This window comes from Eulemur rufifrons, chromosome 7 (genome assembly GCF_041146395.1).
Source record: "Eulemur rufifrons isolate Redbay chromosome 7, OSU_ERuf_1, whole genome shotgun sequence".
NCBI lineage: Eukaryota > Metazoa > Chordata > Mammalia > Primates > Lemuridae > Eulemur > Eulemur rufifrons.
Window position 1 is genome coordinate 113,120,182 of NC_090989.1, and position 144,179 is coordinate 113,264,360.

General features: G+C 37.1%; 1 long non-coding RNA gene across 2 annotated transcripts; it reads right to left on the minus strand.

The window, feature by feature from the left end:
- Positions 1 to 36,278: 36,278 nt before the first annotated feature.
- On the minus strand, positions 36,279 to 111,513 carry LOC138386614 (uncharacterized). 2 transcript variants are annotated; one of them, XR_011233891.1, is made up of 4 exons: positions 111,433 to 111,513; positions 39,696 to 39,901; positions 39,014 to 39,274; positions 36,279 to 37,671 (listed from the first exon to the last, which is right to left on the minus strand). It is a non-coding gene; the product is annotated as an uncharacterized lncRNA (long non-coding RNA). The 2 variants fall into 2 exon arrangements; XR_011233890.1 differs by lacking the exon at positions 36,279 to 37,671 and having other exon boundaries at positions 38,965 to 39,274.
- Positions 111,514 to 144,179: the final 32,666 nt, after the last annotated feature.

The following is a 144,179-nucleotide window of genomic DNA, read 5'->3' on the forward strand; positions in this document are numbered from 1 at the left end:
GATATGATATATCTGATAATGTACACTTTACTCATAAGGCTAAGATTTTGTCATTTCAAGTGCTGCTTACATTAAAAAATAATCTAAGGAGAAAGTATAAAATGAAGGAACTCAAACGGGGAGTTACAGTATTAGAGGCAAAGAAAATATACTATACACTTAAAAACTAAAACCGATGTTGTTGCTGTTAACATGGGTTCAACCAAGAGTTTAATAGTTACATGCTCTGCCAACTGAGCAAATCAGCTGAAATTTGTTTTTTAAATGATCTGTTGTATCCTTTATAAGTTTGTGCTTAAAATCAGATGTCTCCAGGGTAACTTAATTCCTTGGTGTCCCAAATGATCAGTGTATGTCTGTATGGGCATCACGCTATGGTTCTTAACCTCTCTGGAGTCATAGACCCTCTTAGAGTACAAACAAACATAAACACATAAAAAAATAATTTCTTTTGGTAGAGCAGAGCATGTGTAAATTCTTACTGCCATAACTGTGGTTGATATTAACATGTCCTTATTTTCAGCAATATTTTATGTAAATCTGTCCAAAATTAAGAGATTGGTAACTAACATTATAAAATCATCCATTCGTTTTCTGTTTAAAACCTTTCATTTCTTATAAATTATATATTAAAACATTTTCTTTATCACATAGAAATGGTTCTTGACCCAACGTGAAAAAAATTAACTAAAAAATAGTTTATGGCTTTGCCCCAAGAGCTACTTCTCTCCGTTTCCTAGAGGATTTATATTTAGCAAACTACATTTCTTCTTGCCAGTATATGTGTGACAATATGCTACAAGGAGAAACATAACTAAAACTGTCAAAACTAAGCCACTGACAGCACATTTGTATGACAGGGCAAATCTAGGTTGACATACTGTGATAACAAAAGCAACCCAGTCAAAGGGCCACAGGCAGCTACTCTCACACCCAAAGGATGGTATCGTGCAGTAGCACAAGGCAATTCTTACATGTCAAATGGACCTATAATTTTTAAAAGGAGATTATGTGATGGTCTTACCTTGCAATTTTTCATGTATATTCATTTAAAGGATACTTTTAATAATACAAGGTAAGAAACAGCAGAACAGCAAAAGGTGATGAAAGCAGAATTCTATGTCAAACAACTGGAAAAACTAGATAATAAATTCAGTGCACAGGCATTTTCTCTTCAATCATCTCACACTGTCCTCCACGGCCCCCCTCCTAGTGCCGCCACAGAAAGCAGACAGCCACATCTGCAAGTAAAATCAGTTTATGTGCCAGCGAGCTCCTTGTCCAGGACTTTCGTGTTTAGTTCTTATCATTTATTTCATTTTGGAAACCATGGTGAAACAACAAACATAATCTTATATGCTGGAAATCGGTGTCATTTTTCCCTTTTAGCACCTTTACTTGCACAGCTGCCTTTGATCTTCTGTCTTAATGAAAAAATATTCTTAAGCAGAAAATATCATTGAAATTGATTTCTAAAGTGCTTGAAGACAGATATGAAGAATTACGAGTTTTTCAGAAAATTTGTGTGGTAACATATTTATGAGGTACCTCCCAAAGAAGAAACTCCTGTCCAGCCAAGCAGAGATCGCAACAGGATAAAAACATAACTTCAACAAAGTCCTTGGAGACCCACTGTTCTCCTGCCAGCTGAGCTGCTCCTTTCTTTACTCCCTGAGGAAGCAAATGGCTGGGAGGCTGGGAGGATCTCGGGCCTGTCTAGGGCCTGATTAACCAGATAAGGGAAGAAAGTGCTCTGCCTATTATCACATCTGTTATCAGTGCCACTTGGTGGTATGGGAATCCCCACCCATCATTTCTAACCCAAGACTCTCCAGGCATAAATAAAAGAACACTCCACCCACAATCTATTACTTACAGGCCTGGGGCTTCTGCATGTTTGTCACTGGAGATTCCAGATCCTCACTAAACCCCCTTAACTCTGAGTTCTTCCACAGTGAAGGGGTTGACCAGCAAATCACAAAGTATATAATCACCACCAATCATCTCACAGTCAGACTTCCTGCCACTCAGCTTTTGGAAATAGCCTCATACCTGCATAAAACAATAAATGGTCTCTACACAAGAAAATGCTTATTCTCTTTCTATATGAGAGAGGCAGTGAAGATATTATAAACATATCTTTGATCAGAAATGATTGATTTAATATTGTGCATAAAATTAAGATTATTGATTTCATTGGTTATGTTTTTTCTAAGCATTCCTATTCTATCTACCCTAACAAACAAAGGAGCACACATTAGAAATGGCAAAGGTTGACTGAAGCAGAACTGATAGAAGTATTTAATAGATGGAAATGTTATCTGAGAACAAGGGAGGCAAGAGGATAAACAAGCTTAGTAGATAAGAATGTAGGGTCTGGAAGCAGACTTTTTGGGTTCCAACCTGTCTTTGCTACTGTGGCTTTATGCATTGAACAAGATGCTTAACTTTTCTGTGCTTCAGTTTACTCAGCAATAGAGTGAGGATAATGTGGTACCTGCCTCACTGGGTTGTTTTGAATGAGTTTAAATAAGTTAATACCTGTGAAGTGCACAGAACTATATATATTTGGCACAGAGTAAGTCCTTTGTTAGTCCTTGGTAAAGGTAGTATTAGGACAGCACAGTGATAAGAACTATTTGAATAAGAACAAATGACCTTACATATCAGAATAGGCCCTGAGACAGTCTGTGACAATGGTTGGTATTTATAAAAGATTTCCTGATTTCTGTTTTAAACCAAAAAAAAAAAAAAAAAAGAAAGAAAAGAAAAGAAAAATGTATCAAGCTGCATATAGTGTTTGTGTAATCTTTTGTAATCTGCTGTTTTACTTAATGTTTAGTGAAAATTTTCCTAAAATGTTCATTTCACGGACATGTCTTTTGTTTTCTAGATTTCCTATTACTACACATTTAAGTTCTTTTCAACTTTTTGCTATTAATAGATGAAAAGAAAAATATTGTAGAAAGAAAAAATAATAAAAGAAAAATATTGGTATTTAAAACAAACAAATGAATTAACTGTAACTACCTTTCCATATACTAGTAGAGATGGTTCTTCATTTAGGAAAATATCTGGAAAAGCCTCTTTGAACATAAAAATAAAAAGTAACAGTCCATGCATGGTTTGAAATGAGAGGAAATTACAAAGAGAAATGTGAGCTTCCCTGCACAGTGAAGTGAAAGAACTTTGTTTTTCCTTGGGGTGCTCCAGTAGAGTATGAGAAGCCATGGGAATGGAGAGAGGAGAGGGGAGGAGACGCTCCCTGGTTTGGATGACATGACATGTGCTGGGGCTCCATGGAGGACATGCCAGGAAGAAATTTCCCCAAGGCAGGAATGGTACATAATTTTCTAACTGTGGTGAAATTTGACATCAACATTAAAACTGTTTCTTACATCATGCTATACTTCCCATTGATGATCCCTAGACTTAATTGTCTTCAAACAAAAAAATTGTGTCAATTATAAGTTAAGAGAATGGGAAAAGATAGGTGGCCAGTGCAGAGAAAAGCAGGTCACCAAGAAGGGTCAACAGACAGTAAAGCCAAACATAACCATAAATAGACCATTCTGGGGTAGCAAGAGGTAGCAAGGACGTAGCACATTCTGACCAATGAGAAGACCATGGTAGCAGTGAGATCTTGGGAATTGTATCAAACCATTCTGTTCCTCAGATTTCATCCATAAAATGGTGCTAATGATGTCACTATTTTGTATAGTTACAATGAAGACTGAGTGAACCAATGTAAAATTAAATGCATAGAAGACCACTGGCAATAATCTGTGTTCAATAAACATTAACTTAGGCCACTCCCATGAATCTCCTTGTACATCCATGATTGAAGGTAGTCCCTGAAAAAGTCACCAAAAGAATTTGAAATCAGAATAAAGTCAGGTTTGTATTGTTCTACAGATAGAAACTGAGATGAAGAGCCAAAACTTTGAGCTAACACACAAACACTAAGACTATCTGTGATTAACTAAATGTAGTATATAATCTTTCCAATTTTTTTCTCTAGAGAGGTATCCATGCAGATAAGCATTGTGGAAATAGAGAAGAACAGAATCTGGCCAGGTGTGTTGGCTCATGCCAGTAATCCTACCACTCTGGGAGGCTGAGGCAGGAGGATCGGTTGAGGTCAGGAGTTCAAGACCAGCCTGAGCAAGAGCAAGACTCTGTCTCTACTAAAAATAGAAAGAAATTAACTGGACAACTAAAAATAGAAAAAATTAGCCAGGTGTGGTGGTGCATGACTATAGTCCCAGCTACTTGGGAGGCTGAGGCAGGAGGATCGCATGAGCCCAGGGGTTTGAGGTTGCTGTGAATGAGGCTGACACCATGGCACTCTAACCCAGGCAACAGAGTAAGATTCTGTCTCAATCAAAAAAAAAAAAAAAAGAGAAAGAGAGAGAGAGAAGAATAGAATCCTACCAAAGACCATTCACATTCTATACATTTCTTGTCTGTATCTCTTGGTTACACCCATTATTTTTGCAGCCAAGCAAAAATTGCTCAAAATAAGACTCCTGAAATACCTAAATCTACATCTCATTTTAATTGTGTTAAAAATTCTATTTTTACTAATAAGTATTCACTACAATGTTAAATTATGTGCAGTGTACTCAATTTAATAAGTTAGAGAAGTAAGGCAACTTTTCAAAAAGAGCCTATTCAAAAAATAAATGTATGCTTTGAAGAGTAAGCTTCACTTGTTCAAGAAATTTGGTTATCTACAATAAACCATCCCCTAAAAATGCCAGCTAACTTAAGTTCTGGTTTACTGCTCTTCTGATATTTCTTCATTTCACTCTGTTAAACATGAAACAACAACTTGTACAGTTTTTTCAGCCATTTATTCTTTAACCAACTACAAGTATTCATTTATCCATTTATCATGGGTCCAACAAACATTTATTGTGTAGTACTATGTGCCAGGGACTGGACACTGCATAGCAACATGTTCAGATCTCAAAGAATATTTTTTTAACTGAGCATAGGATTCCATATATATCTTGCCATCCTTTGGTCATGCAGGGTGTGTTCCTTTTTGCTTGCCAGCCGTCATATAGGAGGGCTTGAGAAGATTTCCACAACTTGTACTGAGGAAGAGGCTTCAGTGAAGAAACTTACAAGCCAAGTCTGAGGTTACAAGAGAAGAGAAGGAATGGGGCCTCTATTCTTTCATCATCCTGCAGACAGGTGTGCATGGGCCAAAGTACTATCTCCAGGACACATCATGGGTGCCCCTCTGTGGATCAACCTTCTTATAAGGCAAACATGAGAACAAGCATGTCTAGTGAGAGATATAAACTAGTACCATTCAGGCTACTGTATTAAATATGACCTGAGGATAAGACCAATGTTGTCCATAATGTGTAAGATATAATTTTACATTTATTTTAATGTGTAATGAAAAAAAACATAACTGTTGCATTAAAATTTTGCAAATATTGCTTGGAATAAGGCTAAAGGATCATCTTTTTTTTTTAATGAAGTGTGAGAGTGGACTGTTAAAGCATATTATGTAAATAATAATACAGATAGAACTCAGAGCATTAAAAATTCCTCATGTGGTATGTGAATAACTATAGTTCAGGAAACACTGCTTCCTGCCCCTGAACCCTCACAAAATCCTCTGAAGTAGGCATTAATATATATTACTCCCGGGAATTGGGCTTAGAAAGTTCCAGAACAGTCCATCAGGGTCTGAAGGATGGATTGCTTGGCCATACAGCTCATATTCTTTCCAAAGTTCCGCACTGACATCAGAAGCACCAATGATCATCAAAAATCCTAAGCTATTTAGGATTTTCCCAGATGCTAACCTAACAAAATCAGCTTTCTATCCCACAGAGCAATCTGGAGCCATCATGCTGTGGACCGTGAAAGGAGTTTCAAATACAAACACAACTCTTTCCTTTTCCCTCCGAGTATCAATAGCTCACTTTTAGTAGCATGACTCTGCCTGTGCCTTTGCAGCCCAGAAACTTTAAGGTATTTGCCTCAAAATTCAGGAAAATATCTGCTGATAATAGGTTGCCCCATGGAGAGGTTTTCCACCAAAGGAAAAATCAAAGAGAAGAGAAACTAAACGTGGACTGAGAGAAAACTGCTGAGCTGGTTTCTACCATGAAAGTCATTAACCAAGTTGGATTAGTAAGCCCTTCCAAAGCCACATCTGCCCTATTAAAGCTTTAAGGGCCATATGCCAAAGTGAAAATTAAATAAAGCAACGAAAAGACTGTGCCCAAATGAATTTGGTTTTATTTTTACTACACAGAGTGAGGCTCTGCACTATAAAGCAACCGCAGAGAGACTTTGCCAAGTTGTGGTGGTTTCCCAGAACACATTAAACACTCAGGAAGTCTCCACCATCTCTACTAATGATGTTTGCTACTGGATCATAAAATGACTTCTCTCCTGACTTTTAGAGAAAAGTCTATTTGGTTAAAATTTCATCAAGTAATGTAAAATTTACCCATCAATTTCAGTATAGCTTGTTAGGGATGTCTTAAAATTCAGCAGCAATAAACATCTCAAAATGCCTGTTGTAATCAAAACCTCATTCCTGTCTTAATTACCTCTTTTCTTTCCGATATTACTAAGTATTTAATGCTATATGGAAAAAAAGATATCTTTGCTATGAATTTAGTAAAAGACAAAGGATACAGCTCAATGAAATTAGATGATATATCAAGTGTTTTTATGATTGCAAAGGACTTTCCCTATTCTGTTTATTGGTAGTCAAGGCAGCATCAGAAAAACTTTAGCCCTAGATAACTTGTAATAGCTATCTTATTCCATTTACTATTGCTTATAACCAATACCTGAAACCAGGTAATTTATAAAGAAAAGGAACTTTTTTTTGACAGCTATAGAGGCTAAGTCCAAAGCCAAGGGGTTGCATCTGGTAAGAGCCTTCTTGCTCAAAGAGACTGTCTGCAGAATCCTGAGGTAGTGCAGGGCATCACACGGGAGGGGGCTGAGCATGCTACTTTAAGTCTCTCTTCCTCTTCTGATAAAGCCACCTTTCTACTCTGATAACCCATTAAACCATTAACCTATCAATCCATGAATGGATTAATTCATTTACGAGGGCAGAGCCCTCCTGATCTAGTCACCTCTTAAAGGCCCATCTCTCAATACTGCCACATTGGGATCAAATTTTAACGTGAGTTTTGGAGGGAACAAATATTCCAATCATAGCAATGTCCAGATTGCTTCAATTGTTGAAGTTTAAATTATTTAAAAATTATTGTATAACTAAAACTTTATATATCTTCACTGATTTGGAAGGGAGATCCAAATTATGAAATTGTAAAAATTTGCTTTGTTTCTTGCATCTTTGCATCTTTTTATTTCTTTCAGGTGCAACTTTTTCAAACCAGACCAAAAGTATTCCTAGCAATCCATTTCAATGAATATGAATAACAAAAATTTCTGGCCAGGTGCAGTGGCTCATATGTATAATTCTAGCACTTTGGGAGGCCAAGCCAGGAGGATTGCTTGAGCCCAGGAGTTCAAGAGCAGCCTGGGCAACATATCAAGGCCTTGTTTCTACAAAAAAGAAAAAAGAAAAATTAGCTAGGCATGGTGGTTCATGCATATAGTCGCAGCCACTTGGGAGACTGAGGCAGGAAGCTTGCTTGAGCCCAGGAGTTTGAGGCTATATGAGCTATGATAACACCACTGTACTCTAGCTTGGGCAACAGGGATCCTGTCTCAGAAAAATGATTTCTAATTTGTATAACAAATATATTTATTCTCAAGTACCTAAAATGGTTTGTTCTCTGGATTACAAAGACATTTTTTAGCAAATTAGCCTTCCTAATCCTTTTTCTTCATAATCAGTAGAAAAACCAAATTGGTAGACTATTACATTTAAAACTTCTAAAAAAATATTTACAAAAACTGGATAAAATATAACAAATTTGTTTTTCAACACATAGCTTAACTTGAAAAAAAGGTGGAAAGTGGGGTTAATCTCAGATGCTAAATATTAAGAAGTTTCTGAAAACCACTCTTATGTATGTATGAAATAACTCTGAAGACATCCAGAAAGAGAACATCAGTACTATTAATCTAGGGACTTGGGTTTTAATGTTCATATAGAAACTGAAAAGTAGCATTGGAACCATACTACTTGAGACCTCAGCAAAATACCATACATAATACTTGAATGGTTTCTCACTTTGTGAATTGGGTGGCTTTGACATAAGGGCAAAATTATTAGTGTGTGTGTGTGTGTGTGTGTGTGTGTGTGTCTATCACCAAATGCCTATGGAGGCACCTGTTTACAGCTCATGTCACACAAGACTAATAGATAAAGCAAGCCTTACTAAAACTTAGTTTTCAATCAAAGTTAACAAAATAGGTAGGGAAAAAATGTATCTAAGCAAGAGTCATGACAAACAAGAGAATTTGATTCCCTAGAATTTTATGTAATAGGGCAATAACCTAATCCTAGGTAAGCTAGAGTAGTTTGTGGAAGACTAATATTCCTTAGGAGGACAATAGGACAAGTTGGATAAAAACAAGAGAAGTATGTTTGGAGGTATTATTGGAGAACTAGGGGGTCTGGATTTTGGAGATGGCACAACCATGAGCTGACTTTTTGCAGCTGCTTTTCCCTGGCTCAAATACTGATTTGGAAGAGAGAAAAAGCTAAGAATTTGTATTTTGCCTGGGAAGAAAAAATCTTCTAGGAATAGAAAATCCAGCATAGATTGTGGTTGTCTAAAAAGATGAAGAAAAAAAAACTGGAGGCATGATGACTCTTTAATTGGAGACCCAATGGTTTTCTCCTCAAGACATTTGCAAAATTCTGAAACTATACAGGGAAGAAGGCTGAAGGTCTGCAAAGAGGAGATTCAGAAAAGCAGAGCATAATTTTCTGGAAACCCATCACGTCAAGGAGACAAGGACTAGAGTTCAGGAATAACCAGGGAGGGGAGTCCCAGATAATACAATAGCCTCCCAGTTGAATGCTCTGGAGAGCCAGGACCTCGGAGCAGAGATGAATGAGAAGTAGACTAAGCACTAGCAAAATTGCAACTCAACTTTCAGTGAGCTTAGTTTCTGATTGGATTAACATGCTCAGCCCCAACTAACTTGCTCAGGAAAGAGTAAATCACCTCTGGAGAAATATAATACCATATGACCTCTACAATTCAATATACACCATATCTAATATTCAACCAGAAATGATGACTTTTCTAGCTTTCAAAGGTAGCCCACATTCTTGGTTTGTGGTTCTCCTCCATGTTCAAAACAAACAATCATATCATTCTGACATCTGCTTCTGTCATCATGTCTCCTCTGACTCTTCTGCCTCCCCTTCCCATCTTTTAAGGACCCTTGCAATTTTATTGGGACCACGTAGGTAATCCTGGATAATCTTCCTATTTTAAAATCCTTAATCACATATGCAAAGTCCCTTTTGCTATGTAAGATAACATATTTACAGGTTCCTAGGATTAGGACATGGACATTGTTGGGGGACCACTGGTCTGCCTACTACTGAGTAAAATAAAAATTGAAACAACAATGAGATACCATTATATAACATATTAGAAAAAAATGTATATGTCAGTTCACAGCAAGTGTTAGTGAAAATGTAATGGAAAGGGAATTTTTACATACTTCCGGTGAACATGTAGATTTTACAGTCACTTTAGAGACTACTTTGACAATACTACTTTTTTGTGTCTATCCTAGAGATAATATCACATGTGCACACAGAGACAAATCCAAAGCTCTTACTATAGCACTGTTATTAATAATGAAAAAGAGCAATAATCAGTTTCTTAGGTGGAAAAAGATAAATAACCATGGTTATTTGTGCAATGGATATAATGAATGAACTAGACGTGTGTAGATAAACCACAGGAAGAAAAAATAGGGAAACAATAGTTGTTTATTTATACGTAAAATTATGGAAAATCACAGTGAGGAAGATGGAACCAGCACCCAGATCTAGATGCATACTTGTAAAGAGGCATGTACATTTTCAAGCTCACATAATAATAATATATTGTATATAGATACATATCTATAGGAAATAACACCCAAAAACTTTAGGTCATGGTTGCCTGAGATGAGGGAGGAGGCTGAAGAAATATAGAAAAGGCATTGGATATATATGTAATATTTTTTAATCTGGAATAATTAGTGAAATATTAACCTCTGTAATCTTGAATGAAGTTTATAAGTATGTGTCTTAGTATTTTTCTAATATTCTTTATATTTACATTTTTATAATTAAATGCATATCTTAATGATAGCTCTCATTATATTCCATCTCCAAATTATCACAACCCTGAAATTAAAGGAATCATATTGAAGTAGGGATCAACGTAAACTGAATCATATGCATATTCATGAAAAGGTCATAAAATTGAAAATAACAACTCAAGTCATAAGAAAATAGTCCTAAGAAAGAAAGGTATAATGCTAGATATTTTTATCTGAAGTATTATGGAAGTTTGTGGAACTTCTGCAGAAAACTTATCCACGAATGAGGGCCCAAAAGTTTTATTATCTAGCAATGTACCTTTATACAACCATGAGTTAACAATTTCTCTAGAATATAGTAAAATAATTTGGAAACATATAGTGCTTTTTCTGCTCCCTTCATTATTTATAATAAGCATTTGTGAAGGGGCTTTCAGAGAGCTGCCAACTCATGCTCTCTATCTGTCTCATGGACCTCTCATGGCGCTGCTCCTGAGACCTCATTTGCACAATTTGTTCTTTTGTCTATGGCAAAGATGTGAGGAAGAATTTATTGACAAATCTAATCCTGTAATATCAATGCTAACTAAATTCCTTGTCACAATCAAACTGGGACCACAATACTGGCCTAGATCACATATAAAATTGTTACCCTCTTTGTCTTTGTACCTGCCTCAACTGTCAAACAATTCCCATTCTAAGATGTGCCTCTAAAGTTGGTTAGTTTTTCTCCAAGCTCAAATCTAGAAGTTTAAGTCTTGATCTGTGTGTTAGCTCCTTCTCCCTCATTACAGGATTTTCTGGAAGTTTACCAAAAATTAAACAATAGTTGTCTTAGTCTGTTTGTGCTGCTATAACAGAATACCACAGACTAGAAAATTTATAAAGAACATAAATTTATTTTCTTACAGTTCTGGAGGCTTAGAAGTCCGAGGTCAAGGCAACAGCAGGTTCAGTGCCTGGTGAGGGCTGCTCTGTGCTTCCAAGATGGCACCTTGCTGCTGCATCCTCCGCAGGGGACAAACATTGTATCCTCACATGGCAGAAGGAACAGAAGGGAACAAACACACTCCTTCAAGCCCTTTTATAAAGACCCTAATCCCATCCATGAGGGCTCCACCCTCATTACCTAGTCATCTCTTAAAGGCTCCATCTCTTAATACTATCACATTGGCAATTAAGTTTCAACACATGAAACTGAATTGGGAGACATTCAGTCCATATCCCAATAGTAAATGGAGTAATACTACTAATTGTAATATATGTTGCCTCCAAAATCCAACTTACATCAACGTGCCCTTTACCTTTGCAGAGATTTTTTTGCAAGCTGCAGACTGCTAGAACTCGGAAATTTCAGTGAAGAAGCAAGCCCCTCTGTTGCCATAAAATTGATCTCCAGTCTTTTTGGCATGCATTTTACATCTGTCTTACTGAGATATCTTGGTAGGAAATTTGCTTCTGGTTTTCAACATTAGTGGAAGGGGAAACTTGAGGGACTTCTACATATATTTTTGTACCATAGTATCTGTCACTCAAAGACATAGGAAGAAAGCACTGGGGAAATTTGGCCATTTACTGAGTATGTTTATATCAACTATATACATAGAACTTGGAAAATAGCCAGGTAAAATTGTTTTAGGGTACCAGTGAGCTATCCATGAATTTAAATTGGGCAAGAATCCCTTTTATTGAGCCACAGAAGCCCCATTTTGACTATGGGGTGAAAGTAATGTTCTGGAACCAAAGATTTATGTCTATTCAAGTCAATTTCCAAAGATTCCTGAAAGATCTGGTAATTTCTCTTTTCCTAGCACATATTTACTGTGGTAAATGGCGACATAACATTTTGGGAGAGAATTAGGAGGCTTTCTGTACATGCTTGTGAAATTTTCATCTGATCCCTCTTTAAGAAAGGCTTCCTTCTTTGCAGGAGCTCTAGATCTGGGAGCAGACTAAGGTTTGACACTTGAATGGAAAGCTAAGACTCTTATGTCAGGTTTCTGTTCACCAGACGATTTTATAAAAATCAGGTGTGATCCTGGCAGACTTCTCATCTTTTTATGGCCTAGGAATAACCAATTACTCAGCACCATAAATATCCGTGAGTTAAACCATTCTCATGACTGCATCTACCACTTTCCAATTGCCACAAGTATGTCCATGCCTCTGGCATTTAAGGGTTGCTGTGAAGAATCAACTACTTCAGGACTCAGTCTCTGCATTTAAAATGAAACATCCCATTTCAATGACAGTGTCTCTTGCCAGCATCCCAAATCAATAAAGAATATTTGCCAGAGCACTTTTCAAGGATGATGAGGCTGCTATCACCAAAGCATTTTTGAAGAGAGTCTTTTTTAAGGGCCCTTTTGGGAAACACAGGGGGTAAATGAATGTGCTATATGTGAGCAATCTATTTCAAATTCATATCTATGGAAGCCTAGATTCCTTCCCAATCAAAGTCATAACTTTCACATAAGAGACCTGGCAAGGCTCTGAATTTAACTGCAAAATAGTGGCAACTGCAGGATCAAAATTTGAATTTGATTTTTATGTATCTCAGCCCTATGATGCAATTGATGATATATTTTTTTTTTTTAGCACAGAGAAAGTCTATTATTTTCTTTCTATATCTTGATCCAAGAACATTGGACTTGAGTTTGTAATTCTTTTTAAGTTCCCAAATGTCATTAGAAGCAAGCACTCACTCTATAGTCTTTGAATTCCTTATCTTCCTACATATGGCTCTCTAGTTGTGGTCTTGCTCCCCTCAAAAACTTGCCTTCTATGAGTACTTCATTACAAGTGACCAGAGATGAAAATTAGAGGGCTGTTCCATATCTCTTGCCAAAATCCTTTTGTATTGGCTGGATTTCAGAACCTTTAGCCTGAATTAGACCAGATAACCAATTTCAGATGTTTCCTATTTGTCTGAGGTTTTATTTTCTACAATGACTTCTGGAATCAGTGTCTATATCAGTCAGTCAGTTAGCAGCCAAAAGAAGACAAGTTTAATGGTTTAAGCAGAAAATGAGTTTATTATAAAGACATAGACAGCTGGAAAAATTTGATGGATATGGAGGAACAGCCTAAAGTTTAGATTCCAGAAATAATGCCCACAAGCATATCACAGAACTGGCCCAATGAGGGAATAGCTATTGCCACTAACACTGAACACTTTGGACTAGAATTTACATGATTGCCAATGATAAGACTTTGTTTGCATCTACTACTGATAACACTTTTGTGCCAAGAATTCAGTTCTGGGGGTAATTTACCCCTGAGAGCCAAGTGCTTAAGTACTGTACTGGCTAGCATGACCAGTAACATGGATTTTTCATGGAGCCTCCTTTTTAACATTGCTCACTTCTGAACCACAGTCTAGCACCCATCAATTTAATCAGGTTTGCCTAGTCACATGCTTATGTCTTAACTGTAAGAGATGCTGGCAAAATGAATATTCTGGTTTTTACTTTGAGGAGGCTGAACACATAAGTACAAAATTCTCCACAGAGTAGTTTTCAAAAATGCTGGATAACCAGAAAATATAATAGATATCCACTATTCTTCATGTGTATTCCTTTGTTTTTAATCTTTCTCTGTGAATCATTTTTGTCTTAATGTGTTGGCTCTAAATAGCATAAAGTCTCCTTTCGTTGCTCTTACTTTGGTTTGGGGTGTTTATCTTTTCTTTTCTTTTCTCACTTTATTTCTCCTTTCTAATATTGCTATAGTATTTGGTTTTCTTAAAATTTTTTTCTCAGGTTGTTTACATTTTTTTCAATGTTTACCTTTAAATTAAATTAACTTTTTAAAATTAAGCTTTTATTTCTCTATTATAATCAAAACTATAAAAAAAAAACTGTTGGATTGCTCATCAGCAAGATAAGAAATTTAGCCTATGTGTATGTACTTCTTTCATTCCATACACAACTCATAGTTTTTATTAAAATTATCTGGAAATTTTAATTCATTTTTAAAAATTTTTCTAATTGTGTCCTCTTTTTAAAAATCAATATTTAACATATATTATTTATAACTATGTTAACTATTTTTTGATGCTCAATTTTCTCATATAATTTAGATGTTTATTCACTTTCATTTATTAAGAAAGTTTTCTAACAATTTTTTTCTAGAAAAGCTATTTGAGTTGTCTACTTTATTTTTTCATTTTTTTATTTTTATTTCAGCATATTATGGGGGTACAAAAGTTTAGGTTACATATATTGCCCTTGCCCCCCCACCCCACCCCCTGAGTCAGAGCTTCAAACATGTCCATCCCCTAGACGGTGCGCATCACACTGATTATGTATGTATACACCCATCCCTTCCCCCACCCACATCTGCCCGACACCTGATTAATGTTATTCCTGAATGTGCTCTTAGGTGATGATCAGTGAAACCAATTTGATGGTGAGTACATGTGGTGCTTATTTTTCATTCTTGGGATACTTCACTTAGTATGTCTACTTTCTAAATCATTGTCTGTCTAAAGTTTCTTTATAAAGCTTTCATTTAAGAAATATAATTTAGAGGAGTGGAGGCCAAGAGAGTGGACTAGAAGCAGACTGCACAGCGCTGCTCTCATGGAGAGAATTGAAAATGGTAAATAGATACCCACCTCTGGATCAATTCTCTAATCAAGAGCACTGGGAATCCATGGAGAGGAGGCGGAAGTGAAGTGAAGAAGACAGAAGTTGGACAAGCTCATCAGCAGGACTAGAGATACGTGGGGAAGGCACCCACACATGGGAAAGGGACAGAGGAGAGAATCCTGGGCTCCATGCTTCCCCTGAGGATACTGCATCTGGAGCAGCAGGAGGGCCCCTCCACTGCAGCAGGCCTCCAAACTGATACAGAGACCTGAATGAAGGCTGTGCAGCTGTGTTGCTCCAGAGAGAAGGGACAGCTGGCTTGCAAGCCCTGGGTACTGTGGCTGGTGCCATTGTAACAATTCAACCCTGGAACGCTACTTTTGGCCAGGGGTCAGATCTGTGACTGCAGACTCTCCCTTTCCACTGCCAGGCAGAGAGGGAGTGAGGAATCCTGGCATTCATGTGTGCTCCAGGAGCAGGTGACATGCACCCCACTGCCACTGGGGGACCTGAGCAGAGCAGGAGACCACAGGCCTGGCACCCACTGCTGTGGTCTGAGCGATCCTGCTCCACTGTACTTCCCGCAGGACCCAGGTAGCACACATGCCCCATGGGTCTGGGGGCCACTATGCCATGTGCACCTGCTACACCCTGTGCTGAACTCTGTGCAGACCTCACCCTGCCCACAGAGCTGGCACCTCAGCTGCCCAGGCCTATACATATGTGCACTGTGCCCAGTGGATCTGCTCCATCCCAGATGTACTCCCTATTCTGCCAGCCAGCTCCACCTTGTGTGAACACCTGGCAGCAGGCAACAGCCCTGCTACGCCGACCCAGTAACAACCACAAGAAAATGAGGAGATATAGCAGAGCAGCAACATTAAAGGTTCACAGTGCATCCACACCTCTCCTGCCTGGTCAAGCTTCTGTTCAAGCTTGCCATCCAGGAACCCATCCCTGTCTTCACCAAGCAATGGAGGCCCTAGAATAGGTGAACAGGTGTACCATATCTGCTATCTGTTTTGAGCTGAAACAAATAGGCTAAGATGAGAAGGCACCAGCATAAAACCTCCAGCAACATGAAAAAACGGCCTATCTCAATACCCCCAAAGAATTACAATAGCTCTCCAGCAATGTACTCCAGCCAAAAGGAACTTGTTGAAATGACAGATATGGAATTCAGATTATGGATAGAAAGTAAGATTAATGGGATTGAGGAGATGGTAGAAAACCATCTCAAAGGGACCCCCCCCCAAAAAAAATTCAGGACATGAATGAAAAATTCAATAAAGAGATAACATTAGAAAAGAAATAAAAAAAAAAGTTAAAAGAAACAGAAGATTCATTTAAGGAATTTCAATACATCAGGAAGCTTTAACAACAGACTAGACCAAGCAGAAGACAGAATTTCAGACTTGAAGATAAGGATTTTGAAGTAACCCAGTCAGCAAAAAATGCAGAGAAAAGAACAAAGAAGAATGAACAATCACCATGAGAAATACGGGATTATGCAAAGTGAACTAATATAAGAATTATAGGTATCTCTGAGGGAGAAAAAGAAAAAAGCATGGAAAAATTATTTGAAAGAATAATAGAGGAAAACTTCCCTGATATTGCTAGAAGTTTTGATACCCAGATTTGGGATGTCACCAAACACCTGGAAGATTCATGGTAAATAGGACATCAACAAGACATGTAGTCATCTGTCTGACCAAAATCAAAATGAAAGAGAAAATCCTACAAGCTGAGAGATGAAAGCAAAGAGTTACCTACAAAGGAAAACCCACCAGGCTAACAACAGATCTCTCAACAGAGACCTTTAAGGCCAGAAGGGATTAGGGTCCCATTTTTAGTCTTCTAAAAGAGAATAACTGCCAGCCAAGAATTTTATATTCTGCAAAACTGAGGTTCATAATGAAGAAAAAATAAAGTCTTTCCCAGACAAGCAAACACTAAGGGAATCTGTTATCACTAGACCTGCCCTATAGGAAATGCTTAAAAGTGCTCTCTATATGGAAAAGAGCAATCAATACCCACCAATGTAAAAATATCCATAAGTTAGAGCTTATAACTCTTATAAAACAGTAACACAGGGGAGAAAACAAAGAAACTAGATATCATTCAATGTGATCAACAAAACAGTATCTCACATATCAATACTAATGTTGAATGTAAATTACCTTAATGCTCCTTTAAAAAGGTATAAACTGGCTGAATGGATGAGAAAACACACCTCAAGAATCTAATCTCTCCAGAAACTCATCTAACTTGCAAGGCTATTCATAAACTCGAGGCAAAGGTATGGAAAAAAAAATATTCCATGTGAATGGAAACCAAAAGCAAGCAGGAGTGGCTATTTTCATATCAGATAAAATAGACATTAAATCAACAAGGTTAAGAAAAAAAAGACAAAGACAATCATTATATAATGATAAAGGGAGCAATTCAGTTAAGAAGATACAACAATCCTAAATATATGTGCACCTGGCACAGGACCTCCTAGATTCATAAATAGAATTCTATTAGATCTTATCAAAGAAATAAACAGCAATACCATAATTACTGGGGACTTCAACACACAACTGACAGAACTGGACAGATCATCAAGGCAGAAGATCAACTAAGAAACACTGGACTTCATCTGGACTCTAGAACAAGTGGACCAGACATCTACAGAATATTCTACCCAAAAAGTACAGAATATACATTCTTCTCATTAGCACATGGGACATTTTCCAAGATAGATCATATATCAGCCCACAAAACAAGTCACAGCAAATTCAGAAAAATCTAAATTATTCAGTATGTTTTCTGAGATCACAGTGGAATAAAACTAGAAATGAACTCCAAGAGGAATTCTCAGATCTACACTAAATCATGGAAATTAAACTACCTGCTACCAAATGATTCTTGGATCAAATATGAAATTAAGATGGAAAAAAATTTTTTAATTGAATGACAATTGTGACACACACAGCCAAAATCTATGGGGCACAGTAAAAACAGTGCTAAGAGGGAAATTCATACCCTTAAATCCTTATATCAAAAGGACAGAAAGATCACAAATTAGCAACCTAATGTCATAACTCAAGGAACTAGAAAAAGAAAAAACCAAACCCAAAGCTAGCAGAAGAAAAGAAATAATAAAGCTCAATGCACAACTAAATGAAATGGAAATAAACAAACAAAAAAAAATACAAAGGTTCAACAAAACAAAAAGTTATTTTTTAAAAAAGATACACAAAATTGATAGACTTCTAGCTAGATTAACCAGAAATAGAAGAGAAAGGACCCAAATAAGTTCAATCAGAAATGAAAAAGGAGACACTACAACTGATACCACAGAAATACAAAATATCATCCATGAATACTATGAAAATCTGCATGCACACAAACTAGAAAATGTAGAGGAAATCGATGAATTTCTGGAAACACACAACCTCCCAAGCCTGAATCAGGAAAAATCCTGAATAGACCAACAGTGAGCAGTGAGATTAAAGCAGTAACAAAATATCTACCAACAAAAAAAGCCCTGGACCAGATGGATTTACAGCCAAGTTCTACCAGACCTACAAAAAGAACGGGTTCCTGAGAAAAAAAATGGCAGATTAGTGGTGACCTCCTGGCTCTCTGTTCCCAGAGAAGGAGGTGAAGAACTCAGACTGCTACACATGAGTGGATCTCTGCCCCCTAAGAACAGCACTGAGAATCTGCAGAGAAACAGCGTGGGACACGCAGCACAGGAAAAAAATAAAAAAGGTGAATGGGAGGTATGATCGCAAAGACTGGAGACTGCAAGATATACAATAGGGAAGAGAGCGCAGGACAACCTCGCCTGTCAGCCAGCTAGTGCAGTGTGATCTGACACACAGGAGGACGCCCAACTCCTCCACTGACCTCCACATCCACTCACACAGAGACGCGCCTGAAGCCGGTGCAAAGTCATGCATGGCACAGGAAGACAGGCTCTGTGGAGAGGAGACAATATCGGGAAACATTCTGAACTCCCAGGTGCCCTGTGCTGGGACCACACTGCGTGCGTGAGGGAGGGACTAGTTTGAGCAGTTACTTCCCATGACCATGGGAGGGAATTTGGAGTAAGGTACCTCACCTCTTGTGGTCAGCAGGACCAGAACAAAGGAGGTGAATGCTGAAAGGAGGGTTTTCCCTGGAAACTGCTGACAATTGGGCCAGCTCAGGGTGGAACAGAAAGGGCAGGACCCTCTGCTAGGCAGACGTGAGACTACGGGACTGTGATGCAGAGGAGACAGCCTGTTGATTCAGCCCGTCAAACTGACATCTGCCAAATCCTGAGCGGTCGCCCCCAGCACTAGCCACTGCAGTTTGGGGCAGCACCCCTCCCCCCAGCCCAGAGACTTTCCCACTGGATGCCACAGGGTCCACCCTTGGAGGTGGGGAGAAATGAGAAAACTCACTTTGTCTGTGTGGCTGGTGTGAATCCATGGGTCTTCAGTGCTGAAAAATCATCCACAACCTGTTGATTTGGCTAGCCAGGCCAGTGTCAACAGGCGAATCTTTTTTTTTTTTTTTTTTTTTTTTTTATTATTTTTTTTATTCATGATAAATTATTAAGTGAACAGTGCAAGTTAAAAACAATAGTTTCATATTTTTCCCCACCCCCCCTTCCCCGAGTCAGCACCTTCAAGTGTTACCACTCCCCAAACAGTGCGCAATGCACTCATTGTGTAGGCATACCCCCATCCCCTCCCCCACCCCCCACCTCAGTCTGATGTCCAATTGGTGTCGTTCCCAGATTTGTATTTAGGTGATGATCAGGGAAACCAATTTTCTGGTGAGTACATGTGATGCTTGTTTTTCCATTCTTGGGATACTTCACTTAATATAATGGGTTCCAACTCTCTCCAGGAGAACCATAGAGATGTCGTATCTTCATCATTCCTTATAGCTGAGTAATATTCCATGGTATACATATACCACAGTTTACTAATCCAATCATGTATTGATGGGCATTTGGGTTGTTTCCACATCTTTGCTATTGTGAATTGTGCTGCTATAAACATTTGGGTACATGTGAACAGGCGAATCTTGAGTGCTTCCCCCCAATGCTACTTCTCCAGGTGTGGGTGGCTGCCATCTGTGGGATCCCCAGCCTAGAGACTCTGTGGAACACTCTGGTTTCAGGCAACACCCCTCTTCCAGCCTGGACACTTTTGTGCTGGGCATGGTGGGCTCCGCCCTTATAGGTGGGGAGAAGTGAGAAAAGCCACTATCACTGTGCAACCGGCATAAATCTGCTGGGCTGTAGTGCTGAAAAATAGTTGGCGGCCTGTTAATTTGGTCCACCAGACTGGCTTATGTCATCTAATAAGAACATAACTCCAGGACTTGCTCTCCGGGTCTGGGCTGCTGCCAGCATTGGGGTTTGTGGACAGGGAAGGAAAAACCTGGCCAGAGACATCAGCAAATGCACCAATTTACTCCTCCCATCAGGAAGAGCCTCCCAAGTGTGGTGAAAGAGCACTGAATAATGTATTAGCGGCTCCCTCCGGCGGCAGGTCAAGCAACCATAGAAGAGCACACACCCAGGCTTGCAGGCACCAGTTGCACTCTACATTGCCCTTACCCCCACCCTTAAGGGGGAACACTATTGAAGTAACCCTAGGGAGTGGCAATACCCTTCCTAAAGATCGGAGCACTTGCACACCCCATCAGGAGACCAGAGCCTACCACAGAGATATCAAATTACCTCGATAACTTGCTCCTCCATGCAAACTGCAATCAATGACAGAGAGCGTAATCCCATAGCTTAACACAGTGCCTTCATCTCAAACTATTAGAGGGCAGTGAAGTCATACACACAAGTACAATCTACCACCTGGGAGCTTAAGCTGGGGAAACAAACTCACTAATCTCCCTTGGCAAGAGGTGAAAACAATAGGTCAGAGGTAACCCAACTTGCTAAAATTCCTCTAAGACAAGACAGGACCAGCATGCCTCTCCTCAGCACTGTCAAGGAATTACGTTTGGGGACTTGGAGATAGGGCCATAAAACAATCCTAGACCCCCAGTTCTTGACCAAGTAACCTGATGAGAAAGAATCAGCAAAAGAATGCAGGAAACATGAAAGATCAGAGAGAAAAGTCACCCCCAAAAGAAATCATTAGATCCTCAAAAACAGATACCAACTTAAACGAAATGATTAAAATGATGGAGAAAGAATTCGGAATAAGGATTGTAAGAAAACGCAATGGAATTGAAGAGAAAATAGAAACCCAACACAAAGAAGCCACAAGAACAATACAGGAAATGAATGAAAAATTCTCTAATGAAATTGAAATGCTGGAAATGAAAGAAGCATTCAAGGAACAACAAAACTCAGTGGAAAGCCTCAAGAATAGGATGGATCATACAGGAGAAAGAATCTCAGAGCTTGTAGATAATGCCTATGTGCTAAACAAATCAGATGAAGAAAAAGAACACAGAAGCAAAAGACAAGAACAAAACATACAAGAAATGTGAGATTATGTAAAGAAACCAAATATAAGAATTATAGGCATCCCCAGAGAGAGCAGAAGAAAACACATAAGGGCTGGAAAATCTATTACTTGGAATACTGGAGGAAAACCTGCCTGGCCTGATCAGAAATCTAGATATCCAGGTACAAGAAGCTCACAGAAATCTTGGGAGACTCAATGTAAAAAGGCAATCACCATGTCACATAGTTATGAGGCTGGCCAAAGTAAACACAAAAGAGGCAATCCTTTGAGCAGTTGATAACAGCAGATAATCTACAAAGGAAAACCTATCAGACTAACTGCAGACTTCTCAACTGAAACCTTACAAGCCAAAAGGAACTGGGGACCATTCCTTAATCTTCTAAAACAGAATAGTGACCAACCTAGAATTCTTTACCCATCAAAACTAAGCTTCATCTATGAGGGAGAAATAAAGACTTTCCCAGGCAAGCAATTACTGATGAAATTTGCAAAGACCAGACCAGCCCTGCAGGAAGTACTCAGACCTGCATTATACACTGAACAGAGCAATAGACACCCACCAAAGTAAAATCACTCAAGAGCTAAAGTCCAGAACCTGGATTCCACAATGGCTCAAGAGGTAAATTCACTTCTAAGAATTTTCCCAAAGATACTCTGGCAAAACTATGAAGTCATTTGCAAAAAGCTATTTATTGCAAAATTATTACCTTGTAGAAACCCAAATGTCCTTCAGTCAAGCTAATAATAGAAACTATGGGTACATTCACAAAGTGGACTGCAGCGCAACTCTAAAATAGAGCAAGGAATATCTGTGTATGTTAACATGGAGTGACCTAAAAGATACATAGTTGAGTTAGAAAAAAAAAAAAAGAGAGAAAATTCCATATGGAATGCTATCAGTTAGCTCAGAAAGGAAGGATATGAAGGTAAATACCTACCTTATCTTAAATAGCACACAATAGAAAAATAAAGCATAAGATAAAGAGTGATTTCCTTTTAAAGGAGAGAAAGAATATAAAAGTACAAAAGGAAATAGAATTAAATTTCTTTGGATATATCTGTTTTTTATATTTTACATAAATATAAATAAAATGATTTTTAAAGTAATCCTTAAAAATTGAAAATAAAATCTTTGGAATAAACTTAATATGCATTTAGTTGATGGTACAGTGTTGTTCCAAATGACTTTAAAGAGCAGGAATTTGATTGTATATCCCTAGCAGGGTATACCCCAAGAGTTAAAAGAAATTAAAAATTAATTTTTTTAGTAATTACATTCTAAGCAAAGTGTTAGTATTATTGGTCTAAATCTGTCATGAGTGTATTTTGGGATGAAAGTTATGAATACTATGTGATATCCTAATTCTGTAATTTGCCTATGTTATTGAGAACCACTATTCTCAGAAACAGAAAAAAGAGATACAAATGTAATAGTAAAATGGTTAAGTAAAACCCTTTGTAATGTTAACTTTGAATTGAAAGTACCAATGCAAACTCATGATGCATTTTCCTTTAAAAAAAATATATTTTCTGGCCAGGTGTGGCAGCTCATGCCTGTAATTCTAGCACTTTGGGAGGCCATCGTGGGAGGATTGCTTGAGGCCAGGAGTTCAACGCCAGCCTGAGCAAGAGCAAGACCCTGTTTCTACAAAAAATAGAAAAATTAGCTTGGCATGGTGTCATGCACCTGTAGTCCTAGCTACTGGGGAGGCTAAGGCACGAGGATCATTTGAGCCCAGGAGTCTGAGGTTTGCAGTGAGCTATGATGCTGCTGCTACACTCTAGCCCAGGTGACAGAGCAAGGACCTATCTCAAAAAACTAAATAAATAAATAAAATAAGGTATTTCCTAACTCTAAACACTAAAAAAGCTATGAAAGAATGGCCAAACCGTTGACAATGAACACTTTTTGTACTCAGATTATGGTCACCACATATTATTTCTCACTAAAAGGAATCAGGGGTTCTTGAAAAAATGGCTGATTTCAGGTCTGGAGAAGAAATTTTATAAGATGACCCAGTATATTTTGTCATGCTACATAGCAAGAAAACTCTTTAATATTGCCAGGGTTATATAAAAAGGATTTAAGAGTCAACCCAAAGAAGTTTAACCCTGGCCAAAGACAGAAATTTTGAGCATTAATAAGATGATAAAGTGATTAGAAATATATCATAAATTATTAAATCTATAAGCATGTGCAATATAAAAATTAAGTATATAGAATATTAGTGAACCAACTCATAATTTTGAAAACAGTAAAATAGAGAAAGAATCGTACATCTATTCTGCCTTCCCTATACAACTGTACCCAATAATAATGAAGAGAAATTTCTCTTAGAGAAGTATTCTAGCTAATAACTAAGGATTGAATGATAGAATCAGAATATTACCATTTTTCAAACCATGATGGATCTAAGTATTGATCATCATTTACTTCTAATATCACAAAAAGACAAAAACCCAGACATTGTGTGTTCCCTACTAGAAGTGCTTATGAAGTAGCCTTGCCAAAAAAAAAAAAAAAAAATCTGATAAAGCCTCTAGATCCAAATATTAACTTTTAGGAAATACAAAGGCTCAAGGTTTCTTTATTCAGCATACCAACAAGGCAATTAACAGACTTCATAGTAAAAAAAACCCAGGTAAAAAAGCATGGTTTCTTCAACAAATAAATGTAAAAACAAAATAACATCAAAAAAAAAAAATTCACAAACAAAAAAAAGATAGGCAAAACCTGTGAAAGTCACCTAAGTCACATATCAACCAATTTCTTTGTGATGACCTTATTTGAATCTTGACTCAAATTGGAAAAAAAAAATTATAACATTTATGAGGCAATTATAAATTCAAACAAGAGACTTGATGTTTATTTGATGGTATTAAGGAACTGTTATCAATTCAACTTTTTAAGAATTATAATGGTTCTGCTTTTAAAAAGTTTTTGTTTTAGAAATTAAAATTGAAATATCTACAGGGAAAATAATATTGTATCTGGGATTTGCTTTGAAATACTTTGGGAGAAAGAAATCAGTTTAGGTATAGTAGAAACAAGATTGGCCAAAGGCTAATAATTGTAGCTGGATGATGGGTACCTGGGAACTTATTAACATATTTTGCTTACATTTATATTGGTTTACTATTTTCCATAATAACAAAAAGTTGAAAAGAGTGTCTGCTACTTAATGACTCCTATAAGTCTGAAGATTCAAATTTGTAGTTGAGGTTAAATAATTTCTTATATGTTTGATTAATTTTTCTATTCTGCCATCTTAGTCCTTGACTCTTGGCATTCCTGTTTTACACATATTGGACCTACTGGATCGGTCTTTATAGCAATTTGAAACACCAGAAATCCAATTTTCTTCAATTCCCATTCACTTTTCAGACAGCTAATCTGCCTTACACAACTAACACTCCATACAATTGTCCTTCTTGAGATCACCAATATCCTCCATATTGTCAAGTCCAAAAATTATGTTTCTTTCTTCATAGTTCTCAAACTTTTAGCAGTTTTTGACACAGCTGACCACTTATTTGTTCCAGAAACATTCTTCATATTTGAATTTTCCCCCTACCTCTGTGACCATTCAGTCTCACTCTTTTTGGAATTTTTTCTCCTCTACCCAACCTCTAAATAGGTGAATTTCTATGGCTCACATCTGGGATTATATCTAATTTTTGTAATGTATTTTCTCATTAGATTATTTCATGCTTTCTAATGTCTTTAGGTAACTTAAAGGTGCTAAAAACTCCCACATTTATATTTGGGGCTAAACTACACTTTTGAATAAGATGTTCTTCCCTAATATACCTACTTGAATTTTGTCCACAAATTCTTCATTTCTGCCATTGGCTCCCTTCTTTAATTCAGATAGCCATTCCTTGGAGATAAAAACTAAAGTAACTCTTCCAATAACCCTATTTTGCATCACTTGGTTTTGCTGTATTACCAACATTAAAGAAAAATCAAAAATAATTTTTTTACATTTACTTACAATATGTTTATTTTTTATCTGACCACTAGAATAGGCTTTCTGAGAACAGAAATTTTGTTTTGTTTACTGTTTTATCTTAATACCTAAAAATACTGTGAGACATAGAGCGTAATTTAATATTTTTTGGATAAAAAAATAAATGTCATATTTCTGTTGGTTTTCTGAAAAACAAACCAATATGTACTAAAAGGTCCATTAATTATTAATAATTGCTCGTCTACTTATGCTGCTTTATGTTTTGCAAATATTTTCATTTTAAATGTCTCATTTAATGATCATAGTAACACTAGGGTAAGGATTATTATTCCCATTATAAAAGTGAAGAATATTGTGGCTGAGAAAGCTTACACAGATGTGAAGCTGAGCTCTGACTCCAGGTTTTCTGATTTTCATACTGGTATTTCTATCATATCATCATATCCATCATTTTTGTCTAAATGACTCAATAGGCAAAGGCAATTAAAAATGCATTATTTAAAAGAAAAAAGTTACAGTGTAATCAATCTGCTACCAGATGGCTGGATGGTCACAGAGGTATAAAACCATTTGAAGGCCCCAGGTTAGTAGCTGCTTTCTGATACATTGAACTCTCAATAATGGAAATAGCCAGGGTCAGCCTCGGTGAGAAGTGTATCCTCTTGAGCCTAGGATGAAGTATATCCTATCAATATGATCATTTTCTTTATGAACTCATTGAAAAACCATTAAAATGGCCTTGGCAAATGACTAAAAATCAGACTGAACATTCTACCCATTCAGTTATTTAGAATGGACTTTACAATGGAGACTAAGGTGAGCATTTGCAGTCTTAGTTTAAGAGATTCATCTATATTTTTCTTCCAGATCTTCTTGCCACTACTTCCCCAATTGTATGCCTTCCAATTTTCCAAAGATGTGGCCAAACCATTAGCTTTTGCCCATTAATTTGTATAACTTCCTACCTCAGGTCATCATTCCTTCCAGGCAAAGTGGAGCACTATGATGCTGTTTCCATGCTGAATAACTGTGCAATGCTCGGCTAGTTATTTCTAGGAAGAGAGGGCTGTCAGACAGCCGCAGGAGTGGAGGGGTAGTGGTGGGCATTTGCTGCACATTTTTTTCTTTTCAGTATTCAACTTCCCTTTCTAATATCACCCCAAAAATCTCCTTTCAGAACTAGTTCCTATTGAATTATGTTGAATAAAATTAAAAAATATATATTTTAAAACAAAAAAACAAGAAAGATGTGGCACTAGCTATGCACTTTCCTATTTCCCATCTATGTTGTTTTGGTAAGAAAGTACATGGGAATTTGATGGAGAAGCTCAGAGGAGAAATAGAGAGTATGTATTTGACCAAAGCATCTCCTATAGTTTACTAAGAAACTCAAGAATAGTAATTGACAGGTGGACCACGTCTACTTTACAAAAAAACCTTAAATTAGAAAAAAAATCAGGAGAATGAAACTCTAAATTTGAGGATTGCTAACAACCAGATTCCAAAATAACTGCTTTTTCTACAGTATAATCTTGATTCTTAACCATATTTGTCCACTGTTTTGCATATATATAATATTTTATTCATTATCACTTTGTTTTCTCTAAGACTTGGGAACAGAAAGTCTTGAAAATTGCAGAGTTTTCATTGTTTTCTTATATTTCTAGAAAGTTATGCATAAATGTATATTCTTTTTTGACATTTGACTGAACTGTGTTTCTAATTGTTCTAAGAGCACGAGCATGTTTCTGTGAATTTTAGTGAGAACAATTAGTGAACTTTTAGGTTCCAGTTCCCACAGTGCACTTGAGACAAAAATTTCTTTGGGAAAGTAAGTGATTGAATCTCTATAAAATATGTATTGCATTATAAATCATGATTACCAGTGGAGCGTATTATAAATCTTATATAATAGATTCAGCAGTTATGGCTACTGTGTGTTCAGTCCTTTCTCTAAGCATGTAGTTGAAATCCCCATTTGTAGGTCAGGTTAATCTTTCAGTCTAATGAGCAAATTTTTGTATCTATCATTTTTATATTTATCCCCATCTCTTATAATTATGTATTATTAATTTTCTTCTGGAATTAAACGATCTACCTTAAAGTTATTTTACATTCTAAAAATGTTTGCAATGACTGTCCTTATAATAGATTGCTAGAACTGCTAAAACAGAATTATATTTTCACCACTTTTCCCTTGTATGTTTGGCCCATTTCTAGAAAGGTGAACCATTTTCAGATTCTCAGTGATTCACATCTATTCCTTCATTCTGAAATAGCTGTGTATAATGAACATGGGGGAAATTATCTAACCTGCAAAATGATAACATTTCACCCTGAAAAAATTTTAGCATCCATGAACATCTGATTTTGTACATGAAAGTTGGCAATTCAAAATTTTCAAATAGGCCCAAATTATTAAATGACTAACCTTCAGATCTCCCTTTTTCATTAAGATTTAATTTCCATTTTTATGAAAGTAGTAGACATTCACAGTTTAAGAAACAAAGAATTACTAGACTTATAATGGAGAAGTTGTCTTCTTTCCTGTTTCTTCCCATTCCCAATTCTCCTGCCAACAATCAATCAATTCTCACTCATAAGAAGCAACCACTTTCATCTCTTTTAGCTTTTTTTTAGAGTATGTACATCCATATTTCAAAATAGCATAGTTAAACTATTAATTATTTAATTCTCACATGGAAGAAGAAGATTAGCTTCAGTGTATGCCATTCCTCATACACAATCACAGGTGTATTTGTACACACTTCCCCCATGCCTGGCTTCCAAGTATGGTTATATCATCTTTTAGGGTAAAATTAATATTAAGGGTTTATATTAATATGACCATTTAAATATTGTTTACAGTTAAGCTGTAAACAATAAAGCTGTAAACAGCTAAGTACACTGTCATTATATTTTCCTTTCTTGTACAAACTTTTGTATCCCTGGAGGTATACTTTCCTTATATTTTGTATTTGCTTTAAATTGTATATGTACCTAACACTAAGTCATCCCAAAGTCTCCACCTCTCCTCTAAATTTATTTTAGAGGAGAGGTGTTAGCAATATTAATTATTTATCAGAATATCCCTACTAAACCCTCCATTTACCTGTTTCAAATTGTATTGTTTTGCTCTGCAGATTTTATCTTTAAATTTGCTTAATCAATATTCCTGCAATTCTTTTTCATCTTTTTTAGTAGCTTTCTGAGAGTGGGTGTTTGGGAGGTAAAATATTCAAGATTTTACATGTCTAAAAAGGTCATTATTCTATATTCGTTATTTATTTTTAATATGGCTGGTAAAAAATTACCAATTATAAATCACATTTTCTCACAGTTTTGAAGGTTGTCTTCTACTTTAGGGGCTGGTGAGTTTTTTTCTATAAAGAAGCAAATATCAAAATTTTAAACTTTCTTAGCCATCTAATGACCTTCATTGCAACTACTCAAACTCTGTTGTTGTGGCTCGAAAGTGGCCATAGACAATTTGTAAGCAAATAGGCATAGCTATGTTCCAATAAAACCTTATCGACAAAGACAGGTCACAGTTTGCCATTTCCTGTTCTATGTTCTGGCATTACTATAATTCCATTATGACTTATAATTCATTATTTTCTTTTTGAAAACTTTGAGCTTTAAAGGTTCTTCATTTGGACCTTGATATTCTGAAATATCCAGATGATATACATTATTAGGCACTTGATATTTCTTGAGGGAAAATTGGTGAGCTCTTCAAACTGGGAAATGTTCTTATAATTTGATAATTTCCTACCATCTCCTTTTTTCTGTTCTCTCCTTCTGGAACCCATACTAGTTGAAAGTTGGACCTTCTAGGTTTATTGTTTTTAATTTGTAGTTTTTGGAAGATATTTTATAATTTACCCTCCAAAACTTCTGTTTTAATTCATGTTACCTTTTTTAATTTTTTTTTTATTTTTGCCATTCATTACAGACATCTTGCATCATGTTACCATTTATAAAAAATTTCTAAGAGCTCTTACTTGTTATCTGACTGCTCTTTGTTGTGTGGTTCCTTTTTTTATTTTATATGTTCAGTCTCTATGAGGATTTTAATTGGGAAGTGGGGGGATGTCTGTGTGTGGGTGTTTATGTGTCTATGTGTTTTTGCCTGCTACCCTAATTACCTCTGTTTCATATAATTTTATTCTCTTTGTCCTTACTCTTTCCCTCTGTCTCCCTCTTTCCTTTCTCCCTCTTTTAGAGGTTTCCTTGAAAGCTGATTTTTGACTATTCCTTCACATTTAGAAACCATACACTGAAATGATGACTGGAAGTTTTATATACAGAACATGATTGATCTTGACAATTAGCTTTATTGTAACATGATCAAATTAAAACCTAGGTGTTTCGTTGGAGACTCCAAATTCAGTATATAGGACTTTTGTGTTAGGCTGGTCAGTTTCCCAGAAAAGCAATTTTCCAAACTCTTGCCTGGGGAAATCACTCAGCTGAGAGCATTCTGGGGACCAAGTAGGGGAAAGATGGCGTAGGAATTTCAAATTCAGTATGTAGCCTTTCACACTCGATTCCTGTGATTCTAGTGTGGTTCATCACAGCCACCCCAAAGGAGTTCAGTATTCTCAATCAAAACTTGTCTGACTCAACAACTATAGAGAGAAAATTTTACTCATCTTTATGGTTTGGAGAAAGAAAACCATGTAGGGTCAGGGAGGGGTGGTCTAACTGATACTTTCAAGACTTTCCACTGATCTTCTGCTTTCAGTGCAACCCAACATGCTCCAGTTCCTTCGCTTTTTCAGGCATCCATAGGACAAATTGGCTTGGTTCTTCTTGGATCTCCTGCCAGCAGGCTTAGATGTAAGATTTCTATAGTTTGATAAGTCAATTACCACTTATCCATGAGCTTTCCAGCATTTAAAAACATTGGTTTATATTTTTAATCTATTGTTGTCTTGTCCTTTATTCTTATTTTTGTGTGTTTTTATTTTTTTTTAATTCCTTTAATGTAATTTTAGTAGGATTTCAGGAAGGACCAGAAATAAATGAACATATTTAATCTAATTTCACCTAGTTGTAGCCCTAGTTTTAGAAAATTCATACCTACACCAGCTAGTTAAAAATTCCAAGTGATTTACTTAGGAAGGAGAACTGACACTTCTTCTGACAGGAAGGGCTATAAACTCCTTAATTGTACAGACCATGAATAATTCATCTCTTTGTCTGCAGCATATAGCCTTCTACTTAGTTCATTGTGGATTCACTTTAATATTTGTTTAATAATTAAGTTAAATTAAAGAAGAGGTTTTGAGAATTAGCTTCTATTCAAAACTTACCCCTAATATTGACATCATCTTTTTAAGCAGCTAAAAATAAAACATTTTTCCTGAAAAAAATTTAGCATGTGGCAATGAAAAGAACATTGTAACAAAATAGAAAAGTTTGATCCATGTTATACACATGTTATACACATTGAAATGGAAAGGTCACAAAATGTCACCATCATCACAGGTAAGAGATAAGATAGAAGAGATGCCATGCTGTCTCCAGCCCCCACAACCATGTCAATTTACTCCTGGACAAAGACTGTTAAATTGACATATTTAGGGAAATAAGCTATTACCAAGAATGTCATAGGAATAATTTTAAGTAAATAACTGAATTATCTTTTCATCCTCAGTAAAAGCTAGGAATGGAAGGGGGTGGGACTAATAACCCTTAAGACAAGTGATGTTTAGAATGCAGGAATAGGTTTCTCTAAGCCGTCACTTCATAGGGAAAACCTTGTCTCTGCTTTCAACCCTGTCATTTACTGGCCAGTTTATTATCTCTGGATGGTGAAGCCTCAAAGACTCCTCTGGACATATCTAGCTCATTTACATAGGCCAATAGTCCCAGATTCAATGGTATTATATTGAACTAGCTAATAGCTACAAGAAAATGAATCCCTTTCAACACATATAGTTCAGTACCATATTTTTCTCATGTTGATGGCTTGGAGAGAGCAATGCTTCCCAATTTTGTACTAGATGCCTAACATTGTGCTGTGTCAGTCAAATAATATTACATTGAGTTACAGAGCAGGTCTCTGACATTTTGCCAAGTCATTTGGCACCACTCAAGTTGTCATCAATTTGAGTTACTTATAGATCATTTCAGGAGATATTAAGATAATTATTGGCTGTTCTCATAAGAGTAGGAAGCCAGCAAAGCACTCACTGAACCTCTGCATCATCTATAAATTAAGGGACAGACACTTTATATCTTAAAACAATGTAAGTCATGTCATGTTAATGTATGCACCATTTCGGTTTATATTCTATTATCCTACTCTTAGATTATATATTTAGGTAATTTATCCAGTTGATATTAGAATGCATGCAACCTTGTTGTATCTAAGATATTTCCACTCAGTGCTTTGCTGAATTTTTCTCCTGAAGAATTTATTAGAGAATATGTTGCACCTAGTCACCTTAAAGAAACAATAAAAAACAGGCTTCAAAATTTGCCTTTGAAAATGTATATACATACAACATGTGACATTAAATAAATGCTCTCCATTTATAGTGAATGGCATTTCAAAAGTTCATTCAAAGGCAGGTTGCCTAAAATGATATTTCACATGGAAACAATACAATTATGGACTTCACAGGCTAGTCATGGTTCAGTACTGTATTAATAGTTATGTCTTATTTACAATGTTGGTGCTATAAAAGTCATTATATCCTAGAGAAAGCTCCAAGACCTCACCTCCTGGAATAATGTTCTGGCAGGAAAAGCATTCAATCTCTACAGCGTCTTCATTGACTTCTGAAGGTGTCAGCAGTAGGAGAGAAAGTAAAGAAGCTCAGTTATCCCCAGAAACTCAAGTTAAATAGAAACAGGATGGAGATTAGCTCCCGGTAAAGGTAATTCATATCCTAAGTCAGTAACTATTACATGAAAAAATGGAAATGGCACATAACTGCTTGACTCCTCTTTTAACTTTAACACTTACTCCCGGTTGCCTACTCTACGCTTTGAACTTTATGCTCCAGCCTCCTCTGTTCTGATTACTCATTCCAGTTTATCAAGGAGAGGCTATATCGTGGTTAAAAGCACAGACTAAAGTCAAACCATCTGAGCTCAAACTATGACTCCATGTTGGAAGACATTCTCTCTGGTCTCTTGCATTTCTACACATCTTGCCAGCAGAATCACTTACAGCCTTTATTCTGGAGTATCTTTTCAAAGATATTTGCATAGTGAACAACCCTTGACAAAAGAAATAGTCCAAGTGTCCCTGAACTAGAGAGCATATTTATTTGCTGTCCAGTATAATAAAAGATAATGTCTCCATCCAGAGCAAACATTGAACAAGTTTGCACATAGCCATTGAAAAGGTTGGGACTTCCTGTGTTTTGGGTTTGTCTTAGTCCATTTGTGCTGCTATAAGAGAATACGACAGACTAAAAAACTTATAAAGAACAGAAACTTACCTCTCCCAATTCTGGAAGCTGGAAAGTCCAAGATCAAGGCACCAGCATGGGGCATCTGGTGAGAGCCTTCTTGCCACATTACCCCCATGGTGAAAGATGGAAGGGCAACAGGGGGCAGGTTCCCTTCATCAAGCCCCTTTATAATGACACCTAATCCCATTAGTGAGGAAGGAGCCCACATGTGCTAATTATCTCTTAAAGCCTCCACCTCTTAATACTATTGCATTGGCAACACCTGAATTTTGGAGGGGCCACATTCAAATCATAGCTTAGGGATTTCCTAAGCTTGGTGTTGACAGCTGTAATGCAAATCCACTGCATGCACGGCATCCACATGAGTCTACCTCCACATTACCACCCCGGGACTTGGGGGGCAGGAATAACCAACAGGAACGTTAAACTCATGCTGCCTGCTGTGTCCTTTGACTCCTTCATGTCCAGGAGTCTCATGCCTTTTGCCAGCATCAATGAAACTGTGAGAATCTAACAAGTTAGCTTATGAGTGGTGTAAAATCTCAGACCTGACACTCTGCCACTGAATAGATATGTGATCTTGGAAATGAACAAATCTCAATATAGCTTCAGTTTTCGCATTTAAAACCTGGAATTAACAATCACCTTTACCTCACAAGATTGTTGTGAGGTTTAAAAGAGAAAATGTATAAGAAACATTTAGCATAGTTTCTGGCACTGTAAATGCTCAAAATAAGTTAACTGCTGTTGAGTTTTTGTTGTTGTTTTAATATTTTGGGCTTTAAAAAATTGACCTTCATATCTGGACAATTTGTCTTTTTGGAAGTACTTATTCATTTTTTCTTTTGTTTTAATCATGTGAGTATTTGTATGGAAATGGAAGGTAAAAATATTCAATAAAATATAATGAAACCTGGGAAGTGTATATCTAAGCACCATCCAGAAATTTGCAGAGCAAGGAAAGGAGTTTACTGCCTTTGCTCTGAGGAATCAAGCTGTGATTTTAGCTGCACATATGAATTACAGAGAAATTGCTGTCTAATAGAGAAAAATCCCAGACCAGTGAAGTCAGAGCACCTGAGTGTGGGAGCCCAGGCATTGATGGTGCCTCCATAGGCCTCCAGGTGACAATAACACTCAGCCAGGTGAAAACTATTGTTCTGGCTAAAGATTTGTCTTTTTTCTTCTAAGATAGGTGTTAAATCTTGACTGGAAGCATTTGGAGAGCTTTAAAACAATATGGATGCTTGTGCCCCATTCTAAGAAGTTCTGATTTATTTGTTCTAAGTGAGGCTGGGGCATCAGGACAGTAAAAAGTCCCCAGGTGAATTCAATCTGCAGCCAACGTTCTAAGAAAAAGAGCAGCAAGAAGCTAATGGCTTCTCCTTTTAAATATTCCAGAGAGATAGGGCAAGGGATTTAATAAAATCACAGAAAATCAAGAGGATAAATATACCCTTTCTTATACCTCAATGTTTCTAATTTCCAAAACCAAGTTGAAGACTTTCAAAACCATGAGTCTAAATCAGCTGGCTTTGCTTTTAATGAGATCAGAGTGGTCCTGCAATTCTTTCCCAGACACAAAAATTAATTTGTGGCACATTGTGAAGCAAGCCTTGTATATTTCTATGTTGATGATTCAAACGATTTCTGTAGCCAAATATGCTATAGACATTAGTCATACAGGTTGTATTTACAAGTCTGCAGTTGATCCTCATGATTTGGAAAGGTTATGTTTGTTTTGAACGGAAAGCACCTTTGTTTTTTGCATCAGCATGTTTTACTCATATGTTTGTAAAATGTAGGCAAGTCAAAATAGGGTTGTTACTGAATTATCTGAAAAATAAACAGGTTCATCTAAGAGAGCCAATTTTAGACCACCCATAGACAAAGATTTTCCATGGATCATTCAAGCTAAACATGAATGTTTAAACCATAAAAAGATAACTTAAAACCAAATGCCATTTAAAAACTAGAAACTTGTGGAAACAATTTAGAAGAAATATTATCTAAAAAAATTACTTGGTAAATGACTTCACAATTTTCTCCCCCAAAATGAAAATGTAATGATCAAGGCAAGTTAATCAATACTTCATTTTATTTCTTATTAGTGGCATTAAAAAGAAAGGGCATTAACATTTGAACACTTTCTTCTACATATATCAGGCACTTTACTGACATAATTTCATTTTTATGCACACAACAGCCCTATCAGGTAGATGTTGTTATCACTGAAGTTCATGGAGGTTAAACTGCCCAGTTGATCTACTCCTGTGTGGGGAAGGCAGGAGTGGATCTTGTCAGTCTGGTGCAGAGATCTCACTGCTTCCCATTATGTCACTCAGCATTAACAGTGGAATTACCACACAAAAGTATTCCAGTGGAAAGAAATTTTTCTCTGATTCATTTCTAATCTAGGCTATATATGCCTGGAATCATGAACTGACAAATGATAAAGAAATCCCTGGACCAGGAGTTGGAAGATCTAATACCTTCTGCTCAGCATAACAGATAGTGATCTTGGATATCGGAAAAATTCCTTGAGCCCCAGTTTTCTCATTTGCAAATGGAGACTGTAATGCCTTCTTGGTTTACTCCTCTAAGTTATTGTGGAGATGGAAGTAATGTTTTGTAACCACAAAGAACTAAACAAGCATAGGGGAATATTACCAGTAATCCTCCAATACATGTGGTAGGTACCCAGAAAATACCAATTTTCTTTAAACAGGCAAGAAAAATATTTACCGTATGAAGACACTGAGTAAAGTTATATTCAGAATAGATTTCAAATGGCCTATCCTACCATGTAAAATTTAAATTTCACTGTCAAGTGATGCCTCCCTAGACAGAACTGAAGAGACTTCCTAGGGTTCCCTGATTGAGGGGATGTAGGTGTACAAAGTTACAACCCCTCATTATACATCAGTGGATTTTATATTCCCTTATTAGTCTTCCTCTCAAGGGATTTCTCCTCTACCTGCAGCATATTTTTAGTGGGTTTTTTTTCTCCCTAAGTGCCAAAAATTAAAAGATCTGCATTCTTGTTCCAGGTCAACTACATTCTGACTATGGACACCGGCATGTTTACCTCTGAGGACATCAGCCTCTTCATATAGAAAATAGGTAGGGCAATGTATAGGGTGGCCAAATAAAATACAGGAAACTCAGTTAAATTTGAATTTCAGATGAACAAGATTTTATAGTGAAAGTATGTCCTGCGTTTTCACTTGTTAAATTTGGCAATGCTAGCTGAGTGACTTCTCAGGTTCTTGACTCTCAGGACGGTATTACTTCAGAAGGTACAAAACAATAATAATAACAATAGCTGATTTATTCAAGGTTTACTCTGTGCTAGGCACTATTATCAGTGCTTTAACATATATTATCTAGGTTAATGTTCTACAAAGCCCTATAAAATAGTACGCAATTAGAAGGAACACAGTCCATAAGCCTACTCTCACCTCTGACATCAACTGAAAGTCAGGGATCCCCAAGAAGTGGCTCAAAGCCTAGAAGAAGTGGTAGTCAGTTGGTGCAAGGTCTGGTGAATACGGTGGATGACAGCCTCTGTAGTTTGAGCAGTGTTGTTTGTGTGCCATGTGGTCTAGCGTTGTCTTACAAGAAGATTGGCCTATGTCTGTTGACTAATCTCGGCTGCTTAATCACAAACATCCTCATCATTTCATCCAACTGGTTGCAGTAGACATCCGCTGTAATCGATTGACCAGGTTTCTTGAAGCTATAGTGGATAATACCAGCACTAGACCAGCAAACAGACACCATTAGCTTTTTTTGATGACTATTCGATTTTGGACTGTGTTTCAGCACTTCATCTTTATCAAACCATTGTGCCAAATGCTTGCGATTGTCAGAAAGAATCCATTTTTATCACACATCACAATATGGTGTAGAAATGGTTTGCCTTTATATCATGACAGCAAAGAAAGGCAAGCTTCAATACGATTTCTCTTCTGACACTGGTTTAATTCATGTGGAACCCGTCTGTCCAGCATCTTTACCTTGCCAATTTGTTTCAAATGGTCCAATATTGTTGGAATAGTAATGTCAGACCTTGCTACCAATTCACATGTAGGTTGAGATGGCTTCTTTTCCATTATAGCTTTCACCTTATCATTATCAACCTTGGTCTCAGGTCACCCACATGGCTCATTTTCAAGATTAAAATCACCAGAACAGAACTTCTCAAACCATCCACATACTGTGCATTCATTAGTCAAATCCTCCCCAAACACTTTGTTGATATTTCCAGCTATCTGAGCTGCATTGGTTCTGTGATGGAACTCATATTCGAAAATAACACAAATCTTTTACTTATCCATCACTGAACAAAAATCGCTCTAAAAAAAATCTGAAAGATAATCACAAGCCAAAACATGTATTTGAAAGACTGAGGATGTACCTTCACAATAAAAATAAAACAAGAAGTGTCAAAGTGAAATGTCAGTGATATTTATCAACTGGCAAACTTAGTACTTAAGGAAATCTGACATTTCATACTTAATAACTGTTGATTGCCATATCAAGGTTCATTCCAGAGATATCTCTTGGCTATTTTTGGTATTTCTACAGCTTCTGAGGGAATCTAGAATATTTCCTTTTTATCACAATAAAATAAGACCAACATATTATGAAGCAAATCCATTATATATGGCTAGTTTAAGCAAATGGATCACCTACAATTTCTTTAAAAGGTATTTCAAGTCAGAGTCCAGTCCAATAATCAGTACCAAACTGGCCCAGGTAAGGATGATTGTGGTGAGGTTTCATCAAACAAATAGCAGTGGTTAAAATTTTATGCCAACTTGCTACTGGTATTTGCATGCAGGAAATAAACAGATTTGGAGATTCAGGATTGAGGATACGTGAGCTTCTTCATTTAAGGGCCGGAAATCATACCAACCAGGTTCCCCAGAGATCACCTCCAGCTGCCACAGCAACCCTAAACCAATTCAAAAGAAAGTTTAATCCCATCTGGACTCCAAGATTGAAGCCGATGAATAGAAGTAAACATCACCATAGAATGCAGACTCCTAGAGTCTGAATAATTTATTTTGGAAATGGCAGATTGGTTTTGAAAAGAGAATTAAATTTACCATTTATTCACTTCATATCAAGATGTTTAAGCAGAATTTTTTTTTTACTCTAAAATGTATTAATTGCTGTGTTTTTAAAGGCTGTATGTGTGGGTTGGTTTGCTCCACTTTAAAGTACTGTTTTAAAGTACAGGTGTGGCATGGCTTAAATGCTACAGTAGTGGCTGACATTAAAGCTGTCAGTTAGTCAAATAGCACTAATCTACACGGAGAGACCATTGTGTTGGAGGCCAGAGAATTTGGAGTGGGCAATAGAAGCTGTGTTATTGGGAATAGAGGCAGTGGATGAAGAACAGAACACGGATATCTCAGTGGAAGCCTATATTCAAAATTATCCCATGTTAACAATATGGAAATTCCTTAAATTTTGAGAGTTATAGATACAAAATTCAGTAATTTAATTTTAATTTTTAAAATGACATTAAATTTGTTTTTTTAAAAATATTACATCAAAATTTAAACATAAACATCAATTTCTGCTAAATTTCTGTACTAAATGTCTGGAGGGCATTTCACTTTGATATATTATTTCTCTTGCAGTAATATTTTTGTTTCCTTTTACCCAGCTCACTCTTGACCATGTCTATTCCAATCTTTGAGTAATTAATAGTAATAGACTGTAGTTAATTCCTTCACATCTTCCATTATAGATTCTGTTAATAAAATACAGAAGAGCAATTTATAGAAATATAAAGAAAAAAATTGAAAAGCTATTAAGATGCATTTTTCTCTTGATTAAAAAAATCTTTATCAACTTTTCTTTTTTAATATTTTGGAGAGACAGACTCTCACTGTGTTTCCCACACTGGTCTTGCACTCCTGGCCTCAAGTGATCCTCCCACCTTGGCTTGCCAAAGTCCCAGGATTATAGGCATGAGCCACTGAGCCCAGCAACTTTTCTATTTTAAAAACAATCATAAATATAAACTTGAAAAAGAAATTCCACAATGGCACATCCTATGACAATCATGCTAATATTTTAGAACATTTCTTTCTTGAGCTAGTTCTCTTCATAGATTTCAGTTATTTTCTAGAGTTATGTTATATATAATTGTATATTATATTTATATAATTTTGTGTATATTTTATAATTTCATATGTATTATTCATATAAATTTAGAGCCTTATTACATTTTACCTGTAGTTTTAATGAAATTAGAGACAAGTTTTAACGACACTTGTAAATACCTGCATAATATTCTACTGAATGGATATATCATGGATGTGGCAGAACATTGGCGGTCTTAGTGCCAGTATCCATTGCTTCTCTTCACTTCCATACGTCCTTGCAGTGAGTGCTATTAGCTACATCCTAGGCAATGGAATGTAGATGGGAGTGATGTGTCACTTCTAAGCCTGTCCCCCAAAACCTTCCACATAATTCCTTGTGTTTTCTCTTCCCTCTTCTCTCAAGTGGATGCAGAGGATCAAGCTGAAGACTCAGGAATCCTGGAAGATGAAAAGAACCGTCTGGTTGAATCATCACATAAAAGGCCACTCCCCAAATACCTTATTGGCCTGTGATGTGAACAAGAATTAGAACTTTGTTTTATTATACCATGAAGATTGTTACATCATCAAGCTCACTCTGACCAATGCATAGCTTACTTTACAACTTTATCTTTTAAACATATTGGTCATGTGGTTGTCATGGAGTGCACTGCTCAGCCTCCAATAAAAGCAACTGCAGCAGGAAGCATAGTTAACTGACAGCCCCAGCTCCTGCTCTTCTCACTTTGCCATGGTGTCCTTATCAAGGCCACATGTCCCTTGGGCTGCTACCAATCAGTAGTTGAGTGCAGACTGGGTCCTGGAGACAGGATCTTCCTACCCAAAGCAGGACTCCTAAAACCTTTGTTCAAGGACTTACCATCCATGTAGCTAAACTTTCTCAGAACTGCACTGTAGTCTGAGGCTCTTCTAACCAAGCCTTCCTTCCTTCTCCCCTTCCACTGGTGTCAGACTGCATCTTGGTCTGAAGGCTCGTGCCAGGCTCCTGTTCTCCTTCTTTATCTTTCACACAGGTTTTGCCCAATAAATCTCTCCCATGTATAATCCCATCTTCGTTTCTTCTTCCTGTAGCATCCAAACCAATATAGATTATTTCAAAATTTTCACTATTGTATATAATAGTGTGATGAAAATATTTATGCATATTTTTCTGAACTTCAGACAAAATTCTTAAAAGAGATTTTTCAGTAGGCAATACAAATATTTTTAGAACTCTTGGCACATATTGCCAAATGATATTTCAAATTGTTACAGTTAATTCTAATACCAATAACAAAGTGCTTATATTGCCACATTCTCCAAAGAATTAAATATTATAATTTTTAAAATAAAGCTTTTTACTAATTAGAAAGGCAGAAATCATCATTCATAGCTGTTTTATTATATGCTTTTAAACCTAGTGAACTTGAACATAATTCTAGATATTTGTATATTAATTATATTTCCTCTTTTGTGAGAATTCTACTGGTATCTTTTGCTCATTTACTTCTTATAAGTCCTACCTTTTTTTCTATTTGTGACATGCATTTTTATTCATGAAAATCCCTAGTCTTTCTTTAATATCCTTTAGAAAAAAATTAAAACTAATTTTAAACAGAAATAGAATAACTAAACAGAATTTTTTTGTAAGTACATCAGCGTTACATGTGGCTAATGGTAAAATATGAGCTGTTTTTCAGTAGCACACTTCCAATGTGTTATGAGCTCTTTTTTTTCTTTTTTTACCAGAATGTCAACATTTATTCTTTGGCAAATTTTAAATGTTAGCAATTAAGCATGTGTGGAATTACCTACCATGGAGAAGATAGAAAACTTTGCTAAAGATACTTAAGAAAATGTCATATTTCTTATTAAATAAATTTTCTTTTCTTTTTACAAATAAAGCACTGTTGATTATATTTTAACCATTTTTCATATCTTCAAGAAGCAAAATCACTTGGGATGGTTCAACTAAATACAAGAGATAACAAGGGGAAAAACTTGATTTTTTATACAGAATCTCTACTGGATCACTAAATTAACTCACACGCTCACAGGAAACTTTAAGTCGTAATGTTTACATGCAAAAATATAGAAAATAATATTATGAGCACCTTTGTGCCCACCACCAAGCTTAAAAAATAAACACTGGAGATCATTCAAAACACTGTGCAATCTCCCCAATTTCTTTCCTCTCTACTTTCCCCAAAGTTAGCCACTATTATGAATTTAATGTTTATCATTATTCTATTTGTTTTTATGCTTTCACTGTATATGTATCATGCTTCAATAAATAATATACAACATTGTTTTGAATTATTTAAATTTTATATAAATAGTATCATAACCTGCATATCCTTCTGCAACTTCTTTGCCTCAACATTATAATTTTGAGATTTATTCATCTTGACAAGTGTAGCTGTGGTTCATTTTTTTTAATGGATATTTGTGCACCAATGTTCCTGACATTATTCACAGTAGCCAAAGGTGGACAGAACTCAAATGTCAGTAGATGAATAGATTAACGAAACGTGGTCTATACATACAATAAAGTATTCAGCCTTAGAAAGCAAATTCTGATATGTGCTACAACATGGATGAACCTTGAAGACATTGGGCAAAAAGTAAAGTAAACCAGTTACAAAGAAGGCAACATGATTGGATAGTATGTTCCTACCCAAGGTGGTACCTTTGGCTCAGCAGTAGCAGTGTCACCTGGGAGTCCACTATAAACATAGACTTTCAGGACTTACCCTAGGCCTACAGAATCAGAATCTATATTTTAACAAGATTCCTAAATGATTTAGATGAACACTAGAGTTGGAGAAATATTGTCATGGAATTCCATTGCATTAACATTTCACACTTTATCTAAATTTTTAATATAGTGAATTGATATTTTGCTTGTTTTATGTTTTTATTTTTAAGAAAACTTTCCCATACACAAAACAATAAACTATTTTCATGAATGGTCCCCATTTAGGCATGTGAATGAGTTACTGAGGGAGTAGTTTTTTAGCCCAGGATGAGGAAGACGAGGAACCTGTAAAAAATGCTCAACAGTCGTGAATGTACAGAACATGTTACTTTTCTTTTCAACACTTTTTACTTTTACTAAATTAACTAAAATCAGGCATCTGCTGATAAAGGCCAACAAGATGTCCAATACCATAAATGCCCATGGTTTCTATACCTTCACATCCATTACACTGGGACAGTAGTACCCTGCAAAGGTAAGAAGGAGGCATCTAGTTATCACTTCACCACATCGATAATGAAAATGCTCACAGACCAGGCCTATGAAACACTTTCTATGGCCTGTGGCTCCACTCCCTCTCCATCAAGCTTCACGAGGGACAACTTTACCAAGTCTGGTAACCAGCCTCCTATAATCACAGGAGGACATTTCCTTCAAGGTCCTGCCACCCCCTGGATGCTGGATCTCAGCATGCCCTCACTGGGTCACCTATAGTCCTGTTTTCTTTCTTGGTGTTCGAGGAACCAACATCTTGGGTAGAGTAATCCCTCACTGAAAACACAAAGCACTACCAGAATTGTCTCTTGCTCTTTGAGTGATTTCTGGTATGGCTAAAACTTTTTATATTTTTATTTTTTTCACAAAAGTCTGCTAATTCTCCTTTGGTGAAAAGAAGAGCTCAGATCTTGGAAAGAAACATAATTAAATCCTTCTATTGCTTTAGAAAGAACATACAACAGAGAAAAATAATACACAGTGCCAGTGAATTTCTCATTACTTACTCTATTACAAGCTTAACATTTGCTAAAGCTGGAAGATCTAACTCAGGGTAAAGCAGCTACGTTCTCTTCAGGACTGATTGCTTCTACCACAGAGACACTATATATTTTTTAACTCATCTCCTCCACTCCAACACCTTCCATTTTATAAATTAGGAAATTTTCCTCTGAAAAATTTCACTTAGGAAAGAAATAGCCTCACTGGTTTGATGCACCATGAGTCCAGTAAGATCGCCCCTTCCTGGGGTCATCATAGGGGTTCATCCAAAATGTTTCCCCAGCAACGAGGCGGCAGTCACACAGCAACCAGTACCTATCATCAAAGAATTACAAAACAGATGAAAAAAACACAACATTTGGCTGCCTAGGAAAGATAGAAATGGATCAGAGAAATCTGTAAGATTGATAAGTAATGTGAAGGCAAAACCTAGGAAGTCAACAACTATATTAAAGACTTGCTAAAGTGGACACAGCGAGTTGGTGGTGGAGTTGGCAAAATTCCATGAGTCTTGCTGCCCAAGAAACCCAAATCAATCAACATGTTCACTGCCCACTAGGTGCCAAGGACTTCAAACTTTATCTCATTTGATCTTTAAAATCAGTATGTGGGGTAATATATGATCACCATTTTACATATAAGCATGATAAATTTTAGCAAAAAAAATAAAATAAAATAGGGTATTTATATACCTGCTATGTAACAGAACAGAGAACTTAGTTTGCTCCTGGTGATACTTCTGATTTCAGGTCCAGCTCTCTTTCCTGTAAAACTCACTAAATAGGCAGTAAAAATATCGGCCAATTATAGATCCCCAGGCTCACCAGCCCCAAAGAAGCTGTATTAACAGTAATCATCTAGGATCACTTCATCTCTTGGCCCTTTTCTGCTCAAGTTTCACTCCACCCAGCTGAAAAGGAGCCAAAGTATTTATTGGAGACATGCTCTGGAGAATGTCTGCTCCTACCTGGACACAAACTCTGACAAACTCTGACATGTTCCTTCCTGCCAGGCTTCTACTCGGTGCTGGGTACTGTCAGGTCAGACGGGCACCATCATTTTCCACTGGAACTTTGTTCTCTTGTATTATAGCAAAGAATCTGAAACTCACTCTCTCTCTCTCTCTCTCTGTCTCTCCATTCTGTTAGAGAAATACCTAAACAAAGCTATTACTATTTACTATACAGGTCATCTAATGAAATTATTCATCACATCATTTTTACTTAAAATGCTTTATCCCTGCACACCTCCCTCTCCCCCCATCAGCACAGTACTTGGGCACAAGTGAAATAAGAAGGCAAATAAGGGTTCGGGCAGATCGGAAGGACCAGCCATCACTGGAATGCATCTCTTTCATATGGTTTTATTCTATAATCCACCTTCTCATACCCAGATTCTTCCTCCATCGAGGATCCCTACGTAACAGAGCCTTCTGGGTATCTCCCCCGACCAGTGTCTATCAGGCGTCCCCCATTCTCATCTGAGGCCAGCCCCAGGATAGCACCATAAGATATTAAAGGCAGCCAATGTTTATTGAATTCCTGCTGTAGGTAAGCCCTAGGTCAGATATTTTGTTTACATTATTTATTCTTCTTAGAGCCCTGCAGGTAGGTATTATTATCTTTATTTTCATATAAGAAAATTGAGCCTTGGAAGCCTTAAACTATCTAAAACTGTACAGATCGTAACTAAATTATCATCATTTTTCCTCAGGTCTTCTGTCTCTGCAACCTACTCTTTTCCCTCTAGATCAACCTCTGTTCGTGTGTGTGTGTGTGTGTGTGTGTGTGCCTTTGTCTCAAGTAGCTTCCAGGCCATTTTATTCTCCCCACAAATAACGATTTACACTTTACGTGCCCAGTGCTATGTTTGGACATACAATGAGAAAAAAACAGACATGCTCCTCACGCTTATGGAGCTAACAGTCCAGTGGGAAAGGTAAACAGGAATCAAATAATCATAAACATATGTAATCTTATGCTCACTGATATCAGGCTCCCTGGCCCATACATCCATTGAGAATGTGTGTACATAAGCCCAAAGGCAATTTGTGAACACAATTCAGGATTTGTTTTCCCTAGAGTTTTCTCACTCCCTAGATTAATTAATGAATTCATGTTGGTATTCATTAAAGAGGGGCAGGGGTCACCCAACCCCACCACTTGGATTCATCCAAATCTCAGGGTAAATCTGGACCCTGTGATGTAGCAATTAGTTTTAAAATGAAAACTACCCTGGGAGAGGTATATATGATAGTACAGTCACAGCAAGGTATAAAATCTGAAAGCAGACATCAAGAGAGAGAGAAATTTTGCCAATAGGGTATGTGCTAATATTTCCCATGGTATCATTTTGCCTTGGGCCAGTCCTGGAGGAAAACTATGACTTCAGAAATTCAATATGAGTTTAAAGCTTTACTAAAGTAATTTTATTTCCATTCTATAAGTCTTGTGTATAGCACAGGCAGTTTCAACTGCTCCGGGAAAAAATATTATAAATGAAAGTTTGGAATATTTCCTTTGAAGGAAAACTCTTTTGTTATTAGACTGTCTGGGGAAAGGTTACTTATGGCCAAATGATTAGGAGGATTTTAGGATAATTGCTGCTCAGTACTCCAGTTTAGAATTTGAGGTTGAGGTTTGAAAGGGCAGAGTTGGCAGAAACTTTATGACATCTTAAATAAATTATGAGAACACTTTCACCATATTTAAAAGAGCATTATTTCTCAGAACCAGCAAGAGTCTCTCTCAAGAACACTTTATGCCTTTAACTGCTGTCGTGTGAAACAGACAACCTCATTTCCAAGACACCTGCAAAGGAGGGAAGCGGCTGCTGGTTCCGGTACATAAGATCTTAAAGGAAGAATAGAGATTTTCACTGGATAAGTCATAGAGGCTTGACTGAAGCCAGTGTCGCATGTAATAAGTGGCCTGTGGGCTGGAGGAGGTGATCTTTCTTTTCCATGGGCTGTGATAATGTTTCCAAAGGAAGGCTGGGGATGAAGTTGGAAGGAATGTGGTTTAGAACTCTGACGCTATCCTCTGTGGCTTGGAATAGCTAGACATCCAGAGATTTGAAGGGAAAAAAGGTAGTTCCCTTATAATTGAGAAGAAAATGAAGGCAGGCTAGATACAGTGCTTACTTCACAGTGAGTCACCTTGTGCTGGACAGTTCTTGAGCGCATAGAACCATGTAAAACACCTACATCAATAAGAGGCTCTGGTAAGGAGGAGGCACACTGCCAGGGAGCAGAGGGCTTATTAAAGTAGCACAACTTACCAGTCCAATCATGCCACACCCCTGCTCAAAATCCTTCCAAGTTTCCTGATTCCCACAAATGAAACCCAAACTCCTCGGCATGGCATACTTCTATCTAAGAAGCCTTCTAGATACCATTCCCTCTTTCCATGTTTGGTGTGCCAGGAGACCACCATGCTCTCCTACCACCTCCCCCCCCAACTTTTGCGTGCCTGTTTGTCTTTCAAAACTTGGCTTAAGTGTAAAGTGATCTTCCCTGCAAGAAGGTGTTCTTGCTCTACCACCACGGCAGCACTTCTTACCACTTTGCATGGTCATTGATTGCCTCGTCACAGACTGCAGGGTCCCTGAGAACACGGCTCACATGGTAATCTTCTAACTTACTAGTTGTGTGGGACTGGGAAAATGACTTAACCACTTTGTACCTCAGTTTCCCTGCAGCAAGGCTGCTAATTAGGCCATATTTTCTTGTGGGAAACAAAAGGATGGAGATAATGCCCAGCATGGTGAGACTGAGTATAAGGAGACTGTACATGAACTTCACCACAGAAAAGGGACAATTCGTATGTCAGGACTCAAACCTAATTTGACTCACAGAAAACTAAGCCTCTGAGATGTTTGGAGATGTTGATAAGGGCAGCAGGATTGGAGTTCAAGGCAATCTTATTAAAATCTTAATGAATAAGTTTGTCTCAAGAGATTTAAAGACTTAAAGCCATCCATCCAAACAATAGCTATATATACCTGTCTTCTCTAATATACCATTAGTTATGCCCCGAAGGCCCCCATTTTCAAGCTATGTCTCAGGAATTAACTAACTTTTCTCATGCCTTCAGCCAGCTTATGTCAGTACTGTAAAATAGATAGATGGACAGAATCAACGCTGGACCCTGGTCAGGCCTTTATAAAGCCCCTCTGGATAAGTGCAAGTGACTCAGCACTAATTCATCCAGACAGCAGTCTCTTTACACTATACCGCAAGCATCGGACCTGGCCCCGTACTATAGCTACATGGAGAAAAGGAAATTTCAGGCTTCAGACTGTAGCCTAGAAACTCTGAGGACCAGGAGCAGTGAATCCCAGCCTCCAGGTATACACCTCTGTACCTTGATCTGGCATGATCTTTACATGATAAGTAGATACTCTATTCTGAGGTGTAAAACTGGCATTTCCACATCCATGAAGTCAATTCTACTTCAGCATTTGTAGGATCCTAAGAATAATTATTGTCACTTTCAACTTATGGCTTCTGAAACATCCTTAGAGGTTACTCATCCAGTCAGAATATGAACCCTTGTTATCTCTGAATGACAGGGATACTGATAATGCTATTGTTCAGACAGCCTCATAAAAAGAACATCATAATTGAGGAAGAGATCAGTGTCACCTTCACATTGGCCTTCCAAGACCTTAACTATAATGGCACAACCCCTTTTCAGTGTGAAAAGAATGGATATAGATACAGCAACATTATAATACATCTTTAGCTATGATGTGCCTTTTTTTAAGATGGAATGGAGACAGCTAACAAAAGTCTTGCAAAATTAACCCATTAGTCACTCAGCAGGCCTTTAATGAAAGATGTAGCACATCTGTTGACCCATGTCCTCTGAACATTGGCTTTTTGGCTTCCTTAAATAAAGTCCACATGTCCCTTAAGTTCCAAAAATTGCAAACCTTTTTGGTATGGCATCTGAGAAAAAAAAAAAAGAAATTTTCCCCCTACAGTAGTCTTTCAAAATCAATAATGATTCTTGACCATTTTCTTGATTGATTTGGACATTTGGTGCCTTCTCTAAATTTGAAGTTCAGCATATTTTCCAGACCATGAAGTGTTTCATCTTGCTAATATTTTCAGGTAAATAATACCTGAAATATTGCATGTATATGGTTAACACCACCTGAAATAATATTTTGCTAGAAAAAATGGTTTTATGAGTAGATAGCTCATGTTGAAGACTTGTAATAGTGGAAATCTTGAGGCTTCAAGGCAGGTGAGATCAAAATCCATTATCTGGAAAAGATGGAAAACAGATGAGAGGTTTCACAGAGGAGAATTTATTTCCATGAGTCCAGCATAGTCTGGGATTACTAAGTTTAGGTTTTTAGGCTCAAAGACTTCATCGTGCCAACACACTGAAGTCACCTCCTTCTATCTAAGGGGGATTCACATGAGCTAAGCTCACACTATGGTAAAATAAGGTGGGATATTACTTCTCTCTCACATAAAGTAAGTCCCAAGGTGAGAACCAGGCAGTTGGAGCAGTTGTACTATCACTACAGAACCCAAGTCTATCTCTCTACTACACTATTCTTATCACTAATTTTTGTCATCAAGGTTGCCTCATTATCCAGTCTGCCTTTTGGATGGAACTCCAATAACTGACAGCCACATTCCAAGACAAAAATAAGGAAGAAGAGGCAGACAGTGAAAAAGGAGCATGATAGGTCTGCTATTTAGAAGACCCACATAACAATTACCACTTCCATGTGTCAAATAACTGAAAAAGAGGGATATTTAATATTTTAGTTATTCTTTCTGGAATAAAATTTGGGTTCTATTTGCAAAGCAGAACTGGACAATAGAGATTATTTGGTAAGTAGTATTTTCTCCACATATGAAATGTATGTATGAACCAGGATGTCAAGTTATTAGTTTTACAGCAAGAAATATTGCTGCCTTATATTGAATAGGAAGAACTGAGGTAGAAAGTCAGTTAGTTCATTAAGTAGGACCTGTTTACCGGTATGCAAATGGAAGTTGCCAAGAACTGAACCTAATTAAAGCAGGTGACCACAGTTAGAGAAGCAAGACAAAGTAGAAGTCAAAAGCCAATAAGTAAAGCAAAAACAAATGAGGAAGAAATGTTAGTGTATCAGTACAGCAAAGAAGCAGAAGCAAGAAAAGCAAACCAGATCAAAACTCAAAGAATGTATAAAGGGAATATATTTGCACGCTAAAAATAAATCTTCTATAACAAAGTTTCTCAGCCTTGGCATTATTGACATTTTAGACTAGATAATTCTTTGTTGGTGGTGGCTGTACTGCATGGTGGGATGTTTAGTAGTGTCCCTAGCCACTCACCAATGGTCAGGTACACTCTCTCTAGTTGTGACAATCAAAAATGTTTCCGGAGATTGCCTAATGTCCCCTGACCTGAGGACAGCAAAATCACCCCCTGTTGAGAACCACTGTGCAGGAAGTTTTGGTGATGGTCCAGCAGGTTTTATAATTGCAACTCTGAGAATGCCTTAAAAGCATTGAGCAGCTGCTAAGAAAAATGATAATGGGTGAGGAGAGAACCGTATGGGGGATGGGCAAGCTTGTAGCTCTGGCTTGGGTGATGCAGGGGCACTATATGTAACCAAAATGTTTGTATCCCTTAAAAAAGAGAAAATAAATAAATAAATTGGAAAATAAAAACATCATAGCCCAGAGGAGCTTAAAACTTTCATATTAACATTTGTTGCTTACATTTCCATATCTTATCTCAGGCAATGTGACTATCGAAAGCATCGATAGTGGCATGGGACAGTTGGAGGCAACCTCACTAGGGAAGAGGTCAGTAAGCGGTGTGAGCGTGTGCTGCGGAACCCTAGGCAGCAGCTTGAAGAGAAGAACAAGGATGTACCACAACATGAGTATGACTTTTTAAAAATTGTTATTTTTTTTCTTTTTTATTTCAGCATATTATGGGGATACAAATGTTTAGGTTATGTATATTGCCCTTGCCCCACCCGAGTCAGAGCTTCAAGCGTGTGCATCCCCCAGACAGTGCTCATCATACCTATTAGGTGTGAAAATACCCATCCCCTCCTCTCCCACCATCTGCCTGACACCCAATGAATGCTACTACTGTATGTGCACTTAAGTGTTGATCAGTTAAAACCAATTTGATAGTGAGTACATGTGGTGCTTGTTTTTCCACTCTTGGGATACTTAGTAGAATGTACGATTTAAAAAAAAAAAATTAAGGGAGATCTACAGAGTAATTTTTATAGAAATTTAAACTACAAATATACAGAAAACAACCCTACATATTTTACAAGAATGCAGACCTACCGAAGAACATTTATCAAACATACTAGAGTAAATGTTTACGTAGGGGAGAGGACTGAGATTAGGGATAAAAGAGGGAAAATTAAATTAAGAACAAAGCTTTTTAAAGTACAATGAGTTAGTATGCCATGATTGAAGAGTGTAATTAAATAAACTGTCAACACTTGCTGTTCCATAATTTAAAAAAGAAAGAAAGATAAAATGACACTTAATATCTTAAAATCACATTTTCACCAGACAGTTGACATACTGTCATGACAGAGGCCTTTCTAGCACCAAGCAGGCTCATCATTTGTGGATAAGTCATGCGGCATTTTGTTGATAACTTCCTAATTATTATTAAGTTATGAACTTAATGACAGGTGGTGAGCTGAATTTCTGCAACAGTAACTGAGCTCCGTTTTGATAATTTTTAAATAACCAAGCTATTTTGTCACCATTCTTCATGTGGAATCGGCATTCTCCCTCCCTGGATGTAAACTGAGAGCACTGGAATATCACACTTCAACCTGAGGAGCAACTATTACCCCTGAACTTGCTCTCAGATAATGGAGGGTATCCACGACTCCAGCTGTTGACCAGCATGAGCCTCTTTCCGGTTAGTGCACGAAGGTGGAGCAGACGTTTGAGACACAGATGGCTCAGGTATTGAAGTTTCTCCTTTACTTCTTTATACTGGGGTGATGTTGTCCTGCTCCTTGAACCATTCATTATGAATGACTGAAGTGATTGGTCAAGAGGCATTGTTGAATGGCTTTGTCATGAACTCAACTTTCAAGATACTTAAATGGGTGAAATCTCCAAGAATTTCAGTGTTAATACGTAGGTACAATTTTACAGTAGTGACGTTAATACCCACAACTGAGGAGGGCCTGGGACTCTTGGTGATCATAGAATACACATTCTGGTGATGGATTGCCCCAGTTTGCATGCAGGAGAAATAAATTACTACCTTGTTTGAGCCACAGTTAGTTGGAGGTTTTCTGCTACTTTCAGATTAATCTAATCCTAACCAAACCAGAGTCCACCATTCTCAAAAGATTAAAAACCATGATAATTCATTAATCTAATTTGTAAACTTCTTAAGGTCAGAATGGTTTGTTATTCATATTGTACAACATTCACTGTACCAGGTACCTACTTCGAATTCAATATGTATTTTGATCTTTAAAAATTTATGGTAAATATCTGAGTCCCACATACTGTTGGGAGCTGCACTTTTCTGCTCAAGTTTTTCCATTTAATTTCCTTCTAAATTGAATGAAATCCTCTCAGACTGTAAATCCCAAGTGGTGAGTTTTTGTCATCAAACTGTTGAATATGTCCCAAGATATCTATTTTGGCTTCAGAATCTGATCTGGCTCCAATATTGTTTCAGGGTTGATTTAAACTGTATACAATTATCCTGCCTTTAAAAATGGAATTTCCTTTTTATAACAGCAAAGATGTTCCCTTTATTCAATCTCAGTGAAACAAGCAGGCAGATTACAAGCTGTCTGTCCCAAACAGGGTTTGGGATGGGAAATTACTATACATAAAAGAATGACCCCTTTCTCTTAATCTGGCCAAATCACAATACCTAGGAATGCAAAAGGGCTACAATAATAGCATTAAAAATTGATATATAATGACAATTACAACAAAGAACACTTCAAAGATTTTTTTCAAGTTTTTCTATTCACCCACAACTTATTCTCAATCTATTTTCCACTATCCCACTAAACACCAGCTCTAGGTTACATTTGAGGTATAAAATCTCCCCAGTTTTCTACTGTTATATCCTCATATGTCATTAAGATAAAACAAGCACTGTTGGAACTAAAAGTCTCTGGCTAGTTTTGTATCTTACAGGGAAAATCTGAAATTTGAGTAAAGCAATCATTTCAGTAAAGGCTTTGGAAATGAGTACTTTTCCTTTTATGGCCACTTGTTCTAGTCACTTCTCTGTTCTCTGGCAAGTCTAAACGACAACTTAAACACTTTTGTACTTTGCTCAAATCTTGGATCAGAAAAGTTATTCAAGGACATAGATCTAATGCTTAAAGTTCCATTGCTTTCCCCAGAACGAATCACAACCTCTGCAAGATGCAGAGAGAAGGTTACAGCCCCTGATGTCTTGCTGGGAGGGACTCTTAACTCCTTTCCATGTCCTCCTGGCTGCCACAGAAGCCTCTTGAGGCTGGCAAGCTGTGTCAGCAAAGCCACATGAGTCTCCATCCTTGTGACTGTGCCCAAGGATTCTGTTAGGGCAAGAGTCCCAGGCCCTCCTCAGTTGCGTCATGTTTGGTTGTGGTGGATCCAGTGCTGACACAGACTTACACGTATGTCAGCCATGCCAGTGCTGGGTTCTTGGAGCCTCACAAGGTAATTGTGACCAGGCTGCAGAAGTCACCAAAGAGAGCCTTGCATTTCAGCAATGAGAGAGAGAGAAAGAGCAAGAGAGACAGGGAGAGAAAGAGAGAGAAAGGAGGGAGGGAGAGAAGAGAGGGAGAAAGGAGGAAAGGAAGGAGGGAAAGCGAGGAGGGAAGGGAGGGAGAGAAGGGGGGAAGAGAGAGAGAGAGAGAAATTACCCAGAACTCCTTACATGGTTTGCACCCTTGGCGGAGGAGTGGGGAGCCAGGCCGACTGCGTTTGAATCCCAGCTCTGCCATTACATTGCTGTGTGATCTGCAGTAAGTTACTTGCCTCTCCTTGCTTTACTTTCCTCATCTGTAAATTTGAGATAAGATAACCTAACCCTTAGGCCTAGCATGAAGACAAGGAGTTAAAACTTGTAAAGTACTTGGAACAATGCCTGGCACATGGTAAGAACTACATAAATGTTTGTTTACATTTCACCCAATAGAGGACGCATGTAAGTCCCAGTTTCTTATATAAACATGGGCCTTTAAATTCAAGCACGGCTTCTCGCAAGATTTTAATCCTATTTCTATTTTCCATTACAGCAGACCTTGCTTATCCAGTTTCACCTTCCATGGTTTCAGTTACCTGCAGTCAACTGCAGTCTGAAAATATTAAATGGAAAAGTTCAGAAATAAACAATTCATAAGTTTTCGGTTGCGAGTCATTCTGAGTAGCATGGTGAAATCTCACGCCATCCTGCGCTGTCCTGTCCAGGATGTGTCCACGTCATATATCCACGCTGTGCATCCACACTGGAGACGCTGAGCAGCTGTCCGGGTTGTCAGACACTATGTTGTGGTATCACGGTTACTTATGTTCAAGTAACCCTTATTTTACTCAATTGTTCTTTGGGTTGGTTTGTTTTTTAGAGGTAAAGTCTGGCTCTGGCTCTGTGGCTGTGGCTCTGTTGCCCCGGCTAGAGCGCAGGGGCACAGTCATGGCTCACTGTAACCCTGAAGTCCTGGGCTCAAGTGCCTCCGCCTCCCAAAGTGCTGGGATTACAGGCATGAGTCACCACGTCCAGCCTGTACTAATGTATAATTAGTTACTATTGCTAATATCTTAGGGTGACTAATTTCTAAATTAAACTTCATCAAAGATGTATGTATGGGAAAAAACATAGTATATATAAGATTTTGTACTATGCACATTTTCAGACATTTGCTGGCGGTCTTGGAACCTATCCTCTGCAGATAAGGGGGTCCAACTGTATAAAATTTATCTCATAAATAAGATTCAGTTGGATAATTTCAGCTGATTTATACAGCTCCATCAATGAGCAAGGCACCGGGCTGTGCGCTGCAGAGCGTGGCAAGGCATACTAATAGAGGCAGTGAGAAGCTGTGTGCTCTTAAGCAAGTCATTTAACCTCTCTGGGATGTGTATGTCCCTGTCTATAACTAATTAATCTCAGAGGAGGTATCTTCCAGCTTTAGCAATCTATAAATCAAATAATTTATAATAAGGGTATGAATGCATGAACTAACAAAGAAACACAAGGTATTATGAGGGTTCAAAAGAGAGAAGATTATTGCTCAGTTTTCCTCTAGATTTAATTATAATTATCAACACATACTGTCTCACCTTACATCCTTATCCATTCTCTACTAATTCAAAACTTCTAAGGAATGCAGATTAGGGTCAGGGGAAATATTGTTTAGTATAAATTAGTAAAATTTAAATTATATAATATTTTAAAATTTTAATTACAGAGTTGTAAAGTATTGAGTTTATTAAGTAGAAGCCCTTTTTTAACATTAAAAGGGAATGTTTTGCACTTTGTCTAAACAATACAGGTCTCTGTGTTATGGAATCTAAATTGCCCTGGTTCCTGCTCCCACCAGCTACAGCGAAATGTCCAGCCCAGGTACTCTGCGAGTCACAGAAGGGTTCTCACATGTGCTCAACCACCAGCCTCCGCATCACCGCTCAAGCTGCTATTTATCTCTTCTGCTTTGCTCCCTAGAATTTCTGCAGTCATCATCTGGATACAGCAGTCTCCTTGTTAGTGGGAATCGGGCCTCTTCAAGGCATAATGCATTTGTGTTGCTAACACCAGTTCCACCAGCACCTAAGTGTACCTTGTGTTGCTTCCATCTGGAGAGTCCTCCTCCCTTGGAGCGTCCTCAGACTCCACAGTCCTGCGCAGGTGCACTCCTGGGTCTATGAGGGGTCAGACTGTGTGGTTATTAGAGCACAATAGGAAGAAACTGGCTCTCCTATTTAAGTTAAAAAACCATTGCAATGGTCCCAAAAAGCACTCCATCTTGGGTCCAAAAATATTACAAAATTTGTGGACTAGTTCTTCGAGGTGTTAGTTACACATTACAACTCCTCCCAAGAACCCAAACGTGCTATCGGTGGGTGACAATCTACACCAGCTGTACTACTCCCTTACGATGTGAAAAGCCTCATCCTCAAGCCCAGCGGGGCCCCAGCAGGCATCCTGCCTTAAGGATGAGGTCTCCCCAAGAAAGCTTCTCCCCCTGCATGCAGACTTTTGTCAGAACACTCACCAGGTCCCTTACACGCTTAGAGGCTTCTTAAACTTAACAGTGAACACTGCTTAAGTCCTCCCCCAGGCATCTCCTCAATCCTCGGAAAAAAGTGTTGGAATAATATTGCTCAAGCTTTGGGGGAAACTATATGATGTAAGTCAAATGTTCAGGTTAACATCTAGAGAGGAGGCTGGACAAAAATAAGAGGGGAAATGTATGTAAAGAAATTGTGGCAGCCTGCTAGTTATTCCTCCAAAGTCCATTCTTGCTCACATTTTAAGTTTAGCTGGACATTTGGTTGCCCATGTGGGACGACGTTGCCCAGGCTCCTCATACTCAGGAGCATCCATGTAGCTGAGTTCTCGTGAGCAGTGTATGAGCAAAAGTGTTATGAACAACTTGGGTACCATTTGCTTAAAAGGAAACCTGTATTTCCTCTCTCCCTCCTTCCCACCAAGAGGGACGAGGACACCCAAGGGATAAACAAAGCAAAACTACGGGAAAAACCTGAAACCTTGAATGATCACATAGGGCAGAGGCACCCCTAGGTGCTGGCCACTCTCTTTCACACATGAGAAGAAACAGGCTTCTCTTTTATTTAAGCCATTTGACTTGCGGCCTCTTTGTTACAGTAGCTTAGTTTTACCCTAACTATTATTGGAGAAGCTCGTTTTTTGGTCTTCTCCCTAACATACAGATCATTACCTCCGGAAAGAGTGTTAAAGCAGCAAGAGAATAAAAGTGTTTCAAAGAAAAAGGGTGTTAGAAGGGACGCATGGATACTTTGTTCATAATGGTCTTTGATGACTAAGAAAAGACTCTTCCCTCTCCCGCCACAAGATTAGAGTGGGATTCTAAGTCAAAGATGTGATGCGAGAGAAAAATCACATGGAAAGTGTTAAGGGTTTATTTAGGTGCTATGTGAACTCTGAGAATGGTACCCTGTCCCTTACCACCCACCCAACCAGGCTTCTGGGCTAAGAAATACTCAAATAGATTTGTAGAATCCTGAAATAGAGGCAATATTCCAGGTAGATCCAGGGGAGGGATCCAGTCTCCAGAGAAAAAATTGTTGCACCATGTACCTGGGTGTACAAGATATTAGAATGTCTGACAACATCCCCAGGCCTCATCATGACATAAGGACAGAGGGACTCTGCTGTGCCCCAGAGTGGCACAGAAGACAGAAGGAGCCATTAGACCTAAGGGAGACCTTTGAAGGAGAATTAAGATTGACAGACCAGCAGCCTGCATAAACTGACATCTGAGGAGACAATTGTGGACATCTCAGCTGATGCCAGTCAGAAACGATGACAGTGGAAAACCAGAACTCTCTAACACAAACTCACTGGTGCTAGATCAGCCCCTAGAACTTAGACAGGAAGCCATAGAAGATAGAAATGACCCTGAACTGTACGTTTCCAACATACTAGAGGGGGGCACTTTAACCTGGTGTCTAGAACTTAGATGGGCAAAGCAGTATCTTCAGTTCCACTAACTTCTGACTGATATTTAGCATTTCCTTCAATTATGAGAAGAGGCTGCAGGGCAAGTAGTAAGGCAGAATTTTTCACCAACAGAAATCATGCACACTTTTATATTATATCAGAGTTATTGCAGCTATCTCAGAATATCATTTATGCTCATCACTACGAAATTATGCCAATTATCAGAACCTCCCTCAGTTTTTATTTTTAATACATTCATTAAAAAGCATGTCCATTACTCTTGCACACTTGAATTTTTTTCACTATTGGAAACAGAGTTTTAATTTTCAGCAAATAGTTAAAATTTAATCAATGTATTTCCTTTGCACTTCTGTGTATTTTATTTTGTGCATTTAAAAAATTATTCTGAAAAAGGACCCTGGGCTTTGCAAGACTGCCAGAGGGTTCTATGGCACAATAAAGTTAAAACCTCACTTTCTAGAGGTTTAGGAGTTCATCATAAATACCGAGCTGAGTTAGATAGAGAGATCAAAGGAGGGAAAGGAAGAGAGGGAGGGAGGGAAGGAAAGTAGAGGGGACTGAGGGAAAGGGGAGGAAGGGAGGAAGGAAGGAGTGGGTTTATTTCTTAAGCACCAGAGTTTGTAGACTGGGATGAATTCCTAGTACAATTGGTTTTTAAGAGACAATGGTGTTTGTAGTCTCAGCAACCTAGATCACTATAAATGTAAGTAATATAAATTTATTCTCTTCAGAGAAGGAAATATTTTTTCCCTGGAAGCCAAATATCTATGCTAGTGGTTCTCAAACTTCAGTGTGAGTATGAATCACCTGGGAAGGCTGTTGATGATATAGATTCAAGGCTCCATCCCCTGAGATTCTGATTTCAGTCAGTCTTTGGTGGCAGTCCCAGGACCACATTTTAAAAACACTGCTCTCAGCAGTCACAGCTACACCATCAAACACCCAAATATGTTTGCAATGGCTGGACCAACCCACAGCAGAGCGGAATCAGAGAGTGATAGAAACCTGCAATAAGGCTCAAGAAATAATGGGCTTTATATTATCTTCTGGGCAAATGTTATTCCTAGGATGCTCTTCTAAGAAAATAACATTTTGTATATTTCCTTTCAAGAAGTATTTTCTATAGGGTACAAATTATAATTTTAATATTGCTATTATTTTCTTGCTTATAAGTTCTTATAATATTTTGAAAGTTCTTATAATATTTACCACAAAGAAACTTCATTGATCATCTCTCCAAATTATTCCACATTTCTAATTATAGAAACCTAAATTAATAATGTTCCCTCTACCTTATCATTCATGGAAAATAAAACTGAATTAGTTAGAAATGCACACAGGTGGTTCTGTTGCTCACTGGAATTTTAGAGCCCCCAACCTAAACTTTTCTCTTTCTCTCCTGCCTTTTCTAAACAGCAAGCACAGCCTATCGTTATAACTTCCTCTCTCTCCTATCAGTCCCCCTTTTTCCCATATCCCAGTCTAATCCATTATCATATTTTATCTGTGCTATGGAATAAGCCTCTGTATGGTCTCCCTGTCTTTAATCTTGCTCCTTCCATGTCCACCCTCCAGCAAGAGCCCAGAGTTACACTTCTAAATGTTAATTTGCCCATGAATTTTCCTAGTTAAAATCCTTCATGTCCTTCAGGATAAAATCCAAAGGTCCTAACTTCTTGTTACAAAACCCCCTTATTATCTGGCCTTCCTTCAAGACTTTATGCTTTGCTAAGCAATACCACTTCCCCCATTCTAGTGTCTCTTGGCCTTTGCATATGCTGTTCCCTCTGCCTGAAATGAATTACCTAAGCCAGAAACCCTGACATATAAAATAAAATTATTTTCATCTATTCCTTAAAGCAGAACTTCTTTTCCCTAATCTTCCCATTTCTGACCACTGCCTTCCACCTCATTCACACTCTATAGCAAAAGTAAATTTTTTTTGGTATAAATTCAGTAAAGTCTCACTTCTCCAGGTAGCCTCCCACGATCACTCCTGGCAGATTAGTTGCTCTGTCCTTTATGCTCCAATGCACTCTATGGGAGAGCTATCTAAGGTCTTCTTATTCAATTTATAAATATGATATTCTTTCTATTGAGAATAGGGACTGTGTTTTGTTTCATTCTGAAGTCTCAATAATCCCAGTATTGAGCACAAAACCTGATCCAAAGACACCAAATGATGTTGATCGGTAAAACCTATGAATGAATAAAGGAGTAAATGAATGCCAAATAATATATTGTGAAGAAAATAGCTGGACTAAGAAGTTATTTGCAACATGGGCTGCTATTTTCTGTTACATTACTTTCCAGGTCACAAACCAATGACCAGGGATCAAATATTCTCCATGGACATGTTTTATTTTGTTAGCACAGCATTTTAAATTTTTTTAAATGCTTTCAGCTGGGGCTTCTACTCTCTCTCCAGTTGCCAATACTCTCCATACCTTTTTGTCTTGCTTCTACCAGATTCACACATTCATGTTACCATCTTGGCTCATGAAGGCATGTGAGTCCACCACCAGCCTTATCCACTAGTCTGGACCCTGATCCTTGGCTCCTGTCTCTCAACCATATTTCTTGTACCTTGTCACAGTTGCTGCCCAAGCCCTCCCCTCCATCTCCCACAGCATCCTTAGATACATATGTGCATACTCCACATCTCTCAGCATCTCTCATCTCAAGCCTCTCTGGCTGAGTTTGAAATGTGCTGCTTCTCTAGCTTGTTTACACTACGTCTTTCAAACAAATATGCCTTCAACATTTTTATTCTCACAGTCCTGGTTCAGAGTGTTCCTATCCCACAAAGCATGGAGGGCAATCTTTAGGGCACAAATACCAGCTTTGACATATTCAAAGCATTTGACCTTGGAACAATCTCTATTTCCAAGCTCAGATTCCTCATATGCAAATGGAAAATTATACCTTTCTTATAGATTTATTGGAAGATTTAAATGAGAAAGTATAATTAATACATATCATGTAATTTTGGTAAACTAACAGTGCCTTATTCAATTCTATCTCCTCAAGTTGGTTAAGGCAACACAGCTCCACTAATATAACTAAAATGAGCTATAGGTCAAGGATCCCTAATATGAAAATCTGAAACCTGAAATGCTTCAAAATCTGAAACTTTTTTAGCACCAACATTGCACTCAAAGGAAATGCTCATTGGAGCATTTTGGATTTCAGATTTTTAGATTAGGGATGCTCAACTGATATGAGACAAATATTCCAAAATCGGGAAAAAAATCTGAACCCCAAAACACTTCTGGTCTCAAGCATTTCCAATAATGGATACTCAACCTGTGTTTCTTAGTGAGCTTCTACTATGTATTAGTGTACTCAGATATGCTTTCAATGAATTTTTTCAAAACAAAAGCCACAACCTGTGAGTTAAGTACTGTCATTCCCATTGTACAGAAAAGAAAATTGAAGCTCAGGGAAGTTAAAATATTTGCCCATTATAATAAATCATACATTAGAAAGGAAAGCTTCTGGATACAAGCAATGAAAGTTTTTTTTTTTTTTTTAATCATATAACAAGGGCTCAAATAGCTGATAACCACGGGGTTGGTTGGGTCAGTGATTCAACAAGGTAGGTGCACTAGGTCAGGGGCACTGGCATCTTGGTGTCCTCTACTTCTTGGTCAAAAGATGACTACAACCATTTTATCCATTTACAGATCCAATACAAGATGAAGAATAGGAATGGTGGCAAAAAAGAACATGACATTCTCTTCACGTTGTTCTCTTTTGTAGGAAAAAATTTCCTTAAAAATGCCTCGAAGAGATCCCCTTACAGCTTACTGGACAGAACTGGGTCACACAGCCCAGTTGGAAGGGACGCTGGGGAAGCTATAATCTTACTTTCTCAACCTCTCATGGGGAAAGAGGAAGAGGTTAGGACTGGGTAGCCAAACAAACAACTGTCTGCCACAGGCAGACTTGGGAGGACAGGGATTCTAATATGAGTTATTTGATATCTAAGGCCACATCCTTTTTATTATTCTATAATTCCTTTCTTGTTACAGGAATATAAATTATCTTATAGAAATTTAACATATTAGTAAGAAATCCAAACTAAGGTTTCTATTACCATTCTGATCTCTTTCAAAGAAAACCCAATTTTTCTCTCTAGTGACCTATGATGAAAATGTCATGTTATAAATAAACCATTGTACCTTTATAGAATAGGGATATTAACTCTCTTGAAAAGATGTTTTCCCTTTGATATAAAAATATGTTAAAAAAATATGGGTGATGTTATAAAGCAGGAGTCATCAAATTGGCAACAGATTTCAGATATATTTAAATTGGAGGGGGGTGGATTATACACTTTTAAAAGATCCATTTTATATTTTTGATCATAAATTCATGTAACCTAGGTAACATGTTTCCACTACATCTTTCAACCAAATATGTCTTCAGCATTTTCAAATTTCAAGCCAGAATCTTATTCCAAAGACTTTTTGTGTTTGCTTGAAGACTAGAGTTGCATTTCAATTTATTTTAACAGTCCACTGATATTTATGAAGATATAAATATATAGAAGGGTAGAATATTTCAAATTTTTAAAAGATTAAACATTTACTTATTAATTAAATTTAACTATTAAAATACAATTCAGGTCTTTTTATTCCAAAGTTAAAATTGCCATTCAGTTTTACAAGCAATAACTGTGTTTCTTTTATTAAAGGCAAAGAGAAATGAATGTCTATTTATCTAAAAATTAGCAAGGAAGTTAGTTACTTTAGGGTGTAAGAGAACAACTCTCTCTTCTAGCCTGAAAAATCACCACAATTAACTATACTAGTTGTAAATGATGGAGTAGTTTCTCCAATTTAATACTTCATAGTCCAATTTATGAGATACCTTCTCTCTATTATCAGTAAATGAGGAAAAGACGGATTGTAAATATTGTGCCCAGATTTGCTATCTAAAGACAAAACATTTATAAAAGAACACTAAAGCAATATTATCTGTGGGGATGCTAAAAATATCCTCCTCCATTAAAAGAAATGAAAAACCTTCAAGTATCTAATAGAAACAGAGTTTTTACTGCAGATGGTTCCAACGTATTAACTGAATGCTAAGCACGATTATTGATCTCAGAACTGTCTGATGAACAATGCCAGTTTAAGGCTGCATTCATTAGAACTACATTCAGCTGTTTGGAACAGAAAACCAACTAGGAGTAGCTTCACTATATAAGAGTTTATTGTTTTTCACAACAAGAAATTGAGAAAAGGCAGCCCAAGGGAGGGCAGGCACCTAAATGATGTCATCAGGGCCCAGTTCCACAATCTGAGTTGTGCCAGACTTCATTCTCATACTGGTTGCCTCATTGTCACAAGATAGCTGCTTCACTGCCAGGTAATCAGTCTCATTCCAGATGGAAGAAAGAAGGGAGGTGGTGTGAGATCTGGCCACCAGTCCCAGAGACACCACCGTGAAATTTTGTAACACATTTTAAAAGCACCGATTCTAGTACTCTCATTTTTAAGTAAAAAAAACCTGAAAATACTGTGAGGTCAAATGGCTTGCCCCAGGTAGCCCAGCTAGGTACAGTTAGAACAAGTCCCCTTAGTCCCTGCAGTGATGTCATTTCCATTGTGCTCACACTTTCTGGATGCTGGATAGGCTTCCTTTGGAATGACAATAATGATAGCACTGGGACTTCTTCATATCCTGAAGGAGAAAGCCTGGGAAAGTGTTGGGTCTCTGATTCACAAGAACCTTTATGTGGATATATAAGGTTCCAATGGATACCAAACCACTGGGGCATCCTTCTCCATCATCCATAGAGTCTCTGAGCTCCATGGCAACAAAATGCCAGAGCACAGAAAAAGCCTCAGTGGAGAGAACAGTGGTCACAGTTCTGATGACTGTGGGAGTGAAGGCAGGGGTAGTTTTTGGTAAAGGGAGTGGGAGGTGAGGGATTGACATGGGGGAAAGAAAATTCAATTCACTTAGAATGTGAAGGTTCTTGGTATCTATGTTTCTCAACTTTGTAGACCACATCAAAGCACAGAGACAAACGCAAAGGTCTTATTTGATATCCTATTACTATATAAATAGAAAAGAAAGCTCATAATTATCATTGAAATTATATACATGGCCCAGTGCTTTAATCACTACCAAGCAGATTAAGTAGTTCTGGTTTGACCGAGATGAATGCTGAACTCATGTTATCAAAATAACTGGGTCATGCAGCTCAAAAGGATAACTATCAACTAAGAGTGGTGCCATGTAGTTTGTCAGAATTCTACTTGGTAAAGCTGAAACACATCCTGCTATGTGTAATGGCAGATGGCCCCAGCATGCCTTCATGCTTGGTCAGATGTTATTAATCTATGACCAAAGGAGCAGGTGGCAAGCAGAGACTGCACGATTTCCTTCAGAAGTCACCCGAACTACAGAAGAGTATGAATTGTCTCAAAATGTTAGAATCTCCATAGTGGTTATTTGTAATAATTGTACTTTTTAAGCAAATGGAAATGAGGAACTGACATTTTATCTCCATTTTTCTGGTGTCAATGAAAGAAACCATAGAATATTTAAGTGAGTAATCACTCACTTAAATACTCACTAGACAAAAGTAATTCTAAAATACGACATTAACTCCACATTTAAAGAACAATTCATTAAACCTGGGTAGTTCATTACCATGAAATTCATTTGATTATATTTTATAGCATGGATAAGAGTTTCCCCCGTATAAAGCATTCAGGCCAAATTTTTTACAGATTAAGATGCATTAGGAATGTAAATTATTCTAAGCCAAAAACTATTTCCTTCCCGACTCACTTCTGTGCAGCCTGAGGACACTGCCCTAGAACCTAATGGGTCAGTACCTCTGTGAGTTCTCCTGGAAGAAGGGTTCTAATAGGCATCATCAGTCCACATTGGTATAGTTCTGTAAAGCAATTAAAATACTAGCATGGAAAATTAAAACCTTAAATTTATTACCTCCAGTTATTAAAATGTCATGATCAGACACTGTTCAGTATTACTCAAACAGCTTTCCTTCATTTTATTATTTGTATTAGTGAAAGCCATTTATAAATGAAATCCCATTTCAATTTATCTTTGTGTTTAGACTGTTGTTCTATCATAAAAGAAGAAGAAAAATAACTAATCCCTTTACAAATGAAAATTGCCTTCTTGAGTTCTGAGCTAATTTAATCTAAATTGTTAACTGTGGAAGGTGGGTTCAAAAGGGAGATTTCTCATCCCATAGGCTAAAGGGGTAACAGGTTTATCTAACTTATGCATCTGGTGCCCTAATTCATGAGCACTCAAACTCTGGACTTGCTACTCACAGCTCACAGCCAGTGGCAGACCCTTTAATGCAATAAATTCTGCAGTGACAAAGCAGTAAGATAATAAGCTCAACACAGGGGAGTGTCCAAAACAAATACAGAGCTACGAAATAAGCCTTTAGGAATTGGAAAGGAACAACTGTTCAATATCATGAGAAACTGCCTGGAGGTGCTATTTGGAAGGTGGGAGGAAGGGTACAACACCCTCACTGTACCCAGCTTGCAAAAGGAAAATACAACATTCCAAAGCAAACAGCTCTGAATCACAAGTATGAAGTCTGTTTCTTCCTATGTGAATGATATCTAAAATCTGCTTATTTGTGTGTTTTTAATTCACCTCTGCAAAAATAAACATGTGACTGTTAAGATTTTATATTTGGGACAAAAAACTGAATGCTCTTAGATGAACCCACCCAAGATCTGGTTCTCCACAGTGTGTGTCAACTGAAAGCCCCCACATCACTAGGTCACTTCTTCTCTGCTCCACATGGAAAGCAGTATTATGTTTAGGATTCAGGAACCAGACCCTGACCAGCATTTTAAATAGCATCAACACATCTTTGGTCTGTAGGGAATCAGTTCCTTGCCACTCTTCCTCTTTAAACTTAGCCCATGACACAGACAATTAGAAAACCTCATTTAACCAGATGGTGGTGAAAAGAGTTCATCATAATTTGCTTTTGAATTTCAATTGGATTGAAGGAGGACCCATGAAGGTCATTACTAATATTTTCCCCAGACCTAGACCTTGAATGAAGCATTCTAGGCAAGTTTGTTCCTGCCTGAATGTTTCATTATCCTTGCAAAACTTTTGTCAAAGTAAAGCTGTTGGACAGGTTCACGTGTAAGAGCCTTAGATAGCTCCATCTTAACAGCAGTTACAGCACCTACTAAAAATAATTTACAGAGGCACACAAAGAGCGTGCATGAAAATGAACAGTTGGAATGTTTCCGCCTCCTGTAGGCAAGATAAACAACTTATCATTGTAGCTGATTAATTCAACAAAACTACTGAACACATGACTAACTCTGAAGCAGGTTAGATATAAAAATAAGGAGATATTTGATGTACTGTAGCCACCGGGGCACTATTTTGTTTGTTTGTTTGTTTGTTTGTTTGTTTTTCCTCTTGATTTAAGGAAGTCTTACATTCACCCATGAATTAATTCAGTGTAGTCAGGACTATAGGATGTTAGAATCATGTCCTCACTCTGGCCTGTCATGACAAGTTTATACTAAGGTGGCTTCAGCAGAAAACAAGGAGCTTGAGCAGACACCAGATAAGTCCAATGCATTCAGCGAAGCAGCACATGTTCACCTGATAACATAAGATCAGTGAGGTTGTAATATAATGCAATTTGGGTGCTGGAAAACTAGTTTTGCTAAAGCATCTGCCACTTGCTAATTTTGTAATCTTGGACAAGTTTTTAAGCTCTCTGTTATGGTTTTCTTATCTGTGAAATGTGGACAGTGATACTTCATGAGATTGTTGTCAGGAGTAAATAAGCTAACACAAAATACACAGCACCGTATGTGGTTCATGGGGGAAGCTTTACAAACTTTACCTCCCTATTTTAACAAGATAACCCGCCCTCTCCTTGTAGTAAGCTGAAAAATGGATCCTCCAAAATACATCCACCTCCTAATCCCTGAAACCTGTAAAGGTTACCATATTTGCTAAAAATGTCCTTGAAAGTGTGATTAAAGTAGGGATTTTGCAATGAAAAGATTATCCTGAATTATATGGTTGAGTCCTAAATCCAATCACAAGTATTCTTGGAAAAGAGAGTGTTATAGACTGAACGTTTGTGTCCCTCTGAAATTCATATATTGAAATCCTAACCCCAAGGTGATAGTATCAGGAGATAAGGCCTTAGAGAGGTAACTGGGTCATGAGGGTGGGGCCTTCATGAATGAAATTAGTGTCCTTAGAAGAAGCAACATAAGAGAGGTGATATTTCTCTTAGCCATGTGAGGATACACTGAGAAGACAGCTGTCTGCAAACCAGGAAGAGGGCTCTCAGCAGACACCGGATCGGCTAGCAACTTGATCTTAGACTTCTCAGCCTCTGGAACTGTGAGACACAAATGTCTGTTGTTTAAGTCATCCAGTGTGTGGCTTAAATTTGTAGCAGCCCCGAATTAGCCACAACTAACTAAGACAGAGAGGCCAGAAGGAGAACCTACACACCATAGAGGAGATGGCAATAACCCCAGAGGCAGAGATTAGAGTGATGCAGCCACAAGCCAAGGAACACTGATAACAACTAGAAGCCGGAAGAGTCAAGGAGTGGATCTCTTCCTAGAGCCTTCAGAGTGAGTGCAGCCTTGCAAACACGTAGATTTTGGCCCAGTGAAACTGATCTTCGATTTGGACTCCAGAGCTGTGCAAAAATAAATATCTGTTGTTTTAAGCCATGAAATTTGTGGTAATTTGTTACAGAAGCCATAGGAAACTAATTCACTCCCTAACTTCAAGACTATACATTGCAGTACCAGATACTGACTAACCTCCTTGCAAGGCCAATTGGCAATTGTTTTCACTGTCCACAAACACAGTAAATTAGTTTCCTGTCTTGTCTATGTCAAGAAATGCACTGTGGTTGGAGAACCCAAATGAGAAGTGCCTGTTTTTTCCTTTAATTGCATATTTTCCATCTCAAAATAAAGAGAAAGTTCTGGGGCGAGTGTTATATACTACACCATAGACTGTCTTGGTTGAGGGGCAGTGGGTGCCCACCATCTGTGTGCTCCCAAGCCCTTCCTCATTGAGGTAGTTCCAGGAAGGCTCTAGAACCCCCAGCTGGATGAGGCAAGATCAGCTGTCCTGGAGAAAGAATGTATATCTTCTCCCAAATCAGTCTTTCCATGGTTATAAAAAAAATTCATTGAGAAGATTTTAAGTAATATAGCGGATGGTTTTCAGGGGCACACGGACATTGAGTGAAACAGCATTACCGCCTTTCAATTCTCTTTCAATCCTATTTACATCAAGGAAAGTCTAATTGGTACACATTAGGCCTTTAACATTTTTTAGATACTCACTAATTTCTCTTTATGAAAATAGTAGGCCAGGCTACAAGCTCAGAGTCTTATGTAGGCAATAGCAGTTGATTAGATTTGATATCACTGTTTTGTTTTATCTTGGTATTTATATTAAATATGACATCCTATTTATGGAAAATATTTTTAATCGTTTATGTTAATCATACAAATTTGCCTATTTTAACAAATGTATTTAAGTTGACATATTGAAACAGCTTAAACAAAAGTATTAAATAAATAACACCACAGGTAATCATAGTAAAGACAATCCTCAAATGCTTAAAGTTTGGGGCATTCTACCCTGAGCAGACAGGACCCTCTAGGAAGTCCATGAAAGATTTTATCCAACCCCGAAGTTTTCCAGACCATAAGTCACATAACATCAAAACTTTAACCTCTGGCCTGTTTAGGTTCCAAGCTGCCCTCAGATAGTCCTAGTAGATTCTGCCTGAGAATCCCATTGTGCAATTGAGGGCCCCTGTCACCTGGGAAGCCGTAGGCACTCTCGCCATCCTGCTGAGGCAGGCTCTGGAACACCTGAGCTGCGTTGTCCACCCACTCCCTGGACTCTCTCCACCCTGATCAAAAGAGTCTTTGTGAAGGGCAAATATACACAATTCTTAAATTAAGCAATTGTCCCATATGGCCTTACTATTCCCTATCCTTCCAGAAATAGAAAGGTAATTGATTCCGACATTAGCCGTCAGAATAAATTGTGTGGGGCTGAAGGAACTTAAGTTCTAATGGTTATTTTAACAAAAAAAATGCAGTTCAGCAATCCATAAGAATTCAGGAGTCACGGAGTTACAGTAATTTTTTAGGGTTTGCTTTTCCCCCTATGGATGATGACAAAACTATAGTCTAGTATCTTTGATACAGAGAGAAAGAAAATTACTTCTAGTCTTCTGGGTACTTATGCCCCACTTGGATGTTCAGGGAAAACATTCTTCTCTCAACTTGACTATTACAGACTCGGCTTTCCTCCTCAGCCTCACCCATGGGGTGGCGGAGAATAAAACTAAATTTTAGTCCAATAGAGTACTCCTGCTCCAAATTTACCATGTGTACCATTAGATTAGGTAACATGGTCTTATCGTGACAAGGGCTGCCATTCAGATCTTTACCGCCCTCCCTTCTTTCCTCCATACGTCAGAAACTAACATGCTCTTGAAGCATCAGGTGAAGGGGTGGCATATATATATTTGTGTCCTTTGTACAACTCTCCACGTGGCAAACTCACCTCATCGCTGAGTGTTCTAGCATCTGCTATTGAATAGTGCAGTCCATCACTTCTCTATCTCTCCATTCAGTCAGGGTTCCACAGTCCTCTCTAGCCAACTCTTTTTTTTGAGACAGAGTCTCGCTTTGTTGCCCAGGCTAGAGTGAGTGCCGTGGCGTCAGCCTAGCTCACAGCAACCTCAGACTCCTTGGCTTAAGCGATCCTACTACCTCAGCCTCCCAGGTAGCTGGGACTACAGGCATGCGCCACTATGCCCGGCTAATTTTTTCTATATAGATTTTTAGTTGTCCATATAATTTCTTTCTATTTTTTTAGTAGAGACGGGGTCTCGCTCTTGCTCAGGCTGGTCTCGAACTCCTGACCTTGAGCGATTCACCCGCCTCGGCCTCCCAGAGTGCTAGGATTACAGGCGTGAGCCACCGCGCCCGGCCTCTCTAGCCAACTCTTGCTGGTGCTATGGGGATCCTAAGATGTGGCCCAAGCAGTTTGTTCTGTAGCCCTTTGTTATAGGACCACTTCACTCTTAACAATGGTTATCCCCCAGGTCGTGACATCAAATTCTGTTGTCAAATCACCACTTACTAGCTGTGACCTTGGGAAAGCTGTTTAATATCTCTGTGACTGGATTTCCTTATCTATAACATGGGGAAGAGGATAGTAATAATAGTATCTACCTCTCAGAGTTGCTATGAGGATTAAATAATATTTTGGGCAGTATCTGTCACATATAAGTGCTAGATAAGTCTTTGTTACTATCGTGGTTATTGTGTTAGGAAGGTGACCAGCCAGAGACCAGCTGCAAGAGTCTCCACACCTCCCACGGGAGCATGTGAGAACACCAGGATTCTATTATCTAAATACGCCAGCCAAAGGAAGCTCAGAGATCCAGACTCAGATCTTCTTGGGCTATGCCTTGGAGTTTCCCAGTTGTGACCAGCTCCAGGTTAATAGGAGAGCAGATTGCAAGGCAGTCTTCTCATAAAAACCCAGAATGAATCAAGGGAATATTCTGTCCCCATCATTCCCCTGAGTTTGCATAATCACCACTCACAGGCCAAAGCCAGAGAAAGGAGATGGAGTTTTCTCTGCCTCCCCCTTGTCTCATCTCTCACTCTCTTCCTCTACTACAATTTTTCTGAAGTGGCTGTCAGGAGCTTTTCTTTCACTTTTCCTTACTGTTTTCCTTCCCTTGTATCACATATTCCTTTGTCAGACTCTAGTTTTGTTGGCTATGCCACAAGTGGACAAAGTAGAAGAGAACTTATGAACAAAGAGGCCTAAATCAGGAAGCTTTCAAAAATATCATACTCAGGGCACCAGTTTACAAGCCAAAAAAAAGGGCAAGAACCATCTTCAAGTGCTTGGTAATGAAAAGAAAAAGTAAAAACAACCATATTGGGTTGGAAGCTGGAATTAAAGCAAGTAGCGGAATCCAGTATAATTCAGATCAAGGAAGTGATTTTCTAAGGAGAAACCATCCAGACCCTCTCCCAGTGAGACTGGAGGAGGCAGTAACATTTTAACTAGAAATAAAGTGCTGATCCTAGGTGATTATATACTAAGCTTTTCTGGGAAAATTGGCTATAAGGTGGATCTTTCAAAACTATAATGAACAAAACAGGAAACACAATACCTTAATGGCAAACGGCTTGGAGTCAGGGTTCCTTACAGACTTTCTCTGCAGGAAATACCAGTTTCTAGAATCTGTGATCAATAAGTACTTTTCTCTAAGCAATATTTTAAAAGTTTTAAAAAAGAGAACCACTGGGCTCCTTGAAGAGGCCTCCCGTGATTTGTCAAGGTTGGCCACACACACATACAAGATCTTCCTATTCGATACTACCAATACCACAAAGCAAAAGCTACTATTCTGATCAAAGGGAAATGCTTTGGAACTTCCCCAGGTTATCACTAAAGTATAAAAATAGAGAATATTCCATAGAATACATAAATCTAGAAATCAGACATCCCCAAATTTAATAAACGTAACTCACCATAAGAACCACCTGTCAACAACCGGCAGTGTCTCTTAATAACCAGACATCACTGATGATGGCTTCAGGTATAAATTACACTGTCTCTTTTATTAACAGTGCAGCCACAAGTACATTATTTTATATCTCAGAAACTATGTGTGTGTCCATGCACATGATAAAAATGTTAAGCAGGCTCAGAGTCAGGAAGAAAACTTTGGTAACTCTAATTGTGTTGTGCATTTCTGTCTGCAAGGTCATTCATTAGCTGCAATTTCATAAAAGTGGCAGGCCTAACTCATTAAAGCTATCGCTGTTTTTTAAATGGAAATGGTTCATAACAGTTTAACAAGAAAAAAAGCCCTGGGGCCATCCAGAAGTTTCTTCATTAAAAGAAAATTAACCCTGAATTTGTAGCATTGTAATTTAATAAGCAATGGTAATGCTTCTCCAAAACAGACAAGATCAAAAAAACTTCCATGTGGCTTGATTACATGCAGTGATTAAGATAAACTGGGGAAATAATGGCATCATAGAATCTTAGAACTGAAAGAGTTGCAACAGATCATTTCATCCAACCTGTCTGGTTCCTTCCTCCCAACCATCCTCATCCCTCTCCCAATACATGTGTTATAGATGAGACAACTAAGTCCAAGAAAAAATAAATTACTTTCTCTAGGTTACATATTTAAATATTATAACTATCAATTGTCGCTGCTCAGCATAGAAAAAGACAAAAGAAGTTCTAGTGTAAATGACAAAATAGAACAAAAATTTGCATTGCATAAGATGAAGGAGCAATATCCTTAATATATAAAGAATTTCCTACTAATCAGTAAAAAAAGTTAAAGCACTCAAAGGAAAAACAGAGAAAGGACCATAATCAACAATTTAAAATAATCCATAGGAATTCTTGATAAATGTTCAATATTAATAGAAAGCAAAGAAATGCAAATTAAGTCAACAAAATTCCATGGTCACCCATCCATAGATCAAGGGTTCTTAAAAGGTTGATATTCACTATTGCTGAGGGTTAAGGGGTCCTTTTATATGCAGGTGGAATTCATAGAAATTGGAATGACTTTCTCATCAGTGATTTAGCAATATGCCAAAAGCCTTAAAAATATTTACATCCTTTGACCTACTAACTCAATATATAACCATTTATTCTAAGGAATTAATTAGAGATGTACACCAATATTATGTAAAAGGATGTTTTCTGCAGGGTTACAGAAGTGAAGAATTGGAATCAATCTAAATATCCATTAGTAGGGTTTGAGTGAATACATTTTTTTTTACATTCACTCAATTGAATACTAACCAGTAATAGCAAGTTACTTGACAGAATAAATTTCATGTCATAAAACTGTTTATATAAAAATATCAAATTATAAAAGAAAGGTACAATGTGATTTAATAAATTGATTTATCAATAAAAAATATAATATATGGAAGACCAGATACTAAAATGTAATACACTGGCATTATGATAAATATTTTTCTTTACTATTTTCCATATTTTTTAAATCTTTACCAGTGAACATGTATTACCTAAAGACAGAACCTAAACAATTTAAATGATGAAAAAGCCTCCATTAAAACAAATCTGACTGGTTATCAATGTGGAGGTGGGATTATAGAATCTTCAGCAGCTTCACAAGCTATAGTTCAAATCTGAGCCTTCAGATAGCCACACTCCCTCTGTTGAATTCTGCTCCTATAAGGACAAGACAAGTGGCCAAACCAAACCAAACAAGCCTAACAGAATTATTTTAACATCGCACTTAACCTTTTTGTGTGCATGGGAGGGGGAAGGTGGAATGGAATGGACCCATGTCCCTTTAAATCTTAAGCATCACTTTGTAACTTCCATCTCTGAAACAGGGTCACTGGTTTAAATGCCTTTAGCACTTGATTAATTAGTAATCAGGACAGAGTTGATGGGTTTTTCTGCTTCATGGCTGGTAATTATCATTCCTGACACAGAATGCAACTTTTGGTAGGCAGCAGGCACACTGTTGTCACCATTATACTCTGCTCCATGCTCCAAATTTATTTTAAGGTTTTGTTTGGAAAGAATCCTTGTGAAGATTTTACCCATAGCAGCCTCTTCCTGAAGTCACTGTTTTCTTTCATTGGCTCCGTGTATTCATAGGTGATATAATTGACTATTTGATGAAAGCAAAGAACTTGTAGAACAATCGCATGTACCTCAGGGAGATATTAAACATTTTTAAAACTCAGCCATAATTATAAAAAATGGGTGGGGATTTTGAAAAGACTATTGTGTTGTAAGAAAGGTCCCCAAAGTAGCATGGAAAAATGAGAAAAGCTGGTTTTCCTCTTTTCAATTTTGAGCATTGTGCCTGCAATCAAATATGTGTACAGAACTGTCTAAAGCCATAGTTTGTCTGGGGCCTATTAATTAAGGATGCTGTTGGGAAAACACCTGTAATAAGTCAATTGCCATTCACTTTTGGAGAGTAAGTAACCAAATTACCAACTATAAATCCATGTTCCCACTCTCAATGTTGGAGACTGCTGAAAACATAATATAATAACAACTTAAAATTCCTGTCAATGAAAGGGTAGTTACAACTGATACAGCCATACAACCATGAGTAAACAAACAAACAAGAAAGCAGACAGACAGAGCGCACTGTGGGAACCCTACAAGGTATGGACAGTCCTTCACCCCCTGAGGTAAAGTCCCATTCTAATTACAGCACCTTAGCTTTTATGCTCCCTGGATTTGCTGCTTTCTAGTTAGAATCCTAGGATTTGGGAGCCAGGCTCAAGAGGCATTTTTTAAAGTAATGTAAGCAATCATATAATTCTGTGATCAAAACTTTGGGCAGGTGGGAGGGGGGAGAGGAGGATGGGTATATACACACCTAATGGGTGTGGTATGCACTGTCTGGGGGATGGACACACTTGAAGCTCTGACTCAGGTGGGGCAAAGCAATATGTGTAACCTAGACATTTGTATCCCTGTAATATGCTGAAATTAAAAAAAAAATAAAATAAATAAATACACTTCCTTTACAAGGGTCTAAATTGTTAAAGCCAGGAAATGACTGCTTCCTATTCTTTGGATACTGGTACCCTTGAGAGAGAAAAGGAAGTGGTTATAGTGTATAAATAATGACTTACCCATTAGAAATAGGAAAACAAGACCCAGGTCAGAGCTGCAGGGCAGTGTGGCAGTGACACTACAGGAGTCATATAACAACAGAAACATGCTAATGCTACAGAACTTCTGACCCTAGCTATGCCTTTGCATAAGAGCATTAAGAAAGGAGTTCGGATAAGACATGAAGGCTGACTTGGATTCTGGAATGATATTGATATGGCTTACTCTTGAAAATGCTAAGAAGGTCATTTAAAAGAACTGTTGGAAGTCAAATTGTCATGGGAATGAAGATATCAGGGACATACTGAGCTAGTCAGCATGGTTTTCCAAGTATATCCAGTTCTGCATCTTCTAGGAACTTTAAGGCATCCGTATGAATGGAGCCATGTGACTATTTCTGTTCAATGGTCCATAAGCTCAGATGAAGTTGTCCAGAGCATCTAATGGGCAGTGGGAGATGTTCAAGCTTTTTTTTTTCCCCTCCTGGCACAGGGGCTGGCCACACTCAAGATGGCAGCTACCCTTTCAACCTGGGTTCCTAAACAGTTATGACAAACCCAACGCCCAGGGAACCCATAATACACATTGCTAAATGAGAAATAAAATGTGTCTATTTGAAACCACAAATACTTGGAGTTGTTTGTTACCACAGCATAACCTAAAATCCTGACTAATACATGTAGTAACTTCCAAATGGATATAGCCTAATGCTAAAGCTTTTACTGACCATTCAGGAAGTCAGATCCAAATTATAAAAGTCCTAAAGAGGCAAAAAAACCCCATAAAAATCTTAAAACAGTTAGAATTGAACCATGTAAAAAGAAAAGAAAAGCAGTCTTGAACCAGTGCATTTTAGGAAAAAAAATCTGCTGGAGAGGGAAGGATTGAATCAAGAGCTGTAAGCATAAACTCAATAAATAGAAACTTCCTTCTGTTTTCTACAGTTCTTCAAGAAAAGTAAAAATAATTCATAGAATAATTTATTTTCATAAGCACATGGATGTAATTTCCTTAGTTTTGATACATTGTTCTATGCATAAAATGCACCATTCTGTTTTTCCCACACTATTGTCACTTTCCCCTGTGAATTATCAATTAAAAAGCTATGGGATCATGCTCCTATAATACAGACAAAATAAACACACTTCCAACTCGTTAATCTTCCATCCTAAACCAATCCACTTCCAAAAAACCATGAGATTAATAACTCAGTAAGAATGGGGGGATATAAATTTCTATAAATATTTAATCCAGTTTTTCTTGTTAATAACAAAATTCATTACATCTTTTGAGAAGAAACTTTGTGCTTCTTAAATTCTATGCCTCTAGCATAAAAGTATATTACAACTATGATACTCTCGTTTCACAAGTGAGGAAAGGGAGGTCCAGAAGCATCATGAAACCAACTAAAATGCACCTAAGGGTCCATGTTTTAGCATTGTTCAAAGTTTCTAAAGTACTTGACAGTCATTCCACAACTATGTAATGAATACTTACCATGTATCAGACATTTGGCTAAGTCAACAAGACATACTCTGATGGAGAAAGCAATAGTCAATGACTAAGAAAAAAAACGGAATTGTAAGCCCTAGGCTTGAAATCTAAAGAGGGAGCTCTGAGGGCGCACAGAAGGTCAAGTCCTCTAGAACTAGGGGGCCAAGAGAAGGGATGTCTAAACTGAGACCAAACTAAAGGGCACAGAAGGCAAGAACTTTCTAGGAAGAGCAAGAAAGAGAGAATTAAAAAAGAGCCCGAGAATCACCTCACACATTTATCATTTCTTTGTGGTAAGAACATTCAAAATTCTCTCTTCTAGTTCTTTTGAGCATGGGCCAGGAGATGAGGGAAAGGCAAACTGAGGCTGTCCAGAGATGAAACCAAAGAAGTAAATTTGACAGGATTCACATCCTGAAGCTCCTTTATGACAATATAAGGAGACTTGCATTTTCAGCTGAAAATCAGGGAGCCACTGAAGTATTTTAAGCAGAGAGATTGTAGTAATCAGATTTGAGCTTCAGCAATGTCACCATGACCATGGTCTGAAAAATGAGCTGGATAGGGAAAACCTAGAAGCAGAGTGGCTGACTGGGAAACATTTTAAATTTTCCTGTTGAGAGATAAGTGTTCTCCCAACTAGGAGAGTGGTAACAAGGTGAAGAAAATTGGACGGTTTTGAGAGAAAGAAAATAGAGTCAAGAGGATTCCCACAGGTCAGAGACTGGGAAGAACAGTCAACAGCATCCCACATCAAGCAGCTCTAGGGTCACTGTCTTAGGCCATGTGTGCTGCCATGACAGAATGCCACAGACTGGGTAATTTCTAAATAGCAGAAGTTTATTTCTCATAGTTCTGGAGGCTGGGAAGTCCAAGATGAAGGCATTGGGATATGATATCTGCTGCATCTTCACATGGTAGAAGGCAGAGGGGCAAGCAAAGATGAACAATGTTTCCTCACATGGCAAAAGAGTGAAACGGAGAGAGGCCACTCTTGCAAGCCCTTTTTATAGTGACATTAATCCATCCATAGGGCTTTGCCCTCATAAAGGCCCCACCTCCCCACGCTGTTGTATTGGAAATTGGGTTTCCAACACATGAATTTTAAAAGACACATTCAAATCATAGTCACTTCCCTGGCTTGGGATCCTGACTCTATCACTTACTATTGGGTGACCTTGAGGAACTTTCCCAACCTCTTTTGCCTTAGTTTCCTCATGTGACAAATAGGGATAAAAATAGTACTTACTTTATAAATTCTTTTGAGGTTAGAACTTCAAATAAGGTCTGGCACATGATAAGTCTTCAATAAATATTAGCTACCAGATTGCAAAAGATATTGAGTAAAATAAGATTTGGAATGATAAAAAGTCCATTAATTTAGTGACTTTGGGGAAAATAACTCTATCATTGGAAAGTGAGAATAGAAGCTACATTGCAGTAATCTAAGGAATAAAAGAGATAAAGAAGAGATGACAGGTGCAGATAAGTTATCGAAGAAAAAGGAACAAGAGGCAAGATGGTTCTCAGAGAAAAAAACATAAGGCCAAAGAAGAACTTCAAAAAAATTAAGAAAGGTGAGACTTGTGCATATGTAAGTACTGATAGAAAATAAACAACAGAGAGGGTGACATGGAAAGTTCCAGAGAGAAAGGTCATATGTCACAGTGCCAGCACTGCAAGCAGAGGGAAATTGGGATGTAGAGCACAGCTGGAGGAATAAGCCTCAGAGGAAGGGTAAGAGTGGCTCTTTCAGACTCTGAAAGCACCTTTGCTATACCCTTTTTCAAACAAATTACTTATGTGTGTCCAATCAATGAAACAGTTTTGTTTAACCTTATCATAGAGAAAAGGACACTGATACATCTGACACACATGACAACTAAAAAACACATATTAATACACGTGAACAAAGCGAATGATCCAGGGTTGTAATTTTCAGCCTCACCTGCCAGCTTGCACCCTAGTCCTCTGGCTGTCACTGACAGAGCCACATTAGGCCACCATTCAAAAAGTGCTATGTGGTTAGAAAGAGGGGGCAAGGATGGTTTATTTTTAGCAACAAAGATGATTCAGCAGCAATTTAGAGTATGATATCAGAACAAGATATATATATATATTTGTCCAGAAATTAAGCTCATAGAGCAAGGATTTATAATGTAAAGAGAACAAAGTCTTTACATACAATGAAAGGCTAGGAAAAGGGTTCTTAGACAAAATATTTGTCAGTATGGAACATTTAAACTACATAGTCTCAAAAAATATTCTACCATGCTCTGCTACGAAGACAAAGCTCTTAGTAGGCCTAGGCTTATAACGCCTTTCAAGCTAAACATTCTATTGGGAAGATATTAATTGAAACTCACGCATGGTCACTTGCAAGGCTGTGACAATGTAGCAATGTAAGAGTTAATGGCATGCAATAATTTCTAAGTCCACAGTAGACATACGTCAAACCTCATAGTGTTATACATGATTATTTCTAACTTCTCCATGAGGCAACATTATAAAAACCATCTTGAATAAGCTAGGTTAATATTTTCTAAAGTATCATGCTCTGAATATGAGGGAAATATGAAAAATATCTTTTAAAATTATAATAACAGCACAAAAATAATAAAAGTGCTTGAATTTTAAAATATCAATAAGACCTCCCATTTGATCCAGTAATCCCATTATTGGGCATATACCCAAAGGAAAAAAGGTCATTCTGTAACAAAGACACATGTACCCAAATGTTTATAGCAGCACAATTCACAATTGCAAAGATGTGGAAACAACCCAAATGCCCATCAATACATGATTAGATTAGTAAGCTGTGGTATATGTATACCATGGAATATTACTCAGCTATAAGAAATAATGAAGATACGACATCTCTATGGTTCTCCTGGAGAGAGTTGGAACCCATTCTATTAAGTGAAGTATCCCAAGAATGGAAAAACAAGCATCACATGTACTCACCAGAAAATTGGTTTCCCTGATCATCACCTAAATACACATCTGGGAACAACACCAATCGGATATCGGACTGAGGTGGGGGGTGGGGGAGGGGATGGGTGTATGCCTACACAATGAGTGTATTGCGCACCGTTTGGGGAATGGTAACGCTTGAAGGTATTGACTCGGGAAGGGGGGGGTGGGGAAGGGAGGGATATATACCTACCTACATGATGGGTGCAACTCGTACTACCTGGGGAACAGACACGCCTGGAGCTCTGACTTGGGGGGAAAGGCGGTACATGGGCAACGTATGTAACCTGCAATTCTGTATCCCCCATAACAATAAGATGAAATAAAAAAAAGATATATCATTAGAATGACAGAGATTTCATATGTAATTTTTCAATGTATTACATACTTATAACAGTAAACAAATTTGGAAATCAAGTTAATAATATCCATGCTGGCTTATTTTACTTAACATAATGTTCTCCAGTTCCATCCCTGTGGTTGCAAATGGCAGGATTTCATTCTTTTTGTGGCTGTATAATATTCTATTGTGTATATGTATCACAATTTCTTTATTCATTCATATGTTGATGAACATTTAAGTTGATTTCATATCTTGGCTACTGTGAATACTGCTGCAATAAACATGGGAGTGCAGATATCTTTTCAATATATTGAATTCTTAGGCCGGGTGCGGTGGCTCACGCCTGTAATCCTAGCACTCTGGGAGGCCGAGGTGGGCGGATCGTTTGAGCTCAGGAGTTCGAGACCAGCCTGAGCAAGAGCGAGACCCCACCTCTACTAAAAAAATAGAAAGAAATTATATGGACAGCTAAAAATATATATAGAAAAAATTAGCCGGGCATGGTGGCGCATGCCTGTAGTCCCAGCTACTCGGGAGGCTGAGACAGGAGGATCGCTTGAGCTCAGGAGTTTGAGGTTGCTGTGAGCTAGGCTGACGCCACGGCACTCACTCTAGCCTGGGCAACAAAGTGAGACTCTGTCTCAAAAAAAAAAAAAAAAAAAAAATATATTGAATTCTCTCCCAAGCACAGAAAGACAAATCTCACATTTCTCATTCATATGTGGGAGCTAAATATTAAAAATAATTGATCTCATGGAGATAGAGAGTAGAATGATGGTTACTAGAGGTTGGAAATGGTAGCAAGGAGTGGGGGACAATGTTGGGATGGTTAAGGGATGCAAAAATATAGTTTGATAGCACAACAAAGTGACTATAAACAACAAGTTAGGCTATATTTTAAAATAACTAAAAGAGTGAAATTGGAATGTTCCTAACACAAAGAAATGTTAAATGCCTGAAATTATAGATATCCCAATTACCCTGATTTGATTAATTCACACTGTATGTCTGTATTAAAACATCACATGTACTCTATAAAGATGTACAACTATTTTGTACCCATAATAATAATATACATTATATATTAAAAATGTTATGCATGCTGAAGTATTTAAGAATGAAATATACTAACACCTGCAACTTATTTTGAAATGCATCAAAAAATAAGATGCCTTGATAAATGGATAAAATGATGGATAAGATAGATGATGAAGCAAAAATAGGAAATACAGGAAAATATTAATGATGGAATCTAGCTGGCATATGATATGATTGCTACCCTCACAATTCTTCAACTTTTCTGCATGTTTTAAAATCTTCATACTAAATGTAAAAAATACTTATGAGTAATCATTCTACTCAAGTTCTTGGTTTCATCAGCTACCATTCTCTCAATAGAATGAATTATCCACTTTTGTTTCAGTATTATACCACTTTCTCCCTACTGGATGTTTCTTCCTTTTAGCATTTAATTGTGTGTGTGTGTGAGAGTGTGTATGTGCGTGCACACGTGCACATGCTGTAAAGGCAGAAATGTATTCTGCTTTTTAGCTTTAGAGAAGAAAATCTTGTACTACTCACTATTTGCAAGTTACAGAGACCTAACTCAATCTGACTCACACAAAATTGAAACTTTATTCATTTAACTCAAAAGTCTGGCTTCAGTGGTGGGAAATCTGGAAGTTTCAGGCATGAATGGATCCAGAAACTCAAATGATTCTGTCGGTAGTCTACTTTTCTCCAATCTCTGCCCTTGTTCTATGTTGGTGTCTTTTAAGCCATGGTAAGATTATTGGAGGAGTGACTGCGTGAAAGGTAGGACTATAATAATATCTGGCATGTCCATTGTAGAACCTTCTCCTATTCCGGAAAAGTTCTACTCATGAATCTATGTCCCATAATGGCTATCAGCATGTCACTCTCCAAACATTTGCAAGTTTCATTTACTCTCATTTTTCTTCTTCCTCACCCTCCAAATGACTCCTAGGTTCCTGGAATCTGTATTCTGCCCCCACAGCTTCATTGAAACTGCTTTTACAAAAATAACCAATGACTTCCATACTGAGAAAGCCAGTGGAGATTTTCAGTTCTTACGTTACTGGCCTCCTGGGCAGCATTTGACTCTACTGACCACTTACTTCTCTTCTTACTTTGGATTCTCCCAGTAGCCAGCCCTGAGACAAGGACTTGGGTTCAACTAGTTTATTTGAAAGACGTGAAAGGTCAAGTGTGGAAGATAAAAGGGTGAGAAAAGGAAGAAAGAAATGCCAATTAATAGGTATTAATAGATAAGGCCTTCATCAGCTTTCATCTGGATTGTGACATCAGTCTCTAGCAGGTATCCTTGCCTGGGTTTTGTCTCCCTAATTCCATTCCTCAACATGCATTCAGAGAAATCTACACAAATCTGATACCTCTTCTCATAGTCTTTTCAGGTTTCCCAATCCCTACTAGATAAAATCCAGCCTACTCAGCATTCAGCACAAGGCCTCCCGCATTTAACCTAATTTGCCTTTCTTGTTACTTCTTGCCCTCGTCTCCACCTGCAGTTTTGGGTTCAGCACTCAACTGTTGTGAGGCTCCCAACAAGCCATTCTCTTTCACACCCTCTTGTCTCTGCCAAAGACACCTATCTTCTGCCTGGAGCACTCTTCCCATCCTCTCTACCTCGTATGTCTTACTTCATAACTGGGTCAAGCAGCCTTTCTCCATGCCCTGTTGCACCTTGAGCAAATCTTTACATCGGCACCACTTAATGCTATAACATCAAGTGGTCTTTTCCCATCTCCCATGCTGGACCACAAGGGCCACAAAGATAAAGGCCATATATATTCAGTAGGCACTTAATTACCAAACTGAACTGTAAAAATACTAATAGTACCATTAGTGACATCTCTCAGTGTTCAATCTCTCAAGCATAAAAGATTAACTATAGTTTCTTTTTTGGATATGAAGTTACAAGAGCTATTTATTAAGGGAGGAAAGAGGGGAGGGAAGGAGGAAGAGAAAGAGAAGGAAAGAGGTCTGTTCTATTTCGCGTGCTGGTGTGCTAGAGCTGCCTAATGCCTACGGCATAAATTGCTGGAGCTGGTGAAGGGGAGAGATCAATAATCCCACTCTGTGCTCCTTGGCACTCTCCCTGGAGAATTTGCTAGGGTTTCCAAGATCTGGAATTGGCTTCAACCCCTAAGCTGAAGATTTACTTTTATAATAAGGTGCTGAGAACTTATGCTGCTATTATACCTGCATTAACTAGATGTAAATTTCCACCATAAAAATGGGTGATTTGATCTTGTTGAGATTCTCAGAATAGTCTGTCAGCAGAGAATTTTTAGTCAACATCCATCATTCATCCACTCAACTAATGTTTTGTTTTAAATAGTTTTTTGAATAATAAAAATATGCACATGGTATAAATAGAAAACAGTAAAAAAAAAGATATAGATCAGTGCTATCTAAAACATCATTCTGCAATAATGGAAATGCTCTGTGTCTGTGGTGTCCAGCATGATAGCTCCTATCCATATGTGGCTATTAAGCCTTGAAATGTGGCTACTGATATGAAGGAACTGAATTTTTATTTAACTTCATTTTAATTAAGTTATATTTACATAGCCATTTGTGTGGCTAAATACATGAGTGTGCATGTGCACAAACAGTAGCATCTGAGTTACACAAACCATTGTGAACCCTGTTTTATTCCATCAACAATATACCTTGTCAATATTTTCATATCAGCATATAGGATTATCTCATATAAGAATACTGTATAATATTCCTTTGTATGTGCATGCCATAACTAGTCTTCTATAGATGAACATTTTGCTTATTTTAATGTTTCTGGGGAAAAAATTACTGTGACTGTGTCAGGGGGCCCCAAGAGTGTCCACATATTCTATGATCCACTAGGGCTCACAGCCTCAGAATACAGTTGTACTAAATGCTAAGGTTTATTACAGCAAAGGGACTAACAAGAGGAAAAGAAACAAGCAGATTCTGGGAAAATCCACACATAGGCTTCCTATATTCCATGCAAGGACATACTGAATGTACTCCTTCCTTCAGTAGCACTCCCTCAAAAATGCAGTAATGTGAGCAAAACTTGTGCCCAAGAAAACACATTACAGACTCAGTGACAAAGTTTTCACATTGGGGGCTTGTCACATAGGTACCCCCTGACTACCAACTACCAAAATCCCAAATTTCCAAAAGGATAAGAGATGTTCAGTCTTCAAGTGAATAAAACAGCTTTATCACTTAGGGAAAGTTTCATGTCAGTGCAGGGAACTGCTTACCAGCCAAGTCCCAGATGCCAGCAAAGAGCGAACTTTGCAAGCAAGCCCTTCTAAGGTAGCAGCCTCAGGCTTGCTATGTTAACTCTTTCTGCATAATAAATACCAGTGTATATATCTGATTTCTCAAAAGCATATCTGCAGGATACCTAGAAGTAAAAATGCTGCATCAAACGGCATGAACATTTCTATTATTAATAGATATTGCCAAACTGTGTACTAATTTTCACTTGCACCAGCTGTTCTCCTAAATCCCCACAGAGTGAAACGAATATTTTTAAATGTTTACTATGTACAAGGCAATGTTCTAGGCACTGGGGATATAGCACTAACCAAGACAGAGGTCCCTGCTTACACTCTATAGAAAGGTAGGCAGAAATAAAAATGTAAATAAGTGAACAAAATAATTTCAAATAATGGCAAATCATATGAAAAAAGTAGAATTATATAGCATGATATATGGGGGCAAAGGGAACTACTTTGGATTCAATAGTTAAGGAAGTTCTCTCTCATGAAATGATCCTTGAAATGAGATCTCAATTACCAGGAGGAGATAACTATCCCAAGACTGGGGGCAGAGACCTACCAGACAAATTTGAGGGAATGGTCCCTAATGCAGGAACAGAAGGAAGGCCCCTTGGGCCAGAATACAGTGCTTGAACTACAGAATAGTTCAAGTTGAAGTCAGAGAGAATAGCAGGGGCCAAACCATTCAGAGGCTTTCTATATCGATGCAGGAAGTTTTGGGTTTTTTTCTGCATGCTATTGGAAAAAGCAGTCTTATGCTAGAGGTCTTTTGAGCCCCTCTCGGCTATGTAAGATTGGGCCTTGGGCCTGAAACACTTCCTTACCAAGAGATAAATCATCCTCACAGCTTGTGCTGAGCTTATCGCTTGTGTGGGTACATCGTTCCCTGTTTCAGACTCAATGTATTCTGCTTAAGGATGTGTGTCAAGTAATGGGACAACTGGCCAACCCCACTACTGTATCTATCCACTGTGGGAGGGGACAGGGTCCTTCTGCTGTAGCACAAGATGGGTGTGTGCATGTCAATTGCCCTGTATCTGCTGCTGTGAGGGACCTGCTGGCAGGGAGGGACAGACCCCCACTACTGAAGTTGATGTTGCTCTATCTCTTTTATATGAGCACCTAGTGTTTAACTGCGATGTGTTTTCTCTGACAACACCAATACCAAGCAAGATGCAGTGGTTGCACTTCTACTCCTGATAATAGACAAGATGCCACTTGCTTGACAAGTTAATGTGAAACTTACAGAAGATTTTAAGTAGTGAAAAAAATGATCGGTCTACAACTATGTAAAGAATGGATTTTAGAAAAATAAAAGAAAAAGTAGGAAGAGCAACTGGGAGGGTATTAGGACATTCCAGGTAAAAAATGATGGTAATTAAACTACATTAGTAGCAATGAGGATAGAAGAAGTGACACCAACAAGACTTGCTGAGACTTTGGATGTGTGTATGTTGAGAACTGAAAGCAACATCATCTCTGTCCCTGTGTTAAACGATCCTGGGACTGGACATATTTTCCTTTCCCTATATTAAACAGTAATGAGAATAAGCATAATTTAGCTAATTGCTCAAAGAAATACTTTCTCCTTAAAGACAAGACTGTGGACTAATATAATAGCTTCCTTATCAAGATTTGTTTAAATACTCTAGCCTTGACATGTCTACCTATCCAAAGTTATGTCATAAACTGTCCAATCCCAATCCATTCTTTGCCCTTTTAAGGCTCATCATAAAATCACCCAGCCCAGGCTCTAAAACCCCATAAATATCCTCCCTGACTTCCCCTTCTGTGATACTGGCTAACGCTGTCAAGGTGATTTTCTCCTTTACCACAGAAGGCCTAAATATCTCAGCTTTGCTTGATTGACAGGTTTTCGTTGTTGTCTTTTGTGAAGTTGAAGGTCCAGAGTGTCTAAGGAGAGATCAAAAGAGAAGCAAAGAGCATCTTCTAGAAGATCAGTACCTTGCCTCTATTATTCTAAAATTTTCAGAATCTTAGTATGACATCCTGTTAGAATGATTCCTGGATTAAAATTCAAAACACTTGATTCGTGGCAAACCCATTGACTTAAACCCCTCAGTGCCTTAAGCGCTTATTCTACTAAATAATGTAAAAACCAAAAGTTAAACTCTGGTCCACCTTCAAAAAATATGAACTAATATATGTAAAACATTGAGTACCTTGAGGGAAAAATTGAACTTTATGAAGTAAAGGAACTGTGTTATTTTCTGATTGGAGTGGAACTTTTAACTCCTGGACGTTCAACCATTTCTCTCTTTGAAGTACAAGATTTTTCTGATTCCTCTAAAAGTGCCTTGAAACCAACCTAATTATGTTGTCCATGAATTTAGACTCTATCTAAATAGGTGACAAAATTAGCATCTTGGCATTAATTTTCCTTCAAATTGTAGGAAATAGATAATAATCCCAGAACAAACAGGGCTTTTAAAATAGACAACATCCTAGCTTACACAGAACAATGATATATAAAACAAGGAGTACAAATATTGGCACATAAGCATATCAAGTTTTGTTCAGGCTATGCAAAATTGATTTTAAAATATTACTTTTCTCAAGAGAACCCATGCTTGTTATCATAAATATATTAAAGTTTTGCTGACTTTGAAATGTATAGAAATCTTTGTTTTGAAAGAAAGAAAAATAGCTATACTTCTTTCTGTGTTGAAATTTATTTTTAGTGAGCATTGCTCACCTACTATTTGAGATCTTCTTATAAATTGCATGGACCAGGTAGACAACAAGCCAGCATAAATCTTTTCAATGAAAACACAATAGTTACTCGGAAAATGAGGGTCTGCAAACAGTGTGTTGTGATATGCTATCTTGCAAAATCTAAATATAGTGCTGAGTCAACTCCTTTAGGTCACTAAACAGAACTGCTGGCAAATCTAGAGAATTACTTTTTGTATTTTTCCCCTGAACATTTTCACCACCTGTCTTCATGTCTGACCTCTCCAGCAATTTCAAGCAGATCACAAAGGGAAGAAGGAAAAAATCTGGCAAGCCCATATGCCAAACTAGATCAGATCCAGGAGACCAACTGCCTTTTGAATCCAAGAAATGGTTATTTATAGACCTGTAATTAGTGATTAAAACTCCAGGAGTACTTTGTTTTCCTTTTAACCTTATACTCCTCTCAACCTTCTGTGCATTCTCATACTGAATGTGATGCTGTTCGGCTCTGCCATTTATTAGGAAACAATCTAGTAGTTATTGTGGGAAATGTGCTCTTTGCCGTGTGCCTCGTTTGCCTCATGTGTTTAGTGGCCAATTATTCTTTAAAATAAGATCAGAGACTAATTTTCCCTGGACGACCATCAGAAAATTTAGAAATATTTCACCAAGTAGAAATTAGGAGATATATTAAAAACAAAAAGTAACTTTTAATTAGTAGTGAAATTTCTGATACATTTCAGCTGAAACTGTGATATTTAAGAAACAGATGTTCAAGTGGGAAAAACAGAACCAGGTTTACTACATTACCAAAGATTTAATAACTGAGAAGTGAGTAACATGATGTTAAAAATTTGCCTATCTTTTATCCATTATTCTGAATATCTAATGATGAGTATACATTTGCTCAATTGAAATTTGCCCAGTAGAAACAGACACTACATTTCTAGCATAGAAAAATAGATATCAGAAAACAAATATTAATTAAGGGCCCCAATGCAATAAATATTAATTTATGTAGATACTTTATCGTCAAGGATAGAAAGCACAGCACTCCACTCCTTAAGTGTGGGCTGCCCATAGTGACTTCCTTCCAAAGAGTACAGTGTGGGAAGGGGAGAATGGAAGTAACTTTATAGTGGAGAAACCTGACAAATATCACCTTAGCCACCTGATCAAGGTCAATGTCAACAGTCATAAATCATGTTAAGAGTATAGATTCTTGATATGGTGTGATGAGAATGGCACTTTATCTTTGGATATTCTTCTGTAAAACTCATAACCCCAGCCCAATCCTGAGAAAAACACCAGACAAATTCCAACAGAGAGACATCCTACAAAATATCTGACCAGCATAGTATTTCTCAAAGCCATTAAGTTAATCAAAAACAATGAAAGCCTGAGAAACTGTCACAGCCAAAAGGACTCTAAAGAGAGATGACAACTAAATGCAATGTGGTATCCTGGATGCAATTCCAGAACAGAAAAAGGACATTAAGAAAAAATTAAGGAAATCTGAATGAAATATGGACTTCAGTTAATAATGCATCAATATTGGTTCATTAATTGTAATAAATGTACCATACTGAAGTATGCTAATAATAGGGGAAACTAGGGTATGTGAGTCTTCTCTGAACTACCTTCTCAATTTTGCTATAAATGTAAAACTCTTGTAAAGAATAAAATGAACACATCATAATAATGATACATGTGAGCACACCTAGCACCTGAATTTTGGTTTCTAACACCAAAAGCTCCGTAGAGGAATGGCTGATTCTTGGGCTAGGGCAGGAAATGAAACCTGTAGCATCTTTTAGTGTCATAAAGTAAGAAAGTGCTAAAAAAAGAAATAAGGAAAGAAAAAAAGAAAGAGCCCAGAATGATGGGCATACGTCAAAAGGACTGAAGAAGCAACTAAAAGAGTTCCCCATGGGAAAACCAAAAAGAAAAAAATGATTGTTTAGCTTTTGCCACTGATAGAACTATGTGATAAAGGAAGGGGGAAGGCAAGTAGTGTTCAGTGCAGGCTGTTTATGAACCAGGCACTGTGTTAAATGCTGAGCATTCATGCACATTTAATCCATGGAACCACTCTGAGAGGTAGATGTGATAATCTGAACTTTAAAAATGAGGAAGCTAAAGGCCAATGAGTTTAGTTACCTTGCACAAGGTCATACAGGTCTCAAGGACAACTGGGGTTGCTAGCTTCTGAGTCTATACTTTTTCACTACTCAATTCTGCCTCTAATTCAAGTTCATTCCTCCTTTAATCATAAAATTTAGCCCTAAATTGCTTAAAGTTTTCTGGCAAATACTCATTAATGAGTTAAAAAATTGTATGGGGGAGAGGAGACTTATATTAAAGTTTATTATTATTATTCCTTTAGTTGTTATAATGGACAAATTACAAACAAAAAAGCTGCAAAGCTGAAGAAATAAATGATTAATATATTCATCCCAATCAAGGAGCCACAGCTGAACTGTTCTGGGAACTTTAATTGGCAACCTAACAGCAAGATCTAATACTTCATCTGCCTCCTAAAAAGTGGAGTGTTTCTGCTTCATTTCTGTTTATTTAGCCTCCAGGAGAACCAGTTTCTATTACAGTACAAGTTGATAAGTAAACAGCTGATAGAACCTTGATGTGACCTCATCAAAAAGGAAAGAACTGGAACATACCTCATAAGTCTGCTCTCATCAAGTGGCCACCCTGGAAAGGCCAAAAGGCATCTGATAAACAGAACATCACAGTGTGTACCAGGAAATGGCTCGATGCAGCACAATAAACACACAACCCAGCACAGCACATACACTGCTCATGTGAGGGCTACCTGTTCTTCTACACATCTCCACTCTCGCTTGCCCCAGCCCGTTCCCACCAGCCACATCACATGGTTCTGGGCTACCTTGTCCCCAAAGGCCTCAGTATCCAGACAGTAACTCAGTGACTCTTTACCTTCCTGTTTAAGCAGTACTCTTCTATATTGCTTTTGTTGAAGATGTTTCTTCTTCCTGGAGAGGTAACTCACACTAGTTGTTTTTGGACTACAGTGATTTTATTTAAATCTTTTCCTCCCTTAGCCTCTTTGCCTGGTCTTCCATTCCAACCATGCTCTCAAGCTCTGACCTGAACATTGTCTGGGAATTGTGTAGTCTGGAAAGTTTAAGTCCCATACAGTAATCAGGTCTATGAGATATTCCATGATATTTTTCTCACTGTGAGATTGCATCCTTTCAGACCTCTTTTTTCTTCCAAATTACTTTCTTTCTCATTATTCAATTAGGCACTTTTATGTGTAGATACTTTTATTATGTGTTTATATGCATTATATATGAACCAACTTTTTAAATCTTCTTAAAATGAAATTGTTAAATTTTCTTTCCATATAGAAGCCCTAACTCAGTGAAGAATAAAGTAAGTGGTAAGAAAATGTTTGGCACAAATATAGGTAAAAATGCCCTTATTACACTGAGAAGGTATCCAACGCTCTCCAAATTGGGCTACCAGATTCTTGGGAAGTTTTATGAGGGCACAGTCCATGTCCAAAGACTGGATGTACAGTAAGCCAGCTTGATTGTGTATGTCAAAGAACGTCTGTCATTCAGGATATGTTGTGTTGGGGGGCTGGGATTAACTAATAAAAATTAATAATCTTTCTGCAAATAAATTATAAAGTAATTTTAAATAATTTTTAGGAAAAAAGTGTGTGGCTGACTTCTAAGTAAAGTATATATTTTGCATGCCTTAAAGAAGTTAGCAACAATATAGGTGACAAAATTTTAAGCAGAGTTGAAAAATATTATTTCTAATATTTTCCCACAGGAACAGCAGAACAGTCTGGGGAACATTTTTTTCTTATTAGATAACCAAGAGACTAACCCTGTATAACATCCTGGCAATTTGCCTCTCTGGACAAGGGTGGGAAAAGCAAGTATTCAAACTCTGGGAAAAGCCATCTCCAAGGAAACCCCCATGTTTACCCTTCTTTGGGGAAAATGTGTGAGTACAGGACTGGCTCCATGTCTGGGCAGGTGACAGGCAGAAAGAGCTTTCAGAGGAGTCTCCAAAGCCCCTCCCACATGAATGCCTTAGGCAGTCATTAGCTTATTTGACTTCTCTGGTAATTGGATGTCTGTGTAACTGCCCAAAGCCACATGCTACCATGAGAAATTAAATCCCTGGGAATTCAGCCCCTGGATTTAATCATTGGCAGAGAAAAATGGCCAAAAAGAAAGAGGGGTTGAAGAAAGGGTAGAACCAGTTGCATAAAGAATGGGACAGAGCTTCTCTCACAAAAAAAGAAAAAAAAAGTCAAATTTTAGCACCTAGTATTTCTAATTAAATTTGGATTATTTAAAATCCATTCCTTTTTCTGTCAAAATTGTTTTAAAAAAAGATTAGGCATGATGTTAAATAAGAGATTTGGGGTTCACAAACCATTGAGCAAATAGCACCCTTTTCATATAATGGATCAAATATGAGCATGGCTCCCAGTACAGGGAAACCTGGGAAATGTACATACTGGGTCTGAGCATAGTCAATAGCAGAGTTTGCACAAGCGAGAGTGGATGAAAGAGTGAAACAGCACCATAGATATAATTGTATACTTGAATCCTACTTAAGAAATCTACTATAAGCTCTCAGAGAACCAATTTTAAAGGATTAAAAAGAAGATTACGGTTCAGTCCTTTGTCATCAAGGAGCATGTTGTCTGGTATGGTAATAAAGCACATTCCAAGATCAGAGCAGTAGTGGGGGCTCAGGGGAGGATGGAGCTCACGTGGTTGAGAGTAACACAGAAGTCAGAAGAAGCTTTATGAATGAAGTACATTTGAAACAAGGTATGAAGGAGAAAGAGCATTGAGATTTGACAGGTGAAGATGGTGGGGAATTGTATCCAGGAAAAGCAACAGTGACCAAAGACAATAATGATGATAATAAGAGATAGTTTTAGGTACAGAGAATTGGTGATTTGCCTAGGGCAGTGGTTATCAAATTGTGGTCCCTGGACCAGCAGTGTCAGCATCATCTGGAAACTTGTTAGAAATGCAGATTCCCAGGCCCCACTCCAGACCCACTGAATCAGAAACGCTACGGGAAGGCCCTGTAATCTATGTTTTAACAAACCCTCCAGGTGATTCAGATGCTCACTCAAGTTTGAGAACAACTGGCCCATGGCTTAGGATAAGTGTTTAGAAGGAAGAGGAGCCCAGCTAGAAAAGCAGATGGGAGACCATGGAGGGTGGCTAGAACACCAGGCAGACTTCGGTTGGCTTCTATGACAGAGAAGCAGAGTCAGTATTTTCCTAAACCTCCCCCTGTACTGAAGCAAAGTCTGTTCTCTCACAAATCTCCCCTAAGAGTTGGGGCTATAAACATCTGTACTACGTGTTGAATAAACAAAGAGCATTAAGCTATCCACCAAACTTTCACATAGCAGGTTAAGTTTTCCTCACCACTATAAAATTCCCCCACCAGGACACTCACTTTCATTTAATAACTGAATGCATCTTAAAATGGATGTATTATGGGATTTCAGGATTAATGTTTACAATAGTGTCTAAAGTAATATCCAACACAATTCTGCTATCAAATCACACAAGCAAACAACTCAGAATTTGGGGAGAAATTTCCAGGATGAACCGAAGCAATCAACACTATGTTTGACAGTGGCATTTTAAAAGAATAATGCCTTATGTCTGTATGGTTCATACACATACAAAACACTGTCACATGTTTACACATCTGATCTATTTTTATCTTACCAGTATTAACATTTGGAATCTGAAGCGCAAAGAAGAAAGACAATAAAAATATCTAACACCAAATTGAATGTTACGCTATGCCAGGCACCGATGTTGGTGCTTAGGTGTGTGAACTCATTTAATAGTCAAAACAACCTTAGGAAGAAGGTAAAGTGATTACCCAGTGAGGAAACGGAGCAACGAGAGGCCTCATAGCTTACTCAAGATCTAACAAGCACACAAGGAGGTGGTAGCAAAGTGAGATGCAAACCCAGCCAGCCCAGCGCCAGAGCAATGGCTTGTCCTCTGCACTCGTCTGCCTCCCTCCGTGTGTGGCAGATCAGAACTGAAAAGCCATTTGTTCTATATCTCCCAGAACTTCTCTACCATCCTGATAGTCCAGATGCTGTTACTGTTGAAGTGGTAGAAGTATTTGATTTGAGTTTTAATAAAAGTAGATGATTTATAATCTTGTTTTCCCAGACTTTCACATCCTATTATAAAACTATGCACACATACACACACATTTTACTTGTATGCAGCAATGACAGAGTTTTCTTTTTTAATTACTTAAATGAGGTGTACTGATTACTCTTTGAAGAAAAGGGTATTGTATGTCTTCTCGACTCCTTTTAAAATAGGCTTCCTGAAGGAGACAAAGGAGATGGAACCTGAGTAGACTGGCTGTGCAGGTGGGCATATGGTGAAAGGGTAGGATGCCTAATAAAGTTAACACACCAAGACATGCTCATTTTGCTTCTATCATTATGTGCCTAACTCTGGTAACTATAAAAATAAGACAGATCACTTTCCTCAAGCAGCTTGTATTGTCAAGGAGACAAGCATTACATATATAACATACATAAAATAATTAGAAAGCACTACTAACACACGTGCTAGATTGTGTGGTGCAGACAAGTGGTTCCCATTCCATCTGGGTATGAAGATCCAGGGCTGAGTACAGTTAACTGTGCACAGCTGTGTAGTTGTATATGACAGCCCTCTGGGGATCCCTTTAAATGTGGTATATACATATATACACAATGTCCTCTGCATTCTTCTGCCTTATATGTATATCTTACACATACATATATACAGGGTAGGGGAAGGTATATGATTCTAATTATACTTCTAATCTCTATTGAGTGAGACTATACATATATATGTAGATGGATATAAGAATACCTTGGAATAAGAATGCAACTCTCTGTGAATGTAGGACCTCATGCTTTAAGGGAAAAAATGAGTAAGGAAAGATGGGAGATTGGGAAATTATGAAACTTTGGATAGGCAAAGAAGAACTGGTAGAATGTGGATTGAAAGGGGAGAATGAGACCAATCAAAGCAGGGGGGAACTTGGAATTAAGACTCAGATTCAGGCATGAATTTTGAATTTGGGGGTTCCGCAGAGAGGAATGCATGCTAGAACTCTACTTTTTTAACAGCTTTCTCTTTTCATAATCTAACATAGTCATGCAAGTACCTGCTTGAAATGGAATTGTTCCTCAAAATTTTATGGCCAAATGTACTATGGAAGTTATTTTACATTGCTATTTTTTTCATCACAATGTTTCTAGGTCACTTAGATAATTCATAGTAGATATGTATGGATTAAGCCACAACATTTTTAACACATTCTTTGTATTTTTACTAGCAGTGAAATTCTAAAGTGAAAACTATAAAATGCCACACACTGATTTCAACAACTAATCAAAAACAAAAATATGTACATACCTAAGACTCTTTGTAGCGAGATCTAGTTAAATGGATTCTGCCTTGACTGGAGAGTTTAGCCCTCTACAGCTGGGGTAGTCCCCAACCCCCAGGCTGCTGACCACTGACAGATATGGGTCCATGGCCTGCTAGGAACCAAGCCACACAGCAGGAGGTGAGCAGCAGGAGACTGTATTTACAGCTGCTCCCCATAGCTTGCATCACCACACAAGCTCCACCTCCTGTCAGATCAGAGGAGGCATTAGATTCTCATGGGAGTGTGAACCCTACCATAAACTGTGCATGTGAGGGATCTAGTTTCCCTGCTCCTTCTGACAATCTGATGCCTGGTGATCTGAGGTAGGGCTGAGGCAGTGACGCTAGGGCTGGGGAGCAGCTGCAAATACAGATTAACATTAGCAGAGAGGTTTGACTGTATAATAAATGTAAAGTGCTTGAATCATCCTGAAACCACCCTCACCATTGTTCCTGGTCCGTGGAAAAATTGTCTTCCATGAAACTGGTCCCTGGTGCCAAAAATGTTGGGGACCGCTGCTTTAGAGGGTTGCAAAGGTAACACTCCATACAACCACAATGAATTACTGTATTAGTCTGTCTATTTGTTGTACCATCCATTCTGAGAAGTAGCAGTAGCTATTTCTGCTTTTCTAAGGAACATGAAACAATAGTAAAAGGAATGGTTAAATTATTCTCAAAGCACAGGGCAAAATTTTGTTTTATAGCTTGACATCTGAGATTACACACAGACAACATTCAGTTTCCTATATCCTCAGGCTCACAATATTTTACATCCTAAAAAAGACTGTGTTGTTCCCCAGCTTCGACTTCAAGACAGAGGTACTAACGAGAAAAAGGGATATTAGATTGTTTTTTGTGTCCCACATGATCCAGAGAAATGGGGGCAGAGCCAGAGGTGGAGGAGTTGTATTGCATCACATGAGAAAGTAGAATGAGAAGAAAAGAGTGGTGTGTTATCTAGCTATTATTATAATTGTGCTGCATAACAAAGTACCCCCAAAACACAAGGAATTACAATACAAGTACCAATTTTTCTTATTTACAGGTCTATAGCTTAGCTGGAGGGACTTTTCCAGGATGTGCATTGGCTCTAAGTCACGACCAGAGTTATCCCAGAGGTCTTTCAAATTTCTTGGACAAGTTAGCTCTCTGGAGCAAATTTTTTCCTGACACTCAGCTACCTGGGTCATTACAACCAACTCAGAATCAAATGTGAGAAAAATTTAAGAGTTTCTTAAGAATCTCTTGAAACTCAGAAAAAAATAAAAATATATATATATTAGTTTTTGACCTGAGAAACATGGTTCTCTATAAACAGAATTCCTGACTTCACACGCTTGTTCCTCCCTTCCATGTATACTTTTCTGATGGGCATCTGAATTTATTCTACTCCTTTAAACCCTTTAGAGTCTACTGATTTATGGTTAAATACAGAATTCCAGAAAAGCTGGATACTAAAGAAAATAAAGAAACAAAGAGGCCGCACTTTGAAGACAAATAGTAGACCCCACTTTGTAAATTACTGATTCTCTGTGAACCTCAGTCTCTTCTACAGAGTGGGATTTTTGACTGTAGACAATCTTAGCAGCCAAACGGAATAAATCAGAGTTCCAGAGTCATGGGTTCCTTGCTGAGAGAAATGCTAGAATTAAACAAATTTAGCAACAACTTCTCCTTCAATAAAAATCACCACCAAGAAAATTTCTAAACGCCAAAGCCGAACCTAAAATAAATAGGTCAATAAATGCTTATGTGGGATAATTCCCCTGAGAAAGAGCTTTCACTTTGTAGCTAAATTTCTTTTATCTGAAGGTAGGGGTAAGGGTAGGGATAGATGTCAGAAACAGGAAAGAGGAAGGTCAGGAATAATTTGTAGGATACAGTTTTCTGTTGGAATAGGCATAGGCACTAATACAAACTCATTTCCTAGCCCTTCCTATCTCTCCATCTCTGTCTCTTCCCGGCACTCAGTGTGGCTGGGCGCTATGCAAATGCGTGGGGAGGGAACCAGTGGGTGTGGCCAGCAGAGCCCCCAGCCTGCGGCTGCACAGGGCTCCTCTTCTGTGCGGCAAGTGGCCAGGTGCTGCGTCCGGCCCTCTCCAGAACAATCTCTCCTGTCAAACAAACAAGCTGCTGTGAACCTCCTCCTCCAACTGCTTTAGCTCAGGTGGTGAGCAGCAGAGTGTGGGCGTAAAGCCCCCAATCCATGCCACTTCTAATGCGCCATTGACTTTTGGAGTTGTTGTTACACCTTGGCCTTCAAGCTCAGGGCAAGTACCTGGGCCTGCCGGGACAGCGTATTCTGTGTTAATCACCAGGGTATCTCGACAACTGCTGAAAAAAGAAGAAGGTCCTTGGACTGAAAAAAAATCAACTTAATGAGAGGCATCTGTAAGGTGAGAAAAATACGTCCCAGTCCTTTGGGAATGCCTGGCAGGATGTGGAGCGGGGCCAGCGTCAGGGAGAAAGCAAGTGCGGGGTCACAGAACTGCCAGCTGGACGGGTTCTGTGTTCTGTGTACTTTCTCAGTTTGCTTTCCTCATGTTCTCCCTCAGTATTGCCTAATGTGTGTTTTTTTATGCCAGCCTATTTCAGGGGTGGAACTTTCCAGAGAAACCAGGACTCCTTCGTCCCAGAGCAGCATGTGGTGGCAGCGGCAGCTCCCAAGAAGAGAGAGCCTCCAGGCAGTGGAGTCGGAGCTGCTCGGTTAAGATGGTTTTTTCCCCATCAGGAAACTAGTAAATTTTCATTTTAAAAGGGAGATTTCCCTCTCACAAGGGATTACAAGTTATTTGCTGTATAGGGAAGCTCTCTTGGTGGCCAAGAATGTGGTCTCTGGAATTAGAGCTAGGCTCAAATTTGTAGCACTTACATTTGCATGATCTTGAATAAGGTTCTTAATCATCTAAACTGCAGTTTTCTCATCAATGAAATAGAGATAATAATCATAACTTGTAAGGTAGTTATAAGGGTTAAATAAAGTAATGCATGTAAGGTTCTTGGTATAGAGCCAGGAAGAATTTAATACATATTTATCATTATTGCCATTATCATCGTTATTGTTATCACTCCTCATGCTTTCTAGAAATTTGAAGACCAGAGCTGATAGTCTTACACACAAAAAAAATGTAGGATTTAGGAATTTCTAATTCCCCTCTCTCTTTCCTACTTCTATCTCCCCATTATAATCGGGCTGCCGACTCCTGATAAGTTAATAAGGGTCCAACATTCCAGGGTGGGAGAGGACAGTCACTGGAAGTCAGTGAAGCTCTTCACTGAGGCGAATTGGCTTCTGAGACGAGCAGGAAAAATGCAAATGCTTCTCACTAGCACAATATTGGCTCATATCTCCTAGTGCAGATTAAGGCCTAAATTCTCAGGAAAAACAAAAACAAAAATGGAAACCACATGGCTTCTTTGCCAACACTGAAGTTGCCTTTCAGAGGACAAGCTTCCTTTATTAGGTAGGCAGTTTAAAAGTCCATGATTCACAGCTCACAATGAGAGACTGTCAAAAGGAAAACTTAAATTGGAGAAGCTACATCCCCACTCATGGGACTGAAACCTCTCCTCTCCTATACTCAGTACAGTGAGGTTCACTAGTGGGAGGAGAGAATTGATCCAGGGGGCCAGCTCTCTCTCATTCTAAATGTATACTGGGACAAATATCCATATGAGGAAAAAAATCAGATTCTTACTCACTTCACTCCAAAAATTAGATTCTAGATGGATTAAAGATTTCAATGTAAAATATTATAACTTTCAAACATTTATAAAAGGACACAGAATATTTTTTTGTCCCAGAATAGAAAAGGGTTTATTAAACACAATGAAAGCACAAACCATAAAGAGAAATAGATGAATTCAGTTACCTAAAAGTAAAAACTGTCCTTTCACAAAAGGAACCATAATCAAAGTCCCAAGACAACAAAAGACTGGAAAAAATATTTATAATGAAATATATAACAAAGGCATAGTATCTTATTTAAAGAATTTCTTTAAATTGTTAAGAAAAAGTCAAATAAAATAATAGGCAAAGGATAGCAACAGGGAATTCACAGAAGAGGAAACTTGAGTGGCCAATAAAAATGTAAAAATTGTTCAACCTGTTTAGTAATCAGAAAAATAAAACTTAAGACAATATTATGCTATTTCATATCTATTATAGTGGAAAAAGTAGAAGGGTCTAATAATTACATTTTTGTTATAACAAGAATGTGAGGAAAAAAAGGTACCTCATGCCTTGCATGATGCAACCACTTTGAAGAAAAATTTGGTATTACTTAGTGAAGTTAAAGATGGACCTGTACTTCAAACCATAGTTGATTCTTGGTATATATCCTAGACAAATTTTCCTACCTATGAACATGAAACCTGAGAAGGAATGAACATGGTGGTATTGTTTGTAATAGTGAAAATTAGAAATGACCTCTTACCCATCAAGGAGAATGGATTCTTACCATATGGTCTATTCAACATTCATTCAATAGTATATCACACAGCAACAAGAATGAATGACCTCTAGATCATGTATCATGTATCATGTATCATGTATCAAAATAGGTAAGTCTCAGAAATACAATGTACAGCTCAGTACTATTTGTACAAACTTTGAAAACATGTAACACAATGGTATATAATGCTTATGAGTATGTATATACATATATATAAATGAAGTAAAGTATAAAAATGTGAATTAAAATGATAAACACCAAATTCATGACAGAGGTTACCTTTTACAGATTGAGGGAAGAAAATGCAAGTGGGGGTGTTATAAAATTGCTTCATCTTTATTTGCGATGTTTTTAAGAAAAAAAATATAAAGAAAGAAGGGCAAAATATTATAATTTGAGAGAGCAATGTAGTGGATACCAGATGTTCCTTATGTTATTCACTGTACTTGTATGTTATGGTTTACATAGTTCAAAATAAAAAAATTAACAGTTTACTAGTAATCTGTAATTTTTAAACTGCCTCTGTCAAAAAAAGGCCATTATATGTTCCAAAAATATAGTTTTTAACACATTATTAAAATTATAAAGTGATTTCCTGACTTGGTGAAACAACTTCCATTTAACACACTCTACATAGCATCCTTAATTTCCATTAAGTACAAATTCTGTTTAACAGCACACATGGATCCTTAGGAAATTTTTCTGTTGATATTAAAGACCTGTCAGTGGAAATATAGTAAATTATTAAAGGGAAAGATAAATATTCAAAGTGTTAAAAATACAGTTAGTGCTTTTAACAAAAATGTATAATATGAATTCATTTAATTTGTCTACACCTTACTCTAATTGGCATAATATATTATAAAATCTTGCTAATGTTTTTCAGTTAAATTCTGTGAGCTATAAATGAAAGAAATTGTCACTTTCAGCTTTAGAATATTTTAAATTATACAATAATAAAGGAAGACTCAATCAAACTTAGCTCCCTCCCCTCTTCCTTTCTTTCATGGAGCTTAAGTTTTAACCTATGTATGTAAGCAGTTTTGTGTGAAAACCACCAGGCAATTTGGCCAATGGAATAAACAGAGGCTGAAGAGCGAGAGAGACTTGGTTTCCATTACAAACCCTGCCATTTTCTTTTCTTTTCTTGTCTTTTTTTTTTTTATTTCAGAGTATTACGGGGGTACAGACGTTTTGGTTACATAAATTGCCTTTGTACCACCTGACAAGCGTGCCCATACCCCAGACAGTGTGCACTGCACCCTACCACTCTTTAAATGTGTGACCTGACTGGAGAGTTTTCCCCACATTGAGCTTTAGCTTCTTTGTCTATAAAATCTAGATAATAATATTTACCCTACAGCATGAGAGCTCAATGAGTACACTCATATGTAAATTGTAAACAGCAGTCACACAATATATGCTCGCAAGTTAGAACTGTTGTTACCTACTTTTAGATAAGAGAGTGTACATTTTGGCCCATTTTTGAATTGAGCAATAGCTTTAACCAAAAGCCATAGTAGTGCAGTCCAAGTGAAGAAAATTATTTAGTGATTCAAAATCAGTGATTTGTGAGCAAATTTTAAAGGCACTTGGAAATCTTGGGGAGAAAGCAAAGTCATCACTGGTGCCAATTTTCTGATTTTGAGCAACATCTGCTACAGTTTGAATATCTGTGTTCCTCTAAAATTCATGTTGAAACTTAAACCCCAAGGTGATGGCATTAAGACGTAGGACATTTGGGGAAGTGATTAAGTCATGAGAGCTCTGCTCTCGTGAATGGAATTAATGCTCTTATAAAAATAAGGGTTCAAAGAGCTGCCTGGCCCTTCCATCTCTTCTGCCATGAGAAAACACAGAGTTCACCCCCCTCTGCTCTTCCACCTTTCCACCCGGTGAGGATGCCAGGAGAAAACACCGTCCATGGGAGAAGCCCTCACCAGATACCGAATCTATTGGAGTCATGTTCAGGAACTTCCCAGCCTTCAGAACTGTGAGAAGTAAGTTTTGTTGTTAATAAATTATTCAGTCTGTGGTATTTTGTTATAGCAGAAAGAACGGACTAAGGCAATACTTATTCATAGAAAGACATATTCATCTATAAACAGGCCATAGCACATGCATTGATAGAAGAACTGAGGGAAATTGCTTTCGATGTATACACTTATGTTTCAACAGAGTTCTTCTCTCTGCATGTTCATAGGTTATATCATGTTTGCTGTGGCAACCATGAAGTGCAGCTGCTTAGCTTTTCCTTCAAGAGAGAACTCGCTGCAAGAAGTAGCTGGCAGCACTTAGGTGCAGCATCCTGTTGATCTACCACAGTATTCAAGCCACAGCCACTCTCTCACTGGGAAGCTTCCAGCCAATGGAAACGAGCCCAGTGGGAGTGCTAAGGCCCAGCCATTTCCGCACAATGTAGATCTCCTCTACCCCACACCTTTGTGCCAGAGCTTCCCATTAGTTTGGCAAGACTGCCTCAAACTGCACCACAGCCTAAGGCTCTTCCCACCCAATCCCTGCTCCTTTCCACCTCAAGTCACAGGGTTTGCCCTAGAAGTAGTGCACCCCAATCTGAAGGCTTTGCCTGCCTACTCCTTCCCCTGCTTCCTTTTATCTTTCACTGGTGTAACCTCAACGAAACTCCAGCACTTCTTACTGTCTTAGCTTCCGTATTCTAGAGGACCTGAACTAACACAGGGGAAATAAGTATTCTTACCCAAAAGAAACTTGTAATATAGAATTTAATGTAAACTTTAATATAATATATAATAGAAATTAATTACGTTACTATAAAATGTTTACATTTTTAAAGCACAGTATGATCAGTCACATTGTAAAGCAAAATCATTGTAACCTGCCCTCCCCATAAAAAAGCTAATAAGATTCAGTGACTTAATGAAAAATATTTCTTATTGTTATGCTCTAATCTCCTGGGGACAAATGACACAGAGATGGGGCAGTGATTCAGAAAAAAAAAATTCAACTTTTAACTATTGGATCCTGCTATGGCTAGTAATGGTCGCTGTAGTTACTCCAACCAACATTACCTGAATCTACTGAAATCCTTTCCTTGTTGAGGAATTACGGAGTATGACTGACTCCTTGCTTCTCAACTCTGAGGGACCATTCCTGAGATTTATTGATGGCCAGTCGAGTTGATTTATACACACACAAGCATAAAAGTAGTGTTTTAGGCTTGGATATATGGCAATATGTCCAACATATTTGTTTATTCAACAAATATTTGCTAAGCCTTATGGGCAACACTCGCTGTTAGTGCTAGTCCTACTGGAAAGTTATACAAATGAAAAAAAACATGAGTATTCCTTCAAGGAGTTTAGAGTCTAGTCAGGGAATTCAAGATTATTTGGATATTTCCATTTTTAAAGTCATACTTGCAAATTTAGAAATATTTGAAAAGCAGGAGAAAGTAGCCAGAAGAAAAGTATATTAAAAAATAAAGATAAATACAAGGTATCAATTTGCTAAAGAGGCTAAGATAAAATGCTATGAGAGTCCAGAATAAGGAGCAATGTTTCCAGCTGGGTTGAGAGCACAGAAAGGAGATATTACAGAAGATTTCACAGGGAAGGTGGAATTGGAGATAGAAAGGATCAGATTTGGACTTCACACACAGACATGTAGCTACGTCCTACAAGGAGAAGGAAGTGATAAGAGGGGATGCAATGGCAAGGACAGGTGAGGAAGTCTTGGGGGGATGGGAGCCATTAACTCAAGTCTGCTGGAACAAAGGATCAATCAAGAGATACAGTGAGAAACAGGGTTGGAGAGGCAAGTTGAGCTACATTTGGAGGGTCTTGAATGCCACACAGAAGGGTGTTATTTTATGTCCTACACCCAAAGAAAAGAACAGGAGAATGATGAAAAATGCACAGGTATGTTATTTAACAGTAAATGACACCAAATTAAAATATCAGGATCATTTTTTTTTTTTAAGATAGCAAGTAAGTGTCACTTTATTGGCTGTTTCTTAACTCCATGTCTTGGGTAAACCTCTACAGAATCATCTTTGACTTCAATGTCACACATACCTCTAACAAAAGACAAAACTTTTGCACACATTAAAAAAATAATCATAATAAAAAGCAAGTGACTTAGTGTACCTGAAGAGAGATAATGATAAATATCTTTGATTTCATTTAACTTTTAAAATATATATTTCTACATACTTTGCATACTTGATACTGCTTTTATACTGAAAAAAATAAAATTTCTTAATATATTTCTCCATCAAAATGATAATTATCTGATATTTATGTGTAGAGAACATGGCATATTCAAAACTTCACTTGGTGTGGAGTGAGAGATTTAAGTTTTGGGTTGTATCAGAAAGATTTAAACTCTAAGTGATAGAAAATCCCAACTCAAGTAGCTCAAATGGTGAAGGAGAATTATTGTCTCATTTAACTAGAAATCCAGGGCAGGAAGTTTCCAAAATTGGTTAATTTAGCAGCTCAACATTACCGAGAACCCCAGTGATTTCCATCTTTCTGCCCTGCCATCCTTATCATGCCAGTTTACCTTCAAGTTAGCACCCCTCATGGTGACAAAGTGACTGCCTCAGTTCAGGGCATCAAATCTCACTAAGAACTGTGCAGCCAAAAAAAAAAAAAAAAGAGGATGTCTGCCCTATGTGTCTGCTTTCATAAGCCAGGGAATTTTTAAAAGAAATCCCACAACACATTTCCCCTCTCATTTCATTAGTCAGTAGCTATGCTAGCATTAGTTCACATGCCCCCCGTTTTTTTCCCCCAGAGACAGGATCTTGTTCTGTTGCCCAGGCTTGAGCACAGAGGCTCTATCTAACACACCGCAGCCTTGAACTCCTGGGCTCAAGTGATCCTCCTGCCTCATCCTCTCAAGTACCTGGGACTACAGGAGCATGACACCATGCCCAAGTAATTTTTTTTAACTATTATTTTTTGTAGAGGTGAGTCTTACTATGTTGCCCACAATGGTCTTGGACTCCTGGCCTCAATCAATCCTCCTGCCTCAGCCTTCCACTGTACTGGGATTACAGGCATGAGCCACCGCACTTGACCACATTCCCATTCTTAAACTGATCACTGATAAAGGGAATAAGATTGCGTGATTGGCTGAAAACAATCAGAATTAGCTCTGGGTCAGTGAGGTAGGCATAGGCTCCTAAAAATTTAAGATCTGCCACCAAGGAAGGATGGAATACCCTTGGGTTGGCAACCAACAATGCCTACTGCAAAGTCTACCACCACCTTGTTGTACAACTGTGTATGACACTTAACATGTATGAGTCACAATGTCCTAATTTGTAAAATAAGGAATTTCATAAATCCACACCACTTTTTAATTTAGCATTAATTACTTTTTATGAAAATGTATTCTCTTTCAGTTTTTCTTGCCTTTAGATGTATTTTTATTTTTATTTTGACTGAAATTTAGTAAGTTGATGGTTTAATATTGCAAAATGTTTCAGAAGAAATTATCATAAACAGAAAAGAACTGACAAAAATTGCAATTTGTATGCAGAAAAAGGACTGATTTCATATATATGCATATATACACACACATGCATATACAAAAGAGAAAAAAAAGGGCATCTTCAAGTTGGAAAGAAAAAAATACATTCTTAAAAATGGGCAAAGTTTATGAAGAGACATCTTTAAAGAGGAATGAATACAAAAAATGATTCTTAAATATATGAAAATTACTCAACCTCAGTCAAAAGGAGAGCAATGCACATTAAAGCTACACTATGGTGCCATTTTTTTAACATGTGAGACTGGCAAATATCCAACAGTTTGGTAATGTTCTCTAGGGACAAATCTTCAAGAAAGCAGGAACTGCATGTGTTTCTTCTAGGGTTGGAAATTGGGGAAGCCCTAGTGAAAGGTAAACTGCCTATAGCTTGCCGTAGCACAAATACACAGGCTCTCTGACTCTGAAAAGCCACTTTCAAGAAATTACGCTATGGATGTACCTCCAGTAACAAGATAATTCACTGCAAAATTATTTGCAAAAAAAGACTAGAAACATCTAAATGTCTGTCAACAGAATATAGGCTAAATATATATATATATATATATATATATATATATATGTATATTGCATACATATAGAGAAATCAAATAAATCTGAGGAAAAGCAAAGAAAAAAGAAAGACGGAGGTGCTGATAATGTACTGATATGAAATTATCTCAAAGAAGCACAGCCCAAAAGAATGCATATAGTACGACACCATTTGCTCAAGAAAAGCAGAAAAAACATGCTAATATTTGCACATATTTACATAAAATATCTCATGAAAAATACCTTAGAAACTAATTATATAGACTATCAGTGGGGATGGGAACTTGACAAGTGGGGGACAGAGTTGGTAGAAAGATTTTTTTTTCACTATAAATTATGTTATATATTTTGAGTATTTAACTATATGGATGCATTCCACGTTCAAAGTTAAGTACATTTTAAATCATTATGATAGATGCCTATAAAATTAAAGAGGTTGCTTCAACATATATCTCATAAAATGTTGCAGTAATTATAAGTTGAAAAAATACACGTCTATTTAGAAAAAGATACATTTTTTAAAAATATTTAAAGAATGTATAAGTAGATTTTTTGATCTACTAATGAGAAAAAAAGGTATTTTTCTCATTAATTATTGACTGTTCCTAAGAATGATGCATATAGGGTGGCTGATGCCAGTTGTAACAGTGTGCATCTGGAAATTGGTTATGTACAGAAATAAAAAATTTAGTGTCCTATGATCTGTTGCTGCAGCCATGTAGTCCATTCGAAATAAGCACCTTCAGGTCAGGAGAGGAACCAATCCATTTCCCAATTTCTTGGTTCATCTACCACAAACCAGGACAACATGGCAAGACTCATGATAAAGATCAACCCTAAGCTTCATATCATTATAGAGATTGGTTTTCCTTAAAGATAAGAATCAAGATCACAATTTAGGCTAGTGCACGTAATATTTATTTTGAACACTAGGCAACAAGAAAACTACTCTAATTTTAGTTATAAACTATTTGGGGGAAAATATAACAGTTTAGGTTATAACAGGAGGACAACAAAAACGTTGTCCAGAACAGTGTAGTCAGCCATTGCCAGAAATGGAACTCCTCTCCATGCATTTCTCATTGCATCCCAGCCCAGCAATATATTTTTTTACTTCATATACACTTATATATGAATATTTATTTATTTGTAATCATCTGTCTACATGTACTTGTTTAGTAATAAATTATGTGAATCATAAAACCTACATAAGAAATATAAACTTTTAAAAGATTAAGAGAAAAATAAATATAAATAAAAGTTCTAATACTTCTCATTCTCCAATGTTATACACTCTCTATGGTGTGCACATCCTAACATAGAATACCTAAAGTTAATTTAGTAATTTTGTCATAATTTTCATACGATTTGATTTTTTCATTTGTAAAAATATTTATAACTAAAATCTTTATTTAAACAGATAAGATGAGTTTATTTTATCTAAAATATATTTCATAAGATCCTGAACTATGTATATCAAATATAGGAGGAGTTTTAAGCTGAAAAAGAGACACTTTTATCAAATCTAGAATTAAGCAACCTAATTCATTTGGGTTAAATGCAACTAAAATATAAAAAGAAAGTAAGCAAATTAGTTGTGTCTACTAGGAAAGACTCATATTTATACTGATATTAACTATAATTAGGCTACAGTAGAATACAGTGGATAATCTACCAGATGCAAGATCCCAAGGTTCCTTTGTGATTGGTTAGTATTTTTCCCACCCAGCTATTTGGAAGGAAGCTGTTTGGGTTACACTAAGTGACCTGAGATATTTATTCTTAATGAGAACCTTCTCAGAGCTACCTGGATATAAATAAAAACATAAGTGACCCATGTGATATCATAGATACAGAAAATACACAGTGACAGGGACAAAAGAGATCTCTGTCCCTATGTAGCATTTGGGTGGAAGGTAGGTCAGACCCCGAGTGCTCATCTATAACTTCTTAGCCCAGTGGGAATGGTCACTGGTCAGCTTAGACTTCTGGCCCCACATCTGGGGTACCAACCGGTGATGTTCAGCTTTATACTAAAACTAGTATAGAACAATTCTTAAAAAGAACCACTGGACCATAGTTGACTTTCTAATCTCCTTTGATTGTGAATTCTCTTGCATTCTGGAAGGCATACAGCATATTGGAAAGAACACAGGTTTTTTTAATTAGACAGACCAGGGTTTAAATCCTAGTGCCACCAGGTGTTATGACCATAAACCTTAGACAGCCATTTAATCACTTGGAACCTGAGTTTCCACATCCATGAAAGAGGGGGAAAATATCCTACCACAGGCAATAATTGTGAGAATGAATTGAAATAACATAAAAATATTATAGTTATATCAACTCAATGCTAACGTAGAATGTTACCATGTAATAAAAAAAAGTACTGTATTAGGCTCTCCAGAGAAACACAACCAGTAAGATATAGATATAGATACAGATATATATGCACACACATACATATAGAGAGAGAGAGAAAGAGAGAGTGAGAGAGAAAGTAAAAGGGAGAGAGAGAGAAATTTAATTGGAAGGAGTTGACTCACACAATTATGGAAGCTGAGAAGTCCCAGAATGTTCAGTCAGCAAGCTGGAAACCCAGGAGAGTTAATGGTGTAAGTTTCTGTTGAAAAGCCAGTAGGCTCAAGACCCAAAAAGAACTGATGTTTCACTTCAAGTCTGAAGGCCAGAAAACATTAATGTCTCAGTTCAAGCAGTTAGACAGAAGGGGTTCCCTCTCACTCAGGAGAGGGTCAGCTTTTTTGTTCTATTCAGGCCTTCAGCTGATCCATTGAGGGCCTCCTATATTAGGCAGGGTGATCTGCTATATGCAGTCTACCAATTGGAATATTCATCTTATCCAAAAACACCTTCACAGATACATCTAGAATGTTTGACCAAATATCTGGGCACCCTGTTGCCAGGTTGAGTTGCACATAAAATTAATCTTCACAATTACAAAATCTCAGGGGTTTACAAGGAGCACTCATCTTCCTTAGACCAGTGGCTAGCTGAGTCAGAATCTCACAACAGTGACAGACACTGCTGGGCAAGAGAACATGCCCAACTGCACAAGCCCATTTCAAGCATCTGCTCACATCATGTCTGCTAACACACAGCGAAAGCAAGCCACATTGCAAGTCCAATATTAACACACTATGGAAATATACCCATTTCTATTAGAAGAAACTGCAAAGACACAGAGCAAAGGGCTTGAATAGAAAGAATAACAAAAATTGGGAACAATAATGCAATTCACTATGGTAACCCAGTGCCTAGCACAAGCTAGATATTCAACAAATTTTGTTTGTGTGACTTTTCCACTTTCCCCACACCAGTTCCACTTGCTATTTTCCAAGAATTTTTTGTCTTTACAATATTCTACATCGACTACAGATATAATATTTTTAAGAATGAAGATAATGCTTTTAATAAGAAATGGCTCTTTTACTCTATGAGAGTTTTCATGTACCAGGCAAGCTGTTGTTTTAACTGACTCACAATACCTGTTAGCTCATTTCTCTTAGGGTTTTACAATCAATTAGGAATGTACAATGTGTATCAGCAATCTACATCATATTCTTCAATGTGCCGTACTTCATACTTGCCTATGTCAAATTTCACCTGCTATAATTTTGCTCAGTTAACTATATTCCACAATTGCCTGATCTATTTAGGATGTTCTGGGAATCTTTAAAGATCCTTTCTTATCTTTGCCCTGACTAAATAATTTATCATCTGGTATGCTAACCAACATGCCATTCAACCCTGCTTGTCAGAGGGCTCTTTGAAAATATGAACATTCAAGTCCCAGTATTGAAGGCAAGGATGTTGTACAATTAATTTCTTTTCATGCTGTGACCTACCTTTTTCTCTTCCTTGCTTACTAATCTCTCAACTCATTTTTTAATCTATAATAGAATTTTATGCCAGTTTCTTTGCGTACTTCTTTACAGAACAAATATGAAGATTTTATCATGATGTCAATAGTGACATTTAATACCTTGAGGCAACCTGAAAGTCACTCATAGAGAACAGAGGGGTTCACATGGAATTTTAATCCTTAGAAGCCAATGTTTAACGTGAGGATGTGTATTTAACCTTTTTACTTCAAAAAAGAACTTTAATGTTTTTTACCTTTTCTAGGATCTGTTAGGCACTGTATGGACATGTTAAGGCACCTTATTTCACTTTAATTATCAATACCACCACTTTACAGATGAAGACACTGAGGTTAAATAAGTTTAAAGAACTTAACCAGGGTTACTAGGAATCAAAAAATAGAGCAGAGATGTGAACCTTCTAATGGTTGATTCCAAAATTCATTATCCTTCACCTAAACCTCATTTAATATGTCTACCTCATTCTTTTTTATTTTATTCTATGACTGTTAGTGATAAACAAAATTTCTCACCATCTCATAGACATATTGAAAATTAAGTAGTACATCTCAAAAATGAAATAAAGCAATATAGCAAAAAGCCACTTTTTTCAAATTAAACTTTCTTTCCTTAAATAAAAAATACATACTCTAATATGAGGGCATATATTTTGAGAATCAATACTCTATAACATCAAAATCAATTCATGAAAAATATCTCCCCCACAGTGTTCAGTAGACTTATTTATCTCTCTCACTATGTAATCTCTCCAAATGTGTTTGATCACACACCCCCATCAGTGAAAAATTCTGCACATTCATCTCTCATGTAAGTATATTGATCTATAAGTCATTTACATGGGCTACTTTGAATGTTAAACTTTTCATAAAGCTAATGTTCTTATTTTTTAGGAAATGGACATAATCAGAAGTTTTAATATTTCTTCCTCCACCCCAATGTGTGAGGAGGGTAGTTAGTGCTGAGTTATAAGCCTCTAAGTCCTCAACAACGTCTTATTTGCCTTTGACACTTAAAGACCTAGCACATACCTGAAACATGCTGGGAATGTGTTTGAGGCTTATTAAATGGATAATAAATGATGAATAATAGTGTTGACTTTTTTAGGGGAAAAAAAGAAGAAACAGAGCCAAGCCTTTGTTGTACTTCTCTAACTCCAGAATAATACCTTTTTCCAGGGACACATGAGACCTTACATTCTTTCCCTAAATAAAACAAATTTTCCCACTAAATGAACCTGCCTTGCTGCCACAACACTCAAATTCCCTAAGATGGAATGGTTCATAGGAAAGAGTACCGAAGTCAGATCCCCTGATTTGAGTTTCAGCCCTGTCACCGGCTAACTTCATGCCCTATGCAAGACACTCTAGCCCTATAGGCCCCTTTCTCATCCTCTGTTAGACAAGGGTGGGATAAATCATTATGAATAACCCTTCATCTATCCCAATCTAAATAAGAGAATGATTGTGATTTTTTCTAAAAAAAAGAGTTAGATTGTACATATCCCAAGATTTATATAAACATCTTGAAAAAATAATTACTTGAACTAGTCCAATATTATACTGAGGAAAAAAAATCCAAAAGCTTCCTTTCTTCTTCATATTCCTTAGTAAATAAACAAATTATGACTAGAGGTGAGCAAGGACTCAGGTTGGTTTGATGTTTTGCCGGATTCAAGCACAGTGAGCTTTCTAAGGTATACTATCCTTTAGGTCCTCCCACACAAATCCAATTATTAGAAATTCCAAACTCTGCTCCCCTGTGAAGCCTACCCTTTTGGTGGAATCCAAAGAGAGCTAAAGACAATTAAATTAAGGCTAATGAGTGATGCAATAAGAATGACAGTCATACATTTACTTGCACTGGTTTGTTACTTTCTGTTCAGGGAATGGATGCAACTTTATTAAATTTGCAGAAATGCTATTACAGGAAAAGACAAATAAAGGAGGAAGTGCCAGGGGAGGAGAAAAATTTTTCTTGGAATACCTGAAAATTTTTATTTTAGGAAAAAATAAATTTATTTATGTAATTATATAAATCATATAGAAATCATTCTGCCATACATACATTGTATCTAAAAATTGCCTCTTGGGATATTATCAAATTTTGGTGTTTCAAAGACCACACAAATGTAAATGATTGAAATAAGTTAAATAAGTTATGCTGTATAAACGGAAAATTCAGTCATCAAATGGCAATTTTCCATCAGAAATTTGCCCTTTATCTCTTGAATTAGATCTATTTGTCTTCCAGGAAATAAATATTCTTAACAGAGACTGAAGCAGTCACAATACAAAAGAGAAAGCTTAAATAATCTAAAGTTTCACAAAGCAAAATTCTGACCTCCCTATCTTTATTGCTTTGAGGAAATTAAAGTCACACACAGAATATAGGCAAAATCAAAGAGGATGAATTTTAATGTGTATTCAGCAGGACTAAAACAGAATCCTTAATTTCTTACCCTCCTTGAAATGGTTTTCTTAAGAAAACTTCACAACCAAATGTTCTGTGTAAGAAGTGCTGCTCTCTGGACAACCTCCTGGGGAATAAAGTGGATTGGGAAAAGTTTTTCCTGGTTTAAGTGTTGCATCCTTTGCAGTAACAATTTTATTGCTTTTCTTCTCATTCTACTAAAGTGATTCCTACCACAGATGTGGGACCCAGAGCAAGAAGTCCTCAAAGCCAACATTTGAGCTACTACTATAGGTCAAATGCTTTAAGTTATATCACTTGAGTGTGGATAAGATAGTGTTCTAGTCTGTTTTCTGTTGCTTATAACAAAATAAATAAATAAAATATCTGAAACTAGGTAATTTATAAAGAAAATAAATTCATTTCTTACAGCTACGGAGGCTGAGAAGTCCAAGGTCAAGGGACTACATATGGCAAGGGCCTTCTTGCTGGTGGGGACTCTGCAGAGTCCTGGGGCAGTGCAGGCATCCCACAGTGAGGAAGCTGGGTATCTCTCCTCTTCTTATAAAGCCACCAGGTCCCACTCCCATGGTAACCCATTAATGGATTGATTCATGAATGAGTTAATTCATTCATGAGGCAGAGCCAGTATGACCCAATCTCCTCTCAAGGACCCCACCTTTTAATACCACTATATTGGGGATTAAGTTTCAACATGACTTTTGGAGGGGACACAAACATTCAAATCACAACAGATAGTTATTATTCCCTTTCTACAACTAAGGAAATTGAGGAAAAATTAAATAACTTGCCTAAAACCAGACACCTAGCAAGTGACAAAGTCTGTTTATGCCAAAGCTCAATATATTGTGCTAATATGTGGACAACCTGATGTTTCAGTCTGGTTTTCACCTTAGCAATGGTGTAACAAAATAAAATTCTTCCAGGTACTCTTGTTATCTCATATAAGATTAATTCCTACTATTAACTTGACTTTACATTGTGGAAATTTTTAATATTAAAATTAAACACAATTTTTTCACTCTAAAAACAAATGTAACAAAACCACAATTAATCATGCACATTTATGAAATTTAAAATCAGGAAAAGTGAGTTACCCAGATGAATAAAGGAACCTACTATAGTAATAGCTTTCACCTTACAAGCTTATGTGTTTTCTTATCTATTATCTCATTCTTATGACATCTTTCTATAAAATCTAATTACCACATCTCCTGATTAGTGAACCTCCTTAGGTTCCAAAGACTGCCATTTCTAAACTAGCTTACACAAAGAAGCTAAAGGAAGAAGGAAAGATTAGTTTCATTGTCTTAGCTAAGGCAATGGCTTTTCCTAAATAAAAATAGAACTGAAATAAGGACAGACAGTACGTGTTCTAGTTGGATACAATTCCAACCCCTACCTATAATCTAGTGACTTCTTACTAAAAAAATCTCTTTCCATTCTGATACTGCTGTCTACTCACCTCTTCTCACTCATTTTCCTCAAAGAAAATTAGGACAGATTCTATAATCACAATCAAGTGAAGTTCCCATCATCCCCTTGGCATACAATGCATACACACATATGCACACAATGCATGCCTATTTATTTATTTATTTACTTATTTATGTATGAGAAAAGCTACAATATATCTTTCCTTACTAAAGCCTGGTGATTATGCAAGCCAAGGCATGAAGAATTTGTGTCATTTTCTCTGGGATTCTATAAGCTTTGAATTTCTCACAATTTTCTTTCCTTATAAACTAGTGAGTAAAGTGACACTTACAATTATGCAGAAAAAATACAGGCCTTTAAATACAAGTAGACTAGTAATTAGACTCTGAATTTGATAATGAAATTAGCCTCAGGGTGTTTCACATATTCTCATCTCATTCAACATGTCTTTACCCAGCTCAAGCATAAATTTTCATAGCATTAGGAGAACTATGCCACATTTTATGCAGTAGGTTATTGATCTTGATCATCACCAAATTTTAATAAGAGGCAGGTGCAGACACAGGTGATCAAAATAGCATAAGGGCCCAGTTGCTGCTCTCAAAAGCTAATCAATCCAATTGAGAAACTGGACACACACACAAGATAAATAACAGTACAATGTAATTGTGACAAATGGTAAAATAAAATTTTATAAGTTGAATTACATTCTTCCATTCCCTTTTAATTTTAATTACATATTTACCAGTGCAACAAAATTTGACTTGTGCAAGCAACCAAGGCAGGAAATTTCAGCCATGACTTACTCAGAGTGAGTAGAGGCCAAATACAAATAGAAAACCTACCTGAAGATTGCTTTTGGGTATTACAGGCCAGTATCAGAGCTCAGTGTATGATACTACATTAACAGCACCTTTACATCTGGTTTCCTTGTTTGGGTTGCTAGTAGTTATACTAGCAGGTAATGCACCCACCAGCTCAGATAGGTTATTTTATTTGGTTTTCGCAACACTGAGAAATGTGTTGCAAATTTACAAATGAGGATGGTGAAGCACAGGATACCTTAGTTGACCTGGCCAATGTTACACCACAACTTGGCAGTAAAGACAGGACTAGATCTTGGGTTCTTTTTGCTTTTCCACACTGATCTGGCTCTCATAAAGTAAATGTAACGAATGAAAATATTGCATGGGTAAGTTTGCTTTGTGTAGTTTTTCAGCCAATCTGCACCTGAGCCAGGCAGTTCTCCCATAAATGTGTTTTGTGGGCCATAGGCCTATAAGTGACAGGGTGTGGGTGAATCAGTAAAAACAACTCAAAACAAATGCTCTACGAATTTTGGGTCATAAGGGTCATGCACTGTCTATCTATCTTCTTTCATGGAAAATATAAATGATCTTAGAGACAGCCAATTCAAAGATCGGCATTCTTTGGGGTTATCTCTGTCCCCAGAGTCCTGATAGAAAGTTTACAGGGCTGCCGTCATGCTTAGAACTGTTGCCATAGTTCTATGCATTCCTATTTGTAAGGGTCTTATTCCTATAGACTATAAAGAGCAGACACAAAACCAGGGCACTTAAGGCAGAGGAGGGAGAGAAATACAATAAAACAATCATTGGAGTGGTTGGACTTTCATACTTGTGATTCTCAAAGCAGGGGTGTCTTGTCCCTCGGGAAACATCAGAATCACCTGGCAAGATAGATTATATCCCAAGATGACAGCAACAGTCCCACATCCCCTTTCAGATATGAGACTGTGACCTTCTTTCATCAAAAGAACATTTCCCCTCTACGTGAAGCTTGGCTGGCCCTGTCAATTACTTTGACTTTGGTGCTATTTGAGTTTCGGACCTAGATCTTTAGGAAACTTGCAGCTTCCACTTTTATCCTCTTGGACGCTAGAGATCACATAGAGAATTTTGGGCTAGATTACTGAATGATGAGTGTCTATGTGGATGGAAAATACTCTCAGCCTTCCAAACATCCCTATCAGGTCCCCCAACATACAGCTATAGGTGGAGCCATCTTGACCCTTCCTGCCTAGCCCATCTGCCAGCTAGATGCAGCTACCTCAGGGAGCCCAGGGAAGACCAGCGAAAGAACCCCTGTGTCAAACCACAGAATCATGAGACAGTAAATGGCTGTTGCTCTAAACCATTAAGTTTTGGGGTAGTTTATGACACAGAGATAGATACCTGAAACACCTGGAAGCTTTTCTGAACCACCCATGCACCCCTATTTTCCTCTCTTGGACTCTGTCACACTACCTACCTTCCCAGGAACTCAAGACTTATCAGTTGAGAATTCATAACATGACTTTTTCCTGCCCTCCACTTGTTCAAGGGAAGATAATTAACCATAGTACAGCTTGTGGTAAGTGCCATTATGAAGGAACGTGAGGATTTTCTTTTACCAGAAAAGCATCTCACCCTTGTCAGAAAAATTGAGAATTACTACTTTTAAAGAACCATGAAAAGAGATTCTCATTCAATAACAACAAAACAAAACAAAAACCCCAATTTGAAAATGGACAAATTACTTGAATAAAGTTTTCTCCGAAGAAGATATATAGATGGCCAGTAACTATGTGAAACAATGCTTAACATCACTAACCATGGGGGAATGCAAATGAAAACCACGATGAATACTACCTGACACCCACTAGGATGACTGCTATCAAAAAAAAGGACAATAACAAGTAGTATTGGAAAAGATATGAAAAAATTGAAACCATTGTACAGTGTTGTGCACTGTTGGTGAGAATGTAAAATAGGGCAGCCTCTGTGGAAAATTATGACAGTTCCTCAAAAAAATTAAACAGGATTACCATATGACCAGCAATTCGACCTCTGTGTATATACCCAAAAGAACTGAAATCAGGGACTTGAAAACATATATGTACACCAATGTTTATAGCAGCATTATTTATAATAGACAAAAAGTAGAACAACACAAATATCTATCAACAGATAAATGGATAAAAAACATGGAATATACATACAATAGAATATTATTCAGCCTTAAAAAGGAAGGAAATTCTTCCAACTGATCTTTGACAAAGCAGATGACAACGCACACTGGGGAAAATAAGTGTTATTCAATAAATAATCTTGGGAAAATTGGATAGCCACATGCAGAAGAATGAAACAGCACCCTTATCTCTCACCACTCAAATAATTAATTCAAGTTGGATAAAAGACTTAATTGTAAGACACAAAACCAAGAATTCTAGAAGAAAATGTAGGAAAAACCTTCTAGACATTGGTCTAGGCAAAGAATTTATGACTAGGACACCAATGGCAATTACAGCAGCAACAAAAATAAATAAATGGGTTGGGACTTGATTAAAGTAAAAAGATTCTGCACAGCTAAGGAAATAATCAACAGAACAAATAAACAACCTACAGAATGGGAGAAAATATTTGCAAGGTACACATTCGATAAAGGTCTAATATCCAGAATTTACAATGAACTCAAACAAATCAGCAAGATAAAAACAAACAAACCCACTAAAAAATGGGCAAAAGGCATGAACAGAAGTTTTTCAAATGAAGATAGACAAATGGCCAACAAACATACAAAAACATGTTAAGCATCACTAATCATCAGGGAAATGCAAATTAAAACCACAATGAGATATCACCTTACTCCTGTTAGAATGGCTTTTATTAAAAAGTCAAAAACAATAGATATTGGAATACATTGTGGGACTGAAAATTAGTACAACCCCTATGGAAAAGAGTATTAAGATTTCTCAAAGAACTAAAAGTCGACCTACCATTCAATCCAGCAATTCCACTACTGGGTATCTACCCAAAGGATAAGAAGTAATTTTATCAAAAAGACAACTGCACTCAAATGTTTATTGCAGCACAATTCACAATTGCAAAGAAGTGAAATCAACCCAAGTGTCCATCAATTCGTGAGTGGATTAAGAAAATGTGGTATATGTATATTATGAAGTCCTATGCAGCCATTAAAAATGGTGAACTAATGCTTTTTGTAACAATCTGGATGGAACTGGAGACCATTATTCTAAGCAAAGTATCACAAGAATGGAAAAACAAGCACTACATGTACTCACTATTAAATTGGAACTAATTGATCAACACCCATGTGCCCATATGGTACTAAAACTCAATGGAAACCAAGTAGGTGGGAGGGTGAGGAGGGAATGGGTAAATTCACACCTAAGGGGTACAATGCATGCTACCATCACCAAGGTAGCATGCATTGTCAAAGTTATAAGTGCTGGACACATTTATAACTTTGACTCAAACAGCACAAAAGCAAAACATGTAATCAAAACATTTGTATTCCCTTAATATTCTGGAATAAAAAATTAAAAAATATTATAATTATAATTTCAGAACTTCAGAATTTGAAGGAAAAAAAAAAAAAGAACATGGTCCAAAGCCCACGAGAGGGCGTGTTATATTGAGGGATTAGTGAGAAATCCTCTGTGGTTCTAAGAAAGTATGCCAAGAGTAAAGTAGTGAGGCTGGAATGGGGTCTGCATCTTTGGTTAAGAAATTTTGAATTTGTCCTGAAGATAACTGAGAACCATGAAAAGTTTTTAGGCAAGAGAATGAATCGTGTTTTAGAAATAGTTCTCTCCAGTGTGGAGTGAATTGTTGACATAGTGATTAGAGACAGAGAGACCAGTTAGAGTGTGGCTATAACAAACACATGAGAATTGTTGAGGACCTGACACACTGTAGTTGGGGAGATAAGCAGAAAAATATTTGAAAGCTATTACAGTTATGAAAAAGTCAAAGAGACCTGAAAAGTAATTTATGATGCCAAGATTTCTAGGTTGGAAGAATGGATAGATGCTGGTGCCAGTTTTAACCTTTATAGTAAAAACCACTGAAGAGCAAATTTGGAGTATAGTGTGTATGAAAACTCACTATTGAGATCTCCTGCTGCAGGGAATGTAACTGATGGCTTCAAATGCTCTGAAACCACCATTGCCTTAATAGCAAGGCTGTGCTCCCTCCAGGCTCTCAGCCAGTGACTGATGTGGCAGGAGTACTGAGGCAAGCCCTTTCCTGAAAGATGTGGGACTCCTCTGGTAGGAGACTTATGGCTTTTTGCTGAAACTTTCTTAAAACCACACTACAATTTGAGGCTCAGTCTAACCAGTCCTCTTTCCTTCCCTCTCTCTACTTCACAGAGGTCAGAATTTCACCAATTTCAGAGCTCTCCCAGCCTCCTCCAGCTTCCTCCCATTTTCCCCTTATGGCTGTTTCCTCCAATGAACTTCTTGCAATCTAATCCCATGCTGGTATCTGCTTCTCAGAGGACCCAAAATAACAAATGGGGAAAAAGAGGTAAAAATAATGAACCTTATCCTGTCATCCCATTTTTATTTTTTACATGGAAATTCAACATTCATTGAACAAACATTTTTAAACACCTACACATACGATGATCCATAAAGCAACTAAAATCAAACACCACAAAGAATTTCTTGGCTACAGTTGTTTTCCAAGGTTCTGTGATTTTTGTATAACATATTAATAGCTTGGCCTTGGTTCGAGCACACTTTTTATATTGCAGAAGAATATTGGCTGTCATATAAAAAGGAAGCATTGTATAATACTAAGGAGAAGAAAAAGAAAATTAGAATTTTAGAGTTGTTTCAAATGTTTTAACCATATTTGTATAAAAAGAGAGAAAAAAGACTGCAACAGAGAAATGACAATAACAGACAAATGAATGTTGATCTCGGAGTAATAGAATTATGGGTTATATTCTGTTTACTGTCTTCATTATATTCGAAATGTTCCAGAATTTCTGTAATAAATATTTTAGAAATGAGCAATATTTTTTATTTCTAAAAAGTTACCTATAGAAAGAGCTAAACTCTTTGAGGCAAACAAGAAAATGTTCTTTTCTAGTTTCAGAGACCTTGCATAGACTGTTTTAGTGTGTTGCCATGGGAATGAAAATAAAAAGAATTGCTATAATTCTTTTTAAAACTTAGAACAATCCATACATAGGATTTAATCTCCTAGATTATCTGAATCATCTCTCTGCAGTTTTATATACTTGTTTTCATAAGTCTAGTTATTAGAACTGGGTTTGAGATCTCACCCCTACAAACTATGCTAAACTATGAGAAATCATCCTTTTAAATATAAGAATAAATGTATTCGCAACATGCATTAATACTGAAAGGATATCTAAATAAAACGTAATTCTCAAAATAGAAAATTTAGAGACAGTGATGCCTGCACCTGAGGTGTGTTTCAATTCCCTCCCGGCCACTCACACTTATTTTAGGTTTTTTGGGGGGAGGGGACGGTCTTTTTCATAAAAACCCCGTCCCTCAGCCTGGCTCCTTTTTTGCCATGGCAAGAAAGTCAGATGTGGCACAAGCTTGTACCTAAAAGATAAAATGTAAAGAATATTATAGTTTTATCCTTGGGAGATTTCATTTTGCTTGCCTCATTATGTCTACAGCAAGCTAGTCTTTTGACATTTGTGCCGTTCGATTTCTCAACCAGAAGCCAGTCAAGAATAAAATACCAATTCTTTATAACTCTTGCCAACACCCAGAACAGCCGTTCAAATAGAACTGCAGGTTAAAAGACCTTCTAGCTATAGAAAAATGAAGATAACCATTCAAGAAGTTTGAAGCAAAAAGGCATTAAAGTGTAAGAAATAATAGCATTATCAGAAATATGGAATCGGTTTCTTTTCTTTGAGAACACTAATTTTACTTTTTAAAAGACTATATTCAGTTTGAAGTGTGGAGCTCAGAGCCAAAACTTCCAACTTTAACTTCCTGCTATAATAGACCTCAAGCCAAGATTGGTGAGTCCAGGTAGCTCTCAGTAAATGTTGAAAGCCATGTGATTTTTTGATAATGCTGAGAAGGGAAATAAATTTGGAAAATATGGAGTCTATTCTTGAGTAATCAGAATAATCTTGCATGCATTGCTATGAATTTGACTAGAGTGCCCAATCTCAAATTAGTGTGTTAAAAAAAAAAAAAAGTAAATGCTTCAATACACAAAACCAACAGGACTTAAAATGTAAGCAATCTCATTTCACAATACAGAGCAATAACAAAAACAAAAATAAAGCAGGTCAGTATTATAAGGTTCTACCTTAGTTATTCACATATAATATAAAAATATTGGACTGAGAAGTTTTAAAAACCAAATGTTAATATCAGACCCACCCCTCTATAAGCTGGGCTAATGAGGGCAAGCAAACTGAACCCTTTTGTCTGTTTCTTTATCTGGAAGATGGGCTTAATAATACCTGCTCTGTCAACCTCAAGAAATTATTTGATGTTGGAATAAGAAAGACACATAAAAGTGCTTTGAATATCATGATGTATTACTCAAAGATAATTATTACTTCCAGCTACAGTAAATTATTAACGTACACCACGTGGAAAAGGTGGCAATGTGGATTCATATCACATCGGCAATGGCTGATAGTAAATAATAAGCGACCTAAGACAGAAGGAATAAGACAAACTAGAATGCTTACCCTCTCTCTCTCTCTCTTTCTTCCTCTCTCTCTCTCACAGACACAACTTGGTCAAAGACAGCTATGGAGAGCAACTTAGGTGATGAAAGGAAGAGTAATACTTAAGAGTGAACTAAAGATATTCTTTAACTCATTAAAGAAAAAACTTCCACACATTTTATGTTCTCAGTATTTAATACTCAATAGATAAAATATTGATTTATTCTCAAATATACATATACGAGAAAAATAGTAAAATTATAAACTTACTTCATAACATTCACCAAAATAAAATCTACAAGATAAAAAGAGTGTAAAAATATATAGATATATTTTAAATTTAAGCCAAGCAGGACAAAAATAGGTAAGGAATCGCATATGAAGATGAAAACTCTGTAAGCATAGAAGCAAAAGTAAAAAACAAATAACTGCTAGAATTTAATAATAAAAATTATAACTTTATTTATATAAGAACAGTTTCATAAAGAAAAATTTAAAAGCAGATGACAAATTGGAAAAATATCCACACCTATAACATGTTAAAGAAAAAATTATTCTTGAGAATTGTTACAAACTGGTAAGATAAACTTTATTCAAGGGGTGGGGGTGCTACTGTAATGGGGGGAGATTCATAGCCAAGGAGCAGGGTGGGGTCAGTAGATGGAAAATTACTAAAAGGAAATATCAGGGGTAAGATAGAGTCTGGGTAAGCCAGCTTGACAGGAATATTGTTGAAGGCAGATCAGGGTGGTAAGATATTGAGGGTGAGTAGATACGAAATTTTATCAGTCCCCCAAGGATGGGGGATTTTTGCTAAATTGACTCAGCAGAATTTTTGCTTAAACTGGACCAAGTGAGCAGAGGTGCTGGACTAAGACCCGGGACTAAGGTGGGGGCAGAGTCAGAAAGAGGAGCCTGACTCAAGTTAGTGAAAGGACAGAGTCATTGTCACATATTAACACAGGATTGGTTAACATGTAAATAACTCAAAATCAATTGATATAAAGGTAAACATTCCGATAAAAAGTTTGATATGACAGTTCAGAAAAGAATACATATAGTCAACAAATATATCTTTAAAAGGAAAATTTTCCATGTAATAGAAACTAAATTAAAATAAAACAAAACCATCTTTCACCTTGCAATCCGGTGAAGGTTGCAGGAAGGTCAGCACAACTTTAAATGGTTGATAGGAATTTAAGTGGTTACAGCATTTCTGAGAGGTCATTTGGTGGTATAAATTATTTCACTTAAGATAAATTTGCTGAGCACAAATAATAGTTGGATACTCTGTTATAGACTAGGGAGAGGACAAGACATACAAAATCCCTCACGTTAAAAAGCTTACAATCTGGTAGGGAAAATAAGCATAAAATTGTTTTACAAATAGCTATACAATCACTTGTGGTTTAAGTGTTACAGTGAAAATGTACAAGTTGTTACCAGAGTATATAATGAGAGTCTCTAATCACGGTGTAGTAAAGACAGGTTCTGAGAAATGGCAGTTAAGCTGACTACTGAAGGATGGGTAGAAGTAGCCAGATGAAGTATGGAAGAGAGTAAGAAAGAGAATCCAGAGAGAAGGAACAAGAGATGAAGACACCGGAAAGAATGGGAAGTGGGAAGAAGTTTGGCAATTTCAAGACATAGAATGACTGTGACAAAAAAACATAGTAAGGTTCTGGTAGGGCTTGTTGAAGGATTTATGTCGTGGAATAAGTTAAGAAGTCATTGAGTTTTAAGCAGGAGAATAACTTGATTGGTTTGTAATTTGAAATGATGCCCTTGGCTACTGTGTGGAAAATTAATTCAATGGGGGCATAAGAAGTTTCAGAAAAATCAACTAGAAGGTTGTCAATAATACTGAGTTTGCCTGGACCCTGTACTCCCAGGAAAATGGTGACAAAACCTTTTGTGTTCGAGGAAAAGGGCAAAGAACAACCCTTTCCTATATGACTTAAATACAATTCCCAACCACCTCTTCTCATGACTCCTGTAAGAGTAGTAGATGACTCCCTTGGATACCTGTGACAAGATCAACCACAGATCTTTCCCATTTAGCCCCTCCAACTTCCCATTCTTTGTCTCATGAATGGCTAGCTGAGATTAAAACTATTTGTTTTATTTCGGTAGCCTGAGGAAAAAATCAATCTCCTCCTTTGATTTTTGTCTTTGACACTATTAAAATAGCAATGGTATGAGATGTTGAAGTGGAAGAAGATGATCTTGAGATCTATTTTTAATATAGAATTCATAGAGCTTGTCATGAGGTATTTGCTATCGAGAACAGGTTCCTAGCATGAGCAACTGACCACCTGGGCAGCTGGGTAAATGGCTATATTATTCACTGACAGGGGCAAACCCCAGAGGAAGAATGAGCTGGGGAATGGAACAAGGAGATCAAGTATGAAGATATTAGGTGCAACATGCCTATGAGACATCCAAAGTGAAGATGTCAGAAAACAGGTCAGAAAAGAAACCTGAGTAGAAAATACAAATTAGTGAATTGTCAACAGAGCTTACATTTAAACCCATGATCATATATAAGATAGGCTAAGGAAAGAGAATAGGGGGAAGGGGAGGAAAAGATGTTGCTGTTGAAATTGCTGAATTGTAAAGAAAAAAATCGTTGTGAGTAGGACACTAGCAAGAAGTCAGTCAATGTAAGAATGAAAAGTGTCCTTGGGATTTTCCAAGCTGAAGGTCATTAGTATTTTAGCACAAACAGTTTCAGTCACTCACCTTCTAAGAATTTATTGTAAGGAAATAATTAAAAGGCACACAAAACATGAGGTAAAAAGACGTCACAGAATTATTTGTCATAGGAAAACAGTGGAAATTATCTAAATAACTAAAAATAGATGGTTAATCAAATTATGTTTCTTTTTCAGTAGAATTCTATTCAGTCTTTCAAAATGTTTGGAAGAATATATATACAGGAAATTTTTCATGATAAAATGTTAATTTTTAAAAAGCAGACTACAAAATACATAGCAACTTTAAATTTTAGAATATTCCAAAAAATGTATTTAAGGAAACTATATCAAATTTATCCCTGTGTAAAGTTATGGGTAATTTCTATTTACTGAAGTTTTTAAAAGTTTTCTCTATATTTTCACTATGACTATGTATTGTTTTAATAGAGAAGAAACTATAAATTATACACATATTTTATTAATAGACCACTCATGTACCTCTGAGCTCCCTAGAGTTTTTAGTCATATTAAAACCAATTCTCACGACTTAAATATAAGTTTTGAATGATGTGCTTGACCAATCCAAGATGTTTTTAATAACAAGTGTGGAAAATATTGATCCAAATTTTTTATATAAAATAAACTTAGGTTATGGGGAAGAGATAGGAGAGAATGAATAATAACTATGGTACAATCAAGAAGGAATACTAGAAAAGAAATCATCTCTAAGGTTTCTTACAATTACCAAATCCTGGGCTTGGGAAGACCCATCACTACAATGTCCCTAAACCCCTTGGGAAGAATTGTAGGGTTAAAGAGTGAACAGACAGCCCTTGCTTCTTCTAAGGTCAGAACACTTGCATCTCTATTTCTTTAACTGGTTCTACTGCAGAAACTGCCAGCTGGACGAAAACAAAACAAAACAAAAAACTCACTCCCAAAAGCCAGATTTCTGTGTCTCTTTCTTTATAAAGTGGTTTAAATGAAACTAATAAACAAACTCAGAAAGGAAAGAACAAAAATTAATCTCAGCTCCTGGTTTCAAAACTCCGTGTTCACATCCATCGCCTATCAAAAATAACAGTTGGAGGAGGAGGCTTAGAGATCTTAGAGATCTAGATAATAGCTTCCAGCTAAAAAACAAAAGAGCAATACAGCAGGGTCAGGTTTGAATGGGTCATTGAGTTTCTAGCCTAGGGCAAGTAAGTCACTCTGCCCATAAAAAAAATAAAGATAAAAAATTGCTCTAACAATGTTACCAGGCTTTCAAAACCAAGATTGGAAGTTTGTCATAAAATACAATATCTGCTTGCAAAAAAAAAAAAGTGTAGTATAGTAAAACAGTTAGAGGAAATAGAAATCTTCAATGAACCACCACCTCCTCCCGCCCTACTCCTCCTAACACACACACACACACACACATACACAAACACCCCTTAAAGAGACGCCTGCTTGGATAGAAGAAACATGGAAAACCTGGTGGCAGAAGTTATTGCAGATACACAAAGACAAATTTTAAGATGAGAAAACCCAATCTTTTGTTTCTGGGATTAGGAATTATAATTATCAGTGAAGATTAACAAGCACCACACTTTCTGAGCATATTGAAATGCAGTTTTCTCTTTTACATCCGGTCATATACTCTCAAACTTTCTATAGCACCATCTATCACAATACTTTTTTAACTGCTTTATTTGCTTCAAAAGAAATTCCACAATGAAACAAGAACTTAAAACAATTCACAGTTATAAGAGGTTCATCTGTTTTGTAATAACTTTAAACATCAAGACCAAGAAAGAAAGTCACCTTTATGAAATGACACACGAATATATTCATACCTCTTTAATGGAAAGCATAAGTTAGCACAACTAAATTTGTAACATGTTAGATTATCTTGCTTGCTAATCTTACTGCTGCCCTCCTTTTTTAAAAGCCTAACATTTTTAGTTGTACTGGACTTTCTGTCTCGATTCTTAAGAAATTATATGCATATGCCTTTCATTTTGACACACTTCAGTTTTGCTAAATGTCACTTCCAACTTTTAGATTTCCAAAGGTTTTTATTAGAGTGGATTGTTAGCAGAAGCTTTTTAAGGATAATTTACTCAGTATCTTCTTTTATTACTATGGGCTCAGTTTCCAACAGACTGTAAAACATATCTACAAAGTTTGATCATCATTCTCAACGGACAACCTGCTTAGTTTCTATATAATGGTTCATTTTGACCATAGTAATACAAGGACATATCTATGATTTTCAAAGACTTTGCCAATTTAGTAAATTCAAAAGTCTTTTTTCATATTATCAAAGAGCTGATACATATTTAAAATTTTAGTTTAATATCAGAGAAGCAGAATATTTAATTCATTCTTTGGTTTTACTTGCTCCCTAAATCTGGGCAAAGCTCATACACAGATTAACTAGACCGGAATTTCCAAATGCATATGGCTACCAGTGTCAAGAAAGTTGAGAATATGAGATGAGTAGAATGGCCCTGCACATAAGAAGATATGACCCCATCCAAAGGGGGCGGCTGCCACCCAGCGCCAGCCAATTTTGCTGAGCGAGCATGTGGACCAAAAGACACTAGAGGTGACTTATCAAGAGAAACCAAAATTTCCATTTTAATGTGTAATTTTTAAATTTATATATATATATATTAGCGACTAATGTTTTAAAAAACAGAAACTTCTGAGGGTTAAACCAACCAAACAAAAACTGTGGCCCATATCTAGCCACTGGTTTGCTATTTCTAGAGTAAGAAATCCCTACATGAGGTAACTTGCTGAAGGCTTTTCTCTCACTGTGGCTGAAATTTCCACTCTTTAAACGATGTTATTTAAATGTAATTATGCTATCTGGAAGGAAAACACATTAATAATAGCAGTTATCACACTTAGTTTATAAAATCAGAAAAAAATTAACCCGAAACTAACTGAAATTAAATACAGATGGCTAGGTTTTGAGAAAGAGAGAGAGAAGAGCGCCTGGTTAAAAAAAAACATAGTGGATTGTAGCATAAGAAAGTCTGCATGTAAATGAAGCAATAATCAGGGATTTTTTTTCACACAAATGGAGTACCAGGGTTTGGGAGGCTTTGAGGAACTAGAGGCTTCTTGGGAGTCCCAAGTATAATAATAGAAATGAGGCCACAAAACTTCATCTATTAATATTTCTAAAAGTTTCCAGAAGTCAGCTGAGCTTTCAAAAAACTACCTCTATTGGCAACTTAGTGTAATAAGCCCCAATCAATTAATCAACTAAGTAAGTATGGGGGAGAGTTGCTGACTTTTATTTTCATTAATCATGTTAAAATTAAACAGTATGCAAAGCATTCAAACATTTAAGAATCTTATTATTAAACCATCACCACGTCTTGGCAACCAAGACACAACAAGGAATCAAAGCAAAAGAGGAATTTTAATAGTACAGCTGGTGTTTATTGCAAGCCAAATTGTTGATAGGCATTGGGTAGCAAACTAGAAAGTTCTTGTAGGACTCAAAAGAGGGCCAAATACTGAGAACCATGCAGTGCCAGGTTCTAAATTACATATCCCAAGAACTACGAGGCCAAACCATCCCTCACCCCACACCTCAACTGCCTCTATCCTGCCCGTCCACTTTTACTCTTTTATTTCTTTTGATAAAAGACAAAATTCTCAAGCTTCCTCATTCTGGCACTTAATGGCACTTACATAGCTGTCTTGTACTATGATTAGTTGTTTTCACTTGAACAACTGCAGAGCAGGGCAAGGTCATGTTCTTATTACTAATATCTAGCAGGGCACCTGATAGAAAATACCAGCTCCATAAACTCTGACGTGAATCCAATTGATGGAGGCATTTCCCTAATGCTTATTGATAGCTCCCTCCTCTTTATCTCTTCCCCGGTAAACATCTGCTCTACCTTCCTATCTGGCTCTGCTGCCAACCCTATCAAGAACAGTCTGACTTCTCCCATCAGAATCTGTCATCCAGAAACTGTTTATAAAGTTTACTTTTCATATTGCACTTAAGCTGGCTCTAACTCTGTGTCTTGGTATGAAAATGATTTTTTAAAAACTAGTTTTCCCTTCACATTTAAAAAATTATCCCTAATACAAAATTCTTCCACTCTCCTATAAAAGCTAAAAACTGTTATAATTGTCCTAGAGTAGTCAATAACCTTCCTAAAGCTTTATGATGATAAAGACTGCAGCTGTTACATTTACTTTTCAATGTCCTAGTATTGCAAATCCCTGCTTCTTCATAGCCATTGTTTTGCTCTCTCTTAGGACATGATTTGGTTCCTAACAGGTATTCTTTCTAGCGGTTCAAAGATACCCTCATCCATAGCAATAGACAAGGTTTAATTTCCTTTCTCTATGCTAAAGTAGCTGCTAATCCGATTCTCCATTTGGCGAGTGGATTTGTGTTCTGAGAGGGCATCCTGAACCTCTATCAGTGATCTCCACCAACGACCCCGGGAGAACACAGAGCCCCATTTTGCTTGAATAGGCTCTTAGCAAAAGAAGCACACAAGACTGGTGCTTCTCCACTTTAGTGTGCATATGATTTACTTGAGGATGCTGTTAAATGCCTATTCTGGCTCAGTGGGTCTGAGTCTTGCTTTTCTAACATGCACGCAGCTGCTGTTGATACTGTTGGTCCACACAGACCACTCTTTGAGTACTAAGGATCCAGACCATGTGCCTTTGGAACTCTTCCCCTGACACTTTTGCTGCAAGCACCCACCCACCTCACCACTCCTACCCTGCCCACACTGCAGTAACCTGCCCTGCCTCTTTCATCTATGTGTCCCTCAGTCTCTCCTTATTCTTTATTCATCTTCTGGGTGTGTGTAGGGACCTGCCCTCAGCAGGCTGAAACATTGCAAAAGAAAGCTAGTCAACTGACTCACATGAAGTATTAATAGTTGCTTTTTAAGCCATGCTTTATTTTACAAATCTCTAATTGATCTAAAAGCGGTGAGAGAAAGATTCTGAAGCAAGAGTAGAGGCTTTCTCTGGACTCCTTAAATTCCAACACATTGAAGCTACCTAATTCACCAGTGTCAGCTGATTCACTTTTGCTCTTGAATGTTACTATACTGGAAATTTCCATTATTTGGCACCTCTCAAGTTCACCTGCCTATAGTGACTATGATTCTCCTTATTTTCTCCTAACCCCCAGGTTGAGATGCTGTGACAGCTTACTCAGGAACTGAGACTGTTAAAAATGTTGAAGTGCTTCTGAAATTCTAACAGATTTGACAATATTACAGGGATGAATCAGACATAGAGGAATGTTCAACTTTCAGCTGAAATGAGTGTCTTTATCTAAATTCCATTAAACCTGGCACCTTTCAGAGAGTTCTCTGACAGAAACAAAACTCAGTGTCGGCCAAGCTTCCCTTATCTGAATAATCTTCAATTTAGGGGTGGCCTATATCATTGACTTTAGAAAATTATCTGTCATTCCATTTTTGCCTTTTGTGTAATTTAGGCTTTGCTGTTGTCAAGTTCACGTATCATTTACAACATAACATTAAGATTTTCTTTATGGTCATTATTTTAACCTTCATAAACACACATGTCCATAGATGAGAAAGAAGAAACCGTGAAGTTGACAATCTTAAAGATTGTCTGATCAGCTGTTCCTATACCAACACAGAAGAAGTTAGCCCCCAAATTTGGATAAATTTATTCCTGAGGAATATTCTGAAGCACAGTTGAAGATTTTGTGCTCTATAAGCTGAATGCAGGTACTCAGTCTCTTTCAGAGGTTAAACTTCAATAGAAACAGAAAGAACAGGTCAAGTCAACAAAAAGTGAACCATATCATGAAACACTGAAAAATAAGAGAATGACCAGATGGGAATTAGAGAAAAGGAAAATATTTATCTAGAATTTTCTCCTTAACCCACTAGCATGATTCTGATTATAGCTCCAACATTTGCTTCTTTAAACAAAGATCATCTTAATTATCCTAATGATTTTTTTAGTGATTACTTAGAAAAGCATTGGCTCATTTTCCCAGTTAGGAAAACAAGAATGAGGTCTGATTTCACAATACTGACCATATGAACTCAGCCACATCCCAAGGTTAGCAGAGCAGTGTATTGACAGCCACACACCAAGGGCCTCCTCTCTTGAATGCCCAAGGTACATGGAGTGTTTCCTAATACTTTACATTTGAGCACTCACCATTTCCTTTTCCTTTAGTACAAAAAAAGTAGAGACTAAAACTCTCAGGCTTAAATTTGAAATTTCAGCTTTAAATGGCGTACACTGGGCAAGAGAGAGCAATGTGAGGGTCCTTCTGAAACTTCAGGTTATGAGTCTAAACTTGAACAGTCTTAAAAGGTGGCATACTCAATCTCACAAACCCCAGTCGCCTATTCCCAGATAACTCCAAGGCTCTGGCTTGGAAGGAACAGGCTGGAAATAATCAGTTATGGAGCATCACACAGTAAGCATGTGCTAGGAAGTTATATACACTCAACTAACTCTCTAAATCCCAGATTTAGAACTGGAATCCCAGGGTAGCCTCTTAGCCTCATACCAGGAACCTCTGTGAGGTATGAAAAAAAAAAGAAGAGTGGAGTTAATGTGAGTCAAAAATCTATTGGTGACCTTGAGGGCTGGAGAGACAGCTCCGGCGGAGAGCCCTGGAAACCTGCAGGCTTGGTGATTGCCCAGCAGCTGAGAAACATACACCTGCAGTCAAGGTATAGACTCTTGAAAGCATGAGCTGCTTGCAGGTGCCCTCCATCATCCTCATTAAGTGTGTGTTAGGTTTTTGTCATGTTCAGGGTTATGGTCAGACAGAAAGAAAGATGAATACAGCAAGATCCTTTCCTTATTATCCTCTTGTTTACTTTGTCTATAAACATCACTCAACCCTTTGGCCCCAAAGTAACTCTAGGTGAGCATCTGTTGAGAAGGCACATAGCCCAGAACAGAAAATGGGAGCATTTCAATAGATTAAGGATAAGAGCCAACAGAATCACTTATGAATCTGAAAAAAAAAAAAATTGGAAGAAAGAATTGTAGACAGAGGTTGGCTTAGTGCGTTTGGAAACCAACCAAGCTACTGTCAGCATTAGCTGGATTTTAAAGACACGGCATTTTCAGAAATTGCCCTGTCTTAAATTACATAATGCCCAAGGTTTTCCTTTGTCAAAACTACCAATTCATGAAAATAAAAGATGTATTTCATGCAATATTTGAAATTTCTCCTCTATTCTAACACCAACATGAAATCTAGTTTCTTCTATTCCAAAACACATTTACCAAAATGCAGCTTTACAAACATTACCAAAAATATATTGCCTTACATCACTTGACCAGAAAGTGGGCTGAGCATAAAATGACAGAAGCATTTTTTACTTTTCACTCAGCAAAAGCCATTATATGCCCAAGGCAAGTAATTATTTGCCAGAATGAACTATTAAAAATATTTTATGACTCAGAACCAATTGTCCACAGTATAACACAAATATTTTAGAAAGCTTGATTACATAAGACTAGCTGATAAATGAATAGTTCAAAGTATATTTATTTAATGCATATCATAAATATTTATGTTGATCAATAAAATATTAGAGATAGATTAAGTTATTTAAAGTATTTCCATTACAGAACAGAAAAATAGCTATTACTATTACAGGGTATTTTTCTGCTTAATGTCTTCTATTTGTTAGTAAAGTAAAACATTACCCAAGTATATAAAAAGCCATATCCTAGAATAGGTAAAGATAGGGTCAACAAACTTTTTCTGTTAGAAAGCCACATAATGAATATTTTAGGACTTGTAGGCCATATGGCTTCTGTCACAATTACTCAATTCTGCAGTTACAGCATAAAAGCAGCCATAGACAATACATAAAAAAATGAAATGGCTATGAGCCAATAAAACTTTATTAACTGCAATGGATGACAGGCCAGATTTGACCCATGGGCCATAGTTTTCCAACCCATGAATAATGCTAAAGCCCAGTATAGAAATTGAACCCAAAAATGTTGCCAAGATTTACTTAATGATCTAATATTTGGAGTTTATTCCAACTATATTTTCTAATTACACTAAACTGATATATTCACAAATGTATAGGGAATGAAAAATTCTTATTAACTATAAAATCAGCTTAACAGTTTTTCAATTAATAAGTAGTCATTAAACAAGAATTTGTCACATAATACTTTGCTATTAGATTATACAAAAATTCTATTAAAAACAAATAATATTCTGCTAAGGCATTATAAGCAAAGTATGTTTCAGGATCTTGAAGTAATATTGAAATATAAGTATAAACAGCTTCATTATATAATATTGTTAAAATATAATTTTCAAAAAGCTAAATCATGGCTCTCAAGCAAAAATAGAATGAACACATGGTAAATTTTTATTTAACTCATTATTTAATGAGAAAACGGATAAGATGCCAAAACTGGACCAAAGGGCATTTAAAAAGGTAGACAATTTAACAAAGAAATGTTAAGATTACTAAATTAGATCTACAACTGGTTAATGCCCAGCAGGGCCATAAACTGAAGTTATTTATTCCATTGGACAGAAATTATTTGAATATCTACTTGGCAAAAATAGCCCAATCAGTAGAAAAGCGCAGCCTTGCACTGAAAGAACATCCAGTAATCTCTCTGACCTATTTCCAAGTTTCAAGTAATTTTTCTGACGTATTGGAAATTAGCCTGCATCTGTCCTATATTTCTGACACATCTTGAAATGTACTAAATCAAATATTACTTTGCTGTCTTGTATTTTTTTACCCATAAATGTTAAGAATAGATTAGGAAACAAGTGACTATCTCTTGGTCATAGCACAATGGAGACTCAAAAAAAAGTAATGATAACAAACAACTTGCTCCCAAGTTCTTCTGCATTAAGCCCTTGGTTGTGAGGACTGCACACCTGTTTCCTTGGGCTTCAGTGTTCTAGGATTCTGTGTTCATATGGCCAAAAATGGACAGCTGAATGGGTGGTACTATATTAGCACCAAGGAATATCTGCAGCTGTTGCCATTATGTTGTAGAAACATATTTATTGTCATGAAAATATTTTCACAATATTTTCATAGGTGAAAAATAAGCTTCTAAATGGTATATATATATATAGGTATTTTTTTCTGTGTGTACATTTTCCTGGTTTCTGCAATACTTTTATAGTTCTTCAAGTTTAAGATTCCCTCCAGATTTCTTAAATGTAGGCTGTGTATAAAGACTTCTTCCCAAATTGTACATTACGGAAAAAAGGGAAAAAACAGTAAAAGTAACTTTACTGTGAAGAAACCTGACAAATACTCCTTTAGCCAACCGATCGAGGTCAACATCAACAGTGATGACTCATGTTGATTGTATAGAACCTTGATATGATGTGATAAAATGGCACTTTACCTCAGTGTTCTTCCCCTCAAAAAACCATAACGCCAGTCCAATCATGAGAATATGATTGAAGGACATTCTACAAAATACCTGACCTGTACTCTTCAAATTGTCAAAGTCATCCAAAACAAGGAGAGTCATGAGAAATCACCACATCCAAGAGGAGCTAGCTCAAGGAAACATGACAACTAAATGTAATGTGGTGTCCTGGAACAGAAAAGGGGCATTAGGTTAAAAACTAAGGAAATCTGAATAAAGCATGGACTTTAGTTAATATTAAAATTGATTGATTAATCATAAAAAGTGCATCATGATAGTATAAAATGTTAATAATATGGGAAACTGAGTATGGGGTATATTAGACCTCTATAATATATATTTTTACATAAATCTACAATTATTTCAAAATGACACATATTAAAATTTTCTTAGGTTTAAGATTCTTTATTTTTTGCATCATTATTTTTTCACTTCAATTTCTTTAAAAATTTTTATTCACTTGTGTTTCACCTTCATAAAGTGTTTTAAATGAGGAAGGCATATTCTGTGAATTTATGCTTTTATATTTTGAAAGCTGCATTCTCAAGTCTCAAATTCTCCTCTTTCAGAAAAAGAATACTTCTAAATGTATCATGCCATAATTTTCTCCAATCTGTCCTTAATAGTTCCCTTTAAGAGAATTCTCTGCACAAATATGAAAAATTATAACTTTGATATAATGAGATTTAAAATTCTTCATAGGGCTCCCATGATTGATTTCCTATCACATAAACTATCTTCTGTAATAATATTTTACTTTATGAATACCACCCTGATGCCTAAGTTAAATCAATGCAGCTTTACCAATCAATCTTGGTAAAGAGAAAAATGGTAAAAATATTATACAGGCTCTACTTTATAAATAGTCTAGTAGGGTCTGGTGTGACAGAGGAATCTAAAAAGTAATTTTGGGATCAGAGTTGATTTTGGTAAAAAACTGAGAGGTCAAATGATCTGTGTGGTGATTTATGTTAAGTATAAGCAGTATGATACATGTGAGTAAATTTAATTTATATCCTAAGAATGGCTTATTAGTGGTTGGAATACTCCAATCAGAAATCTGCACTATAGAGGTGTCTAATAAGCTCTTCAAATGCCATTATTTAAATTTGCACCAGAACAATTGCTAATTAACACAGGGGATGTTTAGAAAATAATTTTCATTGATGAAAAGGTGGTGTTCTTAGCCAGCCGTGGTGGTGCAAGCTTGTAGTCCCAGCTACTAGGGAAGCTGAATCAGGAGGATCGCCTGAGCCCAGGAGTTTGAGGCTGCAGTGAGCTAGGATGATGCCACTGCACTCTAGCCTGGGCAAGACAGTGAGACCCTGTCAAAAAAAAAAAAAAAAGTGGTATTCAATGGAGATTTCCCTGAACTAAAATTATTAATTATTATACAGACTCCACCACCCTTGAATGTAGTAGGTATAAAAAGTCAGCAAGCCCAGTACTCTAAGCCAGGAACCTGTGGCCTCGAGGCCACATGTGGCCCTCCAGATCCCCAGGTGTGGCCCCTCAGCTGAATCCAAACATCACAGAAAAGCCCCTTTATTAAAAAGATTTGTTCTTAAAATTTGGATTCAGTCAAAAGGCAGGACTCAAGGATTCAGAAGGCCACATGTAGCCTACTGCTCCACTGGGTTCTGAGTCCTCCCCCTTTCCCAGTCGACCTGTCACCTGACCATACTAGAGTGCTGGCTGGCCCACTAGAGTGGTGGGACATGATTTGTGTTCACATCAGAGTGAACCTTTAAGATAGTAAGAGCTAACATACGTTGATCTCTTGTGTGTTCTAAAGCTTCGTATGTTTAGAAACTCATGCCGTCTCCCCAAACCCTGTAAGATTATGCGGCGCTGTATATTTCACATGAAGAAACAAAGGCACAGAGAGGTCCCATGATTTGCTGATGGTCTCACTGTCAGCAAGTGATGATAATGATAATAAAAGAAGCTAGCCTTAGCCCAGGGAACATTATGTCCTATATTCTAAAAGAAACTCCAACTACAAAAATATCCTTAAGGTGTTTATTGCCTTAAATAAACTTCATGATATGACCCCTTCAATGGCATACTCTTCTGTGTTTTTCTGAAGGAATATTTGATTTCTTTTTATTTCAAATGTTTATTTGTTTACTCTGATGCCCTTGTTTTTCAAATGTTTATTTGAATCTCTTTTCAAATGTGTACTTTACTTTTTTTCACTGCTAAATTTGCAATATGAACACTTCAGTTGCTTTTAAATTGCTGTGTTAAAAGGTATTGTGTGATGGCCCCTGGATTCTGGCTGGCGGGCAGTCCCATCATTTCATCCCCCAAAGGGCCAAATGCCAGGCTTTATCTTTCCCCGCTACATTTGGTGTAATCTTGGCATAACCTGGAACGGAACAGACTCTGGAAAAAGAGAGGGAGGCTACAGGACATAGGTCATCTAGCACATGAAAAGATCTTGTGTTTTACTTTCCAGAAAACCTTCCCTGAGCAGTTTTCCATTCACAAGTTTTCATCATTTTAGGTAAAATCATACTAAGCGCATCTACTGAGTTTACTTGTTCTTCTGATGTGCTCTCTGTTATCCCTCCCTATCACCTGACAATTTCTGAAAATATTCTATAAATAATTTTTTTCTAAGTAGCCTGTCTTCACCCCTGGACAAGATCCATGTTTTATGGGTGCTCCTCTGTCCAGCAATCAAGAAGTCTCATCACTGTTCAATTATGTTCAATCAAAACAGACCACATTCTACAGAATTTGGTGTACCAGAGATGACACAAGGTATTTCCTTGATGGCTTTTAGGACCGTCATGACCTGAATCATTTAAGCAAAACAAGAAAGTTTTCTTGTTCTTAATAGAGAAATCTCATCCAAATGGAGTCTGGTTTTCTATGGGAAGAAGCAGACAGCAGAAAGCCAAATCATTAATTGAGTCCCTCTCAGGTGACCAGGACAGGCTGCAAAACAGAGAGAAACAGAGACAGAGAGAGACAGAGAAAGAGATAGAGATAGAGATAGATAGAGATAGAGATAAACAAAGACAGACAGAGAGAGACAGAGACAGAAACACACATACACAGAGAGAGACTGAGAACTTAGGAACAACCTTGTAAAAGTATCTGCAGATGCTCACAGGAGAAAAAGTCCTAATTTTCATACCTTGGAGGAGTGAAGGGTGCAGGTCCCTCCACTAGACTGTGTTGGGGAACGTGGGCCTCTGGAAACACCTAGCATTGATAAAGGAGTGTCCAATAACCTCCGTACTTTATACTTTGTTCTTAGTCTCATAACTTTCCTTGCAGTGAGTCTTGCAAGCTTCTAGAGTTTCCTCCTCAGGGATGCCAAGAAAGTTTCCGTGAAATTACCTCAATATAAGATTAAATATCCAAAACATTATTATTGAAGTTTCTAAACCCTGAGGGGGTCACACCCTAGAAACAATGGCTAGGGGGTGGCCACCCCACTAACTGTAAATGGAACAAAGAATGATCCCCAGGAAAAGTCTATTTTTCAGAAATTAATCTCTCCTCTGATCTTTCCTTCACTTATAAATAATTGGAAGTAGATCTCCAATTATTTACTCGTACTCTGTCCTCAAGTAAGCTTAAATTACAAAAAAAAAAAAAAAAAGAAAACAGTGGCATAGAAAAGTTAGTCTAGCAGGAAGCAGTAAGTAGATGCTGAAATCCAAACAGTTATAATTGTGAGTAGTAGCTCTGCTTCAGGTTGTAAGGTAATCTCTCTTTTATAGAAGAAAGAATGTGTTATCCAAAGCAAAAAATAAAATAAGAACCTGCCTGGATAATTACAGATATATTGCAAACCTTTTGAATTACAAATGATATTTGAGAATTCCTGAAGAATCTTAAGAACTGTGCGGAAATGGGCACTCCAAATTCATTTACCACATAAAATTTGTATTTTTTAAATGCATATGTTTAAAAATATATAATATGTTGAATTTTTATTAAATATTAGAATATTTTGTTTGACTATAATAGTTGATTTTTTTAACCAGAAAGAGAGGGTGACACTGAAAGTCTATGTATGAAACTAAAAAACTGTAAAGTAATTCTTATTTGTTCCCTAGCAGAGTCTTAAGCTCAAAAAGAAGTTATCTTTGGTCCAATAAACACCAGCCACACCTAAGGAATTGGTAATAGATTTGAGCCTGTGGTCAGGCTCTGAATGTGAGTAAAAAGAAGGAGGAAGATATAGTGTCAGTTTAAAATTTACATGTAACAAAATCTTCAGTTCTAGGAAACTAGGGAAGGAGGTGACCTAATTACCTCCTTCTTTTTAAATAAAATATTCATAATTTACCTCATTTTTATTTCCGAATTTTCATTGCAAGTTTGAGGGATTTTGTTTTGGTTTTAGTTAAGCACCTTTGTTAAGAAAAATTTAAGCCAATACATGTAAATAAAGCGAAAGGATGACTGTGTGTCTTCTCATTGTCATACTGGAACATTGTCTAAAAAGTCAGCTCACTAGGGGAACACACCTTTGTTTGAGTGACTGCTTGCCATTGATTAAGTTCCAGGCTCTGGAAAGTTAGTTATTTATTTGTAGAAAATTGTTATGTTGCAAATGGTTTTGATTTGCTAGAGGTGTAAATAATTTCTGCTCTTAGAAAACATAAACCCAAAGGTTAAGACTTTATTTTCCTGTTTTTCACCTAGTTTGGCACTCTTAGTTCAGTATTCTTTTTAGAATCTTCCTTTGCAGGTTTGCCATCCTACTGGTTCCCTCATTAATTAGTCAAATAAATCTTTGGTTCACTATATATTTATATAAGAATTATGTTTTTAACTATTTATTATATTTTGACATATTTAAATTTCAAACAATGATAAAAAACATTGTATAATAAAAATGAATAAAATTTCCATTGGCTTACATTACTTTTAAAAAATATAATTTTACATTGTACTCTGTGGTTACGTGTGCAATTACTACAGGATATAAAATTGGAAATCTCAGGCACAGCATATTTGTTTCTAGTCCAGAATTTGAATTTCTGCACTGAAACTAAACAGCTAATGTTTTATGTCAATGTCATGTAAACATGACATTCCCTTTCATTTGAAATGAAGTGCAACTGAAATGTGTCATAGTTGTAAACCTGGATGCCTTTTATGAATATGATTCTAACAGGACCCAAATAATCCAAAAATTACATTAATCTACGGAAAAGTTTCCGTTTGAATTTCTCAAGTATAAAATCTTTCACATTTTCCAGCTTTTAAAAATCAATTGTATTTTATTTTTATTTAATATATACTCTTGATATGTTGTGTAATATTCTTAGATTTTAGAAGTCTGAATTCATAAATCCTAGGGTAATAAAGTGTCTACTTGTATTTATCTGAAAGCTTCTGAAAAATGTCATTGTACATTATTAGAACTATCATTAAAGTAAAGATACCAATAATATATCATACATACAGTTAATCTGGTTTTTACCCATTACTACAGGCAGATCTCAAAAGCCTACGTATTCATATTTTACTCTTTGATAATCACATGATTTAAAACATATTAGGTAATGCCTTAATATCCCTGAAGCAAAATTAAAAACAGATTTGTACTAGATCAATATGGTCCTATTTGGAACATTTGGGTTTATATAGTGTAAAAATTGATATAACAATATAAGTCATGAGATATTGAATTCTTAAGGGTATGCTATGTATTATAAAATAAAAAGAATTTGTAGCTCAGAAAATGAAATAAAATAAATATAAAAGCTTAGGAGATCAGGAGATGGTTTAGCAGAGTTTAAAAAATATATAATTAAATATGAAAATACATAAATTCTGATATTAAAATTCAATAATATTTATATGTTAATACATAACATATATGTCATCATAATTATGTGTTTTTTCTTAAGGCTGTTGGTGTTGTTATAAATGATGTACAGAATTTTGAAGACCAAGCAGTTTGTTTTTATTTTATTTCATGGTAAACCAGACTGCTCTCTCTCCTAGTAGCCACCAAGAAAAGATTAGCAGCTAACAGCTTCTACTGTCTTGAGAATTTAGATTATTAGCTTATAGAATGCTAAGGCCTTCAAATTGAAAGCTAATGGAAACCATTGAACCAAACTATCCATCACTAAGTACTTATATAGCCACATAAAGACTATATAATTTCTAGAACAAAGTAATTTGACTGCAAATCCTTTTCAGAGTAATGCTGTTTAAAAGCAAAACAAAATACATAGAAATGTTTTTACTTCATTCTAGTGGTTTTATTGTTTACATAAATGTATTTTTATCTTAGAACTATGGAATTATTATGTAAATAATAAATTAGTAAATAACTAATTATGTTGGTTGTGTTAGGAATCTAGGATCCAATAAGAGTAGAAAAGAAAGAAGGTAATATTTTAAAATCAAGAATTAAGGTCAGAACACCCTTCCAGTAGAATGGGATTGGAAATTTCCCATAGAAAATATGCCAATGAAGCAAGATATTCACGTCTTCACAGAAAACTTAAAAAACAAAACAAAACAAACAAAAACCACCTCCTCTAGTTGAATGCCCCAGGAATAATATCATTCTGACAAAACATCTTCATAGCATATTCTGGACTCTAGTGCTACTTTTCCAGGCTTAGGGAAATTACTGACGTGGTGCTTGGGGCAAGAAGGTACAAAGTGAAATGAAGATTGTCTTATTGTGCCAAAAAACCAAGAAAGCTTTCAAAGTTTATGGGGGTCAAGTCAAAATTACACCAAAGCCAATCTAAATGGGCTTCCATTGGCCAAAATTGTGATCATCTAAATGTCAAACGGAGAAAATTGGCTGAAGTTGAGTGCCATAATCAAGTCTGAAAAGCCACAAATCTATAATGATACATGAGAAAGAAAAAGCTAACATAAAACAATCTAAGAGAGAAAAACAGAAAAAATGTATATCTATTCAGTTTTATATTCAGTCAAGAAGATCTTACTGAATCATTTATTATATCAATTAGGAATACAGAAAAAAAATGTAAATATATCAGTTAGAAAGCATTTTCTGATTCAAGGGAAATATCAATAGAAAGACTCCATAAGATGTAACTGGGAGTCAGATAAAACCACATAAAATATATAGAATATGATTAAAATAATAGTACATATTTTTAAAAAAATTGTAGGGTCTGAAGTATATAAATGAATGCAAGATTCCATCAGATCCCAAGACTCTACATTTCTCAGTACACCACAGTAGGGGATTGACTTAGGCGGGAGCTGTAGACCTCTATGTGTAATCAGAAGAATTGGGCAACAGAACCATGAGAATCCAGGGGAATGAGCCATAGAATCACTACCCTCTTGAAATTATAGAATAATTGACATAATAACCATGAATGGGGATCAGCACATTTCCAACAAGAGCATCTGGGTGGTGTACCATAGTATACACTGCACAAGGAAGTTTGGAGGAACTGAACAGAAACACAGGACGAATAACCTCACAGCTGTGGCACAAGTTGGAAAAACCACTGGGCTAGCAGTGGCTGTACGATTCCTTCCATCTTTACCTCACTCGCAGGTGTAGTTTTTTGCTGCCTGCCAAGAAGATCCTTCTCACCCACCTTTCTCCATGCCCAGCTTCCCCAAATGTCTCTTACAGTGAACAATGATAGTGCTTAAAAAGGTAGAATTAAGGGTAAATATTAATAATATATAGATATAATTCAAATAGACCTACTGTTCGATCCAGCAATCCCATTATTGGGCATCTACCCAAAAGAACATAAGTCATTCTATGACAAAGACACCTGTACCAGAATGTTTATAGCAGCACAATTCACAATCGCAAAGATGTGGAAACAACCCAAATGCCCATCAATTCATGATTGGATTTACTAATCCAATCCAATTATGGTATATGTATACCATGGAGTATTACTCAGCTATAAGAAATAACAGTGATACGACATCTCTTTGGTTCTCCTGGAGAGAGTTGGAGCCCATTATATTAAGTGAAGTATCCCAAGAATGGAAAAACAAGCACCGCATGTACTCACCAGAAAATTGGTTTCCCTGATCATCACTTAAATTCACATCTGGGAATGATACCAATTGGATATCAGACTGAGGTAGGGGGTGGGGGAGGGAATGGGTGTATGCCTACATAATGAACGCGTTGCGCACCATCAGGGGAATGGTCACGCTTGAAGGTGCTGTCTCGGGGAGGGGGGGATACAAGGAGGGGATGGGTATATACCTACATGATGAGTGCAACACGCACTGTCTGGGGAATGGTCACGCTTGAAGGTGCTGACTCGGGGAGGGGGGGTGCGAGGAGGGGATGGGTGTATACCTACATGACGAGTGCAGTGCGCACTGTCTGGGGAATGGACACGCCTGGAGCTCTGACTTGGGGGGACAGGCGGTACATGGGCAACGTATGTAACCTGAACTTTTGTAGCCCCCATAATAAGTTGAAATAAAAAATAAATAAATAAATAAAATAATATATAGGTATAAATGTGTGGATTTTTATATCCAAAGAGGAGAAAATATGATGATAAAATTTGCCCCTCTATAATCAAAAGAAATTTACAGTATATGTTAAAATCTCAATTAATTTTTAAACATCTTTAATTTTTATTCTCTGAAACAAACTTCATGAGCCCTTTAATGTCATATTGCTCTTTTTTCTTCCAAAATAATACCATGACTCCCATTCTTTCAAAATATACCTTCATTTCTTTTCAGATCTATATTTACTTCATTTACAGTGTCTCCCCTTGTTTCAAAAGTATATTTTAATCTTTTAAAAAAATCACATTTGATCTAATTTATTGTTAATATTTTCATTTTTAAAGTTTTTACTTGAATCACTTTTAAACTGATGTCCTGAGAATTAACGTGTCTGACTTCTGACTGACAGATGCCCCCTTCTTTCCTCCTACATGAAAATTTTAAATAAATTTAAAAGGCCATGTTTCCAAAGCCAGAGTCTGTAATGTTTTCCTGTATCCATGGAAGATCCTAGGAATAAAACCTAGTGTCTCACTGATCAAGTGTCTGAGGACAGGGAATAGAGTATTTCCCTCAGATTCAAGAATAGGTTCTATCTGTGGTATCTCTTTGCTAATAAGTAACGATTTCACTTGGTAGAACTTGGCATAAGACTTCCTTTCATTGTAACATATCCCTGGTACAAAGATCTTGAATCGCTAAAAGCTCTTGACATTTATTGAAGAAAAGCTAACAATTGCTGAACAGCTACAGTCATAGCACAAGGCTATTTCACTGTATTAAACATTAATATTCTTACTGACTAGATCAAAATTAATCAATAAAAATTCAAACTTTGCACTTTGTACAATAAAGTTAGACAAAGTGATGTTTTAACTACCTTTGTATGCACTGAAAAAATAATTAGCCAGCTAAATTTTGTCATTTTCTCAGTAAAATTTTTTAAACTTATTACATGTTGATTTCTAATCATGTCTAACTTTTTAAAAATGCAGATAAAAAACCAAGAGACTGCGATGCGACCTGTCTCCGTGGTGTTATCTATATTACCCTACACAAGACAGTCAGATTTTAATAACTTTATCTTATTCTTTTTCCTCAGAGTATTATGGCAAAGATCAAACAAGAAAATATATAAGTACTTCAAAAAATTAAAAACTAATAAGGCTGCGATTCTCAACCTCTTTCTTTTTACTAAGTTTCACATAACAGATGACATTCACATACAACATACACGTCTATGCGAATGTTTGTATATTTTACAAACACAGCACTTACTATATTCCAGACATTGCTCTTAGTAATTGGTAAATAACAATGTTTAATCCAAAACTCCCTATGAAATAGGTATCATTATAATTCCTATTTTAAAGATGAAGAAACTGAGGCAGAGAGAGTTCATATAACTTGCCCAAGGTCACACAGGTGGTTGAGTTGCAGAATCAAAATTTAAATCTAGCACTATGGCTCCATAACTATCACAGGATGCTGTTTCTAATGAAAATAAAGTGAGTCATGCTGCAGTTTCTGTTTATTGTTTGTTTGTTTTTGAGTTTTTAGCAGTTACACAAGCAAAGTCATATGAAAGATGACATCAGCTATTTGAAGATCCCAAAGCGTCGTTTTTCTTGGAAAGATAAAGGGCTATTTAAAAAAGTTAAACCTTTTCTTAAATCTCAAGGCTTTAAATCAACTTCCTTCCAGGTATCACTTGGGAGGCATATGGTATAGGGGTAGAGAGGAAAGATTCTGAAGTGAAACTTCAGAACAATTTAGCACGGAAATTCTTGAAGGATCTTGTAATTGTTGGTCATGAGACCAAAGAATAATTTTGCAATTTTCTCATTCAAGACTGCTGCTGAATCATTCCCCACAGATTCAAGTCCCATAGAGCCTCTCATTTATCTGTTCCTCACAGGAGAAAAAGAAAAACTGATCAGAGAGCAGAGTAACACTTCTCAAATAAAATTCCTGTGGTCATTTTTTTCCCCCTTCTTCTTCTTAATCAGAAAGTGGTAACTTTTCAGTCATAAAAAACAAAAAGAGACCCTTGTTCCCAAGCAGCAGTTCTAGTGGTACCTGCCAGTTGAATGTTTAATGAAATTTAGTAACAATGCTCTTCGGCTACAGTTGCCACTGGCAGCAATTTCATTTTATGCATATTTCAGCAAGGTAATTTTTCAGAAATGATACCTCAACAATCTTGCATCCTTAACAGAAACATGAGTTTTAAACACTGCAGCAAGAACAGAGTGTGATTTCACAGTTATTATTACATAATAAACATGTATGCTATTGAATGCCTACTATGTGCCAGGCCCTGCGCTCATCAGGAGAGACCAAGATAAGTCAAGGACCATGTCCTAAAAGAGGTCTCACAGCAGTGGTGGAAACAGTCAGGGGAGTAAATAATGACAAAACATGATTCTTGGTCTGACATAGGCATATAAAATATTGTGGAAACACTGCAGGTGAACAGCTCCGTCATCCTGGGGAATCACTGATGAGATGACCTTTAGTTTTGCCTTGAAGGGCAGTAGAATTTTAATAGGTGGAGAAAGGTGGCAGAAGGTGTCGATATTTCAAGGAGGGGGAAGAGCATGAGAAAGGACAGAGATAAATGCAAGGCAATAATTTGTGGAACTGATGATAATTCTTAGTGGCTGGAGAATAGCACCCATGGGAAGAGGCTGGGGAGAAATAAGGCCAGAAAGGAGAGTGGGAAGGACTCGTGAAAAACCTTGTCAGGCATTTTAAGGAGTTTATATTTTATCACATAGGCAAATAGGAGTTGTTATGGTGTTGTTTTTTTTTTTTTTTAAGTTTAAAAGCAAGCCAAATAACATTTTAAAAAATTATAGTTTTAAAAGATTACTCTGCTTGCTGTGTGGTTAGAATAAAGGAATAAATTAGAGACAGGAAGACTTGCTGGGGAAATGTTAAAATAATCCTAGTGGGAGATAATGAGGGGGTAGCCAAGGACACCAAGAAGATGGATTTGGGAGCTCTTTGTGATGTAGAATCAATGGGAGTTGATGACCTCTAGGTTAGATGAGATGAGAGAAAGGATGGCACATAGGTTTGTGGTTTGAATAATTGACACCACTGGCTAAACTAGGAAGTATAGAGATAGATTTACCCTGGAGGTAAAAACTGAAAAAATATACCTGGTACTCATGCTCTATAAGAAAAAAAAACAATGGGTAATAAATGAATCAGAGTCTCCGAAGGAGGTATTTGAATGCAACACATACAGACAGACAGACAGGAGCAGGTAGCAGAATCAGAAGTGAAGAGACACAATGAAAACAGTAAGAAGAAGCTATGAGTCTGCAGAAGTCACGAGGTGGTAGAAGCCACAGGGCATCAAAAACCATGACGCTGAGAAAAGGAGAGTGGAGAGAAGTCTCTGGTAGAGACAAGAGCAATAGAAGCAGAGATGGTGCTCAATGGGCCACTGTCATGTGGAGGCCCTCCAGAGTAAGGATGCTCCTCTGAGGAGTGCAGCTTCCAGAGTGGCCCCAGGGTCCCCAGGAGTGCTGGAGGTCAACTGCAGGACAGCTGCCCTGACTAGTGAGTCCTGACCATGTGGCTGTTCCAGGTCTTCCAGGATTGCACGGAGAGCCCTCTGTCTCTCCACTCCTTCCCATGTACCCTGACAATAGTCCCCAACACTTAAATCAGCATGAGCACATCCCTATTTCTTGGAAACATACACATACACACACACACATACACATGCAAATAAATGATCAAGAACATAACATGTAAGATCTTGAGAACAATTATAATTTTTAAATAACAACATTTATTTTCTTTTTTTGTGTTTTAAATTTGTTTTACTGCTTTGTTTGGTTTTTATGCAAACTTACCACAACAAAAAGACCCTTAAATTCTGCTTATTACTCAATTTAAAACCGTGGTATTGTATTACTTAGCGAGCACCTCTAAAGATTTCATATAGTAGTATGGTATCGCATGCAAGGACTAGACCCTTCTTAGAAATTAATTTCTGAGCAAGCTCCTATATTTGTGTTGGAAATTTCATGATCATGTGGGTATGATTTTAATGCCTAAGAACTTCAATATACAAAAGCAATCCTTCACATATTGTACTTGGCTTGCTAATTATATTTGTCCATAAATTCCAATGACTTTTCTTTTTCACATGAAGTCAAAAGTAGCTGTAATCCCTGAGGCTTTATTTGAATCAAAATTAACAAAGAACTTGCTAGGAAAGTACAGAACAGATGATGTAGTTTCTTCAACAAATAAATCACAAGCAAAAAAAAGAAAAAGGATATGAAACTCATAGATTAAGAGAGGCTTAAAGTTATATTAATCATAATGTGCGGACCTGATTCAAGTAATTTAAGTAAATTCAAATGAAAATTCAAATAAATACAAAGACGTATGATTTATGAGACACTTAGAAATTTGAACACTGACTGGATTTTGATGACAAGAAGGAATATTTTTAATATTTATTTGTGGTAATGCTTTGCAGTTATGTTTTTAAGAAAAGAATCCTTATCTTTTAGAAACATACTAGCATCGAATTCTAGGATGTGTTTCACAATAATGGGGGGAATAGGCGAGGGCACGGATGAAACAAGATTGGACATCAGACGGGCATTGTCAAAACTGGACATGGGGGTTGCTAATCCTATTCTGACTCCTGTTGCACATATTTTGAAATTTTTCATGACAAAAACTTTTAAAAAATCAATAAAGAGCCTGAGCACCTGCATTTTCTGAGCCTTGATATTACATAACTTCAGTGGGAGAATTTTGGCATCAAACTTCTTCCTCTGCATGTGTACATGTATACATGCATGTTTGTGTTGTGTGTGAAGATATGTTTGGAAAGAATGTACCAAAATATCAATAGTGACTACATGTGGATGGCATAATTCTGAGAAAATTTTTTAAAATTTTTTTGCTTATCTAGATTATATTTTCTTTCTTTCTACACTAGATAGATAGGATACTATAATCATATTTTTTCTTTCATTTTGCACAAATATTCATTATGCCTGAGATGATAGCTGAAATTATAGTGCTTAAATTATATTGCATAAATTGGTGGATTTTCCTGAACTGAAATATATATATGTTGAGAATTCCTGAGTCAGTCAGACCCTGGTAGGTACTAATAATAATACTTCAGTCCCCGTTCTTCCTTACTTCCTGGCTCCCACATTGAACATAGTATTCTTCCAACTGCTTTGAAATTTATACTTTCTTCATGATTTTCTCTAAATTACCACATTCTCAAAAGTCCAATCATAACTTTTCTGCCCAAATAAAATATTTTTTCTTCTTCCTCATGTTTTAAGTATCAAGGTGATTCTTTTGCCAAGGTGCAATTCCGGAGATCTGTAACTTTTAAAACACTTACTGAGCATCTACCATGCTTAAGACACTGTGCTGAGTATTACAACCAAAAATAAAAAGATAAACAACATATGCCGGTCCTCTCTCTCTACATACACACACACACACACACA